At 38.9% G+C, this 144,179-nt stretch overlaps 2 pseudogenes; both read right to left on the bottom strand.

The window, feature by feature from the left end:
- Positions 1-64,616: 64,616 nt before the first annotated feature.
- LOC139002477 (pyruvate kinase PKM pseudogene) lies at positions 64,617-93,941 on the bottom strand (annotated as a pseudogene).
- A 1,154-nt stretch (positions 93,942-95,095) lies between these two features.
- Positions 95,096-97,252, bottom strand: LOC139002476 (Y-box-binding protein 3 pseudogene; annotated as a pseudogene).
- Between the last annotated feature and the right edge of the window lie 46,927 nt (positions 97,253-144,179).

Here is a 144,179-nt window from a genome sequence, read left to right as displayed (position 1 = left end):
TGATCACAGGCAAGGCCTAGGGACTGTACCCGCTCACAAATTTCGTGCTTTGGGCCTCTAATATATATATAACATACTATAAAGTACATGCTTATGTACAGTACATGCCATTTAGGAAGATATTATATCTCTGTGTCTATACATGTGTACTCTACATATATCTGTAAGGTGTATACATATGAAGAGACAGGTAACTGTTTCTGTAGTTTCTGTGGGATTCCTCTGTTCTTTGTATGTGTGCACATACACATTTATGCCTATATGAAAAGGTGGTCAATTTAGCCACTCATAAAGGAATTATGAATGAAAAGAATAAACCTTCTATTTTTTATCCAAGTCATAGAAATCACGTGGTTAAAAAGAGAATGCCAAAAGTGTTCTTTTAAAAGGTAGGAGTCATGCAATACAAGTGGAAGAATTAATGGGTACATCTACACTGGGGAGCAGTTCATAATGCATGTGCAGAAGGAGGCAACTCATTATTGAGAACAGAATAGCCCAGACATTGTGAAATGAGTGGAATACTCTCTTCAAAAACGAAATGCTGACTATGTGGGTTGACTCTCTGGAGCAAGTTTTGGATGCTGGATTATTTCTGCATCCTTCTATGGCAGCCAGTGGGGATGGTATAGATACTTTGAACTTCTGGTTGAGTCACTGAATCTATACATCAGGTAGATCTGCATCAGATAGCCAGATGCAAGCCAGGTACTCAGCAAGCCACATGGTTGTTTCCAAATAGACTTTTGTTTGCTGGGGTGAAGTTGCACACCAGGCTATTTCAACACATGTGGTAGCAGAATATCAAAACCAGTCTTGCCTTGACATTTGGCCAGTGATGAGAGGTGGGATTTAAATGTGGAAACTTGATTGAAATAAGTTTCATCATTGCTATTTTGTTTTGATATTTTAAGTACAAGTGGAAAACAGCAGAGGGTATTGTTTCCTTGGAAGTAGCACTCATGATTCAATATTTTACATGCTCTCTGACACCGTGAAGTTTTCCCTTTGTGACAATTTCTCACTCTGTAACAGGCAAGGTATTTACTGAGCTCTTGTTGCAACAGCCCACTGACAGAAACTTCCTTCCCATTAAAAACATTTGCTGTTGAGTATTGTAATTCTCATGTGTATCCATTTAGTTCACACTAATTTCTGAGTTTGCTTTCAGGTATGCCTTTTGTGGGGTGATTTTACTATTATGAACGCATATGAAGTGTGATATCATTATTTGAGTCAAACATTCATGTTTCAATCACAAATTTTATTGAGTGCCAACAGGTAACCTGTATTGACCCTCATGCTGGATATAATCATAGCCAGCAGTTATTGAACATTTACTATGTGCCAGGCATTGTTTTGACAGCTTTATGTGAATTACTTCATTTATTCGTCCCTAAAAACTCTATGAGATAGATATTGTTATTCTCCCATTTTACAGGTGAAGCAACAGTTGCAAAGGGAACTTTAATGGTTCATTCTAGAGCCTTAGCTGGCAAGTGAGAAAACCAAGATTAAACCTAGATCGTCTAGCTTTAGAGAATATACTTCTAGAATATATGTGATTCCACCTCTTATAAAAAAACAATCATATTTCATACTATCAATGTATAAAAACAAAATAAGGCCTGGTAGATTTTTAACTTAACAACTTAAAAAAATACATCATTTTCATAGTAGGGTTTAGCAAAATTATTGAAATTTTTGCTTCTGTTTAACCTCTTTTGAGTTCAGTCTAAAATAAAATGGTTCTAGAGATTAACTCAAAAATGCCAGGCATATGGGTCTTGACAATGTCAGACTTATGGGTCTTGGCAATACGTTGTGGAGGTTTCAGAAAGTGGGGACACTGAGTTGGATGCTTCCCAACAGGGAATTGGTTGAGGCTCAGATGGGTGCACATTTGCATCATGGAAGCGGGTAGCCTGGAATACGGATGGCGTGGATGGTGGGATTCTGTCAGGTAGTAAAATATTGAGTTTCAGTGACTATGTCCCCTTTCTCAGTCCTGCTTGCTACACCAATTCCTTTAGGACTGGGATTTGTTTTCTGCTCCAGTTCTTGCAGGGACCAGCATAAGATTGCTCAAGGATCTTTTGCTTCATTTGTGTTACCTCATTTTATCCTTATTGTTTTGAATGGTAAGAAGCAGAGATGGTTTTCATTTTTTTTGAGGAGCACTCTGTGCTTCAGAGGTGTTATCCAACTTGTTAATAAAGTCAAGCGCAGAGAAGAAGCATGGAAGCTAGGTCTGTGAACTATGTGACTCTGGATCATCCCATCTTTAAAGGGAGAGGACAATACAGAACCTACATTGGAACTGCTCCCACTCTCACTTTTGGACCTTTGTCTGTCTTCACCCCTTATCTTTCACTCATTATTTTTAAGATTGAGCTTTAATCACCATACCCAATAATATGACTCCAGAGTGTCTCTAACAGTCTGTTATAGCCTCTCCTACATTCACAGCCCCAAATAATCTTAGGCTTACTGCCATCATAGCAATTATCACACATTTTATTTCGGGTTTTTTTCTTAATATATATTTTATTGATTTCAGAGAGGAAGGGAGAGGGAGAGAGAGATAGAAACATTGATGATGAGAGAGAATCATTGATCAACTGCCTCCTGCATGCTCCACACTGGGGATTGAGCCCACAAGCCGGGCACGTGCCCTGATCGAGAATCAAACTGTGACCTCCTGGTTTATAGGTTGATGCTCATCCACTGAGCCAGGGTGGCCAGGCACACAGCATTTTATTTTTTATTATTTTTAATCATCCTGAACCAAAGTTCTTGCAGGGCACAGATGATGATGACAATGATTACTTTTTTAATTATTACTTTTATCCCCAGGGTATAGTAGAGTTCCTGTCATACAGAAATTGCTCACTAACAATTTGTTGAAAAAAATTCATAAGTTTCAGTTTGAAAATGAATTAAAATATTGTATTGACCTTCATTGTGTTGTGATGAAGAGCTACATCCCCTCCTGAGCCCTGGTTCTTTCAGTGGCATACAAGGGGGGCTGTTTACATAAAAACATATGAGTATCTTTGGCAAAGTTGGTCCTGGTGTCTGAGTAACAGCTGCATTACTGAGAGACGGGAGAACTGAAACTGATTATTTCAATACAAGTAGATTGAAACAACCCTCTGCAAATAGTGTATAAAGTGCAATGCTGTGTGATGCATCGCTGATGATTTTCAATATTTTTAAGGATGCAGAAAAAAGTATTTCATTAGAGAAGAGTTTAAATTATTAATATGACGTTACTCTGCTTTTTCACAAAACGTTGACAGTTTTAACATTTAAATAAAGTAATTGAAATACCTAATAAATAAAAGGAAATGTAGAGAAAGCATATTACTCTTGCCTAATAACACATATTTTGAACAAAGAGCAATGAACATTATTTTTTAAAAAGGAAGAAATAATGTAGACCAAGAACATAACACAATAGTACAAACATGCAAATAATAGTTATTCTCTGATTTATTGGAAAGTTAACATATACTTTTAAATTGAAAATTAATTTTAATGTTTATTTGGTGGTTAGTTATCTAAATAAAGTTGCCTAAAATAACAAATAAATGACGATTATTTAAAATATATGACAATTATTAAAATAAACATTTATAGAAAACATTGTGTTATACCTTCTGACTCTAATTGTAGAAAAAATAAAACCTACCCTACCCCCAAAAAAGATTTGCTATTAAAGTGTCTTCAAGGAAATCCAAATTTTAAAGTTTGGTTTTGGACAGAGAATCATATGTACAGTGTGTGTATATACACCCTTTGTTGTTCTGTCTAGCTACTTGGTGTGTGTGGGTGAATGTGTCTGTGAGTGTGTGCTTGTGTGGAAGCATGCGTTTATAATATTAGTAGAGGTCTGGTGCATGGGTTCATGCACAAGGTCCCTCAGCCTGGCCTGCAGGGATCAGTGGACCTCCCACTGCCGCATTACCCGCCAGCTCCTTGGGCTTCAGCCCACTGTCTGCATTGATCCCACATAGCACGAAGTAGTGTATGAAGCAGCAGGCGGCGGCCAGGGAGGAGCCCAAGCCCAGGCTGGGCATTGCACTGCTCCTGCTCATCCTGCCCCACTGTGGCTGCTGCCGCCACTTGGGCATATAGGGGGAGTGTCCACAAGAGAGGCTCATGCTGCTGCAGCTGCGCTCGCCAGCCATGAGCCTGGCATCTGGTGCCCATCGGTCAGCTGAGCGGTGCTCCCACTGTGGGAGCGCACTGACCACCAGGGGCAGCTTCTGTGTGAGCATCTGCCCCCTAGTGGTCAGTGTGCATCATAGCGACTGTCCAGTCATCCTGTCGTCTGGTCACTTAGGCTTTTATATGCATAGATATCTGTGTTGGGAATTTCCTACTGTTGGCAATGGAAGTGGGGTTCTTGCAGTGTCGTGAGTAAAAGCATTTTCTGGGACCCACACAAGGATGAGGTCTGCCCTAACCAGTTTGGCTCAGTGGATAGAAAGTTGGCCTGTGGATTGAAGGGTCCCAGGTTTGATTCTGGTCAAGGTCATGTACCTTGGTTGTGGGCACATCCCCAGTAGGGAGTGTGCAGGAAGCAGCTGATCAATGTTTCTCTCTCATCGAGGTTTCTAACTCTCTCTGTAAAAAATCAATAAAATATATTTTAAAAAAAGAAAGGATGAGGTCTGGTGGCAAATTTTATTTGGGAAACAGATTAAAGAAGTTCCCCAATGTCCCATCTCTGTCCCTCTCACCATGGAAAATCAGGGCCAGAAATACTGTCAATGCCCAGAGATCCTGCACCATATTAAAGCTTAGTCCCGATCCAGCACCAGCTAGCTTAGGTTGTGTTCCCGGCTGCAATCTGATGCTTTGCTGCTCTACCCAGGCTCCAATCTGGAACCTGTGTTTTCAGTCCATGTAGCCAGTGACCACATGGCTGCTAAGGCCACATGGCTATGAAGAGAGAATAGGTGCTGGCACTGGGCAAGCTTGGGTCACAAGCAAGGGAAGGAGAGCTTCTTTGTTTATCTGGAATTATGCATTCTCTGGCTTGAGAGGAACCAGAAGCTTTTTCAAAATAGCCAATCATCTCCCCAAACTTTTGCAATCTTTCATGGGCTCCATCCCTCTAGCCAATGTCATATTGCCAGGTTAGACTGACCAGCCTCTATAGTCAAGCACATCCCTCTGCACCGTTGTGACTTACTGCACTTGTCCTTACCCCCCTCTGCGTCCCCTGCACACACACACAATCAGGTGTGTGAGGGTGCTATCCCATAGGAGGGACAATGCTGTGATTTCCTGGGGTGTGAAGCTGTAGCTTCCTGGTGAAGCAAACATGCTCAGTGCCCCCAGCTGACCATGCTTAACAATGGCTGATTCTCCTTTTGCTTCCTTTCCTTTCAATAACTAGTAACAACAGTAACACAACCGGGGGAGATACAAGGCAAAAGACAGATGGGAAGTGTTTATTTGAAATCTAACTCAGCCGTTCATTGCTTAACATGTGCTCATTATAAATTTTCAACCTCTCTGAACCTCAGCTTCTCCATATGTAAAAACACCAGAGGCCTGATGCATAAAATCTGTGCACGGGGCAAGGGGGTCCCCTCAGCCCAGCCTGCCCTCTTGCCATCTGGGACCCCTTGCTCCTAACCACCCACCTGCTTGCTCCTTACTGCCTGCCTGTTCGCTCCTTACCACTCACCTGTTTACTCCTAACCGCCCATCTGCTCACTCCTTACAGCTTGGCTCACGGCTCCTTAGCGCTGCCACAGAGGCAGGAGAGGCTCCCACCACTGGTGCTGCACTTGCCAGCTGTAAGCCTGGCTTCTGGTTGGGCGGCGCTCCTGTTGTGGGAGCACACTGACCACTAGGGGGCAGCTCCTGCGTTGAGCATCTGTCCCCTGGTGGTCAGTGTGCATCATAGCGACTGGTTGTTCTGGTCGTTCCGCCATAAGGATCACTGGGCTTTTAAATAAATAGATAATAGCACATATATCACATATATTACACACACACACAATAAATGATAGCTTTAATTATCACCATTATGCTTATTATTACTCAATTATATTTCATTAACTGCTTGGTAAAACTTTGGGAGAGAAAACCTAAATATTAGGGTTAGAATGGATACACTTTGGTGTACTTTCATTCCTGCGATCTATGAATCTTCACACTGCCTGTATTATCATCATCGACAACAATTATTTATTGGAATAGTCAGGTGGTACTTTATCTGTACAAGTTTCTTTACAGCATTTGAAACCCTTTGGTCTCAGAACAACTCTGTGGAGTTGGTGTCACCCTTTCTATTTTGCAGGTTAGGAGATAGAAGCCTAGGATGCTCAAGTGATTAGCCTGTAATAAGTTTGTAGGTGCTGGAGCAGAGGTCAAACACAGCTTTCAGATTTTTAACCTCTACTCTTCCTGCCTTTCTCTATTTGGTCTCTAAGCCGGTAACAGGCCAAGGACTATGTTGTGCAGGCAGAATTTATTATCCAAAGCAAAACATATTGGTGGATGAAAAGGGATGCTATTACTGATTATACTGTAACAAAAAGAGTAAATAAGGCCAAGCATAATATTGGTTCATTCTGGTCAGAAAATAAAGACCAAGGCACGCTTCAAACTCCAGCTTCCTTAGGATATGGCTTTGGAGTAGAAATATAATTAAAACAAGCATACAAAACCCTTCAAAGTAGCACAGAAGGGACAGGTAAGTGGTAATAGCTATAGCCATTCAGATGAGGAGAATACATTCCTTAACTAGAGGTAGATACTTTACTCACTTCTAAGATTCCATACTAAATAGAGTGTCTAGAATATAGGAGAAGCTCAATAAATGTTTGTTAACTTGACTTGGATTTCTTTGAGCTGAAGTGCTCGGTGCAAATGAGGGAGAGGGAGACATGGCCAAAAAGTTCACAAACATTATTTTCACTTGGTCCATGGTGTTAATAAATTTGTGATTATTGTATCCCCTTCTCTATATGGCAAACTCGAAATATCATCATGCACTCAGGATATAAAGCACAGTGTACTAAACTATGACTAATTGCATTGTGGGGAGGATTTGGGGCACAAAGACAGAGATAAGGAAATTCATTGCCTGTTTGAGCAAGAAATATCTGTTGTAAACATTAATCCAAAAATAATCAGCTCATTTCATTAAAATGGGTTACATAATTAAAATGATGGGTTCAATTCAATCAAAAGGGCCCATACTGTATCCTTGGATAGGCACAGCTCTGAGTTTTGTATATGCTAATTAATGTAATGTTTTTCTTTTCATGCATTACTCACACCTGATACCCTACTAAGTAGATACATTACAGCTGCTCAACAATACAATAGAGCCCTGTATTTCTGGTGACAGCACCTTGAATTTATGTTGAGGTGGGAGTTGCTGCATTTTGTGAAATACCTCTGAATGAGTTGCAAGTGGTATCAGCTGTAGCATCTGTGGGTGTGCCAGTTTGGTGGGTAAGGAAACTGGTGTGACGCACAATAGATTTGTGGTTGGCTAGACACACACCTTCAGTTTACTGGGCTTCAGGAGTTGGGTCTGGGAATATTTGGATGAAGACCCATGAGGTAGAAAGATCGGTTGGTGAGGAACTAGTCATGGCATCCAGAGTATCAACCACTTCTCACTAAACCTTCCCAGGCCCCACTGCTTTGTGTGTAGTCTGCAATGCTTCTCCTCAGGAAGAGAGTTTTTATTATCAGAGGGAAAGTATGGTGCAGTGACAAAAAGTACATACTGGAATCAAAAACTCTGCCTCCTAGATCTTCCCGTGCCACTGATGAAATGAAGGTCCTTGATCAAGTCATGGAACTTTTCTGGGCTTCAGTTCCCCATCTTCAAAGTCAGTGCTGGGCATAAAGCATGCCTAAGGATTTTCGTGTTCTTGATGACACTCCCTGATCCACTGTCTGCAAATATGTGTCATCTTTCTGTGGTGTAAGTGTAGGTGTGTGGAAACTTCCTCCGGACTGCTAGCAGAAGGAGGAGAATCAACCACTACCCCCAAATCTTTTAAATCAAAGGCTGCTTCTGAATTTTCCCTCTTCCACCCAAACTTTATTGTGCAATTTTGCTCTGATCCTCTTCTGATTTTAACCAACCTCAGCTGTCCTGAAAATCAAGAAGCTGGCAGTTTTCAGAGGTCTAAGGGGTTGGAGAATTATTAAGTAAAAAGTCAGTTTTACTAACTGCAATTATATGTATCTTTACTTAAGAAAGTGCTTTACTTAATCTGCTAGAAAGGTTCCACATTCACATTAGAATTCATTAAGAAATTATTGCATAGTTGGAAATTTACCAAAAAAGATTTTAAAGGTAAAGGTGGAAACTTTTCTCCATTGCACTCTCCAGTAGGAGTGAGAATTATAACGTTTTCTTAACTAGTCTGTGCAACGAACCGTGGCTGGAAGATCAGACATGTAAATGTAAATACCGCACTCAGGAGGGGAGAGGGCAGTCAGAACAGGATGTTCTAACAGAACCCAAACACAGGCAGACAAAGAGGGACCTATTCACCAAGGATAGGAAAGAAGTGCTTTAAACACCAAGGAAATCATAGGGAAGGGCACCCATCCATGCCCTGGCTAGGCCCCATAGATTTCCTGTTAATGATTAAGTAGGAGGAATCTATGGAACACAGGGCCTCAGTGATTTCTCAAATCCCAGAATGAAGCCTTTGCCAGGTGACTTGAAGGTCTGTTAATGATCACTTGAAGGTAAAACCTACTTGTTGACAGGTTCCTACTTTTACTTGAGAAATTATTTAGCTCCTCTGGGATGACTGTACAGAGCTTTTGATAAAAATATTAAAATTCTATTTAGATGTACAATGGTTTAATGCAAATTTTTAACCATAAAAACCAAACGCTCCATTCACTTAAATTAATAGAATTACAAAAAGATGTAATGATAGCAATTAAGTCTTGAAAATGCAAATTTTATAGTCAAGGACAATTACCTCATTTATAGTATATTGGAATGGTGCCAGATGAAGGTAATTTAGATCCCCCCAGCTCACAGTTACATCATGATGGATATCTTCATTTCATTAGTACAACAAAGATGGGTGAGGAGTTAGACAATACATTAAAAAAAGAACTAAAGAGTATTTGACCTTTATAGTATAACTAGAACCAGAATTCAGTCACTAATTTATCAAGTATTTAATTAGGACCAATTATTTAAAATATTAGTGATAGAATTTTCTCTGCCTTAGAGGAAAAAAAAATATCTTTATTTTCAGCATCCACAAAACACTGGTTTCTAGAGAGGTCAGATTTCCTCAGAAAAAGGCCAGGTTTTTGGAGCTTGGTGTGCATCTCTATGCACTGTGCAGATGACCTGGTTTCATGTTGATTGGCGCGATACCAAGGCTCCCTGCAAAATAACAATGGATTTTTCACTAATTATCTCCTCTTTTATTTGAGCATGCTTAACCTAAGTTTTGGTGTCTTCAAATCATACAGCTGTGAAATTGCACTACCTAAATGATTATTTTTGACATTTTGAGATTTTACTGTGTATTTTCTAATGCTCTTTATTTTAATATTATCATCTTGGCTGCAGTTCATTTGCCCAGGGAGAGAGATAAAGGGATAGAGGAGAGAGAGAGAGAGAGAGAGAGAGAGAGAGAGAGAGAGAGAGAGAATAGGAGTGCAATTTTTCTAATTAAGGAGTGTAATTTTTTTCAAAGTATGTCCATATTTTCTTAATGCAGTTTTTCTGCTTATATTCATAAAACAAACCTACATGACCCATAATCTCCTCTTTTGCCCCCTAGAGGGCACTAGTACACACTCCTACTGATTAGGAATCAAATCTAAGCCCTACTTGCTGCTGTTAAAATTTTCCCCTTGACTCATTACCTCTGGAGAGAAAATTTCTTCTGTAAAAAGGAGCCAATGACTATGAGGAGTGGGAGGTTTACCCCTTGCTGCTTAGCTCCTGGACAGAGGGAAACCAGTGTGCTCAGGATGACAGAGTGATGGAGGTGGTTAATAGGTACACTTGGAAGACAGACTGCCCAAGTTCAAATATGGCTCAGGCACTTCCTGGAAATGTAATGTTGGGCAAATAATTTAATCATTCTGTGCCCCAGTTTCCTCATCTCTAACATGAGGATAATATCACCCTCTCTATAGTGTGGTTATGAGAATTGAAAATAATAGTACATGTAAAATAGAACAGGGACTACCTACAGCAAGCACTCAATAAATTTTAGTTATTACTATTTTTTTTCTTGTTGGGGACCTAATCCCTAATAAATATTATGTACTCCTGCCTCTAGGATTTATTATTTAATCCTGATGACTCAAATGGGCATACATTATTCTGATTCTCTGAGATAAACACACAACTCACTTATACAGAATAGATATTTGCTCAAAGTACTTTTAAAGAAACTTATGCTACTGAAGGTATCATAACAGAAGATAAATCTCTTTAAATTCAGAGTGACACAATAACTTTATAGTTTTACTTTCTTTATCACTTTTCGGGCATAAACTGCAAACAACTAGAGTTTATTGCAATGAAAGATTTTTTTTGTATATATATGTTATTGATTTTTTACAGAGAAGAAGGGAGAGAGATAGAGAGTTAGAAACATCGATGAGAGAGAAACATCAATCAGCTGCCTCCTTCACATCTTCTACTGGGGATGTGCCCGCAACCCAGGCACATGCCCTTAACCGGAATCGAACCCGGGACCTTTCAGTCCGCAGGCCGACGCTCTATCCACTGAGCCAAACCGGTTTCGGCTGCAATGAAAGATTACCTGAACACACACACGCAAATGAATATAGATGATAGAAATACAGCCTTTCCTCAGTACATAGTTTTCTGTTTGTTTTTCTAAGTTTTTTAAATGCCATATAGTGTAGGACTCATTAAGGATTTCTCCCCCTAAAACTTATTAGCTAGAAAAGCCAATATGCTTTTGTAAATATAAATCTTTTTCCTAGTGATGATGCCCAAGATTTTGTAGGTTCACTTTCTTAGTTATTTTAGCAAGTAGCCTTTTTTTGTAATTATATGAGATGATGGATATTGACTAAACTTAAAGTGGCGATTGTTTTGCAATATATGTATGTCAAGTCATTATGCTGTACACCTTAAACTTATACAATTACATCTCAATGAAACTGGAAGAAAAAATAGCTAGTAGCATGAAAGTTTTCCCCAAATATTAATCTTGGTAATGGTGGTGGTGATAATATTCTATCTTCTTTCTCCTCCTGATATATATTTTAGGTAATGTATCAATTTGCTTTCCTAATTTTCAAAAAAGTGCTGCTTAAGTAATTTTCCAAAAGACATAATAAATCCCCATAGCATGACTTACCCAGAAACAATGTAGGAGGCCTTATATATTTTTGGTTATATAAGTGTTCAAATGAATATTTAAAAGAACCTTTTCCTGGTGCTCTTAGCAGTGGTAGGAATTCATGAATGAACCAACTGATAATCTGTGCCATAACCTTTAATAAACCTGATTTTGCCTGGAAGCACATTTAGGCTAAAGTCAACAAACAACCCTTCACCTAGATTGCATTTCTAAAACTGTTAGTTTTTCAAGTGTCTTATAAACATTTCAAAAATATGTATTGATTTACAGAACTGGTTTGGTCAGTACTAATGAACTAATCAATTATTTTAATAACTGTTAGATATCTAGTTAGTGCAGCCTAATAATAAAATCAGCTCTACATGTGAATATCTCTTAGCATTCTTGTGGTCTGATCCATGGGCAGGATGGCACCAATTTTTACAGATCCATTCAGAATGTATAGACTAGATGAAAGGTGATTTATGTATGTATTTTTATTCTTTATAATGAATGTCTGTATGAGGTAATGATGCCCAATACACCCTTATTCTCTTGACATCTCTTGATATAATTAAAAGCTAAAATTCCATTATCCTGTTCAAAAAGATACATGAACCAATGTCCTTAGTTAAAATCATTTCCTAGGCAAAATTTCTGGCATTAGAGAAAACTAAGATATGCCTGATACCCTAGCATCTGTGTCTCAGTTGTAAAATTCCCATCTGTGATCATAATAGGATATTGATTAGTTTGGATGCCATACAAAGCTGAATTGCATTTCTTGGTGGAGCACTAAAGGTCACTGTTTGATTACTCAATAACTTTTCAAATACAAGAAATGCTATTTAAAAGTATGCTTGAATGACTGAGCTGTGTTATAAGAGAGAGATAGGGAAGGGAATGGTACTTCTTTCATAAAGATAGGTGGTGGTTCCTTCATAAGGATCAATATTAAATTTGCATATCATCTTTTATTTACTTCTGTTTGATAGTCTAATAATTTATATGCTAGGAACATAAAACATTAAATTAAATTATGAATGCAATTGTACATTATGTGATCTATGATATATCTAACTTATGAAGCATGTAATTCAGTTGATTTTTCAGGTATTAATTGAGTTTGTCACTGGGGCCATTTTATATTTAATAACATTTATTTTTTTGTATTCAGAAATTGAAGTCATTTTGTATTACATTATAGAAAATATTGAATATGTAGAAAAATATAAAGAGGATAATATAGCCCATAATTCTAATATTCTGGTCAATTATTGTTTTTTAAATAATTATTTTAAAAAATAATTATTTTGATGTGCCATCTATATATATAAAAGGCTAAGTGACTGATCATCCATCCATTCGACTTTCCGGCTGACTAACTGGCCGGTACATATGATGTGCACTGGCAATTTAAACATAAACGTTTATTTATCAGTCATTGTTTTTATCAATGTTGTTTTTATATCATGTTTTTATTTTTATATCATTTTTGTTGTTGTTATGTAATGTCTTTGTTGTTGTTATATCATGTTGTTGTTTATTTATTAATCAATTTATCAATCATTGTTTTTTATCAATGTTGTTTTTATATTCTGGTTTTGTTATTTTATAACATGTCTTTGTTTTTTATATCATATTGTTATTGCTTATTTATTAATCAATTTATATATTATTTTCATATACATTTTACTAATTTTCTTTAATCTCTGACACTTCTATTATATAGGGCAAATAGCAATATTAAAATATTTTATATTTTAATTTTATAATACTATATTATATATACTATTTTGACATGTAATTGTTTGCAGTAATGTAATTACTGCATGAATCTTTCTTCTAATTAATTTCCTTTCAATGTGCACGAATCTGTGCACCAGGCCACTGGGTTAATAAAATTATATAGGTTTCAAGTGATATATGATATATATCATATGATATGATATATATGATATATCATCTGTATATTGCATATGTCCCAAAGTCAAATCTTTTTTCATATATCTGACTTCCTTGACCCTTTATTACCCTTCTCTCTGGTAACCACCGTACTGTTATCTGTGTCTGTGAGTTTTCATTGTCTTGTTTGTTCATTTGTTGCTTTCAGTTTTGTATTCTACATATGAGTGAAATCATATGGTTCTTGGCTTTTTCTGTCTGACTTATTTTACTTAGCATGATATTCTCAAGATCCATCTATGCTGTTAAAACTGGCAGTATTTTATATTTTCTTATGACTGAGTAGTATCCCATTGTATATAGGTACCACATCTTCTTTATCTGGTCACCTATTAAAGGACACTGGTTGTTTCCATGTCTTAGCCACCAAGAATAATACTGCAACAAACATAGGGTACATATATTTTGTTAATAAATGTTTTTGAATCTTTTGGGTAGATACCCAGATGAGTGGTTGCTGGGTCATATCGTAGCTATATTCTTAATTTTTTAGGAATCTTCATACTGTTTTCCATAGTGGCTATACCACTTTACATTTCCAACAGTGGTCTTCAACAGTTGTTATTACTTGTCTTGTTGATAATAGTCATTCTAACAAGTGTGAGGTTATATCTTATTGTAGTTTTGATTTGCATTTCCCTAATAGCTAATGAAGTTGAACATCTTTTCATATGTTTTTCTTGGACATTTTTATTTCTATTTGGGAGAAGAGTCTGTTCAGGTCCTCTGTTCGTTCTTTCTTTCTTTCTTTCTTTCTTTCTTTCTTTCTTTCTTTCTTTCTTTCTTTCTGATGCTGAGTTGCATGACTTCTTTATATATTTTGGATATTAACCCCTTGTTGGAATTGTTGTTTGCAAATATTTTCTCCTATTCAGTTGGTTGCCTTTTTGTTTTGTTGGCAGTTGCTTTTGCTCTGCAGAAGCTTTTTAGTTTGATCTAATACCATTCATTTATTTTTGCTTTTCCTTTTCTTGCTTTTGTTGTCAAATTTATAAAATCCTCTCTAAGACGATGGTCCATAAATTTAGTATCAATGTTTTCTTCTATGTAATTTATTGTTTCAGATTTTCTATTTAGGTCTTTGATTCATTTTGACTTAATTTTTGTATATGGGGTTTAACAGTAGTCTAGTTTCATTATTTTGCATGTGGTTTTGCTTCAGATCACTTAAATCTTTCACCTTTTCTTTTTCTTTTTAATTTGCAGAGATGTGTAGAGTTTATTTACATGGCAAAAGAATATCCTCATTTGGTAAGAGAGTTGCAAAGAGTTAATGTTCTTATACATTTTTATACTAAATATTGATGCTGGACTGGTTAATTTTTATTGTTTTCTATTTATACAAACAATATAAAATATTATATATTTATTATATTTACTGCAAATTATAAAATTAGGATCATCTTATGCTAATACTTAATGATTTTCCCTTTATATTACATTGGAAATTTATTCATATGGATATAAAATATTATTAGAAAATTGGTTTTACTGCCTGGCTGCATAATATACTAAACTATGGATACACCATATTATATTTAACTTGTTAGTGTATGCACATAACCCCTCTCCAATTGTCCTATTCATATGACCTATTGTTTGGTAAAAATATTGTATGATGGAGAGTGATATTAACTTTGGTGATCCCATTACTCTTTTTCACATATTCATTCACATCATATTATTTCACTCAATTTCTTGGCATTCCTGGTTTCTTTCTAATAATTGGCATTTTTGCCTCAGCCTTACTCTCACTATTTGCCCAGATAACTATCCATCTTTGATGGGTTGAATTACTTTGATCTGATTTGGCAACATAAATAGGATGAAACACATGAGAATGGGGTGGAAGAATTGGATGTTGGGAAAAAAAAGCAGTGTGAGGATTAATTGACACACTCTGTAGCACAAACCTGTTTCAATGATGGCCGACACAGCAAAAGCATCATGAATGATTGTCACTGGCCTTTATGACCACCCATTGAGATAAAAAGAAACTGTTTTCACATTCAGTGTTTTAGTTAGGACACCAATAGTATTATATACCTACTAATATAGACCATATGCACCTTTGAGACATTGATAGAATTGTAGCATCTAGAGTGGGGGAACTGATGGATCTGTTTTTTATGTGCAATCAGAATCTCCTTAAGCATTTTACTCAGGTCTAAAGGTAAATTTTTTAGAAGGGAAACAGACACTGGTGGAAACATACCCTATAGGATGATTAGCTCAGTGAAGGGAACCTAAAATAGAATCACCCAAAAAGAGGTTAAAAGAAATTTTGGAGAAGACATGATCTTAAAGCACCTAACAGATGACTCCTTTTGGAGAATGTCAGATAGAAGAGATTCAAAGTGGCTCTGTTTGGATGCAAGTAGAAGATGCACAGGGACAATGTACAGGCTCTTCAAGAAGACAGATGGTTGATTTGTTCAAGGAAAACCCACTAAGTAGTGGCAGTGCTTGAAGTTGTGATTTGTTTACCTTTGGAGAAGTGGGTCCTTCAGTATTGGAAGTGTTGAGGTACATATTGGTGAGCAGTGGTTGGGGATTTTGTTGTAAAGAGTCAATTTTATGTAGCTCTCTATGTAGACAGAATTTTTTAAAAATGCAAATTTCTATTTATATGGCCTAAAATGCTTTATCAAAAGTTTTTATTTTTGAACCACTTTAGCTTTTTTTCTTTAATTTTATTATTTAAAAAATGTTAAAGTATAATTAGCATATAATAGTATATTAGATTCAGGTATATAATATTGTGGAGTGCCAACAGCCTGTAGAACAACATGCCAAAGCTTTATTGTGACTACTGCGATACATACCTCACCCATGACTCTCCATCTGTGAGAAAGACACACTGCAGTGGTAGGAAACACAATGAGAATGTGGAAGACACTATCAGAAATGGATGGAAGAGCAGGCTCAGAGCCTGATTGACAAACCAACTGCAGCATTTCAGCAAGGAAAGATACCTCCTACTCCATTCTCAGCTCCCCCTCCTGCAGGGGTGATGATCCCACCTCCACCCCGTCTTCCGGGTCCACCTCGCCCCCGTATGATGCCAGCACCGTATATGGGGGCTCATGATGCCAATGATGGGTCCTCCTCCTCCTGGGATGATGCCAGTGGGACCTGTTCCTGGAATGAGGCTGCCTATGGGAGGGCACATGCCAATGATGCCTGGGCCCCAAATGATGAGACCTCCTGCCCACTCAGCCCGGAATGACTTGCCTAGACAGATAAGGAGAAAGGGGAGCCTCTTTCTATCAGGTTTCTTTACTTGTTCTACTTCACAGGAGATCGAGGTGCTGTGACTCTGGGTGTTTTCTAACAACAGACAAGGAAGACTCACTCGCTCTTCCTAAGAGAGAATATTTTTTGAGAGAGTAGTGGGACAAAAAAAAGAAATTTTCATTTGTATTGTGAAATGTGAAAATAAAATTGTCAACTCTTTTCATTAAAAAAAAAACACAAAAACAAAACAAAAAACATTTATATACCTTACTATGTGATCACCACACTAAATCTACTAACCATCTGTCACCATGCAAAGTAATTAAAATATTATTGACTATATATTTACTGTGCTGTACACTACATCTCTATGGCTTATTTTGTAACTTAAAGTTTTAGTTTTAATACCATCAAAATTTTACTTTGATCTTTCATAAGAAAACACCTGTAACAATCGACACATCATTTAAAAAATGTCACCTATAATTTTGGTCTGAGTATATTTCATAAGTTTTCTGGAAAAAAAATCTTGCTTCCTAAGTTCCCAGATATATCATTGAAAATGGCCCTACTCTTCAGTTGCTCATGCATATAATGCATTTAGAATGTAGAAAGGACCTGCAAGGGCTGCTTTGAAAGCACATGAAGGGAGGCCTACTGGAGCCCAGAGAAGGAAGGGAGAGTTTATGGTGGGATTGTCCCCAGAGTTGCATCTTAAAAGCATGAATAAGAATTAGCTGAATGAAAAGAGTGAAGGAATAGAATACTTTCAAGGTAGAAATAAGAAGCTGTAGAAAGTTTTCACATATCTATAAATAGGTTAGTGAAGCTATGACATATTTAAAGTAGGTATAAAAGTTGTTGAGGACAATGGTAGATACAGTCAGACAGAAGAGGGCTTTCAATGCTAGTCTCAGAAACTTGAATTGTATGCTATTGGTACTGGGAAGGTAATGACATGAGTCAGACAGATTTGACTTTAGCTCAGGCATTGGTATTGTGTAAGGCTCATGGTATATAGATTAACATGGACTAAGAATAAAGACAAAGAAATAATAAAAGACTACTATAATAACCTAAGAAAGGTCTTAAAAGTCTAAGTTGGACAGTGGTAATAGGTATAGAGAGAAAGTGAGAGAATTACAAATTATTTTTAAAGTAATAATTGATTACTAATAATGAATACTAAGCATTAAAATATGTAGGTGTCAATAATGACTCCAAACTTCTTACTTGGGTGACCCTGTTAGAACCACCAAGATAGAGATCACAAGTCTAAGAACATGTTTTGAGGGAGGAAGTTGAGGTATTTCGTTTTAAACTTATTAGTTTTAAAATGCTTTGGAGTTCTTTGAGTAGTTATGTCAGGCAGGCACATGGATATAAAGGTTCTCATCTCATGAGATTTTTTTTTTGTCAAGGGTATAAATCAAGTTTTGTCTACCTATAAATAATAGCTAAAGTCACGAATTTGTCCAGGAAAAAAAAGGGAAAAGAAATAGGTTTAGGGAAAAAAGGAATATCATATTTAAAATGGTGAGCAAAAAGGAGACTCACAAAGGAATAAGGGAAGAAGTTGTGGGAGAAGTGAGAGAATAAAAATATAAAATCAAGAGAACAGTTCCAAAGAGGACTAATCAGTAGCAGTAGATGAAATCACCGAACTAACAAGGTAAGAGCTAAAAGTGCCTGCTTCATTTGAGAATATAAGGAGATCAATTTACATGGAGTAGAGAGCAGAAGAAACTTTGCTGTGCTGACATCATATGGGGAGCAAAAAATTAAGGACCTTAAGTGTAGACTATTCTTTTCATAGAAAGAGATCCTCCTCCTCTGTCCATATTTGAGAAGTTTAGATCAGATAAAGAACAGGGAAATGGCATAGGTTGAAATAAATACAGGCCAAAGGAATAGCAGTATTTTGTATTGCTTTGGTTTGTTTCCGGATGGGAAGTATTTCAGCCTGGTTGTCTATCCTAAAGAGTAAGATCTAATGTGCTCGTCCATAAACGTGTTACCAAATCTCTTCCTTTAGACCATCTGTTATATTTTTTAAATTGTTTTCTTGCTTAAAGTATTACAAAGAGTATTACATCTGTTATAATGTTGATTTGTTTTCTCAAAAACAAAACACTCTTCTAGTTGCATCAAAATAAATACATTTTTGTAAGAAAATTTATGAAAAAAGATGCTGAACAACATATGATAAATATACTATAATAGAAATTTTTAGTTTTAGTTCAAATATTTATGTAATTGAGATAACTCTTCAATTTGGACAACCTTTCCCCTTTTGTTTAATTAAATGTTTTCTAAATATCCTTTACTGAGACACTACTATTTTTTTCCTGAGCAGCCCAAAGCAATGTGTACATCCTTTGGTGGTAACATTACCACATTACTTACTAAATAATGCTTGTAAATGTATCTTTTCAACTTGGCAGTGAACTCCACAGGAACAGGATTGTGTTTTATTCGTATTTGTCTACCCGTCATCTAGCTAATTGATAATGTTTAATCACTACCTCTCTACCTCCTTAGGATTCCAATTCAGGACTAGTTCCAATGTGGGACTCATAGCTGAGAACAAATGAGGCCATGGAACAACCAACCACAGCCAGAGTGAAATTGAACCAGAACACAAGGGTCATCTATGTTCAGGAACAAATAGGAATTAAATCCAGAGAGAACGCATATCTGTTTGTCAATTGCAAAGGAAAAGTGTGGAAACAATAACAGGAGCCAGCGTATGAGGCCAAAAACCCGGTAAATGCACAAGACTAGGATGAAATGCAGAGGACAGATAAAGGGAGAGAGTCAGGAAATGTGAATGTCTATAACGTTGGGGTTGATTTTTGGGGACACTACTTCCACATGTTACTATTTTAGGTGGAAACAAGAATAATCACATATGCAGGCACGCGTACACACATACAAAGGAAGTGTAAGCATGGAGGAAGCTCTGATGTCTTACTTATGTTAAGATATATAAGACCAATTGGCAGAATTTACAGGGTCTTTCATTGCTATTCTCTGTCTGATCCAAGTCCAGGACACCAGGACTTGATGATGTTGGGAACAATAGCAATACCTATGATATAAGCCTATTTGCTCCAGATGCTATAAAAATTATGTATAAACCTAGTAATATTTAACATTAATTTTGATAGAAGTGCCTTGCAGATAAGAGCATTGATTTGATTTGAAAAAATAAGAAAGTGTTAACAAACATATAAATTAAAGAACATCAACAAATACATAAAATATATGAGTAAGCAGAATATTTGCAAAGGCGCCTGTAGAGGTAATGCATTTAATAATCTGAGGCCTGAAGAGGCAGCCATGTGAGTGGCATGTCTGTCACCAGTCAGAGAACTGCCATCACTCTCCCTGTCACTTCATCAGGAAGGCTACAGAGCATTTGTGAACTCTTCTGGACTGATTTATTTAAGATTTTATGGAGAAAGTGGGTCGAATTCAGGAATGGTTTGAAGGATGGGTGGGAGAGTTTGCATAACAAGGGTGTGTTTCACAATAGAAACACAGATAGCAGAGGTGGGAGTGGGAAGGACAGACAGAAGACCTCACCTAAAAGGAATGGAGACGATGGATAGGGGAGTAGGCGATTCCATATATGGTTTAAATATATAAGATGGTTTTATTATACCAAGACAATGAAGAATGACAGCCGGCTGCCTGCAGATGTTTATGATTAGCTCAGTACTCTGTTCTCATTGTCCTGAAGCATGCGCTATTCCAAGTAAACCTGGATTGTTTTCATTCTAATTAGCATTCTTATTATGTAACTTATTCACATTGAGGAGCTTACTAAGCAATTTAGATAGATGTTACTTCTAGATGTAATATGGTCTGAGTCATTTGCATATTGTAAGGATTTGATGTTACCTAACTAGGTAATGGTATTACCATATTCTGAAATGGTCCCATTGGGACCATCCTTATGTTGTTTCCTGTTTCCTGTCAGTATGGTTTAACCTATACATTGAAGAGAAGAGTTGCAGCAGGTTTAAATGTTTCAAAGTAAAGCTTGTTTGAATTGCATAAAGTAATTGCTACCTGAAGCCCAGAAAGCACCAGGCATACTTTTTTGTTTTGTTTTGTTTGAAAAGCTGGGTTTTGTCACTTGTTTCTCTCATTTTTTAATGTGTTTCAAATGGATGTAGTTTATAAAGTCCTGAGAAACTTAATTCACATTTGTGGAGAGGACACAAACTAGGCTTCCTGTCCTATTTCTGTTTGCTGGGCCTTGTTTTTTCATCTTTTTGTAGTACTTTAATGAGCAGGGAATTATTCACAATTAATGATAGCCAATTACTACAGTGGGGAATATACACTTATAAAATTATGACAAATAGTCACACACCCTGTGATCAGAGTATACAAATTATACCATAAGCAGAAAGTAGTTATGCTTGATTGAAGCAATTAAATGTTTTCTTTAAAAAAACTAAAAAAAACCTCCAGTGAGAATATTTTAGAAAATGGCTTTTTAATCATCTGTAGAACTGCTAAAATTACTGTCTCATAATAGTTTTAAAGTCCGTCATGTTTAGAATTAACTGTAATTCCTTTGCATAGCCTTGGGAGTCTTCCCCCAGAAACCTGTTTACATGAAACTTATTTTTAATCACAGACTCAGCATCAACTCATTCTACTCCTAAATGATATCACAATACTTTCTCGGACTAGAAAATGAGACATTTGGGTTCCATGAACAAACAAGTACTTCCCACTCTGTACAGCCAGATTAAGGAGAAGAAAATCCTAAACAAATATGCTTTGTCACCTTGCAGCTGGACTGTCCCCGCAGATTGGCCCTTGACTGAGGGTGGAAGAAAGTTCTGCAGAGCTTGGACAGAGAAGCTGGTATTCTACAGTCACTCTAGAAAGGAAGCCAAGAAGCCAGGTGGTCACATCTGAGAATGTGTCCTGGAACCTGAAAAGCCTGTGAGGAAAGGGGGCCTGGGGAAGATAAAATGTCCCAGTTTGCTTTTATTGTTTGCTTTTTCGTTTGGCATGGAGTAGAGAGAAGAAAGGAAAGGGAGAGCTAAGGTCCTAAACGGGTGAGAGCATGGGATGGACACCTGTTTCACACATACCAGGATCCAGAGACAAGGTGGGAGCTCTGTTGAGATTGGGTCAATCTCCTTTTATCTGCCCAGCTTTGCACCCTGGGGAAGCCTAGAGAATCTGCCTGAGTAGATTCCATGTTCCTGGTGAACTGTGGAAGCACATTGAGAAGAAAAGCGATTTAGGCAGTAGAGACCCAGTCCCATAGGCATCTAGTAAGAGAGAGAGGAAAGTACCCACAAGGTGCATACTTGCTTCTAACCATAAATGAGGTCATCGCAAGGACTTCCAGACATAATCACTGAAACTTTGCAAGGGTTCTGGATGTCTTTTTTTTTTTTTTTTTTAAATCTTTATTGTTCAGATTATTACATTTGTTCCTCTTTTTTCCCCCCATAACTCCCCTCCTTCCAGCTCCCACCCCACCCTCCACCCTCACTCCCCACCCACTGTGTTCATCCATAGGTGCATGATTTTTGTCCAGTCACTTCCCGCATCTCCCACACCCCTTTTCCCCCCAAGAATAGTTAGTCCATTCCCTTTCTATGTCCCTGATTCTATTATAATCACCAGTTCATTCTGTACATCAGGTTATTTATTCACTTGATTCTTAGATTCATTTGTTGATAGATGCATATTTGTTGTTCATAATTTGTATCTTTACCTTTTTCTTCTTCTTCCTCTTCTTAAAGAATACCTTTCAGCATTTCATATAATACTGGTTTGGCGGTGGTGAACTCCTTTAGCTTTTCCTTATCTGTGAAGCTCTTTATCTGACCTTCAATTCTGAATGATAGCTTTGCTGGATAAAGTAATCTTGGTTGTAGGTTCTTGGTATTCAGCACTTTGAATATTTCTTGCCATTCCCTTCTGGCCTGCAAAGTTTCTGTTGAGAAATCAGCTGACAGTCGTATGGGTATTCCCTTGTAGGTAATTGAGCCTCTTTCTCTTGCTGCTTTTAAGATTTTCTCTTTGTCTTTTGCTCTTGGCATTTTAATGATGATGTGTCTTGGTGTGGTCCTCTTTGGATTCCTTTTGTTTGGGGTTCTCTGCACTTCTTGAACCTGTAAGTCCATTTCTTTCTCCAGGTGGGGGAAGTTTTCTGCCATTATTTCTTGAAATAGGTTTTCAATATCTTGCTGTCTCTCATCTTCTGGCACTCCAATAATTCTGATATTAGACCGCTTAAAGCTGTCCCAGAGGCTCCTTACACTATCTTCACACTTTCGGATTCTTTTTTCATTTTGCTTTTCCAATTGGGTGTTTTTTGTCGAATCTTTGGTTTGATTCTTGAGCTCCTCTGGTCTGCTATTGGGTATAATATTCTTTATTTCAGTCCGTGTATGCTTACTTTCTAATTTCTTTATCGTAGCATCGAGGGTCTCATTAGTTTTCGTGAGGCTCTGCACAAATTTATGGCAAGCCCTCAAAATTGCGATTCTTAGCTCCATATCCTCCATTTCTGTCATGTTTTTTTGTCTCCGCATCTTTTATGCTTTCTTGGTGCACCCCCTTGTGGTCTCTGTGCGCAGTCTTGTTCTAGCCAAGGCTTAATTGTTGTAGTTAACACTAGAGGGATTTGACCACCAGGCCGACTGGCTGTAGGAATCAGCTGTGCGGAAAACGTCTGTCTTCTGGGGAGGCGCTAATCCAGCCTTTGCCTGAGGCGATCGGCAGATGGCTGTGCGCAGGGCTTGGGCAGGCGGGATCAACAGGGCGGGGGGAGGGAGCCGCTATGGCCGCTCTCAGTCCGTCCCCAGGGGTTCTGCCTCTCTGTCCCAGCAACCGCTGCAAACCTCGGAGGGGCCGTAGCCAGACAGTCCCGCTTCTCCCGTTTGAGTTGGGTCCCTAGAGACTCGCCCGGATCTGTAGCCCAGAGTCTGAGACTCACTCCTGATTGAAAAGGACAACCGCGCCCTCAGCCGCCAGCCCGCTTTGCATGCGCACCACCTCACCACCGCACCACCGTACCTTTAAATTTTCCACACTACGCCTCCTCTGAGCATCGGAATGCTGTTGTTTTTGCTTCCAGTTGAAGAGTCTCGCCTCAGCCAGCCTTCCTGTGGTTCTGGTTGATGTCCGTTCCGACTTTTAGTTGTATTTTTGAAGTGGTTGTTTACGGCGGCAATCTCTGGTGTTTACCTATGCCGCCATCTTCGATCTCCTCTCTTTAGTCTCTTGATCAGAACTGTGAGTCACAGAGTCCATGCCTCCAGATTGTGGCTCTGAATTGGCTGTTGGAGAAGACAGTGGGTCCTGCTTGTGTGGTCAGGTCCTCACACCCAGCCTACCTGACCTAAAGGCCACATTCTCCAAGGACCCTTGTGTAGCTACAGTATTTCACTTAGGGCCTGTGTGCCTGCATGCTCCAGGACACATGGCTGGTTCAGCTATTATATCGGGTTCTGGATGTCTTTATCAAATGGATGCATAATACCAGCAATATTTAGCTAACAGTGTTAGGGATATCTTATTCATAACCACTGGCTGATAAAGTCTGAAAATATTTGTTTGTTTTTTTTGTCTGTTTTTTTAAATTTAAAATGTGTTACAAAATGTGTACTTGTTGTAACAATACATTTTTTCCTAGTACGGCCCAGAGGTCTACCTAAATAAACTGAATATAGAAAGAACTTTTGGCTTTGGCTGGTTTGGCTCAGTGGATAGAGCGTCAGCCTGCGGACTCAAGGGTCACAGGTTTGATTCTGGGCAAGGGCATGTGCCTTGGTTGCGGGCACATTCCCAGTAGGGGGCGTGCAGGAGGCAACTGATCGATGTTTCTCTCTCATCGATGTTTCTAACTCTCTATCCCTCTCCCTTTCTCTCTGTGAAAAATCAATAAAATATATTTTTTAAAAAAAAGAACTTTTGGAATACATGTGCCCGAGGCTTTTATATTAGAATGCTGGCCACCAACACCATATGCCTCCTGAAGTATCCAGTAGACAATCATGTAATAAGAACTACATATTTGTTGAGGATCTACTAACTTATAGGCACTGTGTTTACTATGTCCTAACACATTTAATCTTTATAACAACTATGTTTACAGGAGCTTTCAAAGTAAGGAAACTAAGGCTTAGAGAGATAAAATGACTTGGCCATGATAACAAATCTAATAATGTTAGATAGCATCTAGACAGAAATAAGCTGTATCTGATTTCAGATGCCAAATTTGTAATAAGAAAACACTGGTTTCATATAATAGTATAACATTTTTTTGTAAGTTATGGGAAAATGTTAGCACAGATGTAAAATTTAAGTGAAAAAAAAAGACATTTAACTCACTCAACAAAACTTAAACTTTTTCTCATTGTCTTACCATCACTATAGTTTAAACCCTTAATTTGGCTTGTATACTTTTTTAGATCTTTTATATTTACTTACACCACACTGATTCAATTTTATAGCCTCATTTTTCATGTGATATTAAATTACAAGAATTTTCATAATTTGACTTACTTTTTATGGTAGCATTTAAGTGTTTGCATAATCATTTAATTAAACAACTACCAAGAGAGAAATGTATCTTACCTCTGCCTAAAAACATACCTTCCCTTGGTTATTTTGGAAATGTTCACACTTTTTCCTGATTTTTTATTTCTTGACTCTTGTCTAGATGTCCACATGAAGATTCATTTTCTCAAATGCCCCATGAGGCACAGCCACCTGCCACCGCCCACAGCCCACTCAGGGTCACACAGCTTCTGGGGAAAATCTACAGTGGACTTATCAGACCAATGCTTTCCCCTGACTTTTCATATGGTCCTTACCTTTCACAGGCAAATGGCTTAAAGAGATGTGTTTTGTAGAGTTACCAACCTTATTCAAGATGCAGGAAGGGAAGGTTTTTCCCTCACCAAAAATGTACCTAAACATAATCATCTTAGGAGGGAAAGAAAATTGCAAGGCTTAACCTTTACACAGGGCTGTCCCTAACGCTATGAGCAAGGAATCAGGCCAACACTCTGGATTATAAAAATGTGTAGCCCCTTGATGATTCCTTCACTTTCACCATCCTTACAGCTTTTAGGTTGCCAAATTAAGTGCTGCTTCTCATATTATGTATAATCAGTAAGCTATCCATTTAGCCAAACTAAATTGGGTCTGTGACTTGAAGGAAAACTAGAAAAATCTCCCAAATTAGATAACATCTACCATGCTGAATAAAAATACTTGATCATATCAAGTAAATGTAATCCCCTTATCCACTGAAAACCCTGGGATTTAAACCCCTGGTAGATTCTGCTGCTCAGAAGCCAAAACTTAGAAGACAGATTTTATAAGATAACAAAAGGCCAAATATTCTATAAATTCTCAACTCTCTTTCTCAGTTCTAATTAGCATATTTAATTGTTTCCAATAAGATCTCTTTTCAGCAGAAATAGAAAGACATGTGTCAGTGCACTGATGTGTGGTATCATTTGAAATCCACACAGAATCCTTATCTACCTGCTGTGCTTAATTTCAGTATACATTTCTATGACTGATTTTGTTTTCCTTCAGTATATCTAAATGTTGTAAGTCATTCATGTTTATGCATCTTGTGCTGTAGATTAAAGTGGACTTATGATTTCTAAGAACTTAACTGTTTTAAAATTGGAATTTTAAATATTCTCTGTTACAAAAACTATAGAGTCTGATTCTCCCTCCCCCAGCCCGCCAGAGATTTAAAGTCACACACATGCACAACCCCAGAATCCCTCAAGAGAATTCCTTGAGTCTGTGAACCTGGATGGGAAAAAGTACTCCTTTATTTTTATCAGTATGTGACAAAAACTTTTTGCATTTCCTTTTATTTTTAATATAGTTAACAAACAATGGTAGTATTAGCAGTACTTGTGATATTGTCTCCAGCAGCAATCACAGATGTATTCACATTGTTACAGATGTCATGGGATATAGTTGATGTTCACCACTCCTTGGACATTGTGGTCGTTATACACCCACCACTTGACCTCGTTATTTAGTAAAGGATGAAGAAGTATGTGAATTACTATATCAAAATCCTTTGAATTTTGTTAACATTATTTTAGTATAATCTGTTTCCTTTGTAATCTTGAGTATTTTCTTTTGTACATTTAAAAATGTTATTCTAAGAATGGATTCACAGGCTTCATTACTTTGCCCCAAAAAACATGACTCAAGAAGGGTTAAAAAAATCTGCTTCAGGTTTGTAAATATCACTGAAACATTTTAGTTTCAATGTGGAAAAAAAATGTTCACTCTCTATTCTGTGCAATCTAGCACATCAGGACTTAATTAAAGCTTATTATTTTATATGTCTATTTTCCATAAGATCTATCTTCATGTTTCCATAAAATGCATTAATGCATCATTAGTTGAGTACTCAATAGGTGTTTACTCCAAGGCAAAGTGCTTAGAAATACAAAGGTAATGGTTCCTGCCTTCCAAGACTGTGCAATCAAGCTGGTTTGACCAAGCTATGACTTACAAAACAACTGGAGCATAATCATGATCTAAATGCTGAATAAGTGCTAACAATAAGTACAAAAGCAGAGTTTGGAAAAATAAAAAGATATGTATATGAATCCAATTGCTGGGAAAGGTTGTATGAGGGGGGAAGGCTTAGATTGGACACTGAGGCATGGTTAGAATTCCTGGAGACAAAGAGTCAACACTCATAGGGAGACAGAGAATGGTGGAGGCTGAACAGTAATGGCCACCCTCTGCGCCCTCACCGTTTTGTTTTTCATTGTAGTACTTACAAAAGCCGGCATATTTGTAAATACCTCATTGTCAATGGTCTCCAATTAAAATATATAATCAGATATTTTGTTTTGTTTACTTATGTATCCACAGCACAAGTGAATACATTCTTCATAAATATGTATTGAAGGAAGAAAGAGCAGAAAGAAATGTGGGGAGAGAGATAGGAAGAGAGGTAGGGAATGTGTGGGCTGGGAAAATGAAGAGAACAGTATGATTAGAGCAAGGCAAGTGTGATGGGAGAAAGGTGAACATACATATGGAGTAATTAGTACTAACTACTCATGAAAGAATTCATCTACACAACCAGTAATAGGAACCAATCTGAGTAGGCAAGCTATAATGCATCTATATAATGAGCTAAATTGATCACTACCTAGTTTTAAGCCTAACAATATGGCAGGGGCTCAAGAAATGTTAGCTCTTCTTCCCTGATATTTATTTATTTATTAATTTTTCAGAATATTTTGTATTCTTATTCTGCTTTGGGAACTATCAGCTTGTTTTCTGTATCTATGGATCTATTTCTCATTTGTTTTGTTCTTTTTTTATATATTCCACATATAAGTAAAATCATTTATCTTTCTCTGGCTGTTATTTCACTTGGATAATACCTTCTAGGTCCATATCTATCTCTATCCCTATCTCTATCTCTATCTCTATCTCTATCTCTATCTCTATCTCTATCTCTATCTATCTACCTATCTATATCTATCTATATCATCTATATCTAATTTCTATTTCTATATCTATCTATACTGATATATCTATCTCTCACATATTCTTTACTCACATCAATTGTTTGACAGCCAGGATTCTTCCATATCTTAGCTATTGCTAGTAATGCTGCAATGAGCATAGGGGTGCACATGTCTTTTCAAATAAATATTTTTTGTGGTTTTTTTTTCAAATAAATACCCAGAAATGAAATTGCTGGGTCATGTGGTAGCTCTAATTTTTTAAAATTTAATTGATTTTTAGAAAGAGAGGATGAGAGAGGGAGAGAGAAAAACATAGATGTGAGAGTACAACATTGATTGACTGCCTCCTGCACGTCCCCTACCAGGGATCAAGACCACAACCCAGGCATGTGACCTGACTGGGAATCAAACCAGCAACCTTTTGGTATATAGGATGATCCCCAAGCAACTGAGCCACACTAGACAGGCCTTGCAGCTCTATGTTTAATTTGTTGAGGAATTGCCATTCTGTATTCCATAGTGGCTGTACCAGTTGGCAATCACACCAATAATGTTTTATGGTTCCTTTTCTCCATGTACACTCCAGCACTTGTGATATGTGGATTATTTGATGAAAGGTGTGAAGTGACATCTCTTCATGGTTTTAAGTTGCATTTCCCTGAAGACTAGTGATGTTGATCATATTTTCATATGTCTGTTGGCCATTTATGAAGAAATGTCTATTTAGGTCCTCTGCCCTTTTTAAATTAGATTGTTTTTTATGTTAAATTGAATGAGTTCCTCTTGCAGGGATGGGCAAAAGTGGGTTTAGAGTTGTGAGTACATGAAGAACAGAGTTTATTCTTGTATTATTATTTATTAATTATTGTATTACTAGAGGCCCAGTGCACAAAATTTGTGCACTCAGGGGGTGTCCCTCAGCCCAGCCTGCACTCTCTCCAATCTGGGACACCTTGGAGGATGTCCAACTGCTGGTTTAGGCCTGATTGCTGGGATCATCCCTCTCACAATCCTGGACTGCTGGCTCCCAAATGCTCTCCTACCTACCTGCCTGCCTGATTGCCCCAAATTGATTCTGCCTGCCAGCCTGATCACCCCCTAAGCCCTCCCCTGCCAGCCTGATCTACACCTAACTGCTCCCCTGCCGACCTGATTGCCCCCAACTGACCTACCCTGCTGGCCAGATCACCCCCCAACTGCCCTCCCCTGCTGCCCAGTTGCCCCCAACTGCCTTACCCTGCTGGCCTGATAGCCCAAAACTGCCCTCCCCTGCCAGCTATCTTGTGGTGGCCAATTTGTTACCACATGGGGGCGGCCATCTTTGACCACATGGGGGCGGCCATCTTGTGTGAGGGTGTGATGGTCAATTTGCATATTACCTCTTTATTATATAGGCTTTTCTTTGTGAACAACCATAAACATATTTTTGTCCCACCCTATCTGACATAAATCGTTTGCAAATATCTTTTCAAATTCTGTAGGTTGTCTTTTCAATTTCTTGATGGTTTCCTTCACTGTGCAAAAATCTTTAAGTTTGATGTAGTCCAATTTAATCTTTTTTCCCTTTTGTCTTTCTTGTCCAAGGTGACACATTGAAAAAGATATTGCTAAGAATGATGTTAATGAATTTACTGCCTATGTTTTGTTCTAGGAGGTTTATGATTTCAGGTCTTACATTTAAATCTTTAATCAATTTTGATTTTATTATTTTATTTTTAATTCTCACCTGAGGATATGCTTTAATGATGAGAGAGAGAGAGAGAGAGAGAGAGAGAGAGAGAGAGAGGTGTATCAATCAGCCACTTTCAGCATGAGCCCCGACCAGGGATAAAACCTGCAACCCAGGGATGTGCCCTTACTAGGAATTGAGCCCTCAACTCCTTGGTACATGGGATGACACTCCAACTAATAGAGTCACATTGGCTGAGACTTGAGTCTATTTTTGTATGTGGTATAAGAAAGTTGTCCAGTTTCTTTCTTTCTTGTTCTTTTTCGCTCTTCTTTTCTTTTTCTTTCTTCCTTTCTTTCTTTCTTTCTTTCTTTCTTTCTTTCTTTCTTTCTTTCTTCCTTTCTTTCTTTTTTTCTTCCTTCCTTCCTTCCTTCCTTCCTTCCTTCCTTCCTTCCTTCCTTCCTTCCTTTCTTTCTTTCTTTCTTTCTTTCTTTCCTTTCTTTCTTTCTTTCTTTTCTTTTTCTTTCATTTTGCATGTATCTGTCCAGTCTTCCACTTATTGAAGAGACTGTCTTTATTCTATTGCATATCTTTGTTTCTTTTTGTCATAAATTAACTGACCTGTATATATAAGGATTTATTTCAGGGATCTTTATTACATTTCATTGCTTTGTATATATCTATATTTATGCCAGTACCATACTGTTTAGATTATTGTAGCTTTATAGTACGTTTTATATCAGGGAACATGATGCCTTCCATTTTGTTTTATCTCAAAATTTATTTTACTATTTTGGATCTCATATCAGTCCATAAAAATTTTAGGATTAGTTGTTCTAATTCTGAGAAGAATGAAATTGGTGTTTTAGTAAAGATTGTACTAAATCTGTATATTGCTATAGGTAGTAAGAGCATTTTAACAACATTAATTCTTCTAACCCATGAACAAGGTATATCCTTCCATTTATTTGTATCTTATTTAAATATTTTTCTTCAGTGTTCTATAGTTTTAAAGTTACAAGTCTATCATGTTTTATTAAATCTATTTCTAGATCTTTTACACTTTGTGATATAATTGTAAATAGGATTGTTCTCTTAATTTTACCTTTTGATTATTCACGATTGTTGTATTGAAAGGCAACATATTTCTGTATAATAATTCTGTAGCCTGCATTTTTACTGAATTCATTTGTTAGTTTTAATAGTTTTTTGGTGGAATCTTTAGGGTTTTCTATATTTATATTATGACATTATCTGTAAATGAGAATTTCACTTCTTTTCTAAATACTTGCTATTTATATGTCTTGTTCTATTGCTATAGCTAAGATTTCTAAAACTATGTTAAATAAAGGTGATGATAGTGAGCATCTTTTTCTTGTTCCCGATATTAGAAGAAAAGTTTTCAGCTTTTCAATATTGAGTATAATATTTGCTATGGTGTTTTCATGAATAGACTTTACTATACTGAGATATGTTTCTTTTGTACTCACTTTGTTGAATGTCTTTATCATAAAAGAATGCTGAATTTTGTCAAATGCTTCTTCTACATGTTTTGAGATGGTAATATGGTTTTTATCCTTTATTTTGTTAATGTGATGTATCACATTAATTGATTGTAGGTATTGAACCATCCTTGCATTCCTGGGATGAAGCTTACTTGTTCATGGTGTATAGTCTTGCTAATGCATTTTTAAATTCAGTTGATAATATTTTGTTGAAAAATTTTGCACCGGGCCTCTAGTGTTCTATAAATTCCTATTATGTCTATCCATTCTAATATGACACTTAAGGCCATTATTTCCTTATTAATTTCTTTCTGGAAGATATGTCTATTGATGTGAGTATGGTATTAAAATCTTCTTCTATTATTGTATTACCTGGATATCTCCCTTTATGTCTATTAATAATTGTTTTATATATTTATGTGCTTTTATGTTGAGTGCATAGATATTCAGATTGTTGTGTTCTCTTCTTGATTGACCCCTTAATCATTATGTAATGTCCTTTCTTTTCTTTTAATATGTTTTGTTTTAAAGTCAAAGTTGTCTGATATGAATATTGCTATCCCAGCTTTCTTTTCATCTGCTTGCATGGAATATCTTTTTTCAATCTTTTACTTTCAGTGTATGTCTTTTCATTTGAAGTAAATCTTTGTATGCAGCATATACTTGGGTCACATTATGATTTCAATCAATTCAGTAACCCAATGTCTTATTATTGGAGCATTTAATCCATTTACATTTTAAGTAATTAATGATAACTAGTACCCATTGCCATTTTGTTAATTGAGTTTTGTTGTTGTTTTTATAGTCCCCTCTTTCTTTTTTTTCTTAATCTTCTCTCTTGCCTTATGGTTTGTAGTTTCCTTTAGTGTTTTGTTTAGGTTCCTTTCTGTTTATTCTTTGTATATCTTTTGTAGGCTTTTGGTTTTTGATTACTGTTAGAATTATTGATTTATTTATTTATTTATTTATTTTAATTAAATATATTGGGGTAACATTCGTTTATATAGTATACCACTCTAAATGGCGCCAGCAGTAATTTTTAAGTTGATAGGTGTTTAAGTTCAGATATATTCTATAAGTACTACATTTTTACTTCTTGCTCTATGACATCATTATTTAGATATTTTTGTGTTGTGTATCTCCTATTTAATGTAATTTTAGTTCAGTTTGTTGCTTTTCCTTTTGACTTTGTAGTACATTATTTTATATTTACTTTATTAAATATTTGGCTTTACTTGTGATATTTTTTTCCTTTTTGATATTTTCTTATTCTTGATTTTGGCCTTTTTCTATTCTGCTTAAATAAAACTTTTTAACATTTATGATTTAATGGTGGTGAAATCTTTTAGTTTTTGCTTGTTCAAGAAAGTTTTCCTTCTTCAATTCTGAATTATAACCTTGCAGGGTAAACTATTTTAGGTTGTAGATTTCTTTTTTCCAGCACTTTAATGATGTCTCCTTTCTAGCCTATAAAGTTGCTGCTGAAAAATAATTTCCATGATATTTTGATGTTTAAATGTTAAAGCTAGATAAGTCAAGCCTCACTTTAATTGCAAAGGGTGTTTCATTACAGATATTTATACATTTTAGAAAAAATAAAATAAAAATATTTTTGCTAGAAAATATTTACCATGTAGAGTCCTTTAAACTGGTTTATGCTTCTATTTGCATATGGGTTTTTAAAATATATTCTTATTGATTTCAGGGAGGAAGGAAGAGGTAGAGATAGAGACATCAATGATGAGAGTCATTGATTGGGTGCCTTCTGCATGCACCACACTGAGAATCCAGCCAGCAACCTGGGCATGTGCCCTGACCAGGAATCAAATTATGTACCCCTGGTTCATAGGTCGATGTCAACCACTGTGCCAGACCAGCTGGGCTTTTGTATATACTTCATAGAGTTTCTTGGGTTCCTATCAGTGGCTCATTCAATACTTTATAGAACATATTTCATTTTTTATTGAACACTTATTAAGACATTAAGACCCAGGCACAATAGTTAGCTTTTCTTAAGGCTCAACTTGGTCAGAGAAAATTTATTAAAATATTGGAATTGCAGATTCTTGGATATTATCTAATCTGTTCTTTAATTTCTCAGTTTAAAAGTAAATAAATAGATATATCCAGAGACATATAACATTTGTCTAACTATAACATAACTTTTTTGATTCACAGAACTTCTTTTTCTGCCATGTTCTCTGATGGAATTTTGAGTAATCTTTCATCAGTGTTATCTCATAGTGTTACCATTTTAGCTGCCCCTTTAAGTGCAGAAGGAAGGAAGGGAGGGGGAGAAGGAGGGAGGGGGAAAGAGAGGGAGGAAGGAAGGGAGGGAGGAAGGAAGGAAGGAAGGAAGGAAGGAAGGAAGGAAGGAAGGAAGGGGAAATAAAGGGAGCATAACTGAATAGATTATCTTTTACAATTTTCTTTTTTTGTTTGTGAAGGATCAGTAGTCCACTCTACTGTAGAGTTTATCATCTCTCATGTAAATCTTTGTAATCATGGGAGCTGGCAAAAATCTCCAAAGTTTTATTCTCATATTACTTTATAATAAAAGAAATTTGTATTTTATTTTTGAGATTTAAGTAATTAAAGGTTAAAATTTATAAATATAATAAAATCTTTTTTTTTTTTTAAGTTAAGATTTAAGACCTAGGATGATAATGGATAGAAGTTGGGTGTAAGAGAAAGGTTATATAATGTGTGACTTAAAGAATTTAAATGAATGTAGTAGCTCTATCTATTTTACCCCTTTTACCTCTTTCAACCCCAATTCCATCAGTATCAAAAAAGATAATGCTAATATTTTACTAGATGTGCCATAGAATTATTTTGAGGCTCAAATGAATTAATGCTTAGGGAAGTAGTTCTGAAAGGGGGGCATGATATACATATGAAAAGTAGCTGTTATTGTTATTCATAATTTCCCAGGGTACCAAATAATGACCTAAGTTATGTATAAGGATTTTCAAAATTACATAAATTATTGTCATTCTCTAGAACCTGGGACATTGACCTAATATTAATTATTTGTATTGTTCTATAACAGGGTCTTAACATCTCACCCAGGTTACCTTTCTGGTCTCTTGATTAGCTGCATAATATAAATTATTAATGATAGTAAGAGAAAAGAGTTTGGAATTAATTCTAAAACCAAAAATCTTGAACCAAAGGCAAAATTCCAGTATGTAAAAGTAATGAGTTGCAAACCTAGGGTTTCCTTCAAACAAAGCATGAATGTGTTTTATTTCTTACTAGAGTCCCGGTGTATGAAATTTGTGCATGAGTAGGGTCCCTAGGCCTGGCCAGCAATCAGGGCCGATCAGGGCCTTCTGGCTGCCTGCCGGGGCCTCCATTCCCTGGCTGCCAGCTGCTGGTTGGGGCCTTCCTTCATTCCGTGCCACCCTCTGGTGGTCAGCACATGTCATAGTGAGCAATTGATCTCTGGTTGAACACCCATGGGGACAATTTGGATATTGGGCTTTTATATATATAGACTAGTGGCCCAGTGCATGAAATTCATGCATGGGGGGAGGGTCCCTCAGCCTGGCCTGCACCCTCTCCAATCTGGGACCCCACAGGGATCAGGCCAAAACCGGCAGTCAGACATCCCTCTTGGAATCCAGGACTGCTGGCTCCTAACCGCTCACCTGCCTGCCTGATCACCCCTAACCACTCTGCCTCAGCCCCACCACCATGGCTTTGTCTGGAAGGACGTCTAGAAGGTCTCCCGGTCTAATTAGCATATTACCTTTTTATTAGTATAGATTGTTTTTATCATCTTCAGCCCTAATAATGTAGGAGTTTGTACATGAAAAAAATTAGAGGATAGAGTGTGTGGGTAGGGATTATCCAACATCTTGAAGACTGCCTTATCTTAAGTAACCACAGTAACTCAGTCTAGCTTCTACCTTTCATCATGTCAACTTGCTGGTGAAAGTTAATTCTTACATTGGCTATAAATTGTTACAACCCTCAGACTAGAATACCTTCCCTCAAATGGAGAGCCTTGCTAGAGTAAACCAACTAATTTTCCACCAAGGAAATGGTACACTTATTATACTTTTCAAATCTTCAAAGAGTAACCACTGAAAGATTTAAAAGAGCATCAACAAATGGGAAAATCAAATCCATTTACTGTCCACAGCCTTTCTTCTTCATCCAGGACAGATGGGTGCTAGAGAAACTATAATACTTTACTTACATGTACATCAATGTGTGTGTGTGTGTGTGTGTGCGCGCGTGCGCGCGCGCGCGCGCGCTCTCGCACGTGCATGCGCACATGTGTGGGAAGGGTTTTGGAACAATTTACAACTGCCGGTTTTCTGATGAATGAAGGCATTAGAATAGCAGATGTAGAGTATGGGGCTAAAAAGTAAAAAGCTAAGCACTGCCTTGGAGCACTAGGAAATGGGGCCAGCATGGTGAAAACCATCACGTTGCCTGGGCTGTGAAGGTTGTAATGTACAATAAAGCACTTTGATAGCTGCCTTTAAAAAAAAAGAACTGGTAATGTTTGCAAGTGTTTCCTGAAAGCCTCACTGAAATATGTCCAGCAGCTAACAAAGGGGGAAGGGTTAGTCGTCACCAATGATATGGGGAAAGGTGCTAAATGACTCTGGCAAATGGCACAGTAAGTGGAAGGTGTGGGGCAATAACACAGAACATGACTGAATCCACAGGATGCTGCTCCTCCCTTGGAGTAATAGGGAATCCGGAAATAATTGTTTCTCTGCCCCAACCTTATTAACTGCTGCAGGAGACCTCTGCCCTTAGAGCTCAGTTATTCTTCAGTTCCGACCCCTCAATTTATAACTTGAGTTTTCAGGAGTAATCTGATGGATAATGTAGAAGAATGGAATTCCCATGTAGTAAATGGAATTCCCATGCCTACCCATAAAATGTTTGTCTTACAGTTAGAGAAGACTTACCCCAAGACCCTGGATAGAGAGAAATCATAGTTTCTTCTTGATAGTATAGGCCCCTGGGTGCCATGGAGGAAATATAGATACAGCACTCACAATATCTCACACATCATTCCTTTTATAAGGAAGCAGCCACTTCAGCTTAATAGATCTATTAGTTTCTCCAAATTCAATATCTGAAACTATGCCTTCACTTAAGGCCAGCTTGCTTATAAATTAGTAGTGTTGTTAATTTAGAGAACTAGCTAAGAGAATGTAAATGACAATCTATCATTACTTTTAGAAGAAATGTTACTCAATCTCCAAATGTTATGGTTAATGTTGGCATTTCATATCTAGAGAATAAATAACACATTAAGTGCTTATAGTGTAGTCATTTGATCTACTTACCAGTAATAGGGCCAGCTATTACATAGGTGAATGTCTCAAGTTTTTTTGATGCATTTTAATGAAGTTCACTTAGTCAATAACCTAACCACATTTTCCTTCTAACATGTAGAATTTGAATAGAATGGTATGCAAACTAATTCCTATTTCTTGTGAGTTAAATATTTTAAAAGAAACAAAAGCATTTTCTCAATATTTTTTGAAATGTGCATGCTGTTTAAATTCAAGACTATAACTTTAATGCTTCATCCTGTAGGTTTGTTTCTGAGCTATTAATTTGCTATCATGTTCTGGGGGAACTTGTCAAGTTCAAATTTTTTTCTTTTTCCCATATCTGCAAAATGTGCACACATTTGAATTATGACTTTCCTACAGGAACTAACAGCTGTATGTGCAAATCATGCATATAAATCAATTACCAAGGCCTATGTACTATAAATGCACCCATTAATTAAGCAATGTCAGATGCTATGAACCATGAAGTTCATTACATCTTTAGCATTCAAAACCAAGGTTTATTTGAAGAAGAAATACTAAGTTTACCTAATAGTTAATGAAATTAAGCCGGGTTGTTGCCAACATTCTTATTTTATGCCTAATTCAGTGTTTAAATGTTTATGAATAAAACACTAACTGCTGAAAGCAGATATGTTGAAATGTAATTACTGGTAAGTTATAACGCACTTGAGGACTCATTATACCAGACTTGGGATTTTTAAGATCACCAGAGTAACACACTCTCCAAAAACACAGTTTTTATGGGCTAAAATCTGGAAAGACATAAATGCTGTTGAATTTGTCCTGGCTGAGTGGAAATTTTGATGATCTTGGTGGTATGATTTATGAGTATAACATTTTCCAGTCATTACGTGGTTGCATTTTAGCATTGTGACGTGATTTGCATATATGAATATCCTTGCAAATTAGCTTCTGATGACTGCTGCATCTGCCTGGATAAAGAAGCTCTTATCTTAAAATCAATGCAGCTGCTAACGACAAAAAAAAAAAAAAAGGAAACCTGCTTGGAACAGAAATGTTCAGTCCTGTTTCCCTTTGAAATCTATAGTCAGTGATTTGACACACATGGGTTCAATTTCAGGGATAAATACATGCTTGCAATGACTAGGTTTACACATCTGTAGACATTTTAACATCCCTTAAGTTGTCTGCCTCACAAAGACTTCCTGGATGGTTCAGAGAAGCCTGACACCTTTTCCCACACCCCTTCGTCTGGACTTGGAAATCCCATGGCTCTTTTTCTGTCTGCCCCCAATATATTTCCTCTTCTGGGTCTCTGACATATAAACTACACTTACTTATGACCTAAAGTATACTAACTTGTATTAACATATACATGTGTGTGTGTTTTCTATATGCCTACACATATAATACATACATTTCTATGCTCGCTAACTCCAACTCTACGAACTCTGTTTACTTCTATGAGTTAAATCTATGTCATTAAATGTACTTCAAATTGTAGAAATAAATGTGTTAAAGATTTCATCACTTTTTAACTTCATCCTTTCCAGGGTTTCTGTAAATGGGATTACACTTATTTTTTTAGGAGTACCTGTCTTATTTTATTAATTTTTAATTGAATTTATTGGTATGACATTGGTTAATAAAATTATATAGGTTTTAGGTATACAGTCTGTTCTCTGTATCCATGAGTCTGTCTCCATTTTGCTCATTACTTCATTTTGTTTATTAGATTCAATATATAAAGTGAAATCATATGGTACTTGTCTTTTTTTCTGACTGGCTTTTTTCACTTAACATAATACTCTCCGTGTTCATCCATGCTGTCACAAAAGGTAAGATTTCTTTCCTTTTTACAGCTGAGTAGTATTTTATTGTGTAAGAATCACACTTATTTTTAATATGAGAACTATTTTAAAAAAATTTGGAGGATGTTTGATTCAACCCACCATCAAATCCCTTAATTATTTTTCACTCCAGAGAGAAATAATCACTTCCATTGCAATTCCCATTTCCTCTGTTACCAGGTCTTCCCCTTAAGAAGAATTAAAATAAGTCACAGTTTCTGTATTTTTTGAATTATTAAAGAAATCAGTTTATAATAACGGTAATAAAATGCATTCTATCCTAACAGACTTAGAATTCTTAATGTAGAGTTGAATTGTATCAGTCCACCTTTAGACAAGTTATCTAATTAGAAAGCAGGTCTCAGGTCCTCCTGCTTATATGATTAAACCTGTTCCAACAGTATCATCAGTTCTATTATTTTCTCCCAGTTAGTGTCAGCCCAGTCATCATAGGCTCCCTACACCGAGATGTTGAACCTCTGACAAGTCTGGAATGTAATCCAAGTGAGCAAATAGGCAAAACAGGGGAATGAAACCAGGAAAGTAGAAAAAAACAAAAAAACTACTACAGCAATACATCGAAGGTTGACCACTAAGGATTGGTGATTTATACTCTAGTACCTAGTAAAGGGACTTTAAATGTGTCTCACAACTGCCTGCATGGGAAATAAAAAAGGAAGCATTTATCTCTTATGTCCCATCTGCTGTTGTTCAAGGGTGTCACTTAGATATTAACTCTCTACATCTCTAGGTTTCACTTGCATGCATACCTAGCTAGTTCCTCTGGAGATCCTTCACCATGGCACAAAAAAGACCTGCGGGAGGGTGTGAGAGATATGTGGCAATGGTTGACAACGAGGCCCTCTTCCATTGCCCCTGCACAAAGTTGGTTGAAGCCTGTATGGAACTGGTCAGCTCCCCAGTGGTTGCAGTAAGAGCTAAGGTTGAGGGGCTATTGAAATGGTACCTGAAAGCTATCAGATATAATGCATCTTTTGCTCACTGAGATCAACTCATAACCTTCATAAAGCTTAATCAATCATAGACTCCTTATTAAAGGGAGGCCTACTATAATCTTTTCAGTTTCGATACAGACAGAGTTGGTGGAAATAACTATAGTTCCTGCTGCTGTAGCTGGTACTGACACTGTAATATTCACCATCTCCCCCCACCACTGTTCCTGCTAATTTTCTCTCACCATTGGTCAGCATTCAATTGGCCTAGGTTTCTTCTTAGTGGGATGACCCAGATATTAAATCATTAGGATCTATATGCTAATAATTTCATCCCATCTCTAAAATTCATATCCTCTTACTTAGTAAATGCTAAGATTGTAGAAATGGAAAACACACATTTCATAAGAAAGTCACTGGAAGTGATGTATGAGAGGGCCTTTCATCTTGGTTCCCATTGGCTTATTTAAAAAAAAAAAAGATTCCAAAATTATTCAGAAAAACTTGTTAATTCTACAATCTGAAATTATAGTTGCCCTAATATGTTTCAAATGATACAGCTACTTCATAACCCTGTTTCATTTTCTACCTGTACCTCATCCCAATGCATATATATATGAAAATATTAATATCAGATTGACTGATATTCCAGGAGTTACCAGCACGCATTTGCCATTAGCAAAGGGACTGATATTCACATCTGACTAGTGAATCACTCAACTCCAAAATCACACTCAAAGTTTTGTTTTCTAGACCAATTCAGATACCCATTCTTCTACCCTGAGTTTCTCCAAAAGATGAGTCTGAAAATGATGGAGCAGGTAGTTTGGAGGACAGTGCGATTCCAGGAATCAGGAATTTAGGGCATGAAGAATAAAATGGGAAATTAATAAAAAACAACACAAGAATGCATGATCAAGTTGGCCATCATTAATGGCAATTATACTTCATCCACTAGTATCTTCTAAAGGGGCTTCTTCCAAAGTGTGTCACAAAACAGTCTACCAGGAGTTAGATTCAAACACACATAGGAAGCATTTAACCACAGGAGCCTATCCCCCTCTTAGTCAAGGGTGGCTTAAAGGATGTTAACTTCCCCATACTGCTGGGTTAATCATTGATTACTATATGGAGTTTCCTGTGGGCATCCTCAGCAATGACATTTAAGAAATCTCAAGGCAGGAAACCAAATTTTTTATCATGGCCCTGAGGCAAAGCTAGAATTGCATGAAGCTTCACAACTATTGCACAAAACTGGTTGTCATAGCAGTGGCTAGAGTAAGAGGTGGTATCAAGAGGATTCTTAATTCATGCACAAAAGATGTCTAAATCATTGCTACTCTCCATCACACTTCCACCTTTAGGTACACAGATGTTCATGGCCATGCCTATCTTCTTAAAATATGTTGTTACTAATGTCTCCCTCTCGGCAAATCTGTTTATTTTTTAATAGATATATTCTTCCATTAAATAAGTTATATTTATTGGTCCAGGCTCTTCAAGATTTGTTAATATCTTTGGAATAGTACTTAAGATTGAAATGTTCCTTTAAAAGTGATATTATTGAAATGTTATAATCTTTACATGAATTAACTCAGACTGGTATTATTATTGTTGGTGTTGTGTTTCTTTTATAGAAGAACTAGAGGCCTGGTACACAAATTCATGCACGGATGGGGTCCACTGCCCCAATCAGGGCCGATTGTGGGAGAGTGGCCTGGGGGGAGGGGCTGTGGGCAGTTGGCTTGCCTGCTTTCAATCGGGGTGATGAACTCTTTTAGCTTTTTCTTGTCTGTGAAGCTCTTTATCTGGCCTTCAGTTCTAAATGAGCTTTGCTGGGTAGAGAAAAGCATGACAAGAAATATTCAAAATGATGAAGAGCAAGGACCTGCAGTCAGGATGACCTTCCTTTTGAAAGGACACTTCAGGGACCAAGAGTTCAGTCTCCTTTAAACCCAGGTCAGTCTTTGCATTGGCAAGTGGAATCGCTGAGGCCTATTTGAGAGTCACCAAGGCTTGGAGAGTTATCTCAGAAAAGTTGAAAACACATTCTTGAAGGGATGTCATGGGTTCTCTCTCATCAAAAAGCCCACGTGTCTGTGCTACACCAACAGGGTTGCTTTAACACTGAAGCCCACAAGCCCACCCACCCACCTCCAGGAGCTGGCAGGAGGTTGAAAGTGGCTGTATAGATGAGGCCGGTGCCAGGCAACCTGGCAGGTGTCAGTGGCTTGGCCGTCTGAGCCCTGGGAATGGGGAGACAGGCTCTGACATCATCACTGCACGGAGGATTTACGGCATCGGCAGTGGCTTCAGAGTCTGTTGCTATTTTGTTTTATTTTTATCTCCTTTTCCCTTTAAACCTCTCCAGGTTGCCTACGTTTGAGAGAGGAGCAGCCTTTGCAGCCTCCTCAGCGGAGCGCACACCTGTGTTCTGGGTTCATACACAGCCTGACAGAGTCCTGTTTAGAAACACATGTGGGTCTTGCATTATTTGCTTTATTACTGATAAAGAGGGTTTTAGATTCTGGCAATTAAATATGTTTCCTGCTTATCCACGAGGGGAGGAGGCCGAGCTCAGCCACAGGCACAGCCACAGTTCTTCACTCACTCTCAGGCCTCCATCCAAGGGCGGAGTTGCAGGCGCTTCACACAGGGAGGGTGCTGGGAAGCAGGGTCGGGCAGCAAACGCAGAACACGGCCATCATGGCCCTGCTTTTCCCAGAGCATCTGTCTCAGTCCCTATCTTCCCGCTCTGGGTCTGTAGCATCTTCCTCTTGAGGCGGATTCAAGCGTCTGAGGGACATGATGTTTATCACACGCTGTTTCTCCATGTGGGTGGTTAGCACAGGTTCCTGAATCAGGATTCCTTTGGCATTGTGGTGTGTGTGTGGTGTGTGTGTGTGTGGTGTGTGTGTGGGGGGGGGGGGGCAGCATGAAGATGTAAACACAACCTGTGTGGACTCCTTGCTGAGTGCCTTCTGTATATCTTCTGTATACCTGGTAGGCATCTCCTCTCAGAAGGGGTGCAGACAGCTCAGTCACATGCTCCCTGTGTCCGTGACCAGCAGGTGTGTGTGGGGGGGGGGGGCGGGCGATCAGGGGTCAGGAGGCCAGGAGGAGGGGCTGCAGGAGGTTGGGGGTGGCCATGGGACAGGGATCAGGCTGGTTGGCTGTCACAGTGCAAGTCATAGCCACCAGTCATTCTGGTCATTCTGGTTATTCTGGTTGTTCTGCCATAACAATCGCTGGGCTTTTATAGAGATAATCTCAAATTTAGAAAAGTAACATATTAAATAAGTAGGTCCTGAATTCCAAATTCAAGTGTTTTTAGTCCAGTTTGTTATGTGAGAAAGTGTGCAATTTGATCATAATTCTAATCCAGTCTATTAGTGAGAGAGCATTGATTATAGAGTTTGAATAAAAGCCAACTTTTCCAATTATTTTATTTCCTGTAAGCAAAAATATTCAGGAAATATAAGACTGTTACTATTTCAGGAACATAACCTTTTATATGAAGACTAGAGGCCTGGCGCACAAAATTTGTGCACTCGGAGGGGGTCCCTCAGCCCAGCCTGCATCCTCTTGCAGTTCGGGAGCCTTCAGGGGATGTCCAACTGACAGCTTAGGCCCACTCCCCCACAGGGAGAGGGCATAAGCCAGCAGTCAGACATCCTTAGCATTGCCACGGAGGCGGGAGAGGCTCCCACCACCACTGCTGTGCTCGCCAGCTGTGATCCCGGTTTCTGACTGAGCGGTGCTCCCCCTGTGGGAGCACACTGACCTCCAGGGAGCATTCCTGAATTGAATGTCTGCACCCTGGTGGTCAGTGTGTGTCATAGCGACTGGTCATTCTGCCGTTCAATCAATTTGCATATTAGCCTTTTATGCCTGCCAGATCAGGCCAAAAATGGCTCTCCAACAGGCCCCAAGGGGTCCCAGATTGTGAGAGGGTGCAGGCCAGGCTGAGGGACCCGACCTGTGCATGATTGGGGCTGGGAAGGGATGCAGAAGGTTGGCCAGCCAGGGAGGGGCTGTCAGAGGGCTCCAGGGCATGTCTGGCCCATCTTGCTCAGTCCCGATTGGCCAGACCCCAGCAGCAAGCCTACCAGTTGGAGCATCTACTCCCTGATGGTCAGTGCATATCATAGCAACTGGTCAACTGGTCGACTGTCTGCCTCCTGGTGGTCAGTGCACGTCATAGCGAGCGGTTGAGCAGCCTTAGCACATCACTAGCATATTACACTTTGATTGGTTGAATGGATGACTGGACACTTAGCATATTAGGCTTTTATTATATAGGATACTCAAACACATGTAAATCTTCCACTCATAATGGCAATTGAATAGTGTCCATTATGATATACAAGGAATAACTTACTATGAATTCTCCCATACTGAAGATACACGTCAGAGATGAAAATAAAAACTGTATGAAATCAGCTACATTACATACAAAACATTATTAAATCTGCAACTAAAACTTAGAGGATTCAGAAATTTAAAATTATTTAAAATATTCACATCAATCATCCTCTCTTCAACTATTTGCATGTATTGAAGTTTAAAATAATTTCATTTTCTTATCTAGAAAAAATTTCTAAAATCTTTAAACTAAACTGCTTTAATAATATTAACAAATACAGAGCCTTTTAACAATCAAATTTTAGATTTATATCACCAACTATTTGTGGTTATAGAATTAATATTTCCAGGTATTTACTAAATATTGGTGAAAGTGTCACTGAATACCTGCAGTTTTATATTATAATAATTAGAATTATTTCCTGTTCATTTTAAAAGAATAGTTGAAAATAAATTTAGAAGCAATGGTCAATATTTCTCACTATCCTAAATGTTATTTTAGAAGCTGAGCTTAATGATTCCTTGGTAAATATGATTCTTGGTCTTATGTCAACCAGTCTGCCATATTGTTTTGTTTGAACTACTATCATACTGTCCCTCTTATTTCTCTTTTTTTCTATAAGAACTATAGTTTTAGAGATTGTATCTTTTATAATAACTTAAAATGTTTATACACATTTTATTTTTTTACTAGAATAATATCCAGAATTCTTTTACTGCTCTTCTTCTATAATACATGCAACTATTTTTCTTTTTAAAATGATGAAGAAATATATTTTTTGTCTGGAAATTTATTATCTTATAATACCAACATGTACTCATAATTTGGTCATCTTCTAAAAGCTTAACATTATCTAATTTCAAAATGTCTTACCTGCAAAAGACATATATGCAATTGAAGAAGTTCATTGCATCATTACATACGTACAATAGCCAAGATCTGGAAACAGCCCAAGTAGATGAGTGCATAACAAAGCTGTGGTACATATACACAATGGAATGCTACTCAGAGGTAAAAAATAAAAGTGAATCTTACAATTTGCAACATCATGGATGGACCTGGAGATTATTATGCTAAGTGAAATAAGATCTCATGTATATGTGGAATCTAAAGATTGAAATAAACTGGCAAACAAAATAGAAACAGAGACATGGACACATGGAACAGAATGACAGCTGTCAAGAGGGGAGGGTTTTTTGGGGGCTGAGTGAAAGAAGGTGAAGGGATTAAGCAAAAATTATATATATGTATATCTCCTATCTAATAAAGAGGTAATATGCAAATTGACCATAACCCCGACACACAAGATGGGCGCCCCCATGTGGTCAAAGATGGCTGCCCCCATGTGGACACAAGATGGTCGCCACAAGATGGTTGGCAGGGAAGGGCAGTTGGAAGGGACCAGGCCTAAAAGGGAGGGGAGTTGGGGGCAACCAGGCCTGCAGGGGAGGGCAGTTGGGGGTGAACAGGCCAGCAGGGGAGTGCAGTTGGAGGTGACTAGGCCTGCAGGGGAAGGCAGTTACAGGTGACCAGGCCAGCAGGGTAGGGCAGTTAGGGGCACTTGGCTGGCAGGGGAGCAGTTAGGCAGCAAACAGGTTTCCAGGGGAGTGGTTATGGGGTGATCAGGCTGGCAGGCAGAAGCGGTTAGGGGCAATCAGGCAGGCAGGCATTCAGGCAAGCGGTTGGGAGGCAGCAGTACTGGATTGTGAGAGGAGTCCCAGATTGGAGAGGGTGCAGGCTGGGCTGAGGGACACACACACCCCATGCACAAATTTCATGCACCAGGCCTCTACTATGTATATGTATGTATGTATATATATATATATATATATATATATATATATATATATATCACAACAGTATGGTGATAGCCAGAGGGAAAGGGGGTTGGGGATAGTGGAAGTGGGCAAAGGGGGCGGGGGATAATGGAGATGAAGAGACTTTGCTTGGGGCTATGGGTACACGATGCAGTGTGCAGATGATGTTTTGTTGAGTTGTACACTTGAAACCTGTATAGTCTTATGAACCAATTACACCCCCTAAAATTTAATAATAAAGTATATATTTTTTACCTGTAGTGCACATCACTGTGCAGGTAAATGTCTGGCTCCTATCAGATAACACTGTGAAAATTGCAACATGGGGAACCAACACAAGATATTTAAAGATAAGTCCATAGAAAGTACCATGTTAAAACACAATAATAAAAGAGTTAAATAATTTAAAATAAAGACTGAAACATCCAAGATCTATGAGAAGATATTGCAAGCTTTAACATCTCTATAATTAGAATCCTAAAAGAAGAAGGGAGAGAGAACAGAGCAGAATAAATATTTGAAGAAATAATGCTAAAGAATTTCTAAAAATAATGAAAGAAATAAAACTATGGAAACCAAGAAGCTCAGAGAACTCCAAGCAGGCTTAGTACCAAAGACTGACATACTAGAAAGTATTGTATATATTGACAGAGCTTTCAAATGGTAGGCTACTCTACAAAATTATCGGCTTGAGCCATTTATCAAGGGAAATTCCAATGCTTATTATTATTTTTTTTTTGTCTTTCTCTTTTTTTACAGATTTTATATTTAGAGTAAGCCCAGCTGGTAGTGTTCTCAGAGCCAGCCACATATTAGAAGCAGTCCCAAAGATTTCAGCTTTCAATATTAAGTCTCTTTTATTTACCTGTCTGATAAATGATACTGCCCACACTTGTTTATCTGGTGTTCTCAAATTCAGTCTCTGCTTCAGGTTCATCCATCTCAGAGTACAAACTCTTGTTATCATTTTGTTAATTACATAGAGTGAGGTTAGACATTTGGAATTCTAACTTTCAGCCTTCACTTTCAAAGGTATATTCATTTTCTAATAATTCCAGGATAGGCAACATGATTCAGTCCGATTCTGGGCTTCTCTTTCTGGTGGATGAAATCTCATCTTTCTATTGATTGCTCAGTAAGTTGCCATTCAACCATTTCATCTATATTTTACCAAATTTGGTTTTTAATATTTACTCTATTATTTATTTTTTATTAGACCTTTAAATAAATATTTACTTTTACTTTGTGAAATTTTTATAGATAGCTGTGGTAAATACTTAGGTTTAACTCCTCCATATTTATGCAGAGCCTTCCGTCACTACCCACTCTTCATTACGTTGCTATATGTGTTCTCACATTTGGCTGCAATTATTATTATTATTGTTTATATCACACACTTTCAAAGCCAGCAATTATTCTGACAGGTGCATTGTTTATTTTGATTGTATATATTTTACAATGTCCACTAGTTATCATAATTATTTTTATAAATAGTAATTTTCTCATTTAGTGTTCTATATTTTGTTCAATTTTCACTTTGTAAGCAATTATTTTGTGACAGGATGTACCCTTGCATGTAAAAGATTGCATTTCTGTCACATTTACATATTTATGACATTTATTTAAGTATAAAAAATCTCTATGCGTAATGCTTTTTCACAGAATAATAAAGACAGATTTCAATATCACTTAATGTTAAAGAGGATAAGCCCTAGGCCAACTTAAATTTCTTCTATTTTTTGCATCCTGATTTTTCTTCTTAATCACATATAAAAGTTTTGTCCCTTTAAATTTAAGACTTTTTCCAGGATATGGCTAGGTCTTCATCTCTATTATGTTGAATATTGTACAAGCCCCGAAAATATGGAAATGTGAGATGTGGTCAGCCCAGAAGATTTTTTTCCTGAATTATTGTTACTAGCGTTATTTATTCTCCCTCTTAGCTGTTTCTGAGATTTGTAGAATTCTTATAATGATCTTCCTAGGTTGTACTTCATATTTCTTAACTTTTCTCTAATAAATTAAAATGTTTATTCTTTTTCTTATAATTTCTGAGAGAATTACTTCACTTTGGCTGTTACTTTACCACTTCAAATTTTGACAGTTGTCAAAAATCTAGTTCATTGTCTCCATTACAATTACTTAGGTTGAAAATGATACTTGCCTCTCAAAATTGTCTTTTCTGTTGCCTGTTTTGTTTCAAACAATGTAATTATTATATTGATTTCCTTGTGTTTTTTGCTTATTTCTGGTAGTGTCATTATTTATTTGAAATACTTTCTCTTATTTATTATATAAACCCTGTTCCTTGGGACTGTAGTGTGTTTCCAAATGTTTGGTCTATTTTTCAAATTGCTACTCATGTGTAGGAAGATCTGTGTTACATACTTCATGGGAAATGAAATTATCTCAAAGAGTAAGTGGCTCTCTACTCGAACTTTCCAGGGATGCTGTAATTATAAAAGAAGATTATTTGTCACATATGATATGGCAATCAGATGTAACCCAAAGCCACATCCTTTGCCAGATTTAATTGCCCCCTTTATGAGACAGGCACAGCCACAACTCTACTTCTTGTTGACATGATGTTCCTTCCAAAGTGTTACAGTGAGATCCCTGTGTTGGAATAGCAATTATTGGCTTGAACTCTTCTCTGAGGTGGACATGAAACTCAAAGATGACCAACCCTGGACCCAATTTTACCCTCAACACTTGAGGCATTTTTTTTGTAGAAAGTTCTTTCCTTCCTGCCTCACCCTCATTACATTTTTACAGAAATTCCTGAAAGTTGTCAGCATGTGTTACTACTTGATCAAGTGTCAATGTTGATACAGAACTTTTCCCCTGTGAGTTTAAGTTCATCTTGATGGCCATTTCTAAAGAAAACCTAAAACAAATTATTTACCTGACAAATATTTAGTGAGTCTCAAGTGGGTTCAAGTAGTTAGCACATAAAGGAAAGGATATGTGTATCACAATTTTAAACCATTTGAGATAATTATATTATACTAGAGGCCAGGTGCACGAAATTCGTGCACTGGGGGGGAATCCCTCAGCCTGGCCTGCACCCCCTCTCGCAGCCCGGGAGTCCTGGGGGGATGTCCGACTGACAGCTTAGTGGGCCTAAGCCAACAGGTGGACATCCTTAGCATTGCCATGGAGGTGAGAGAAGCTCCCACCACTGCCTCTGTGCTCGCCAGCCGTGAGCCCGGCTTTTGGCTGAGCAGCAGTCCCACTGTGGGAGCACACTGACCACCAGGGGGCAGCTCCTGCGTTGAGTGTCTGCCCCCTAGTGGTCAGCAGGCATCATAGTGACCAGTCATTCCACCATTCGGTCATTTGCATATGAGCCCTGTATTATGTAGGATACGCTGTAGATGAAGCCCCCTAGAAGCATAAGAAATGCTAAAAATTCACTGTTAACTCATTCTGGAATTGCCCCCACTTAACATCAAATTGCCCCCCTGTGGAGCATGTGCTGCACCTTGGGAACCACTGGGCTTGACACTTTTCCTCTCTGAGCTTCATTTCTGAATACATACTCATATACCATGAGAATTGTAATCTCTTCTCCGCCTACCTCACTGGGTTGTCATGAGGAGGTTCTGAGCTAATAAACCTAGAAATGTTTCATCAAGTAAGTGATGTCTAAATGGGAAGGGATTGTTATTTTTAAGCTCACAGGTACCCTTACAGGTAGCAGGTGCTGATTAGGGGAGGAGGGCATGATTGTTTCCTGGGACTGTAGCTATGAAAGCTTTGCAGAGGGTTCTGCAGGCCTCGGAGGGGTGGGCTCTGGCCAGCAACCCTGTAGTGGTGGTTGTCCTTGGAGGCACTGGTGGGGGGCGGGGCGTTAGGAGGGTGCTAGGAGGGGGTGGCGAGGCAGAATGGGGAGTAACTGTCAAACCTTCCCACTTGGCACCATTCTTTAAATTGTATGTGACTGTTTTGCAGCTGTACCTACTCAGGGCGAGGCTCCAATCTCCTTGAGTGGGGTGGGGGCCAGGCCAGGGCGGAGCCAGGCAAGCTAAGAGGGTGGGTTTAGCCGTGTCCCCAGCGAGGTTCAGCATGCTTCCACTGGAGGGCAAGAGATAGGGAGTCGGAGGTGTGGGCTGCAGCTACCCCTGAGTCTGGGTCTTCTCCCCATCTGGTCAGCCTCCCCATCCCCCCGGGGGTGCAGGGGCTGGGGTAGGGTTTCCATGCAGGGGGATTGGAAGAGCTCCCCGTGGCCACTTCCTCTTCCTTCTTTGCAGTCCAGGCTAGTGTCAGGCACTCTCCTCAAAACCCTGGGAACTTGGCTCTGGCCACCTGCCCCCTGCTGCGTGCGCAGCCTCCTGCTGGTCTGTCAATATGCAAATTTGTCGTTACTGGGTCACCGTAATGGACAATTATCATATTACCTCTTTATATGTATAGATTTCAGGAAGCAATTCTGTTCATCCTGATAAATACAGAAAACTAAAAAATTAAAATTTGTAAGATTCTCAATTCAGGGATGCATTTCAGTTGAGCCCAAATAGTTTGATCCATTGCAGGTTTCTATCCACAGTGCCAAAATTCTGTGAAAAGGCAATGAAAATCTCAGAGCGGCTTAACTAGCTTTCAAAAGAGTTACCTATAAGGAGATAGAGAGACTTTTAGTGATTAGTAATCAAATTATTAAAATGACCCAGAACATGTAAACAATTTAAGCCATTAGCAGACATAAACTTCTAATAGTTATCCTAGAAACTTTTTTCTAAATAGTGTATAAATGATTGCATTATTGCAATTGGTAGATTATGTTTTCAGTTCAGAAACAATTACATTGAAAAGTTTCTTAAAATCAACATTTTGCAAAAAATGTAATCCATTAGTCTTAACAGGCTCCAAATCATATTAATGGCAAAACATTGAGATGTTTAACCAGGTGACTTACATGAGGAGGAATTAAGTTTCTGACTGCTCATAGAGTGCCATGATCTGTCACTGTTGACTTAGTGCTTGTGATGCTATAAATCGGAAAGAAACAGACTTAACATTACCTGGAACCTGCTTCTGAAATCTTCCTCACCCAAGCCATACTATAGAACATAATGATGTAAATCCTCCACAATTAACACCATTAACATTGTTTTTTGTTAATCCTCAACAGAGGATATGTGTTTATTTATTTAAGAGATAGGGAAGCCCAGCTGGCATGGCTCAGTGGTTGAATGTCAACCTATGAACCCAGGAGGTCAGGGTTCCATTCCAGTCAGGGCATATGCCTGGGTTGTGGGCTCAATCCCCAGTGTGAGGTGTTCAGGAGGCAGCCTATCAATGATTCTCTCTCATCATTGATGTTTCTATCTCTCTCTTCCTCTCCTTTCTTCTCTGAAATCAATTTAAATATATATCTCATATAATAAAAGGGTAATATGTAAATTGACTGAATGGTGGAACGACCAGTTGGCAGAGGTGGGGCCGGTGAGCAGGCTGTGCCAGGTCAGCCAAGGGACGTGCCAGCGGGCAGAGGGAGGGAATGGCGATGGAGGGGGGGGGTGACCAGAGGTGACAGAGGGGGGTGCCAGCACTGTCCCCTGATCGTCCCATCCTGTCACCTTCCACAGAGGGGTGATGGGAGAGGTGCCATCCCCTGATTCCCTGTCCGGTTGCCTCCTGCAGAGGGAGGTCAGGCAGCAGCGGCGGGGTGATGGGGTCAGTGCTGTCCCCTGATTGACTGGCCCGGTTGCCTCCCTCTGTGGGAGGCCATCAGTAGGACATCCCCTGAGGACTCCTGGACTGTGAGAGGGCGCAGACCGAGCTGAGGGACCCTCTGCCCCCCACATTGCACAAATTTACCAATTTTCATGCACCAGGCCTCTAATATATATCCTATCTAATAATAGACAAAGATTGAAATTAACCGTACCTCTGCTACGCCTCCCATTGGCTAATCAGCGAGATATTCAAATTAACCACCAACAAAGATGGCGGCGAATTTGCATACTGCAGGCAGATCCCACTGCGCCGCCCAAGGCGAGATCCTGGCCTGCCGTGTCTTGGACGGGGTGGGAGGGGTGGGCAGCAGCAGGATCTGAGAAGCTGCTCACCCCAGCACGGGATCAGGGCCTGCTGTGTCTTGGGAGGGGTGGGCGGGGTGGCCGGGGCGAGCGGCAGCATGATCCGAACTGCTGTCCGCCCCAGCGCAAGATCCGGGCCTGTGGTGTCTTGGGCGGGGTGGGTGGGGCGGGCAGGGCGGGCAGGGCGAGTGGCAGTGTGATCCATGAGAGGGCACAGGTTGGGCTGAGGGAACCCCCTTCCCTTCCAGTGCACAAATTTTGGTGCACGGGCCTTCTAGTATATATATTATACAAAGTGTCCTCTCAGGAGTTCGACTGGGAAATCGGGAGACTGGGATACCGGGAGCTCAATCGCTCACTATGACACGTGCTGACCACAAGGGGGCAGCATGGAATGAAGGAAGGCCCTGGCCGGCCAGCAGCTGGAAGGCCCCGATTGGTCCTGATCACCAGCTAGGCCTAGGGACCCTACCTGTGCAAGAAATTCATACACTGGACCTCTAGTATATATATTATACTAGTAAAGAGAGATAGGGGAAGGAAAAGGGAGAGATCAAGAGAGAGAAACATCAATGTGAAAGAGGAACATTAATTGGGTGCTTCCTATATGTGCCCCAACTGGAGATGGAACCCTCAAACTGGGTATGTGCCCTGTTTTGGATTTCAACTTGCCACCATTCAGTGCACAGGATGATGCTCCAACCAACTGAGCCACACCAGTTAGGGTGATTATTAACATTTTTAGTAACCAATCTCAGGAGCTCTTTATAAATTTGTAATACATTTTAAACTTCAATGTGATAAGATGATTGGCTCTTTTTTTTTTTTTTTTGCTTAATAAGGGGTGTTTTGTTTTGTTTTGTTGCATTTTAGCAGTAGTTAACCATTCATGTAACACTTCCCATATTTACCCTAAATGACTAATATCTGCTTTAGATATGAGTTCTATTTTCTAGTCAATTGATTCTGTCAGTGTTTCAAAGAAGATTTCAGAGGTTTAGTGTATCAAGGGAAAATACTTCAAGTGTTAAAGTAAAACATGAAAACATATATTATAAATAATAACTTAAATTCAAAATTAAGTTTGTTTCTCATTTACATAAAATTTATATATTTCCTCTGGATGAATGCCATTTTCAGTCCAACCAGGGGCCTTTTAACCAATGATTAGACTCTCATATTTACTGAACTGAACTTCCTCTTTTAGAATAGGGGTTGAATTGGGAAGGGGAGGGGCTTAGCTATCAGAAGTTGGCATAATCTGTGAAAGAAGCAGTAAATGTCCTAATTTCCTAGCATCAATACATCTTGTGTCATATTAATGCCAGTTTTCTTGGTCTGCCATAATGAAGTATCACAGACTGGGTGGTTTAAACAGTAGAAATATATTTTCCCACCATTCAGGAGGCCAAAATCAAGGACATAATTGGCTTCTTCTGAAGGCTATGATAGAGAATCTGCTCCATCCCTCTCTCCTAACTCTGGTGGTTGCTGACAATACTGGGCACTCCTCATCTTGTGGAAGCATCTTCACATACTATTCTCCTTGTTTATGTGTCTCCAAATGTCTCCTTTTTCTACAGGCATCAGTCCTATTGGAGTAGGGATTCATCCTACTACAGTACAAATCCATCGTAACTACACCTTCAGTGACCCTATTTGAAACAAGGTCACATTGTAAGGCACTAGAGGTTAGCACTTTAACATATGAATTTAGGGGACACAGTTCAACATAGAACACTGCCAAACTCTCAATCCCTGTGAACTTAGGCAGATTACTTCATTCTAAGTCTAAGTTTTTTTATTGAAAAATATAGTAAAAGCAATACTACCCACGTCATTAGATTTAACTATGCCATACACACATAAGACATCTAAATACATTTCTGTTATTATTAATAGTAGTTGTCTAGTATGTCTTCTCTATAATTTGATTTCCATGTAGTCACATGTTTCATTCAACCTTAACTTTTTATCTATGCAAGAAAATCTATGAGAACTTTTTATAAAAAAGGAAATACTACTATCCAAGTACATTTTTTAAAAAGCATATGTTAATGTGCAGTTGCAAAAGCATTCTAGATATCCTGATACATCTTTATATAGTACCTTGGTTATTTAGTAGTATTCTACAAAAACATTCTAGATATCCTGATACATCCTATATAATAAAAGGCTAATATGCAAATTGACCAAACGGCAGAATGACCGGTTGCTATGACACATACTGACCACCACGGGCAGATGTTCAATGCAAGAGCTGCCCCCTGGTGGTCAGTGTGCTCCCACTGACGGAGTGCCACTCAGTCAGAAACCCTGTGCCGGGCTCACAGCTGGTGAGCGCAGCGGCAGTGGCGGGAGCCTCTCCTGCCTCTGCAGCAGTTCTAAGGATGTCTGACTGCCAGCTTATGCCCACTCTCCAAGGGGAGTGGGCTTACGCCATCAGTCAGACATCCTCTGAGGGCTCCCGTACTGCGAGAGGGCGCAAGCTGGGCTGAGGGCCTCCTTCACCAACTGCACAAATTCCATGTACTGGGCCTCTAGTTTTTATATAGTTATCTTCATTATTTAGCAGTAAAATTTCATGTATGATATACATTCAGAATGCACAATTGCTTAAAAGTAACAGAGTAACAAGACTGATCTTATAATTTTCCCATTACATACTTAACATGAGGAAATGTACATAGTGAATATTAAAGTTCAAAAAAGGAGGTCAAATACAATTTTGGGTTTACCCTGTCAAACAGATATATACTTTTTATATTTTAAAACATGTTACATATTTTGCAACATTTCCTGAAAATTCCATACCAATAAGAATTAAGTTACTTAACAGAAGTAGTTATACTACTATATTATGAGAAGCCTCATTAGTTTTTCTTTGATAATTAGCTATAACTGCACCAAAAATTATTTAGCTATAATGACACAAAGGGTCTCAGGAAAGTTAGCACTCATGAATACGTATTGTGAGTAAATTGAATTGAAAAAGCCTTGATTAAGCAATACATACCCAATTTCACATAAAAATGCTGATTTCTCCCTGAAGAACAATACAGTCTCCATTAAAATGGGAACATTTCATATGAATATAAAATTAATTTTAAAAATGTATTTCTATTATGCCCCTGACTAGAATAAAAAGCATATACTATCTCACACATATTCAAATTCGGGTGAATTAATATTGCTGTCATACATCAATAATCCAATTACCAAATCTTAGTTAAACAGGTTCATTAAATACAATAGGATCAATTGAAAGACTTCTCTTCCCTTAGCATAGTCTTAGACTTTTTTTCATATTATAATTGGATATATACAGGGGTGGGCAAAAGTAGGTTTATAACACTGGCCAGTGTTGCTCAGTGGTAGGAGCATCTTCCCATACACCAAAAGGTTTCAGTTTTGATTCTTTTTTTTTTTTAATTAAATCTTTATTGTTCAGATTATTACATTGGTTCCTCTTTTTTCCCACCATAACTCCCCTCCACCCAGTTCCCACCCCACCTTCCGCCCTCACTTCCCACCCACTGTCCTAATCCATAGGTGCACGATTATTGTCCAATCTCTTCCCGCTCCCCCCACACCCCTTTCCCCCCCAAGAATAGTCAGTCCATTCCCTTTCTATGTCCCTGATTCTATTACAATCACCAGTTCATACTGTTCATCAGATTATTTATTCACTTGATTTTTAGATTCACTTGTTGATAGATATGTATTTGTTGTTCATAATTTGTATCTTTACCTTTTTCTTCTTCTTCCTCTTCTTAAAGGATACCTTTCAGCATTTCGTATAATACTGGTTTGGTGGTGATGAACTCCTTTAGCTTTGCCTTATCTGTGAAGCTCTTTATCTGGCCTTCACTTCTGAATGATAGCTTTGCTGGATAAAGTAGTCTTGGTTGTAGGTTCTTGGTATTCATCACTTTGAATATTTCTTGCCACTCCCTTCTGGCCTGCAAAGTTTCTGTTGAGAAATCAGCTGACATTCATATGGGTACTCCCTTGTAGGTAACTGATTTTCTTTCTCTTGCTGCTTTTAGGATTCTCTTTGTCTTTTGCTCTTGGCATTTTAATTATGATGTGTCTTGGTGTGGTGATCTTTGGATTCCTTTTGTTTGGGGTTCTCTGTGCTTCCTGGACTTGGAAGTCTATTTCTTTCACCAGGTAGGGGAAGTTTTCTGTCATTATTTCTTCAAATAGGTTTTCAATATCTTGCTCTTCTCTTCTTCTGGCACCCCTATAATTCAGATGTTGGTATGCTTGAAGCTGTCCCAGAGGCTCCTTACACTATCTTCGTATTTTTGGATTCTTTTTTCATTTTGCTTTTCCGGTTGGGTGTTTTTTGCTTCTTCGTATTTCAAATCTTTGACTTGGTTCTTGCTATCCTCTGGTCTGCTGTTGGGAGTCTGTATAATATCCTTTATTTCAGTCAGTATATGCTTAATTTCTAGTTGGTTCTTTATCACAACATCAAGGGTTTCACTAGATTTCTTGAAGATCTCACTACATTTATCGGCGGTCTCACCAGTCTACTTGAAGATCTCACTACATTTATCAGCAGTCTCACCAGTGTTTTCGAGGGCCTTATTAAATTTATCGGCGGCTTCTAGACAGTTTTTTAAAGACCTTAAAAGTGTGGTTTTGAACTCTATATCCAGCAGTTTGCTTTCCTCCATTTCTGTCGTTTGTGTCCTGTTTCTTTGTCTCGGCATTTTTTATGCTTCACTGTGTCGATAGAGTGCCTTTCTGTGCCAAGTGTCCCAATTACCTGAGGTAGACACTCAGGTGCACCCCCTTGTGGGCTTTGTGCACAGTCTTGTTGTAATTAAGCCTTGATTGTTGTAGTTATCACTGGGAGGAATTGACCTCCAGGCCAATTGGCTGTGAGAATCAGCTGTGTCTGCAGTGGGAGAACTTCTGTGCTGGAGACACCCCTCTGGGGCTAGACTTGCTTTGATGGGGCTTTGGTGCTCACTGAGTCTGCCCCCTGAGTGTGTCTTTTATGGTTCCACAGAACTGCAAACTGGATGGTCCCACTCTGACCTCTGGGCTTCCTGGCTTCTGGGTCTCTAGGGAGGTGCTAATCTAGCCTTTGCCTGTGGCTATCCAGCAAAAGTCTCCCTGCAGGGCTTGGGCGGAGTGGGTCCCAAGGGATCAACAGGGCGGGGCTAGCAGTTATGGCTGCTCTCAGTCTTGCCCTCAGAGGCTCTGCTTCTCAGTGTCCCAGTAATCGCTGCAAGCCCCTTGGAGAGAAAGCTGCCCTAGGGTTCTGAGCGATGCCAGACAGTTCTTCTTCTCCCGTATGAGTCTGGGTCCCTAGAGACTCGCCTGGAACTGGAGTTCAGAGCCTGAGACTTCCTCCTGATTGAAAACGACAACCGCCCCCTCAGCCGCCAGCCCACTCCACATGCACTCCGCACCTTAGTATTTTACTTCCGCACTGCGCCTCCTCTGGGTCTCGGTATGCTTTTCTCTTTCCTTCTAGTTGTAGAATTTCCACTCAGCCAGCATTCCTATGGTTCTGGATGATGTCCGTTCCGTCTTTTAGTTGTATTTTTGAAGTGGTTGTGCGAGGCAGCAATCTCCGGTGTTTACCTATGCCGCCATCTTGGTTACTCCAGTTTCGATTCTTGATCAGTCCACATACCTAGGTTGTGGATTCGATCCGCTCGCTGGTCAGGGCACTTACAGGAGGCAACTTATCACATCAATGTGTTTTTTTCTCTCTCTCTCTCCTCCATGCTCTATCTAAAAATCAATAAAAGCATGTCCTCAGGTGAGGATTTCTTTTAAAAGTAGGTTTATAGTTGTGAGTACACAAAGCACAGAGTTAATAAAGCTATTGTAATAATCATAACCTGCACATTTGATATGAACCTCTTTTTCCATATGAATAATAGTAAGCCTACTTTTGCCCAGCCCTGAATTGTTAAGACTCATAATATTTTTAAAGGAAACTTGGCTAAAAAGAATGAAATGGAAAGCAAAGAGGGAAAAAGAAATGTGAAATAACTGGAGCACATGCTTCCCAGTATTCATACCGATAGGCTGAATAACTGGAGCACATGCTTCCCAGTATTCATACCGATAGGCTGGAGAAATTTTCCACACACAATTCTTGTGTATGGAAAATTGTGACTTTAAGTGGCCTTCTTAATGTGCATTCTAAGCACACTTTGGCATATGTATTTCAACACGAGCATCCTTTTTAGTATGAGCCTTGAGGGAAGTTTGCAGATAAATTTCAGACCTAATTTTTATTACACTTTCATAGGATATACTGCATGGTGATGAGACACATGTAAGCAAATAGTGAAAAGGATTTGTGTGATATAAGTATTTGGTGCATCATCCTTCCCTAAATCCCTAATCCAAGTACTCCATCCAGTAATAGTGGTTATGGATATGGAGTGGTCCTTTGCCCCACCCTTAATAATACTCTAGCTTCTCTGCTATCTATAGGTAATGAATTCCTCTCTATGCACAAGGTAATCTGAAGATCAAGCTTAACTCTCCAAGATCAAGTCATATTCATTTGAAAGTCAGCCTACTTAAACCTGTGATTAACCAGTTATACTGTAAATTTGAACCTAATAAAAACCAATCTAATCTTGGTCCTGCTATGAGTTCAGGAAAAACAGCAAAAAGATAAAGGAAAGACATGCAATATTATTTGATTGATCTTGATATCTTCTTGTCCAATGTCAAATTTACCAGACAATTATATTAGGTTATTTTCTGTTTTGTTATATTCATGGGATCAGCCTCCAAGAAAACATTTCCATCTATGCTTCACATGTCAGTTAACAACCAATATAATTTAGCTGCTATAATTTACAAATGCTATTCAACAGATATATATTCTATTTTTCATATATCATTACTCCTCAAATAGATTATGACTATTTAGAAGTATACATCTTGTCATAGATAGATTTTTAGATTTTCAGTTCCACACCACAATTCTTGTGTATGGAAAATTGTGACTTTAAGTGGCTCACTAAAAAATGGTCACACTTATAAATATTAGTTATTGACTCTCTATTAAGTATTGCAGGGGAGTCCAACCAGTTTTAGGCTAGGATTATTAAATGGAGTTGAACTTGTTCGATATTTCTAGTTATTCTAAACTAGGAGTAGATTTGAAGTAATTCTTCTATTTTAAAATTATTTTTCTTCAAAAGAGCCAAGATTAACATAATTGGAAACTGTGACATGCTAACTTCCTAAGATGGGCAGCAAAGTGACTGGTTGTCATTTTGCCCAGCCTTTGTTCCTAAAATAGATGTGTGTGTTTTTTTCCATCATGAAAATTATAGCTTTCTTGTTAAAGCTTTATGCATACAACCGGAATTAAAGAAATCTGGCCTGAGATGTTGGAATAAAATAATTTCTGTTTATTTGCCATAAACCAGCATTCCTTGGTTCACTTAAAGGGGATCTGTTGAAAAAGAAAATAGACTCAAATGATTTTCAGATGTGAATGGATTTCTATGTAGTCACCTGGTCTAGGAAACAATCATACTTTCTTTACAATCTATTTACTGTTACGAAGTCCCCATGCTCACCATGCTTCAATGGTCATAGCCTTCCAGACCATTCTTCAGGTTTCCTTGCTCAGGTCAATGGAATCAATACTATTAACTTCTTGCAATGTTGTAGGTGCTAAATGAATCCCTTCTTGGAGGAGAAATGTTATCAATGTGCTATGGAAGGAAATGTGAGCTTAAGGAATCCCAGGGTGGGAAAGGAACTCAAGGATCATTTACTTTAGTCCACTGAAATGTGTTGTGGAATCCCCACTCCATAATATTTGACAAGTCCTCATGAGGTTTGGACAAGAAAACTTTTAATGATGTCATTTATGTTCATGTGTAAGGAATAGAAGTATTGTTTCGTTCTCATGGTCTATGGCATTTTCCTTGTCTTAGTCAGTGGAATCCACCATAGTCAGTGTAACTCAGCCCTGACAGCTTGGAAGAAGGCCTAGTAGAGCTAAAAAATTGGGCAACTTTCCTCTCTACAAGACTCTAAGCACACCCAGTTTCCTAAAAATGTAGAATTTCTTAATTAAGAAATACAAATTTATATAGATTCTGTCTTATCTACCTGGTATAATTTGAGCAGGACAGAGAAGGTTATCCAAATTGCAAAGCTCATAATTCCACCATAAAGAACCTTTCATTTTGTTAAACAGTAGCCTTTAATTTTTTTGTAAAAAAAATAATTATGGAAAGGTTTAGGTTATAAAGTTGATAATATATATATAATATTATATATGAACGTCTTTCTTACAGAAATGACTGACCAATATATAAACAATTAGAACAACAACAATAACAACAAACTAAAGAAAGGGGAGAAGATGAACCTGGAGAGAGAAGGTACCTATCTAAAACATAGTGAATAGTAAATGGCAACTTCAGAACTTCAGGGCAAGCCTGGTCTACATCCACTCTGAGCTACCAGATAGCCTTTTACAAGTCCTTCCATTATACTCTGGTTATTATAAACCAATAGGCCCAATCATATTGTCAGTAGCTGTTGCTTAATTTTTCTTACCACTCTATGGAACCATATGACATAATCCATAATAACTTTAGACAGTGGCAGGTGGGATGTGTAATTCCTACTGATCACAGAGTCTCAGACATTGCTATGACCTGGACCCAGTCTCTACAGTCTGTCAGATAGCAAGCTTTTATTATGTACCTGCCATGTGCCAGGCACCAGGTAGAGTTCAGGTCAGGTTCCTGAAAGACAGCGAAGGACCCTGCCCTCATAAGGCTTAAACCCTGGAGATAAAGAAGGACATTCGGTAAAGCACAGAAAGCCTACCCCAAGGACCGCCTTATGTCTCTCCCCCAGTAAGAATGCGGAGGAGTGTTACCTGGAAGAGGTACTGGAGAGCCACAAGTGTACTCCAGGTACAGGGAACACCATGCCATGGCCTGAGGCAGGAAAGGCAAAGATGCTTACAGGGAAGAAACCAGGAGGACTAGAACAGAGTGAGTGGGTGTTCCAAGGGCTGAAGCTGGACACGCATATCACGCAGGGTTTTGTATAGCAGGGGTTTGAGATGTGTGCTTCAGTGTGATATATAGCTATTAAATGACTGTAAACTATCTGGTGACTGTGTTAGAATTATTGTCTTTTACTTTAAGTGTACCTGTGGAGACAATTTTCAAATTGAATTGAATAATGTAAGATAGGAGGTGGAGGCAGGTACAAAAGTTTGGATATTAGTGACCTAAGTAGGATATTGCCAAAGAAAATATTAGTGACCTAAACAAAGAGTGATATTAGGAATAAAATGAACCCATTTGTACATTATGATACAAAGAAGGATAAATAATATAAGGATGAAGCCAAGGATTATGAATATTGGGTGTAAGGTGAAGCCATATAATTAATAGGGAAGAGAAGGAGCTGCTTTGACTAGGAGGTGGGGAGATCTATGAATAATAATATGGACACTGATTCAAGAGGAATTGTGTGGATGTTTGAATCTGAGAGGTCTTTGGTGCAGAAGTGAGATCTGAGCTCTAAATTAACATTTGGGCAAAGGTACACTTGAAGCCTCCAGAAAGCCACCAGAAAGCTCCCTCAGGGAGTAAATACAAGACAGTAAAAGAGGAGTCCATTGAAACTAGCCTTGTGAATGTCAACATTTAATGACTGAGTTGATCTGAGAGGAAAACAGCAGAGATGTATGGAGGAAAAAGTCAAAAACAGAAAAAAGAATCACAAATACCTGACATTAAGGTCATTTAGAACCTAATTCATCCATATGTGGTAAGTGGTTATCTTTTAGAATATTATGGAGAGATTAAATTGAAGACTAAAAAAATTTCTATTGATTTAGTGACATGAAGGTCATTGGTGAACTTGGCAAGCTATGTGCAATTAATTAGCAGATATATAAAAACTTCAAATCCCAAAGGAATGATCATTTTGTCCTCAAACTCTTTTGACAGATAGAAACAGGTTTAGAGCATTTAAGTAAGTCTCCCAAAGTCACACAGCCATTTCATAGCAGAACGTGAGCTGGGTCCTCTCCCACCATTCTTCCCAGTACATTTTGGTCACTGATATTTTTTAATCCTGCAGCATCAAGTGAAAGTTTTAATTAAAATGGACCTATGATTACTCAAAATGGTAATAATGGAGTTCAATTATTTAGAACAATATAACTTTTTTCCTAAATATTAATAGGATTTAGTAAATGAAGATATTTCTGTGCAAGAACTCAAGAAGTGCTCTACATCAAAGGGTCCACCAAAGATGATCAGAAGTGTCCAGTCTGGATAGAGTATGAGGCATGTGAAAGACATCTTTTATTTTGACATTTAAGAAAAGCTACCAATGGCTCAGTTAAAAATTACAAGCAAACATCCTGTAAAACGTCATGTCAAAACAAAAAGCTCCACACACCATCTCACAGTGGTTTATCAGAAAGTATTTGAAAATGGTTACATGCCATTACTTTTTTCATTTTGGTAAGATGAAAACAACACAATTTTTTTGTGTGTGTTAACAATGTACTCTCTCAGACTAAGACCTTGTATTCCAACTTGAAGCCTAGGGCAACATTTTTATAGCTGAATTATAAATCTCTGAAAATAGAGATTTATAATGGAAATTCTACAAACCCATACCTAATAGATCTCTACTACCTGGAGACTCTCTAATGAAAGGCAAGCTCTAAGACTTTCTCCCAGAAAACTTTGCTAATAAGATTAAATGATGAAAGGGTGTCCAGACAAAATATTTAAGATATAACCTTTTTTTTAAAAAAATCAGCCCATTACAGTGGGTCCTACACACTGAAAAACATAAACAAAAGAATCTGTTACAGCTGGATAGAAGAATTTAAGATATGAAAAATTCTTTGAGGAAATGATGGGTTATTAAGGTATGGACTATAATATCATCGTCAATCTATAAAACTTTTACAACCTAGTCTTATTTGCACAGAGATTACATCCCCAAAGCTCAGTGCCAAAGACACATGTTAATAAGCTCACAACTTTTAATTAAGCAATATGTAATAGTAGATTCCCATTAAGCTGTGATTTGTGGGCTAGTTCATTACAGTGGGCCCCAACCGCCAGACACATATTCAATACGAATCAAGCAGTCTGCATATTATTCAGCTTAATGTGAGCTTACCAGTAATGTTTTATTGCCAGTTCAGGAGAGTGGTTCATAGAAAGTATTTTTCCCCAAAAGACTAGGACAGAGATCAAAGCCTAATGACCCCATGGTGCTTGTTTAATGAAACGACTCATCTGCATTGTTTATTTGCATAACACAATAATTACTCATAGAGTTAATTATCATACATATGATTATCTGACCTGAGGGGTTAGAGTTTTTATTGTCATAAACCCATAGAGGGCAGCCCTGGTAGTTGGTTTGGGTAGTTGGGAGCAAGATTAAATTCCCTTTCATTTCAGTTCGGTTGGGAAAGAAAGTGTTATGCAATTAATGGTCTAAGGAGAATTGGTTAAGTGCAAAGAAAATGAGGCTAAATCTTCCCTCCATAAGGTAAATTCTCCAGGAAGTAAAGTGTTAATTCTAAAAAATAAAGCCATGGAAAAATAATGGGAGAGTATGATCCATAATTGAGAACATTTTTGGTGTAGAGAGGGGGACCAGATAGAGGAAAAACCTATATTTGACTGCATACACAATAAAAACTCTTTACATAAAATATAATCACCAATACCTTTAAAAAATGAATAAGGTATAAAATCTAGAGTAGAAATATTTGAATTAATCATTTAATCAATAACCCAATTACTCATTGCATAAATATTTATTCAACACTAGTGTGCCATTTTATCTGCTACATTTATAAATTAATGTACATACAATTATTATTTATTTGATACACACATAGATATATATATTTGATATATATATACATATATATCTTAATACAGACAAAAAATGCTTTACCAAATATATCAAATACTTTTTAAAATACTTTTATTAATTTTTTTAGAGAGAGAGTAAGGGAGAAGGAAAGGGAGAGAGAGAGAAACATCAATCCATTGCCACCTGCATGTCCCCCACTGGGGATGGAGCCCGCAACCCAGGCATGTGCCCTGACCAGGAATCAAACTGTGACCTCCTGTTGCATGGGTCTACACTCAACCACTGAGCCACACCAGCCAGGCTCATTTTTTTCTATTGATTATGAAGTCCTAATCTTAGAAATTCTCTCTACGTACCTCTGGGTGTATGGAATGATGCCCAACCAACTGAACCACACCAATCAGGGCCCAGACATCAAATTCTTATACTTGTTTTGTGCTTATTTTAAGTTTTTTATTCAATTAAATTTATTTGTCTACTTATATCTATTTCAGTAAAGTATTTTGAAATTAATGCTGTTGTGTGCTTATTTTGCTTCAGCTGCTGTTTATTGAGATACAGGTAGGCTCTGTAGCAACAGGTCCAGAGGCAGCTGCAGTAGTGGGGAAACTGAAAGCGAGGGTGTTTGTCTGCACCAGCTGCTTGGAGCAGGAACAGAAGTGCACTGTGCAGACAGGTGGGAGTGTGGGAAGCTGAGGGGGTTGGAGAAACAAGTGGAGGGCAGGGCCAGAGTCTCAGGAAACTGGAACCACTGGCCTCTCCAGCTGGCTCTCTCCTGACCCCAGGCCAGGCTTGAGGGTTCTCTGAGTGTCCATTTCTACAGGAACTGAAGGGAGTGCACAAAGGAGAAGCAGGAGCTTTGCCCTCTATGCTAAGCTCTGGAGCCTCCAGTCCTACCCCCTGCCCCTGTTGCTTGGGTGGGACCATAAGTTGGGCATCCTGGCTCTGGGCTACCTCACCTGAGCAGGATTTTAAAATGGCCATGTTTTACAGAGATATTCATCTTCTTCCTTGGTGTCCCAGCCCACCAGTGCCACACTGCAGCCCCAGGTGCTCTCTACCCTCATTGCTGGCCTAAGGGATGGGTTGTGGGGAGGAGATGAGAGGGGGCTGAATGAGGGGCTCTGAGGCCCCTCACTGCACAGGCACTACAGCATGGTGTTGGTGAAGCCTGAGCCGGATACCACCCAGTCAGCACGATGACCCCATCTCCCTTCTTGAAGAAGCCTCGGTCCTTGCCAGCATTCATGGCCTAGTTCTCAGCCCAGGCCTCGTGCACTGGGTCCTTATACACCACAGGGAAGATGCCACGGTACAGGTGAGCCTGGAGGGCTGTCTGATGATTACGGGTCACAGCAATGAGGGGGGCACCGGTGAGTACCTGGTCACCCTGTGAGCAGACCTGCCAGGCTTGGTGAGGACAATTATGGCCCCATTGGGGTACTTGAAGAAGGGCCCCACGGCGCCCTAAGCAGCGGCTTCTGTGGGGAGTGGGCGCCAGACGGCGGAGTTCCTCAAATAATTGCAGGTGGTAGATGCTGCCTCTGCCTCACCCGCCGTCAGGCACTGCATGCGCACAGCCTCCAGGGTTGGTCCCCCATGTCCTGCTCTCCAGACAGCATGATGCAGTTGGCTCCATCCAGGACCACATGGGCCACATCACTGCCCTCAGCCCCGGTGGGACCCGCTCCTCTCCAGCACCTGCGCGCCACAGATGACAGCCTCCCCGGCTTGGATCCACCGCCCGATCATCATCTTTTGAGCAAGGAAGACCTTCTCTGCAGGAATCTCAATGCCTAGACCCCCACTGAGCTACCATGAGCCCATCACTGACTTCCAGAATCTCATCAAACCTCCGAACCCTCTCGTGGTTCTCGGTTTTGAGGATTACCTTGATGTTCTTTCCTTTTCTTCCAGAACCTTTCTGACTCCGTGGACATCGGATGCCTTGTGGATGAAACAACGACACCATATCTGCACACTGCTCTACCCCCAAATTCAGATCCTGGATGTTCTTTTCTGACCGGCAGGCATGTCCACAGCAGCGCCAGGGAGGTTCACACCCTTCTTGCTGCCCCAAGAGCCACCATTCTTCACCCCCTTCACCAAGAAGTCAGCACCTTTCTCCTTCACCTGCAGACATAAGTCCACCATCCCCGTAGATCTTGCTGCCCACTTCCACCACCTCATAAATGTTCTTGGAGTCCATCCACACGGTGTTTTCCTCACACTCTCATGTATGTCTTATCCAGCGTGATCTTGAGAGTGGCCCCTTTTTTCAGCTTCTCCTTTGGGGTCCTGCATGTTCAGATCTCAGGTCCTTTAGGGTCCAGGGTCACAGCAACAGGCCGGTAGAGAACGGGATCAAGAGTAAAGCTTTCTGAGGCCCAGCATGTTCTTGATGGTCTCTGCATGGTACTCGTGAGTTACAGGAAAGTTCAGAGGAGCCACATTCATTGCAGACTTAATAATCTCCTTCAACATCTCCACTGATCGGGAAGCCAGGCCAGAAGATGCCAGTGTTCCGAGCTGTGATGGATGGTGAGTCAATGTCAGGGCCACACCTGTGCTCCAGGAACGTGTCAGCCCTGGCCACATGCAGCTGCTGGGTCTAAATGAAGGCAATCAGCACATCACTGTGGGGCTTCCAAGTGGCTCCTCCCTGGTGGTCCAGCTCAGGCTGCTACAGAGAGAGAGGTTTGGAGGCTCCCAGGGCAGCGGTGTTGCTCCTATGCTGAAATAAATGCTGTTTTAAAATCCATTTTAAATTATGTTTGCCTAGGTCTCTTTCACTATTTTTTTCTCCTTTGTGTATTAATGATATACTGGAATACGTTGGAGATATTTGTTGGGTGGAAAAAAATATATTCAGGTTTTTTTTGCCCATTTTCAAATGAATTATTTGCGTTTTTGCTATTAAATTGTATGAGTTTTTAATACATATTTGGGATATTAATCCCTTATCAGATATAAGGCTTGCAAATATTTTCTCCCATTTTATAGGTTGTCTTTTATTTTGTTGATGCCTTTCTTTGCTGTGTGGATGGTTTTAGGTTTGATGTTGATTATTGATTGTTTTGTTTGTGCTTCTGGTGTCATTTCTAAAATATGCCAAGATCAATGTGGAGGAGCTTCTTCCCTGTGTTTTCTTCTGGTACTTTTATGGGATTTGGTCTTGTGTTTAAGGCTTTGGTCTATTTCAAGTTAATTGGTATAAATAATGTAAAATAGGGATCCGATTTCATTTTTTGCTCTTGTTTTTCTGACACCATTTGTTGAAGACTCTCCTTCCCAGTTGGGTGCTCTTGGCTCTTTTATCAAATACTAGAGGCCCAGTGTATGAATTTGTGCACGGGTTGGGTCTGGCAGGCCTGTCCTGCTGGGGGCCGATCAGGCCTGGCCGGCCAGGGGAGGGCCCAGCCATCCCCGCCCCTGATCAGGGTGGGGGGGCTGATCCGGGATGGGGCTGGTCAGGGGAAGGGGCAGCAGATGGTTGGTGGGCTGATCAGGGCCCCGATCTGGCCAGTTGGCTGCCGCAGCGTGTGTTATAGTGACCGGTTGCTCTGGTTGTTCCAATCATTCTGGTCATTCCCGTGTTTTGTTCGCTTGGCTTTATATATAGAGATTATCTAACTGTGTATGTAGGAATTTAATTCTGGACTCTCTAATCTTTCCCATTGGTCTGGTCTATATGTTTATTTTTATGCCAGTAATATATAGAGTATATACCTATTTTTACCAGCATATTTTATATTTTCAGGTTTATTGTTATTAATTAGTATTTTTTTTATTTCAGTTTGAAGACCACTGTTGAGTATTTCTTGTAAGGCAGGTCTAGTGGTGATGAACTCCCTTGGCTTTTATTTGGGAAAGTCCTTATCTCCTCTAAATTTCTGAAGAACAACTTTTCCATGTAAAATATTCTTGACTGGTATTTTTTGTTCTTCATTCAGCACTTTGAATATACCTTTCCACTCTCTTCTAGTCTGCAAGGTTTCTGCTGAGAAATCTGCTAGTTACCTCATGGTAGTTCCCTTATATGTGTGGAATTTTCTTGTCTTGATGCTTTTAAAATTCTCTTTGATTTTAGACATGTTTTATATAAGGCATTTTGAGAAGATGTCTTTGGGTTGAATCTTTTGGGAGACTTATGAGCTTTATGAACTTAGATATTCAAATTTTTTTCCAGATTTGGAAATTCCTCAACCATTACTTCTTTAAATAAGCTTTCTGTCCCTTTCTCTTTCTCTTCTTCTTTCTTGGACTACAAAATACATAGATATCTTTACTTGATGGTAAATAAAAATTCACATGAGCTTTCTTCATTCTTTTTCATTATTTTTTTCTTTGTTCTCTTCTGACTGCATAGTTTCAAATGACCTGTCTTCCACATCTCAAATTTTTTTTTCTGCTTGATAAAGTCTGTTGTTGGCACTCTCTGTTTTTCTTTTTCTTTTATTTTAGCCATTGTATTCTTCAACATAAAGATTTTCTATTTAATTCCCTTAATGATTTCTATCTCTCTGTCAGTCTTCCTATTTTTTCATATATCATTTTTCTGATTCTATTAAATTGTTTTTCTGTTTTCTAAGAGGTCAATGAGCTTCCCCAAAACAACTATTTTGATGTTTTATCAGAGAAATTATAGATCTCTATTTCTTTGGGGTCCATTGTTGAAATATTATTGGGTTTTTGGTGATACTATGATTCCTTAATTTTTTATATTCCTTAGTCTTGAGTTGCTATCTTTGCATTTGAAGAAGCAGTCATCTATTGCATTCAATGTTTAAGCATTAACTTCAAGGATAAAAACACCTTCTATCAATCCTGCCAAGAATTCCCAGGCTTTCTAAACTTCCTATAAATATACCTGCTCCACATTTCTTCTTCCTCTTGCTGGTGGAAATTCTTAAGAATGTATGATTTTACTTGATCCTGCAAAGCCAGGTCAGGTTCTGACAGCCTGCTGTTTGCTTTCCCTGGGATGCAGTTAAATGCTCAAGTGTGTGTGCTTCCTCCCAGTCCTACAGTCAGGCTGGCTTTTTGCATATGCTCACTACCTGTCTGCACATATTTGCTCTGTCTACTCTTTGGAGAACAAATGGGGTTCTAACCATGAGGTGGCGGTGGTGTGGGGGTGGGGGGTGTTTGTGGGTGAGACAAGTGGAGCACTGGGATGTGCCCATGGGCCAGTTGGAGAGATACACAGGTGAGGTGTCCCCAGTGGTTCATAGGCAGAATTCTTAACAGAGACTCAAAGCAATTAGGATCTGCATGTTTTTAGTTATCTTTAAGCCCTGGCTGCTATTCTCCACACCCTTCTTTGCCTTTTAGTTGTGCAGCACACCTCAGTATTTTGGCTGGGGCAAGAAGGAGGTAAGGCTCATTGGCACAGTTGTGCACAGCTAGAGAAGCTGGGCACTCACTTGCAAACTCATTTTCCTGTGGACAAAATCACCGGCCAAGAGAGTTTCTCCTGGCACTTAGCTGTGCTTCAGGTAAAGTGAAATTGTTCCTCTTACCCTCCTAAATGTGTCTAATCTTGGATTTTATTTTTAATCCAACAGTGTGCTGGACTTCAGGACTTTCACAAGGTATTCTTCCCTGTTTGATTATAAAATGTTGTGTGATTTGGGGTAAATATGGTAGAAAAGTCCTGCCCATGTTTTTGTTGATGTTACTTTTCTAGATCCTCCCAACACAACTTATTGAATCAGCCTTCCCTTACTAAAATATTTGAATGGATAATAAATTCTATCAATAATATATTTTTTAAATTTTTGCTTACTAATATTATGCACTGTATTAATATATTTTAATATGGGGGGGGGGGTCATTGCTCAATGATTTAGCAAACCCTATTTAGGAACAGGATATTTTTCTTAATTTAGTTCTATGCAAAACTTGCTAATATTTTCTTCAGGTGTGTCATTATTGTGTATGTGTTTGTGTGTGTGTGTGTATGGACATGTGTACACATTATAGTTATTGGTTATCCATCAGTCTTAAATATACATATACTAGAGGCCCGGTGCACAAAAATTTGTGCACTCGGTGGGGTCCCTCAGCCCGGCCTGTGCCCTCTCGCATTCTGGGACCTCTTGGGGGATGTCCACCTGCTGGCTTAGGCCCGCTCCCCCAGGGTATCGGGCCTAAACTGGCAGTCAGAAATCCCTCTGGAAGCCCAGGAGCCCTTGGGGATGTCCATTTGCCAGCGGGGAGCAGGCCTAAGCTGCAGTTGGACATCCTTAGCACTGCTGAGGAGGTGGGAGAGGCTCCCGCCATCACTGCTGTGCTGGCAGCCGTCAGCCTGGCTTGTGGCTGAGCAGAGTTCCCCCTGTGGGATCACACTGACCACCAAGGGACATCTCCTGCATTGAGCGTCTGCATCCTGGTGGTTAGTGTGTGTAATAGTGACCAGTCATTCCCAGCAGTTCTGCTGTTAGGGTCAATTTGCATATTACCCTTTTATTATATGCCTGGTGCATGGGTGGGGGCTGGCTGGTTTGCCCTGAAGGGTGTCCCGGATCAGGGTGGGAGTCCCACTGGGGTGTCTGGCCAGCCTGAGTGAGGGGCTGAGGGCTGTTTTCAGGCTTGCCACACCCCCTTCAGGGTAGGGGGTCCTGCTGGGATGCCTGGCCAGTCTGGGTGAGTGGCTGATGTCTATTTACAGGCTGGCCAAGCCCCCCAGCGGGGACCCTCACCCCATGAGGGTGTGGCCATCCTGGGTGAGGGGCTAATGGCTATTTGCAGGCTGGCCACAGCCCCCAGCCACCAAAGCTCTCAGTGGAGGCTGGCTGGAAGCAGGTATCTGGGAATTATTTATCTTCTATAATTGAAACTTTGTTGCCTTTAGCGGAGGCCACAGCTGGTCAGGGCAGGCGGGAAGCTTGGCTTCCTCCATCACCGGGGCAACGAAGCCTCCTGCTTGCTCCAGCTCCCTGGCTGCCGGCCGCCATCTTGGTTGGGTTAATTTGCATATAGTCTCTCTGATTGGGTGGTGGGTGTGGCTTGGGGCATAGCAAAGGTATGGTCAATTTGCATGTTTCTCTTTTATTATATTAGATAGCTTCAGAGACTTAAAATCATTAGCAACTCAATTCTTCAGTTATCTAGAATCCTATATAATAAAAGGCTAATATGCAAATAGACAGAACGGCCGAACAACCAAACAACTGAACAACCAGTCGCTATGATGCGCACTGACCACTGGGGGTGCACGTGGAACATGGTGGGCATCAGCAGCAGGAGGCAGAGTGTGGAACATGGCAGGTGTTGGCTGTGGTGGGATGGTGGAGCAGGTGAACGGGGTCACCAGACTAAGGCGGGGTGCCAGTGGCTGTCATTGAGGTGAGCCTTTGGTGGTTACTGAACATTCTTTGCTCCTGTGTGCCGCAGTCCCGCCCAGTGCTTGCACCTGCTGCCAGCGCCCAGTGCTGAACCCAATCGCCCCTCAGGGCTTCTTCACCTCCCCCCTGCTCCTGAGGGGCGATCGGGGCTGGCAGCAGCCTCTCACACCTGCTGTTAGTAATGATCCTACTTTCACCTGCTGCTGGCACCAGAGCCCGTCACTCATACCTGCTGCTGGCGTCTGGTGCCCAGTGCCAGTCCTAATCACTTGGCACCATTAGTGTGTGCAAGTGGCGGCTGCCAGCCCTGATTGCCCCTGAGGGCTTCTCTACCTCTCCCTGCTCCTGAGGGGTGATCGGGGCAGCATCCTCCGCTCGCACCCCCTCCTGGCGCTGGCTCCAACTGCTCCACGCCATCAGCATGTGGGAGCGGCGGCAGCAGGAGCAGGGCTGCTGGCAGACAGGAGATCCAGGCCACATCAGGAGGGGCTGGACAGGGGCAAGAAAGATGGGCTGAGACCCAACCCTGTGCCCACTGTAGCCTCGTGACCCATCGTTCCTTTCAAGGTGCATGAATTCGTGCACTGGACCCCTAATAATTTAATAACATAGGATTCATCAGTTCCTTAATGAGTTTACTTAAATCAACCACAAATCCATCTCCTCTAAATGATTTTCTGAAAGATATTTTGCAAAGTACTTTAAAAATGTTTTTCAAGTTTATTAATTTAGGAACTCAATCTCTCTAAAATAAATTTGATACTTTAAATAATTATTTATCTCATTAAAGTATTTTTATTATCACTACAGAACTATGTATATTAAACTCTTAAATTTTAACTTCTTTTTCATTCCTGCAGTTATGTTACACTTCTCTGATTCCTAATGTTGTGTGTCTGAAACTTTTACTTTTCCTTTTCAATCGCACCAGAAGAAAAACCTAATATTGAATTTATCATTTTTTAAAAGTATTAAGATTAACTTCTGTTTCTATTTTCTGAATGACTTTCCATTTTGGCAGGTTTATATTTTCTGTCATATTTTTTCTAGCTTCTAGATTTTTTTTTTTAAATAAAAGTATTTTTATCTGAAATAACTTTGGCCATATCTCATAAGTTCTAATATATAGTATTCTAATTGACTCATTACCATTAATTACTTAATAACTTGTGATTGTGCTGTTTACTTCCACTTAGATGCAGAAGTAATTTTAAAATTTCCTCAATATGTATCCTTTTGCTATAAACTTTCATAAGTTTTATTATTCTCATGCATTATTATATAACTTCTGTTGTATATGATTTAGTGATTTTTGGGGGGTTTAGAATTCTAATATATATATTTTTTTTCACTTTGCTTTTTACATTTTTATTTTTTAACTTTTTATTTTATTGTTTATGCTATTACAGGTCTCCCATTTCCCTACCTTTGCCCACCTCCACCCAGCACCCATCCCCCCCTTCTCTCTGGCCATCACCACACTGTTGTCTGTGTCTATAGGTTATACATATACTTTAATGAATCCCTTCACCTTTTATCCAGCCCCTTCCTTCCCCTCCCCTCTGACAGCTGTCATTCTGTTCCGCGTATCATGACTCTGTTTCTATTTTGTTCGACACTTTAGTTTCTTCATTTGATTCCTCATGTAAGTGAGATCATATGGTATTTGCCTTTCTCTGACTAGCTTATTTCACTTAGCATAATAATCTCCAGGTCCAAAAGGTAAGATTTCCTTCTTTGCTATGGCTGCATATCATTTAATTGTATAAATGTATCATATCTTTTTTATATACTCATTGACTGATGGGCACTTGGACTGTTTCCAGATCTTAGCTAGTAAATAACACTGCTATGAGCATAAGGGTTCATATATTCTTTATGATTGGCTTTTTTTTTTTTTAAGAAATATTCCCAGAAGTTGGATCACTGGGTCAAATTGCAGTTTCATTTTGAATTTTTTGAGGAAACTCCATACTGTTTTACATAGTGGTTCCCTTTTCTCTACATCCTCACCAACACATGTTATTTGTTGCTTTGTAGCCATTCTGGCAGGTGTGCAGTGATATCTCATTGTGGTTTTAATTTGTATCTCTCTGCTAATTTGTGATGTTGAGCTTTCTTTCATATGTCTATTGGCCATATGTATATCCTCTTTGGAGAACTGTCTATTCAGGTATTTTACCCATTTTTTCATTAGATTATTTGTCTTACTGGTTTGTGAGTTATATAAGTTCTTTATATATTTTGGAAATTAACCCCTAATCAGATGTATTATTGGTGAATATGTTCTGAAACCTTCAAGTCAGTGGCGTACAGGCAGGCTATAAGGCCATCTCAGATAGCGACTTAAAATTTTGAATTTATTTAAAGAAAAGGGGTTGGGAGTTGGGGATATTCAAAGGGAAGGGCTACATAGCACTGAGATAAAGGGTATTGGGTCTGGGCTGCTTTAGCTCACTGAGAAGTCAGAGAAAAAGGGGCATTGGAGACAGGTTCAGGAGGGTAACCCAGGATGAGCTACTGCTGCCCATTGCTCCCCTGGTTGCAAGTCTCAAGGGGTCCCTTAGAGGTTGGGAGATACATGCCTGTGTGGGATGGCACGGGTGTGCTCCACGGAGAGAGAGCACATGCTGGGTCCTTTGTCCTGAGCATATTTATATCTTTCTTGCAAGTGGAAATCTTAGGGGCAGTCTCAGGGGAGGTTCTTAATAGAATATTAATTAGCTTTCCAGATTTGCTCTTGCAGGGTTTGGTTCTCCACTGATTGGTCAGTGCCAGGGTAGGGGGTCATTAGTCAATGTAGCTGGTCCTGAGGCAGCCAAGGGGCCACTTGTCTGCTTTTGCTGCTTTTCTAGGCCAGGAGCTAAAATACAACTAAGGCCTAGATATCTTTATGGAGGAAAAGGTCAGGGTGTGTAAACTGTCTGATCAGTATATGCTAGAGGAGTATAGGTTACCCTGGGGGCGGGGTTCTTGTTTTGCCCCTTTCTGGGTACACAGGACTTTCTGTCCTGGTGAGTTTGTGTACCTGGCCCATCATCCTTGCTCTGGGCAGAGGGGTGGGAGGGGATCCAATATGTTCTCACATACAGTGGGTTCCCTTTTCATTTTGTTGATGGTTTCCTTTGCTGTACAGAAGCTTTTTTAGTTTGATATAGTCCCTTTTGTTTATTTTTCCTTTGTTTCTCTTGTCCTAGGAGATATATTTACAAAAATATTGCCTTCAGATATGTCTGAGATTATACTGCCTATGTCTTTATCTAGGATGTTTATGATTTTGCAGCTTACATTTAAGTCTGTTATCCATTTTTAATTTATTCTTGTGTATGGTATATGGTAGCAGTCTAGATTATTTTTTTTTCATGTGCAGTCTTTACACCATTGTCTGCTTTTGCCTTCTTTGTCAAATAGTAATTTACAGTAAAGGCATGGGTTGATTTCTGGACTTTCTGTTCTGTTCCATTGATCTACATGCCTGTTCTTGTGCCAGTACCAGGCTGTTTTGATTACAATGGCTTTGTAATATAGTTTAATGTCAGGTATTGTGATATAATATCCACACTAATAAAAGAGAAACATGGTAATTAGTGTACAACCGCTACCCTTTTCATTGGCTAATCAGTGAATGTATGCAAATTAACTGTCAGCCAAGATGGCAGCCAGCAGCCAGGCACTGAAGCGAGCATGAGGCTTGCTTGCTGCGGATTCCAACATTTCCTGCCTCACTTGCCGGCCTCTCAGCTGCAAGTCTAAGCAACTATGTACTATGTTGCAAATAAGAAGCTAAACAAAACCCCAGAAATCAGCCGGACTGAAAGCCAGGCAGACTGAAACATTGTATCCATGTTTTCAGCAGCGAGGCCTCAGAGCTAAAGCTGGCCCAGAATAAAAAAAAAAAAAAGAAAGAAAACAAGGAGCGGTTGGAAGCTTTAGTCACTCGCCAGCAGGAAAACAGCCCTCAGCCCCTCACCCAGACTGGCCAGACACCCCAGTGGGGACCCCCACCCTGATCCAGGACACCCTTCAGGGCAAACCAGCCAGCCCCTACCCATGCACCAGGCCTCTCTTCTATATAGTAAAAGGGTAATATGCCTCCCAGCACCGGGATCAGCGGAGCAGCGAGGCCTCCCGGCACCGGGATCAGCATGACAGGGGGCAGCACCCAAACCCCCTGATTACCCTGTGGCTCTGTGTGTGACAGGGGGCGGGGCCACAACCTCCCTATCCGCCCTGCTCTGTTCGTGACAGGGTAAGGCACTCCAACCCCCTGATCAGCCCTGCTCTGTGCCTGATAGGGGGAGCTCCCCAATCCCCTGATTGCCCTGCGGCTCTGTGTTTGACAGGGTGCAGTGCACCAACCCCCTGATCGGCCCTGCTCTGTGTGTGACAGGGTGCGGCGCCCCAACACCCCCTCCCCCTCCCACGGGCCCTGCTCTGTGTGTGACAGGGTAGAGCCATAACCTCTTCATCGTCCCTGCCCCGAGTGTGACAGTGGTGGCGCCCCAACCCCCTGATTGACCCTGCTCTTTGTGTGACAGGGTATGGAGCCCCAACCCCCCTGATGGGCCCTGCTCTGTGAGTGACAGGGGGCAGCGCCCCAATCCCCTGATTGGCCCTGCTCTGTGAGTGACAGGGGGCAGCACCCCAAACCCCCTGGTGGGCCCTGCTCTGTGAGTGACAGGGGGCAGCACCCCAACCCCCTGATCGGCCTTACTCTGTGTGTGACAGGGGGCGGTGCCCCAACTCCCTGATTGGCCCTGCTCTGTGCATGACAGGGGGGAGCTCCCCAACCCCCTGATTGACCCTGCTCTGTGTGTGACAGGGTACGGAGCCCCAACCCCCCTAATGGGCCCTGCTTTGTGAGTGACAGGGCGCAGCGCCCCAATCCCCTGATTGGCCCTGCTCTGTGAGTGACAGGGGGCAGCACCCCAAACCCGCTGATGGGCCCTGCTCTGTGAGTGACAGGGGGCAGCACCCCAACCCCCTGATTGGCCCTGCTCTGTGCATGACAGGGGGTGGCGCTGCAACCTCCCCATCTACCCTGCCTTGAGTGTGACGGGGGCGGTGCCCAACCCCCCAATCCGCCCTACCCTGAGCGTGACTGAGGGTGGCAACGCAACCTCCCAATCCGCCCTGCTCTGTGCATGATGGGGCAGCACCCCAACTCCCCAATCGGCCCTGCTCTGAGCCTGACCAGGGGCTGCACTTAGGGATTGGGCATGCCCTCTGCCACCCGGGAGCAGGCCTAAGCCAGCAGGTCGTTATCTCCTGAGGGGTCCCAGACTGCGAGAGGGCACAGGCCGGGCTGGGGGACCCTCCTTCCCCCTCCCCTTGAGTGCACAAATTTTTGTGCACCGGGCCTCTAGTATTCTTATAAGTATATCATGAGCAAAGAAAAATGTATTATGTTGACATTGACAAAATTATCCTGTTTTATTGTAATATATATATACTAGAGGCCCGGTGCACAAAAATTTGTGCACTCGGGGGGGGGGGGGGCTAGGGGGGTCCCCCAGCCCGGCCTGTGCCCTCTCTCAGTCTTGGACCCCTCAGGAGATAACGACCTGCTGGCTTAGGCCTGCTCCCGGGTGGCAGAGGGCACGCCCAATCCCTAGGTGCAGCCCCTGGTCAGGCTCAGAGCAGGGCCGATTGGGGAGTTGGGGCGCTGCCCCCTGTCATGCACAGAGCAGGGCGGATTGGGAGCTTGCGATGCCACCCTCAGTCATGCTCAGGGTAGGGCTGATTGGGGGGTTGGGGCACTGCCCCCTGTCACACTCAAGGCAGAGTCGATGGGAAGGTTGCAGCGCCACCCCCTGTCACTCACAGAGCAGGGCCCATCAGGGGGTTGGGGTGCTGCCCCCTGTCACTCACAGAGCAGGGCCCATCAGGGGGGTTGGGGCTCTGTATCCTGTCACACACAGAGCAGGGTCAATCAGGGGGCTGGGGAGCTCCCCCCTGTCACGCACAGAGCAGGGCCCATCAGAGGGTTGAGGAGTTCCCCCCTGTCATGCACAGAGGGCCGATAGGGGAGTTGGGGCACCGCCCCCTGTCACATACAGAGCAGGGCGGATCAGGGTGTTGGGGCGCTGCACCCTGTCACACTCAGGGCAGGGACAATGGGGAGGTTATGGCTCTACCCCGTTACACACAGAGCAAGGCCCATGGAGGGGGGTTGGGGCACCACCCTCTATCACCCACAGAGCAGGGCCGATCTGGGGGTTGGGCGCCGCCACTGTCACACTCAGGGCAGGACCGATGGAGAGGTTATGGCTCTACCCTGTCACACACAGAGCAGGGCCAATCAGGGGGTTGGGGTGCCGCACCCTGTCACACACAGAGCTGCAGGGTGATCAGGGGGTTGGGGAGCTCCCCACTATCAGGCACAGAGCAGGGCTGCTCAGGGGGTTGGGGTGCCTTCCCCTGTCAGGAACAGAGCAGGGTGGATAGGGAGGTTGTGGCCCCGCTCCCTGTCACACACAGAGCCACAGGCTGATCATGGGGTTTGGGTGCTGCCCCCTGTCATGCTGATCCCGGTGCCGGGAGGCCTCGCTGCTCTGCTGATCCCGGTGCCAGGAGGCATATTACCCTTTTACTATATAGGATAGAGGCCTGGTGCATGGGTGGGGGCCGGCTGGTTTGCCCTGAAGGGTGTCCTGGATCAGGGTGGGGGTCCCCACTGGGGTGTCTGGCCAGTCTGGGTGAGGGGCTCAGGGCTGTTTTCAGGCTGGTGGGTTGACTGAAGCTCCCAACCATTCCTTTTTTTCTTTTTTTTTTTATTCTGGGCCAGCTTTAGCTCTGAGGCCTCGGCTGCTGAAAGCAGGTTTCTGGCCTTTACCTTCTGTATTTGATACAATGTTGTGGTCCGGCTGGCTGAAGCCCGGCTGACTAACGCAGGTTTCTGGGGTTTTGTTTAGCTTCTATATTTGCAACAAAGTTCCTTAGAGTTGCAGCTGAGAGGCCGGCAGCGGCAGGCAGGGAACATTGGAGTCCACAGTCACTGGAGCAAGCAAGCCTCCCTGTTTGCTTCAGTGCATGGCTGCCGGCCGCCATCTTGGCTGACAGTTAATTTGCATAAGGATATGCTGATTAGCCAATAGGAAGGGTAGCGGTCGTACACTCATTACCATGTTTCTCTTTTATTAATATATATATATATTGAGTGGCCAGATTATTATGACCAACTGACGTTTGTAGCCAAATTAGCTATAATTTCGCGCTGAAGTTGCTAGAGGGCCAGACCATTATAAATAGGGAAGCAGGTTGTTTACCATGACAGAAGTGATTTTTTTCTGAAGATATAGGTAAATAACGTGATTTAACAGCCTTTGAACGTGGGATATACTGAGTGGCCAGATTATTATGACCACCCCGTCAGTACTTCAGTACTTCGTTGGGCCACCTTTTGCCTTCAATACTGCAGCAATTCTTCCTGGCATTGACTCCACGAGATGTTGAAAGGTGATGCGAGGAATCTGACACCATGCCTGATGAATAGCACTGTCCAGTTCTGTGAGATTGATGGTTGTGGAACCAGCTGCCTAATGGCTCTTTTAACTTCGTCCCACAAATGCTCAATTGGATTGAGATCTGGTGATTGTGGGGGTCACCTAAGCAAGGTAAAGTCTCCCTCATGTTCTTGAAACCACTCCTGCACAATACGAGCACCGTGGCATGGTACATTGTCTTTTTGGAAGAAGCCATCTCCATTGATATGCCATCAACATGATAGGATGAACCTGATCAGCAAGGATACTTAGGTATGTTGCGCTATTCAGACTTTATTCCACATGAATTAAAGGGCCCAAATCATGCCAAGAAAACATGCCCCAAACCATAACACTGTCCCCACCAGCTTGAAGGGTTGTACACATGCATGTGGAGTGCATGCTTTCATGCTGTTTCCGTCAAATTCTCACTCTGCCATCTGCATGATGCAACTGGAAACATGATTTATCGGACCACATGACTTTTTTCCAATGCTTGACTGTCCAATCCTTGTGTTCCTGTGTGAATTGGAGACGTTTTATCTTGGTAACTGCAGACAGCAAAGGTGTTCGAACAGGCCTTCATTTTCCATATCCCATACAATGCAGTGTATGGCTAATTTGCCTACAAATGTCAGGTGGTCATAATAATCTGGCCACTCAGTGTATATTAGTCAATATCTGCAAGTTTTTCATAATTACATTCAATGCATTTTTAAAATACAGATTTCCAGGAAATACCCATGTCCTCCTAATTCACGGTATCTAGGAATTTGTTTCAGAATTATGTATTAAAATCTTGCTTCTTGATTCAGTTAATTTGGGGTTTTATGATTTGTTTGTTTTTATTTTTGTTTGTTTCTTCCTTCTACTTCACCTGTACAGATATTTTTCTAGGGAGAATATTTGGTGAGCAAATGCTTTCAAAAGTCTCTTCATGGGCTGCTGCCTCAGCTGCTGTGCCTAATGCTGGGATAAATAAAAAGGGTTAAATTTACCTTCATAAGAAATAACATAAGACTTAGGGGCTGTGAGACTACAAAAAAAGTTCATCAGATTTAGAGAAGTCTCTAATGTGTGGTTGTGAGATTCAGTTTTCAACTAGAGGAATCAGTGTTAGTTTCAGTGAGAAGGTGCCATTTGAGCAAAGACAAGAGGCAAAAGAGTTAACCACGTGGACCACTGAGGAAATTTAACAGTGTGGATACCAGATTGAACAGAAAGTGTGGAATGATCATTTAGGCTGAAAGAACAGCTATGTTTGGGAAATAGGAAAAATTCAGGATGATAGGGCATAGTAAATAAAGGCAAGAGCATGTGTAAATGAGATCAGAAGAGGTAATGACTGGGGGATTAAGTGTGACTTGAGGTCACCTTTATGCTGAACTAATGGAGAGTTATGCACTCCCACCTGTGACCATATAACTTACTTTGACCATAAAAATGGAAGAGACACGTTTAATGTCCTTCTGGAAGCTTTAAAAGCCCATCATTCTGCCTTCTATTCCTTTTCTCCTCATTGCTATGAACTTGATCAATCTGGACACAGAGTGAGAATGATGACAATGCTATGCAGTCCCCCAAGGACCTATGATCTATACTAATAAAAGGGTAATATGCTAATTACACCAGATAGATCAGATGTCTTCCAGACGACCTTCTGACATCCTTCCTGACAAAGCTGGGGCCCAGGCGGCACCGCTCGGGGTCCTGGGTGCCTGCGGCCAGCCCAGGTGGTGCCACTTGAGATCCTGGGTGCCTGCGGTTGGCCAGAGGGAGGAAAGCCTGGGTTTTGGATGCCTGCAGCTGGCCATAAGGAGGGAAGCCTGGATCCTAGTTGCCTGCGGCTGGCTGGAGGAGGGAAGCCTGGGTCCTGGATGCAAGGGCTGAGGCAGAGGCAGTTAGGGGCGATCAGGCAGGTAGGCAAGTGGTTAGGGGCAATCAGGCAGGTAGGTGAGCAGTTAGGAGCCAGCGGGCCCGAATTTCGAGAGGGTGCAGGCTGAGTTGAGGGACCCCTCCCCCGATGTATGAATTTTGTGCACCGGCCCTCTAGTGTATATATAATAGCAAGTGCATGAAATAACCTTTTCTTTTTAAACTAGTAATTGTTGCCAGCAATCACTTGAAAAATACCTAATGAGCTTATATATCCTAGGATCTTAAAATATGGGGAAAACAGAATATTGGTAGCATGTGTTAGATACTACTGGCTGCATTTGTAGTACTTACTACAAAGAGATGAGCTTAAAAAGAATTTGCTGGTTAGAAAACAGAAATGAAAAGGGAGTGAAAAAATGTGGATATTTGTAAGACTGGAATAGGCAACTGCTTTTCCCCACCCACCAGTATAAAATAAACTTGAGAGGGTCTTAAAGCAAAGAAAGCCCTATGGCAAGGATCAAATCAATGGTAAGCCCTTCACTCCCATCGTTACTACCTCTGTGTGGATTATGATAGTACTCAGTTAATTTAGCAGAAAATGATTCAGGAAAACCATGTAGCTTTCCCACAGTGCTTAATAAGCTCAGGGCACCTGCAATTAGTCATGTCTCAAAAAGAACTTTAGTTCCATTGGAACATGGAACTGACTGGAATTAAATAAACTAAAGACTCAAAAAGTTTTTGAGACAGTTGTGCTGTCAAAAAGAGCCACTAACCTAAAATAAAAGACACCGTGATTGTTTGAGACTTAAAATAACCTGAGGCCCCAAGGATCAGGAAGCAGTTTGACAAAGCTGCTCAGACTCCAGAGGACGTACCCTCTGAAGCTCACTTCAGATGTGGCTACAGAGGATAATCTCAGAGGAAGGAGCTCCCAGAAGGTGGAGCCAAGAGTCATAGAGAAGAGTAAACTGGGGGAGCTTATACCATGAAGCAGAATTGAAGACTAATCAAAAATTATTCCTTAAAAACAAAGAAAAAAGACCTTTCTAACTGTCTCTGGGGTTTCAGTATGGCTCAGGGATTGCCATGTCTCTTTTTGAACAGGAGTATCTACTGTGGCCTCATCTCTGTACAACCATCGTATACCTGGTGCAGAACTCAATACCTTTACTTTTGTGGTTCTATATTTCTCAACTGAGTAGAGCTATATTCACACCTGATATAGAGACTACCTGGTATCACCTCTTCCTATTGTGCATCATCAGTCATCTTAATGTATTATTATGAACATTTTTATATATACTCAAAATTAGAAAAAGGAGTACAAATGAACTCTCATATATCTATTATCTAGGTCCAATATTTTTCTTAATGTTGTGTTTTATTCACATTCTCCCCTTTGGACAGCAAATCTTTCTTAGTAGTATGCAATTTAATCATAGATTGTCTTTGATTCATTTATGAGCTACATTAATTAATGGAGCCTGGTGTTGGCATGAGAATAAAAAATAAATCACATTATAGGAAAAATACATAACCTATAAGTGCTTATCCTATCTAATAAAAGAGAAACATGCAAATTGACCATACCCCCAAATGCTTCTCATTGGCTAATCAGCAGAATATGCAAATTAACTGCCAACCAAGATGGCGGCCAGCAGCCAGGCAGCTGAAGCGAACAGGAGGCTTGCTTGCTCCAGTGATGGAGGAAACCAAGGTTCCCCGCCTGCCGCTGCCGGCCTCTGAGCTTGCACTCTAAGCAACTATGTTGCAATTATAGAATCTAAACAATCCCCAGAAACCTGCTTTCAGCCGGCAGAGCTGGAGCGAGCAGGACCGAAACAATGTTGCAATTATAGAACCCAAAAAAACCCTAGATTCCTGCTTTCTGCAGCCGAGGCCTCAAGCTGGAGCCGAGCCTCAGAGCTAAAGCTGGCTCTCAGCTTCAGTGACAGCCGTAGAAGGTAAATAAAACCCAGAATAAAAAAAAAGAAAAAAAGGAGAGGTTGGGAGCTTCAGTCTCCCGCCAGCCTGAAAACGGCCCTTAGCACCTCACCCAGATTGGCCAGGCACCCCAGTGGGGACCTCCACCCTGAAGGAGGTGTGACCAGCTGCAAACAGCCATCATCCCCTCATCCAAGCTGGCCAGGCACCCCAGTGGGGACCCTCACCCTGAAGCAACAAGATGGCAGCTAATTTGCACACTGAAGGCGGGCGGCAGTGGGCAAGGCTGTCCGCAGTCCAGGACCCGGATCTGTGACCCTGCTGGGCAGGGCAGCAGCGCTTGAGGCTGTTAGTGGTCTGGGATCCGGATCTGTGACCTGGCGGGCGGGGGCACCGCGGGAGGTTGTCCACGGTCCTGGGACCCAGATCCATGACACTGCCAGGCGGGGGGCAGTGCTTGAGGCTGTCCGCTGTCCCAGGACTCGGATCTGTGACCCTGCCTGGTGGGGGGCAGTGCTTGAGTCTGTCCACGGTCCTGGGACCCAGATCTGTGACCCTTCCCGGCGGGGAGGCAGCTTGCACAGGGGCTGATCAGCCGGGGTTGGGCAGGGCAGGACGCCTGGCTTCTACCCTTCCCCAGTCACTCTGTGCAGGTGAGCAGCGCAGAGAGCCTCTGGACAGGGGAGGCAGGCTGGTGGAGGGAGGCCTGTACTCCCACATGGCGGTGGTGACAGCTATGAGCGCACCAAGTGGAGCCTGCAGGCTGAGCTGAAGTAGAGCCTGCAGGCTATCAGCGCCCAGGTGTGGCTGCGCGAGATCTGCCTCCTGGCCCAGAAGGTGCAGGATCACAGGGACAGCCACCGTGGCGGGCCAGACTGACCTCCTCCTGGCTGCACCACGGGGGTTTTCGGATCTGCAAAGCCAGAGGCCTCCAGTGTGCACATCCCCCCCCCTGGTGTGCGAACATCCCCCAGCACACTGTCACCCTCCCATGCCTGCAACAGTTGCAAACCAAGGCGTGCACAAGTTCCCCCCGCCTCTCCACCACACTTCCATCAACCCGGCATGCCTAACACCCCCACAGGATGTGCACACATCCCCTTTGATGCGCTCACGTCCTTTGGAGAGTGTCTGGGTGTTCTGGGTGCTGAGGGTGGGCGTCTGTGAGAAGACAGTGAGAGGGCGGAGTGGTGATGCCCTGTTCCCATGGAGGCCAGTGCAGCTACGAGATCACCTCTGGGGAGTTAATGCAGGTGCTGAGGCAGGAGCAGGTGCAGGTAGATACACCTGGTGGGCGCGGGCGGCCCTTGCTGAGGTGCCTTCAGTCAGCGTTCAAGATCAAGAGCCCAGAGGCAGAGAGGAATTCCGTCCTCTCAGTGAAACAGTGGGATAGTCGAGGCGACTGTAGAGGAGGAATGTGCACTTTGGGTGCCAGCACCCATGAGTGAAGGCTGCCCTGACTGAGCCTGGCTTGCTTGGGGCCTAGCGCACTCCTGCCGGGCAACGGGTGACAGGATATGCTTTTCCTAATTAATGAGAGAAAACATTGATTCTCCTGCTGCCCATGAAGGTGGAAAGTGAAGTGGGGAGACATGTGGGGAGTGAGCAAGGTTCCCTGTCTGGGGGTTCCAAATCTGCTGTTGGTTTCTTTCACCACTGACTAGAGATATACAGGGTGTCTCCCCAAAATGTATACACACTTTGAATACCTACTAATTCCAATGGTTTTAAGCATAAGAAAGAAACAACAAGGGAGCTGTTATCTGCTAAAATTGTGGGCACAAACAGATAGTTGGACATTCCCTGAGGTGTCTCAGATTGGAGAGGGTGAAGGCCAGACTGAGGAGCCCCTTCCCCCCCTACCCCAGTGCACGAATTTCAAGCACCGGGCTACTAGTTTTACAATAAAAGTGGCATTTAAAAATATAAGAGAAATTCTATAATATTAAATATAAATTTTAAGAAAACAAAGAAATAACATTACAGATTAAATCACATAAAAATGTAAAGTTCTTTTGCAAAATATATATTAAAGCAAACTGAACAACTTGCAACCTTGGTATTTTTAGTGACAAGAAATATATACATACTAGAGGCCCAGTGCATGAAATTTGAGGATGGAGAAGGGCGTTTCCTCAGCCCAGCCTGCTCCCATTCCAATTGGGGACCCCTCTCACAATCTGGGACCGTTGGCTCCTAACCACTCGCCTGCCTGATTGCCCCTAGCCCCTCTGCCTGCCTGCCTGATCGCCCCTAACTGCCTCTGCCTGCCTGACTGATCGCCCCTCACCTCTCTGCCTGCCTGCCTGACCGCCTTTAACTGCCCTTCCCTGCCAGCCTGATCGAGCTCCCAACTGCTCTCCCCTGCTGGCCTGATCTCACTCCCAACTGCCTCTGCCTGCCTGGTCACCTCTAACTTCCCTCCCCTGCCCATCTGTTCTTGCTCCCAACTGCCCTCCTCTGCCAGCCAATTTAGTTCTGATTGGTCAGTTTCTATTCCAGTCAGCGTCAAAAGCTCTGCCTCCTAGGCAGCCATTGGCTCCTTACATTCACCCAGATTTGGTTATGATTGGTCAGTTTCTATGCTAGTCAGAGTCTCTGGGCCTATCAACGGGGCCTGGTCAGAAAGGCGGGGCTTATCAGCAGCCCCAGTGGAGGCCTGCAGAGAAATGGAGGCGTGGCTGTTGGCCAGGCAGGGAGAGAAAGAGAGGCAAGCTCTGATTAACCGCTGCCACAGAGGCTACAGATCAGACCCTGCCTCTCTCTCTGCAGGCCTCTCTCTGGGCCTGATCTGCAGCCCCCTAGGCAGTCAGTGCTGGGTCATGGCACTCCACAGGGGCACCAGTCAGTGCTGGGTAGCCACGGCAACTCAGCACTGACTTCCGGTCTGGTCGCGCCTTCGGTAGTAATGACCCTGGCTCTTTATTATATAGATTTTCACTGCACTTAATATATAAAGAGCTATTAAAGATAAATAAGAAGTTGTGAGTTTCAATAGTAAAACCATTCATTTTCATTAATCATACAAACAAATAATACTTATAATAACATGATTTTACATTTTTAGTAAGAAGTTATTTTTACTATTAATACTTATTATTAACAGTAGTCTGTAGAAAGAGGTTATTTCAATTACCATATGTGGATGGCATGGAAATTTGTACAATATTACTGAAATAAAATTAGCATATATAATAAAAGCCCAGTGACCAAAACAGCAGAAAGACCAGAACGACCAGAGACCAGAACTACCACGACCCCTCACCCCAGCTGGCCACTCCCAGAAAGTGGTTAGGGGCAATCAGGCAGGCAGGCAGAGTGGTTAGGAGTGATTTGGCAGGCAGAGGCAGTTAGGGGCAATCAGGCAGGCAGGTGTTTGGAACCAAAAAATGATGGCCAAAACAAAAACAATATAGCTGTAATCTATAATGATCTCTGATGACCTAAAAACAAACAAACAAAAAATCACCCCAATAGAGAAATAGCAAATGTCATAAGCAAAAAATTCATAGAAAAATGAAAATAAGCATTAAACATGTGAAATACTTTTGAGTCATTAGCAATCGAAGAAATACAAATTAATTTTGAAATTTTATTTCAGACTAGAGGCCCGATGCACAAAATTTGTACAAGAGTAGGCCTTCCTTCCCTCAGCTGCTGGCACTGGCTTCCCCCTAGCACCCAGGACCCAGGCTTCCCTCTGGCTGCCAGCAGGCACCCAGGACTCAGGCTTCCCTCACAGCCCCAGCTTTGTCTGGAAGGTCGTCCAGAAGAACGTCCAGTATTATTAGCATATTATGCTTTTATTATTATACTAGAGGTCCGGTGCATGAAATTGGTGCATGTGGTGGTGTCCCTCAGCCCGTCCTGCAACCTCTTCAATCCGGGACCCCTCAGGGATGTCTGACTGCCGGTTTAGGCTCAATCCCTGTGAGAATATATATATTCTCAAGTAATAATTGTGATGAGTTTTTCCAGCTAACAGTTCATGAACAACTTGGGAAATGCCTGCTATACATTGCTTTGGCTTGTACATTAATTGAAGACTTTCTCTTTTTACTTTTTTTATTTGTTAAATATGTGTGTGTGTGTGTGTGTGTGTGTGTGCATGTGCACATGTGTGAACACTTAGTGATTAGAATAAACCAATTTGGAGACATCTTGAATAAGCACTTTTAAAATGGAAATGCCATAATGCCATCAAGAATTTTTCCTCTGCTTATCCAACCATTATCAGTTGATTTATTTAATAAAACTGAGGACCAAGAAAGACTGAACATACAGCTTTCAATAGAGTGCTCTCATGCTGTGGTTGTTGAAGTGATAAGTAATTTGCTTTTAATGCTAGTGCATACTACTTAGCATCATACTTAACTAAAGGATGAAAATCACTCATTTTTCATCCACTTGCTCAACTGACACTGAGTATGATCTATGTATTGTCACCAAATTTAATACAAAGAACATTAACAGATCTCACTTTTAAATTTATGGCAAACATTTAAAATTTTAATTCCTTTACAAAATTTAATTTTAAATGGATAATATATTTAGGCAATAAGAACACAGTACATACTAATAAGAATGATCTACTAAAAAGGTTCTTTTAGGATATAGTTTTCAATTATAATCATTTTGAATTGTGTATTATTTCTGTATGATAAAATATAAATATAAATGGCAGAAGTAAATTGCTAGCTGTTATATAAAGCAAAGCTTGTTTTACTAGTTACATTCTTAAAAAACAATTAGTAGCACTATAAATTACACTCAGCCCTAACCGGTTTGGCTCAGTGGATAGGGCATTGGCCTGCAGACTCAAGGGTCCCAGGTTCAATTCCAGTCAAGGGCATGTACCTTGGTTGCGGGCACATCCCCAGTGGGGAGTGTGCAGGAGGCAGCTAATCGATGTTTCTCTCTCATCGATGTTTCTAACTCTCTATCCCTCTTCCTTCCTCTCTGTAAAAAATCAATAGAAAAAATAAAAATAAAATAAATTACACTCAATATATGGAGGAAAAACTAATGACTGAATTCAAAGATATATATATATTCAAAGATATATATATATGTATATATATATATATATATATATATATATATATTCTATAGACTTGCATACACACACACACACACACACACACACACACACACTAGAGGCCCAATGCATGAAATTCATGCACAGGGTGTGTGTGTCCCTCAGCCCAGCCTGCACACTCTCCAATCTGGGACCCCCCGTGGGATCAGGCCTAAACTGACAGTTGGACATCCCTCTCACAATCCAGACTGCTGGCTCCCAACCGCTCTCCTGCCTGCCTGTCTGATTGCCCCTAACTGCTTCTACCTGCCAGCCTAATCACCCCCTAACCACTCCCCTGCCAGCCTGATCAATGTCTAACTGCTCTCCTGCCTTCCCGATTGCCCCTAACTGCCCTCCCATGCCAGCCTGGTCACCCCTAACTGCCCTTCCCTGCCAGCCTGGTCCCTCCCAACTGTTCTCCTTTTCAGGCCTGGTCCCTCCCAAATGCTCTACCCTGCAGGCCCAGTCACCCCTAACTGCCTTTCCCTGCTGGCCTGATCACCCACAACTGCCCTTACCCACCAGCCATCTTATGGCAGCCATCTTGTGTCCACATGGGGGTGGCCATCCTGTGTGTTGGAGTGATGGTCAATTTGCATATTACTCTTTTATTAGATAGGATATACTCCAAGAAACCTGTCTTGAATTTTGAAATAACACTTTATATAAATATGTGTATACTGCAAAGGGGATATACTGTTAACTCTTATGTTAGAGCTCTGTTTTGTAGGTCATCTATTTATAATAGCTTCCCAATCTCTCCTTACCTATGGAATTAATTTTCCAGTTCATGAAGGGCCACAGAAAATGAGAGGAATTGATCATAATAAAAGTCCCTTTTTTTTTCTTTGCTTAATCACTTTACCTTTTGCACCCAGCCCCCCAACCCCACTTCCCTTTGACAGCTGTCAGTCTGTTCGCTGTATCTGTGAGTATGTTTCTATTTTGTTTATCAGTTTATTTTGTTCATGAGATTCCACAGGTAAGTGGGATCATAAAGTATTTTTCTTTGTCTGACTGGTTTATTTCACTTAGCATAATACTCTCCAGGTCCATCCATGCCACTGCAAAAGATAAGATTTCCTTTCTTTGGATGAGTAGTATTTCATTGTGTAAATGTACTACAACTTTTTTATCCACTCATCTACTGATGGGCACTTGGGCTGCTTCCAAATCTCAGGCAACAGTATGGCGATTAGCAGAGGGAAAGAGGGTTGGGGGAGGTAGAAGAAAGTAAATGGGGGATAAATGGTGAAGGAAGGTGACTTGGGCTGGTGAACACACAATACAATATGCAGATGATATATTATAGAATTATATACCTGGAACCTACATACAGGTAATTTTATTAACCAATGTCACCCAATAATAAGCAATATAAAAATATAGATGCAAAACCAATTATCTGCAAATGTAATCAAATTTTTAAATAATGGGTTATTAAAAAAAAGAATACAAAGTTCATTTTTTTCTTTATTTTTCTATTAAGAAACTAAACGTACATGTACATCTAAAAATCTAAATTAAATAAGTTATTTCAATACCAATGCAAATGGGGTGTTTACTTCAAAGGTAAGACAATGCCAAGATCTTATTTCAACATTGGTGTGAATTACAGCACTGAGCCCACGGACATTTGAGTATTCCTTTTCAATAAGAAAAGTTAGTTCTTGTAAAAGCGTGTTAGGAAATCTCTACGCACCACACACACACACACACACACACACACACACACACACACAATATATATATGTTTTGAAAGTGTGGGTCTAACTCATATGTTGAATCTATTATTTGATACTTAATGCTCAGTAAGGTTGGTTCAATAGCAAGGAAAATAAATATAAAACAACAAGAGCAAAAAAAATTCTATAGACTTGCATTTTAAAATTCTGAACAACTCATGCTGTGCAACAATGTAGTGGGAGATTCCTTGAATTAGGAAATATATTGTAGTCATGGGCATCTTTCAGGGGCCAGAAATATTGCTTTTCTTAATTACACCCATCCTTCAACTGGAGCCACTAATTCCTAAAGGAAAAACACACAAAAAAGAAAAGTATCAATTGATTGCTGATCTCTATATTGTTCATTCAATTCATTGTCTTATAGCACAGTAAATATAAAGTTAAATAAATGTGGCCTATAAGTTTATTGTTTAATTCAACAAAAATTTATTGAGCATTTACTAGTTCAAAGTATAGTGTTAAAGGATGAGGGAGGGGAGCAGTAAAGAATATAGACAAAAATTCCTGCCATCAGAGATCTTAAATTTCAGTGAGGTAAGTACAAAAAAAAAAAAAATCCCTGCACAGGTAACTCATGGTCTAATGGGGAAGGTAAAACCATGGACTAAAATACACATCTATTAAGTGAAAGTGGAGGTAAGTACCTAAGGATCAGAGTTATGAGTAATAATATTTGCAAAACTGGAGGTGTGAACGGAAAGAAGTCAGTGACAGTGACACTCAAGTGTAGTCTTGAAGGAAGAGTCTGGTTGAATGAGGTGGTGTAGGCACAATAATTAACACTCCTAAAACATGTCCAGAATATTTATGAGTTTCTGTAAAGTTGAGATTTGTTGACAGGGATATTAATGTATGTTGATCTGCCTTCAGTAATAGCCACAGAGGATGAAAAATATAGACAGGTATACATATACTAAATTATGCCAATAGAGGGAACACCTAGTGAAATACTTAATGTGTCTTATGTTATCCTGAAGATATCATAATACTTAGACAATGATTAAATCTGGGGATTGAAAAACCACCAGGATCAAATGTATCCCCTTGTTTCCTAATTATAGGTATAAATATGACCCCTCCAATAAGCATTGCTTTCTGTTTGAGAGAAGTGGCTGCACAGAAGAAGATCAGGGCCCTAGATATCCACTGTTCGTTTTGCTCTGTAATGAGGACAAAGGATTCATAATGATTAAGGATTTATTATGACCCATCAACCCTCTGAGGTCCATTGTCCATTTGTGGTCATAAATCCCACTCTAAACATTCAGCTGGAAGAGGGGAAAGCAAGGGAATAAATAGAAAAATGGATAATATAAGAACTGTAAAGGCAGGTGAGCTACTTTGATCCCGTTAGAAAAAGTTGAGGTGTATGCAAGGAGTCCAAGTCTGAGCCAGTCAATTTGGGGTTAGGTGTTGTTTTCTTAGAATGTAAAATATCTGCTTTGCTTAACAACTCATTTAAGTAACTTCATGTCATTGTTATATAACTTTTTCATATTCTTTTTCTTGAAGTTTTTTCTAAGAAAAAAAAGTGAAAATTTTCCAGGTAAATGGAGAAGGGATTTATTTAGATTTGCTTATATGATCTTCTGACCAGTCTCCTTATTCCTCCTGAATAAAAGAGTACTACTATAAAAATAATGTGAAAAATGGCATCCTATTCCTCTTCAAATTCCACAGTAGCCAAGCAACTCTTTCTAAGTTAACAAAAATTAGAAGGATTTTATGCTGTCTGAAAACATATTTAGGATAATAATGATTTCTAGCTATTGTTTCTAATACATACAGAAAGTAGTGAGGGGAAAACACCTTTTAATTTTAATAGATTCTTTTCATGTCTTTTGTTTAAACATCAAAGGAGTCTTCCAGTGTACTGTTCATTTCCTGTATATGCTCCTGAATAGCTAGGATCACTTCATTAGGGATAAACTTTAATACACTGATAACACCAAACATTTGAAAAAATAGCATATTATCTTACCATGCTTCAGAGAAATATTTAAGTAGACTGAATAAAAGCTGTATTTTTTTTGCCTATTTTTTCATTGAAAAAAATTACATATTGAAAACCCCCTGAAATGCCATATTGTTAAGCCAATTCTATAGTTTAACAGAAGCTTACGATTTGGGTTTTGTGGTTTGGCTTCTCTTCTCTTCTCTTCTCTTCTCTTCTCTTCTCTTCTCTTCTCTTCTCTTCTCTTCTCTTCTCTTCTTTTTCTCTTCTTTTCTTTCGTTCTTTTTTTTTTGAGTTTAAGGCTTCCTATTTTATTTTTATATATTTTTCTTTTTTTCTTTATTAAGGTATTACATATGTGTCTTTATCATCCCATTGGCCCTCTGCCCCTGCTCGTGCCCTCACCACCCTAGTGTCTGTGTCCACTGGTTATGCTTATATGCATGCATACAAGTCCTTTGGTTGCTCTCTCCCCTTACCCCCACCCTCCCCTACCTTCCCTCTGAGGTTTGATGGTCTGATCGATGCTTCTCTGTCTCTGGATCTGTTTTTGTTCATCAGTTTATGTTGTTCATTATATTCCATAAATGAGTGAGATTATGTGATATTTATCTTTCTCTGATTGACTTATTTCACTTAGCATAATGCTCTTCAGGTCCATCTATGCTGTTGCAAATGATAGGAGTTCCTTTTTACAGCAGCATAGTATTCCATTGTGTCAATGTATATACCACAGTTTTTTAATCCACTCTGGATTAAAAGTGCTGATGGGCACTTAGGCTGTTTCCAAATCTTAGCTATTGCAAATTGTGCTGCTATGAACATAGGGGTGCATGTATCCTTTCTGATTGGTGTTTCTAGTTTCTTCGGATATATTCCTAGAAGTGGGATCACTGGGTCAAATGGGAGTTCCATTTTTAGTTTTTTGAGGAAACTCCATACTGTTCTCCATAGTGGCTACACCAGTCTGTATTCCCACCAGCAGTGCAAGAGGTTTCTTTTTTCTCCGAATACTTGCCAGAACTTGTCATTTGTTGATTTGTTGATGATAGCCATTCTGACAGGTGTGAAATGGTACCTCATTGCCATTTTGATTTGCATCTCTTGGATGATTAGTGACTTTCAGCATGTTTTTTTATGTCTCTTGGCCTTATGTATGCCCTCTTTTGAAAAGTATATATTTAGGTCTGTTGCCCATTTATTGATTGGATTGTTTATCTTCCTTTTGTTAAGTTGTATGAGTTTCCTGTAAATTTGGAGATTAAACCCTTATTGGAGATAACATTGGCAAATATGTTCTCCCACGCAGTGGGCTTTCTTATTGTTTTGTTGATGGTTTCCTTTGCTGTGCAGAAGCTTTTTATTTTGATGTAGTCCCATTTGTTTATTTTCTCTTTAGTTTCCATGGAGGGGGGGGACACTAGGAGCTGTGTCGGTGAAGATATTGCTTCGGCATATGTCTGAGATTTTGCTGCCTGTAGATTCCTCTAATATTTTTGTGGTTTACCATCTTACATTTAAGTCCTTTATCCATTTTGAGATTATTTTTGAGTATGATGTAAGTTGGTGGTCTAGTTTCATTTTTTTGACTTAAAAAATATTTAAATCATTTTTTACTTTTCAAGTCCAGTTGACATACAATGTTATATTGGTTTCAGGTGTATAACCTAGTGATCAGACATTATATAGCTTACTAAGTAATCATCCCAATAAATCTCATACCCATCTGAAACCAAACATAGCTATTAGAATATTATTGACTATATTCTGTATGCTATACTTTACCTCCCCGTGACTGTTCTATAACAACCAATTTGTACTTCTTAATCCCTTCACCTTTTTTACCCATCCCCAAATCCTCTCCCATCTGGCAACTGTTGAAATGTCCTCTGTATCTATGAGTCTGTTTCTGTTCTGCTTATTTATTTTGTTTTTTTATTGAAATGTTTATAAATATATATTTATCAGCATTTTATTGTTCATATTTTTTATCTTCTTTTTTTCTTCTTAAAGAAGACCCTTCAACATTTCATGTAATCCTGGTTTGGTGCTGATGAACTCATTTAGCTTTTTTTTTTTTTGTCTGAGAAGCTCTTTATATATCATTTGATTCTAAATAATAGTTTTTCCTGGTAGAGTAATCTTGATTGTAGGTCCTTGATTTTAATTACTTTGAATATTTCTTGCTAATCCCTTCTGACCTGCAAAGTTTATGTTGAGAAATCAGGTAATGCTCTTATGGGAGCTCCTTTGTAGGTAACTGCTTTTCTCTTGCTGCTTTTAAGATCCCCTCTTTGTCTTTAACGTTCTCATTTTAACTATGATGTGTCAAAGTGTGGTCCTCTTTGAGTTCATCTTGTTTGGGATTCTCTACAGTTCCTGGACTTGTGTGTTCATTGCCTTTACCAAGTTAGGAAAGTTTTCTGTTATTATTTTTTTTCAAATAAGTTTTTAATTTCCTGCTCTTTTTCTTCTCCTTCTGGCACCCCATGATGCAAATATTGATACACTGGAAGTTGTTCCAAAAGCTCTTTACACCATCCTCATCTTTTGGGATTCTTTTTTTCTTTTTGTTATACTGATTGGGTGTTTTTTGATACTTTATATACCAAATCACTGTTTTGATTCTCAGCTTTATCTACTCTATTGTTGAGTCCTTGTAAACTATTTTTTCATTTTAGTTACCATAGTCTTCATTTCTGATTCTTTTTTATAGTTTCCATGTCCTTTTTAATGCTGTTGAGGTTCTCACTAAGTTCACTGAGCATCCTTACAGCCAGTGTTTTGAAGTCTGCATCTAGTAGATTGCTGTCTCCATTTTGTTTATGTTTCTTTTCTGGAGTTTTGTCCTATTCTTTCATTTGGAACATATTTCTTTGTCTCATAATTTTGGCTGCCTTTCTGTGTTTGTTTCTATTTATTATCTAGAGTTGCTATATCTCCCAGGCTTTGTAGAGTGGCTTTATGTAGTAGGTGTTCTCTAGGGCTCAGTGGCACAGCCTCCTTACTCACCCAAACTGGGTACTCCATGTCGGCACCCCCATGTAGGTTACATACACTCTCCTGATCAGTAGTTAAACCTTAATTGACATTGACACATCAATGAGAGGGATTTATTACCAGGCCAAACAGCTGCAAGGACTGGCTGTGACCACCATGTCTGCCTCTGGTGCCTTTCAAACTGCTGCCCCAGCACTGGAACTCAGAGGCGGTGAGTTTGAGTTAGTCTGTGCATGGGCCCTTTAAAAGGAACTACCTGTGACTCCAGCAGTCTCTGTCTCTCTCAGACACAATCCCTGCTTGTTTGTATAGCCAGAAGTTATGAGGACTTCTCTTCCTGGCCCTGGAACCCTGGGCTGGGTCCATGATGTGGGGCTTGGACCCCTCATTCCTCAGGGGGGGACCTCTGCAGCTGAGAAATGTCTCCCAATGTTTATCTGCCACTCAATGGCATTGGGCCAGTTCGTTTCACATCTCCTCCCCTCCTACTAATCTCAATGTAGCTCCTTCTTTAAACCCTTAGTTGTAGGACTTCCATTCACTAGGTTTCGGGTGGTTTAGAATGATGGTTGTTCTGTAGTTTAGTGTATTTTTTTCCTTTCAAGGGTAAAAATTTTATTTTTGAGGAACTTCATGCTGCACGTTTTTAGAGTTGCATAAGAGAGCAAAAATATTATCCTCCCCTCATCTATAAATAAAAAAAAGAGCATAAAATTACTTTTTAAATCATGAGACTTGGAAGTTTAGCACCAACATCCAAAATGAACTAGAAAAGGGAACAAAAAAGCATTTACTATATATTTCAGATTTCTTTGGTTGAGGTTCTCCCCATGTGGAATTAATATTTCTTCTTTCAATTCATATGACCAAAACAGTAAAAAACAAGAAAAAAAATATAAACCTAGTGGTTGCCGAAACTGGGGAGGTTGCTCTCTTGTCTTCTGTGCAGTCATTCCAGAAAAATTGCTGGAAACATCGGCTGACATTCTCATTTTTGTACTTGTTTTGTAAAGAATAATCCTAAACACTCCAATGTACATGTCTTGGTTATTAGTCTTCCACTTTATTCTTGGATGTTTCTTTAGTATTGGTAAGGTCGTGTCTGCTCTTTGTTTCATTTTTTTGAATGGTCATTCATTCTTTAGGTCACCCAGTGATGGTGAAGGTGCCTGGGGAGCCTGGTGCTACTCAGCACTGCTCTGCTCGGTGGCCAGAGCAGGGTTCTCAGATGGCACGTCTCTTGGTCTCTTTGCCATCTTGTGAAGGAGCATTAGGAGGACGGGGATGATGCTGATAGTTGTACGGGCGCTGGTATCCGCGGCGAACAGATGGCTGGTTTGGACCATTGGCCTCTTGTTGATTCTCTTTATCTTCAGCCTCTCCCACAGCTGGGACAGTCGTGGGACAGAAGGTCCCCTACAGTACCTTGGATGGTAAGTTAGATTTCGATGAACCGGTCCCTAAAGTTGAGCTCCCTCTGGGACTCCATCCTGGATCTCTCCAATCTCACCAGCATTATGGGGAGGTCCATGGAGTCTGCCATAGTGACCGCGTCTGTGACGGGAACTCCATCTGGGCCAGTCACATTGGCTGCTTCGGCACCCTTCTCTCCTTCCACCACATCAAACTCTACAGTTTCTCCATCTCCCGCATTGCACAGGTATTTTCGTGGGCTATTCTTCTTGATTGTGTATAAATTTTTTTTAATTTTGTAAAGTTAATTTTAGAGAGAAGCCAAGAGAGAGAGAGAAAACATCAATGTGAGAAACATCTATCGGCTGCCTCCCAAACACACCCTGATGGTATCAAATCCGCAACCTGCATATGTGCCCTGACAGGGAATCAAACCCTCCAACCTTTGGTGTACTGGTCGACGTTCCAACTAACTGAGACTCACCAGCCAGGATTACTTATAATTTTGATGTGGTTGTGGAGGAGGTGAGTACCGCATTTACCTATGCTGCCATCTTGCTCAGAAGCCTGGTTTCATTTCTATTTTCACAATAATTTTAACACACACCAAAATATAAGTAAAAATGTGTATAATATTTACTAGTATATAGAACACAGGAAGTAAAAATTTGTATAATATTTACTAATATATAGAACACAGGGTTATTAGCACTTAAGACACATTTGAAAATGAATTACCCTAATCTATATATCAAAAAAATTCCAAACTCAAATACAACACTGGGATTTTCTTTTTTGCCTTTAATAACTTTTGTGTGATGAAATGGATAGGAGGAAAAAAAAACAGTTGAGGGAAAACACAGGACAACATTCCTTTTAGTAGGAACTCATTGTCCCTAGAGAAGCTCTCTGTATATACAAGACTAATTATCTTTGAGCACCACTAGCAATCATGCCAACATCCTGTTTCCCTTGTCACACACAGTTTGGGTTTATTTCTGGGATGTTTATAATAATCATCAATTTCACTGACTTCATATGTCTCTTCTACATCTTGAAGGTATCTAACATTCCCAAGCAGGCTGCTGAAGAATTGTTTTCCGCAGAACTCTTGGCCTCTTGAACAGGAGGCTCTTCTGATGAGAAAGGCAGGGAGGCATGTCTACATCTACATTGGCAAACTGAATGCATTTCTCTGGATAGCAAAGAGGCTATCTGCTTATCAGACAAGCTCTTCTTTTGGTTACAGAAGCCATTTTATCTTTCTAGAGCTACTTTTCCAACTCCCATTGGAGCTACAAATCATATATCCAGCCAATCAGAAAGCCTCTCTCTAGGGGTGGGCAAATGGGCAAAAAGTACAGCTTGGGATACTAGGGAAAGAAAATGCTCTTCTAAATGCTAGGAATAATAAAAGCCTGGATCTATGCTACCTTATGAAAAAACATACACAAGAAGCCAACATAAATGAAAACAGAAGAGGGAGGGAAGGGGGGAATGGGAAGGAGGGAGGGAGGGGAAAAGGGAGGGAGGGGGGAAGGGAGGGAGGGAGAGAGACAGATATTTGAATCAATTTCTTTTAACTGAATTCAGCCATTTCATCGAAATATCTATTATAATGTGAATTAATAGATACATTTTGTGATTACATAGAAAAGATGATATGTCTGACACATACAACTAAATAGCACAGAGAAAAATAGGTATCTTTGGACACCTTAATTTTTCCTGTCTTGTTGAATCTCTCTTGCCTGGCCTTCTTAGAGTCCTCTTCCCCCACTGGAACCTAAAATGTTGTGGTCTTTTTCTATCATTTGCTTCCCTGTCATTTTTCTTAACCACCTCTTATATTTATTCTTTATTATATATATTTTTGGACTTACTTGTATATGATCTCTTACATTTTGTTGGGAAATATTCTGTGCCATAATAGCATTTATTTAATTGCCTTCTTTTCTTTCATATCAAGACTATCTAAAATGTAAGTCAGAATCGCAATTCTCAAGCTTTGTCCATGCCTCTTGAGATACCTTCCCTATAGATCCTCATGTCATGAACTATGCCAATTGTTCTCAGAACTGAAATACACATTCTTAATATCAAATTGGGTAGCACTCAGCCTTTGACAGAATTAGTAATTTCAAAAAACAAGGTCACTATCTCCTAAGTGTCCTGTCATTTAGTCTTCCTTTGTTGTTGAGAATTAGATTCAGAGTAACAACTTCAATCATCACTTTATCTTCTAGGAAATGAATTACTGAGGTATCTCTATACACCGTAGTATGTCTTCATTAATGAGTTCCTCAAAGAGTCCACAGTGTGTGGGTAGATAAGGGATGTGGGAGCAGAACTGGTAATATTCGCTGGACTTGTTGCCTGGAAGCATTTCTCTATCTTGCTGAACAACAGCAGGGCCACACACCAATAGTGTGTAGCTTCTGAGTCACATTGAATCTTCTAATTCGCTCATACAATTTTAACTATGTCCCTTGTCTTCATCACAGCTGCCACTGTAAAGTATCAAAAATGTACTCCTATGAAATGACTTGGATGCATGTATGAATATACATCAAATTAACAAAAATAATTTGCTCTGATAAGTTTGGGGAGGAGGAAATACACTATCACTATCCTTAATTACAGTTGCTAAAGAAACTTATTTGTTGTCACTTCTGAGTTAATTGTTGTACAAGACAGTTCACTTTTAATTACTGTAATGTTATGAGAAAGTGATCTTAGAATACTTTTGTTATCAATCTATGTAGAGTCATTCATTTCAAATCATTTCTGCTAGAAAATAAGCAAATAATATTATAATTATAATTTTATTTTATGGGTTGCTTTGATTATTGGGAAGAATATTGCTAAAAATAAATGTTAAAAAAACTAAAATCCCTTGACATACTTGTATATAAAAATGTGTCACATTAATGAACACCAAAAAAAAAAAAAAAAAAAAAAACCTAATCATGTAGCACAGTGGTTCTCAACCTTCCTAATGCCGCAACCCTTTGATACAGTTCCTCATGTTGTGATGACCCCCAGCCATAAAATTATTTTCGTTGCTACTTCATAACTGTAATTTTGCTACTGTTATGAATCATAATGTAAATATCTGATATGCAGGATGTATTTTCATTGTTACAAATTGAACATAATTAAAGCATAATGATTAATCACAAAAACAATATGTAGTTATATATGTGTTTTCCGATGGTATTAGGCTACCCCTGTGAAAGGGTCGTTCGACCCCCAAAGGGGTCGCGACCCACAGGTTGAGAACCACTGATGTAGCATTTTTCAAGAACAGAAAATGACAATGAACTATGACATTCAGGTGGTCTCATATTTCAAACATAGCACTATCCTACTAAGTTAAAGTGAGGCCAATCTGTGTGGCTGTAGGCAAAGAGATTATCAAATGTTGGGTAATCTTTCCATTCACTGCAACTGTGGCTATATATTTGTTCATATTTTTGGAGGGCAATTTGGAGATTATCCTCCTTACCATATTTATAATATATATTTATATATACCTATATCATGTAAGTATATAGCAAATATACACATACATATCTATCCTTTTTTAATTTTCACATCCTTTGACCTAGTAATTTTACTGTCAGAATCTAGCTTTTAGAAATAAAATGGAACATCAATGAAAATGGCAGAGTAAGAAACTCTAAATTCTACCCTTTCATAAAATCAACACAAAAATTGGCAAAAGCTCTCACAACCTTTCTGGAGGAAAACTAATTCTGGCAAACTATGTGGCTGAGGCTGAAGCCACTGAGGACTTGACTAGCCCTCAGGCCTCTGTCCCTGGGAGTTAGATATTATGATTGTGAAGGAATGGAGTGCAAGTCTGGATACATCTCTGTGCCTTTTATAGGCAGTGAGAAGGCACAAGACTGAAGAGGCAGACAAGGCTCCTTCAGACCATGTGGAGTTGGTATTCAACAGTGAGGCCCACTGCCATGGCCGCAGCAGCAGGCTGAGTTCCTTCTGTCTTATGCTTGAAGCAGGCCTGTCTCTCTTTGGAGTCAAGAAGTCTCTGGATTTCTTATAAATTGTGTGGCTAAAACAAGCCTTAGGTAAGAGATAGTGAATTCTCTGCTAATAAAGGCAGATATCTATCTCCACAAGTATCTAACTGGAAAAATGAAGCTGACTTTATTTACAATCTAGCTGGTAAAATAGGTCATACCCAGCTGCCAGAAATACAGATCTATAAAACTCCAGTGAGAGGACATTATAAACATGGTGAGAAGGACTAAGATGAGGAATAATAAAATAGATACAACATTTTGGATAAATTTTGTTTTACTTTGCCAAATGTTAAGGACGCGTGTATGCATAACACTAATTCACTGTGGCAGCACGGCAATATTTGGAGGCCTAGTTAAACCCATCATGGCTCTGGAATGAAATGTACTTTTCTCCCCATGAAAATCAGATTCTTGTGCCCAAAGTACAGCAATCTGAACTAGCGGTAAAGAGTATGTTAGAATTAGATCATAACTATAAATTTCAAAAATAGAACTAGAAAGAAATGACACTCTGTGTAAGTAATAGTTGAATCAACATTATTTTAGAGAAAGAATGTTTTGCATTTTGAAAAAGTATAGAACAAATGTTAATTTCCTCAATCAGTTGAGTAATGGCCAACATTAGTGATTTAGTGATGATGGCTGCTGGTAGTGGTGGCTGTGCTGGTCATCACAGCTGCAAAGATTACAAGTCACAGAATACAATCCTGTCATTTCTTACAAAAGTATACTTATTTGGTTGTAAAATATTCATAGTTCTTAAGATTAAATATCTGAATATTGTTTCTGAAGGAGCAGCTGTCACCTTGAATCTAAAGTCTAGTTTGTTTACTGACTGTATTTTATATCTTTTAGAAAATGACACAAATGGCAATAAAATCATAGTAAGTATTCTGCAGGGGAATATAAATGCCCTTTGGTTACAGTATACATATCTTTATACATAATTCCAGTTTATTTTCCTTGGAATTATGTTAAATATGTAAAAAGCCTTTTCTCATAAAGGTAAAATGCTAGATGTTTCCTTGTTGCAATTTAGCATTAGTGTCAAGATTGCTTCAGAAAATAAGCTCCTGTTACTGTTTCAGTCTTTTAAGTGTCATTCAGCATTCTATATGTGATTTTGCATAAAATAAACTTACATGATTTTATGTCAGTGTTTTAGAAAATGTGATATTAAAAATAATTTATTGAGTACAAGTATGTAAAAATGACTGACATTAAGCAACTGGGTTTTATACTGTTTTATCATATAATCATTAAATAATTTTGGGAGGTAATTATGGAAGAATTTGTTCCATAAGCTAAAAAAGAGAAGCTAATATTCATATCTATGGATTCTTACAGAGAAGAAATCAATGCATTGGTAGGTAGTTTTTAGATTAATATTGAAATAATTATGAAAAGGATCCAAATATTTTCATAATATTTCTGTATGTAATTATAAGAAAAATTATATTAAGGATTTTGTCTCTTGCTTTTTGCTTTTTGTTTTTTCACAAGTGAATTTTCTGACTTTTTAAGAAATCAGTTTTAGGCAGCCTTGTCAAATGGAGTCCAGATAAAAATCACTGATCAGCAGTATCTCGGCACATTTTGAAAGTGCTCAGCTCAAGCACGGACTTTTGGATGCATGGATTTAAATTATATTTATAAGGCAAAACCTCAAAAACTTTCCAACTTTGTGGTAACAAAATTCATAAATAAAGAGAACCACAAAGATATTTTTCCACATTTAGAAGGTCACTCTTCAAGACATAGTTTCCAAATTCCAATCCTATAAAAGGTAAAAATATACAGAATCAAAAGTAGACATATTTTTATTCAAGGTAAAACATTTAATCTTTATTAACTGTGCAAAAGAGATTGAATTTTTTACCTTTATAATGTTCTACCTCTAAAAATCTTAGACATTTATCTCTAAGTTTTAGTTAATATTTTAGTTAGTAAATAGGGTTTTTTTTTAAACTGTCTTTTTTATACTTAATATACCTTCTAAAACATTTCCTATGGTTTGGATTCTTAATAATTTTTTTCTCCAGTATAGCATATGTATATGTGTTATTTCTGGTAGATATATGAATACAATACTAGAACAAATATTTTCTGTGATTTTCATAAGTTACAATTATTTGAAGTGTAAAAAGAAATCTAAGATGCTGAGGATTATTAGGTATTTTCAAAAATATGTATTTAATCATCCTTTTGCTTATACACACAAATTAAAAAGTCTGAAATCTGTGAAAAAGGAGGATTACTAATAAATGATTGTCTCAAATTATGAGTAAAAATGCATTTTAGAGACATTTAATATTTTAAAAGATTGGATAAGAGCAGTTATTTTAGAAAAGATCTGTAGAATTTCAAACATGTTTCTAAAAATCACACCTCAAAATATAATAAATAGACTCAAAACAGTTCTTCATGATTTTCTAAGGAAATCAGACATAGTTATACTAAAATTAATTATTTACCAACAGTTCATATTTGACCTTATGACTGAAATTGTTTTAAAAAATAAATAACTACATTTCTTGAAAACCTATGGAATCTTTTGTATTTATTTTAAAATTATAATGTACTAATAATAACAAAAATGTGATATTTTCCCTTTATAAGTTAACAGTAATATATATATATATATATATATATATATATATATATATATAAATGATGAGTCAAGCCTGAGCAGAAAATTACATGACTTACTCCTTTTGAAAGACAAAACATTTCATGGCAAGTTACACTGACCATTTATTATGAACAAATAAAATAACTTATTTTAAAACATACATGTGGGAATAATTTTTCAAGCAGTTTTTAAAAGGAGATAAATTCATATATATATTTAAATTATTAGCAAGTGCATCTATTTAAATCTTTTCATGATATGAGAATGTCTTGTAAGTGACATTATATTCTTATGCTATTCTGATAATTAAATTCATCTTCGCTTTGCATTCTGTTTTTTTTAAGATATTGCTTGTAACAGGATGTACATTTCAGATATAACAAAATGATGACCCTCTATAGTTCACTAAAACGGCCCATCAGTCTTAGTGAGAGGAAAATTGGATAGGACCTTATATTTAAAAATCAATAAAAGTGTCAACTGTTAAGTTTGAATTTGAAAACCAGAAATAAAGACATTATTGTACTTGATATTTTAGCAATATTTTATGCAGAGCTGTAACTATTGCTATTACTACCTCATTTTAATATGTATTTTCAATATTGTCATGTAAACAAAGTGCCAGAAGACTTACTGCACCTTTTCTGCAGGTGCAGGAGATGTAAAGTGTTCTACATTTGGGGAATGAAAACATGACTTTCTTTCATTTGCATAAATGAATTAAGCTTACTATTTTCTTTGGGTCAGCCTAAATCTACGTGCAATGAGAAACACAGGATGGCTTTTCCCCTTCCCATATGCAATGACTTTCATTCAAAAAATTGAATGAATAAATTTCCCTCCTGGAAATGTAAGCTATCATGAACAATTTATACGTATTTAATAAATATTTTCTATAGATTCCAATTTTTCTGCATTTACTTATTAATTTCTCTTTCATGTTATTCTCTCTCTCTCTCTCTCTCTCTCTCTCTCTCTCACACACACACACACACACACACACACCTCAAACTGGTCATTGTAGCAGATGAATATAAGAATTTCCAAATACACTAGAATATCTTTTCTGAAAGATTTTTAAATAGAAGAGTTAACAATGAAAACCGGCAGTTATTTGTATGAAGTGTTTCCCTGCAAACTATGACTCCCCTGTCCCCACTTATTCAAAGCTTCGTTCAGATTTGCAATATACAGTCAGGGTCATCTGCTGTGTTCTCATTGAGGGTAATGAGGCGAGGTCCAGTCTCTCCACACCTGCTCTGTGCACTGTGTGGTCACTCAAGTCCACGAGCAGAAGAGAAATCCAGAGCTGAGTAAAACCCAGCTATGATAACATTGCGTTTCCATTTTTCAGTTTTGCCTTTCTTCTCCTGCTGCTTTCTATCAGCAGAGCACTTAACAACCTCTAATTGGTTAAGCTGTTATTTAGGCAAATTTTCATATTCTCATTTTGCAGACAAGGAATCAGGCTTCCTGCTGTGTATCTCCTGGCCCTGGGTAAGGAGCTCTTCAGATGGGAGATTCAAAGTAGGTGAGCCCGTCCTCCTGAGGCTGAGAGCTGCCTGGAGCCGCGCAGCAGGGCCTCGCAAGCCTCCGAGATCGCTGAGTTCCTGACTCCCACTTCTCCGCTCAGACCACCAGGCGACACTGCCTCTAATGACAAAAACCCTTTTCCCATTCCACCCAACTAATGCTCCAAGGACTTTCTTAATTGCGACGGATACCCTGGGATTGAGAAGCTTATTTGTGACTTGATGAATCTGCACTAGTCTTGCCTAGGTTTCTAGGTTTTGTGGCACTAAAAACTTTAGAGTAACTTTGTACTTCCAAAAAAAAAAAAAAAAAAAAGAAGCGGCAAAAAGGAAACCCTCAAAGCATCCTACCTACTGAACAGAAACAAAGCATTGTTCTGCGGAGAAACGATGTAATGGCTGATCTCAGAGACGCTGATGAAAATAGAATTAGGAACATATGCTCAGGCCTGACCGACCCATGACCGTTTCTGACAAACGTGGAGATTTTATTTTTTACTGTAAGGGCCTTGCCATCTTGGGTCACAAACCTGGATGGAAAAAAATGGCGAACAGAAAGCCATAGGAAAGATTATTTGTAATACAACTTCTATTTCAGACTCACGAAATGTGACCTCTTTAGTGCAGAAATCATTCTATTCCAGAAGCATGGCTTTCCACAAAAATCAAAACTTGAAGATAATTTGTTGAAACTCAAATTGCTAGAGTTTTATTGAGCAAAAAAGAAAAGGTTAATATATGACCTATATTTCATATTAAAGTAAGGACAGGTTTAGAAATCAGTCTTGTCACAAGTTAAGTGTAAAAAGAACTCAATAACCCGATACCCTATGTAATGAAAACCGACCATAAAACCTTGGAGACTAGAGTTCAATTTATAAAAGTGAAGCAAAATTGTATTCATTTATTTTAGTCGTTTTTTGCCATGTGTATTTTGTAAATAAATTAGGCCCAGACACAGCTGCCTGTTTCTTTCCATATCAGCATATGTAATCACAATGTGGCATGGCCCTTACAGGTGAGTGTAAGTGTGCCTCAGTCACTTCCTAGGTGTGGGTTCCCTCGATTCACACAGCGTGGGCATTCATGGTGCCTGATTACCAATCACCTAATAATATACTTTGTCATCCAGAATTCCAATGCAGTTAATAGGTTTCTTTAAGCATCATCAATGTGCCCAGTACAGAAATAGGCAATTCAAGAATAGAAGTTAACTTTAATCCAAGTAGTTGACTAGTTATAAACCATCTTTAACAGTCTAATAGATGATTGTTTGTTTTTAATACAGAAACTAGAATCTACCTAGGTGTTGATATTTGAAAGTTCTTTACGATGCATACATCTTTGAGAAAGATAATACATGAATTTCATTTCTCACTGAGTTTGCAAAAGACCAGTCTCAAATCACTTCCAATTTCAGGGTTTATAGTTTAAAAACCATTAATGGGCCTGGCAGTACCAGTTAGGGGTCAGAAGAGATATAAAGCAGTGGTGCTCAACTTTCTGGCCCTTTAAATACAGTTCCTCATGTTGTGACCCAACCATAAAATTACTTTCGTTGCTACTTCATAACTGTAATGTTGCTACTGTTATGAATCGTAATGTAAATATCTGATATGCAGGATGGTCTTAGGCGACCCCTGTGAAAGGGTCATTCGACCGCCAAAGAGGTTGCGACCCACAGGTTGAGAACTGCTGAATAAAGGAAAGTAGGAAGATCATTGACTAGCCAGACAGGTGGCTGAGAGAAAACCTGCCTAATCCTCAATATGCTCTGGTATTATTTCATGGTTCCCTCCCACTAGGAGACACAATTCAATACCGGGAACAGGCTAAGAAAGGATAGTAAACTCTAGCACACGCGATAAGTGTGAGAGAAGGTGCAATGGCAATAGTTTGGTTCAAAAATGAATTTCATAAAGCAGAAAGCAGGCCACATAAACATGAGAAAAGACTTGGGTAGTGTAGATGGCAGATGCAGGGGTGAGCAGGACCCAGTGCATTAGCTGGGACCAGAAAGAGGGGAGGCGACTAAATATTTGCTAGAATATCAGTTAGGCAGAGGCTCAGAAGTGCCCACGTGCACTTCCACCATCACTGAAAACAGGCGATGGAAATCAGATGGGCCAATAATACTGACTGCCCCACCACGCAACCCTTGCAGAAGTGAGTTTACTTTATTTTTAGCATAATGTTACTATTTGTATTAGAAAAAAATGTTTACAATTAAATGAATTTTACATGATCCATATTACTTTATAATCTTTACTGTACTGTTTTTAGGAAAGCTAAAATAACGTTGCAGATATCATCTCATTAATTTGCCCCAAATCCCTACAAGGCAGGTAATATAAATATTCATAACCCAGTTTTCCAGATAAGGATGTAGGCAGAGTAGTGGGAAATGACTAAGCCAAGGTTCTGAAGCAAATGCAGGAGTGAGTGATTCAAAAAGCCCTGTTGATTGTTCTGCTCATGAGAGCAGGCCGCCCTCCACCTGGGCCTCCAGTCAGGCCCCACTGCAGAAGGGCTGACACCCCTGGCATCCTGGCTTCCTGACTTATTTCAGCTCATAGGGGTACACATATTTAAGCACATGCCTGTGTGAATTAAAAAAAAAAGTGATGGCAGTTTTGCTACACAAGGAAGTTTCTAAAGCAAATGCTGCTGAAGTCTGAAAAGGATTATATACAAAAGTACCAACAGCAGCCGTGACCCACGCCCCCAAGAAATGACATCAGATGCAGTCACAACCTGCCTGCCTGCGGCTTCACTGCGGTATATGCAATTCCCTCTGATATCCAGCCTCAGCATGGGAGAGAGGAGTTGAACTGAAGGGAAGATTGATTGTAAGCACATCTGTGCTTTACTGAATAGAGCAGCGGTTCTCAACCTGTGGGTTGCGACCCCTTTGGGGGTCAAACGACCCTTTCACAGGGGTCGCCTAAGACCATCGGAAAACACATATATAATTACATGTTGTTTTTGTGATTAATCACTATGCTTTAAGTATGTTCAATTTGTAACAATGAAAATACTTCCTGCATATCAGATATTTACATTATGATTCATAACAGTAGCAAATTTACAGTTATGAAGTAGCAACGAAAATTAATTTTATGGTTGGGGGTCACCACAACATGAGGAACTGTATCAAAGGGTCGCAGCATTAGGAAGGTTGAGAACCACTGGAATAGAGTGTCTGTGAATTACTCCAGCACCCAAACACTGTTGCAGACTGGCACAGTAGAAAGAAGCACCCTATTTGCAAGACCGAGTAGGAAACCATTCGAAATTTCTTTCAAGGTTATATTCAAAAGGGATTTTTATGAAGACCAACTTTATCAATTTTATAACAAAAACAACAATGACAAAAGTCCATAGGGAAAATGTGGTAGGAGCAGAAATATTTTTATGCTGCAAGTTCTTACCAACTAATATTGTGCCACTTTGCATGTCAGCAAGACCAGGGAACCCAAACTCAATATGTATTTGAATTTTCCTTCTCCTCTAGCCTTAATTTCCGCCAAATACGGGGAATAACAATCTTTCAGCCTTCATGACTCAACAACACTGATACTAATGGGACCATGTCTATGATTTTGATGTGCCTAGCAATTTGGATTCTGAGAATATGGTGTCATGTGAGAGATTTTTTCCCCTAGTCAGTAAATTTACCTAAAAACTCTAACTTTTTAAGAAGAAACGTGACTTCAAGATCTTTGCCAAGTGCTAATTTAAAAAGCTTTTAAATATTTAGAGATGGGGCTTTTTATTTTTTTTAAGATTTTCATTATAGAAAGAAAGAAAAAGAAATGCCACTCTCTCATTTATTTTGTGTGAGATCACTTAAGCAAAGGGCAGTGCACTTGGCCGAGGCATTGAAGTGTCCATGACCTCAGAGAACCCTTTTTATAAACCTGCTGATGTTTGCAAATGTTACCCGAGTCAAAGTTTTCACAGGCAGAATTCTGAATTATTTCCCTTGTTTCCTGCCTCTCTCTCATATAACTATGCACACAGTCATTGTTTTACCTTATGCCGCACCTTTGTTTCTTTAGGGAACACAGAAATACATCTTCAAGGCCACTATGGTATTAGCAACATTCATTGCAATATGTTCTCCAAGTAATCTGAAGCCTTGAAATAAAGTATAAACACACACAAACACAAACGTACATTTGTGCACTAGAACATACTCAGCATTTACATTAAATATTTTCATATATACATACCTCAATAATAGCACCACCAGGGAGTCTTAGAAGATAGAGTTCTTGGAACCCACTGGGGTAAACGGTGTATACAGACACACGAGAAATAATGTCTCCTGGACCAAGCGCAGATGCAGAAATTGTACTTCGGTGTTGGAGGTCACAGCTGGAGATGCCGGACTGGACACCAGGCTTTTCCAGATATAATCATACACTGCCACCTAGTGAGACACCCCCCGGCCCCCCAGACCCAGAAAAGATGAGAAAAAAATTAATTAACTTCTGGCAAGAGCATAAGCAATTTTAAATGGTTTTACAATAAATCTGAAACTCTGCCTTCTGCAGTGCCTGCACTCCATTCCATGCATATCTTTATGACATATATCTAAATAGTGAAGATAGAGAAATCCCCGGTGTGTGCTCCATAAAGTTAATTCTACACAGATGAATCTGTAATTGGTTCCCATATTAACCCAAAGTAGGAAGATCAAGCAGGCTGTGACAATGACAGTGTTGATTAAAAAAAATGTTTCTGAATGATTTTATGAATGGATGCTTGTGCTTTCCTACCCAAGATAAATTTTTTTATTTTTTCCCCCCTTTATTGACATTGTGCTAAGTGCTAAGTCTCTGGCATCCTCAAAAGAGTGTACAAGGTAAAATAATGATACATTACACTGAAGTGCACAGGGAAGGAATTGTGCATATGTTATGTATATATCTACTATTTTTCCTTCGTAGCAACCTGGCAACCACAACTTTTATTATACTTTACTGGACTTCATTTTCTAGTAGGGTTTCTCAAGTAACAATTCCATTATCTAATACAATGTACTCTGTGGGGCCTTCATCAATGTAAGCTGAATTATGAATGAATTGAAAAGACACTGTCCTATTGATGGTTTAAAATATTGGTGATGAAAATTAGGCTAGTCTGCTCTAAAATTTGTTTGAGACTGATAAACATTCTGGTTTCTAAATATCTTCATTATCTCTTTCTATAACTGCTGAGCGATATAGGTTCTTTCTATTTCCAATGTCTGTAGTTAAAGATACCGGTAGGTTCAGAAATAGAAAGAGGAAAGTATTCAGTGGAATTTTTTCCTCACGAGCTCTTTCTGAGGCAGAAAGAGCTTGTCTGTTGTTGCACAAAGTCTGTATCAAACATGATCTCCAAAGTTAACTCCTCCTAAAATGATTTACAAATAGTTTTAAACCTCAGAAATGTGGAAAGATTTAATAATATGAAAGAAAGTTCTGGCCAATTACTGTTTAATTCAAGTCTATAATTGACAAATTCCCAAGACATTAGCTAGCAATTTTTTTCTTTGAAAATAAAAAGGCAAGATTAAAATTTGGATGAACAGGTAAAGAAGTAGTAAATATCCTGAAATGGCTTGAATGAGAGAAAAGATCAAAGTTTGATACAATAAAAAATTAAATTACCTGAGGACCATTCTATGTTAGGGTTTTGAGAAAATATAAACATGCTTCGGGAACTATCTAGCGGAATTCACAGTCTCTACCAGCGTACAATCAACTTAAAACAGTGTGAGAGTGGTGAGTGCACAGAGGAAACTTACTGAGGACGTAAGGTTTGATCTGGGTCTCAAAACCTTACTGAGGTTTCTTTCTTTCTATTTCTAAATGACTTTTTTGCTATTTTATTTATTTATTTATTTTCAGTCAATTTTATTTTGTATGGATTTCAGATGTACAACTTAATGGCTAGAAAGTCATATACTTTACACAGTATTCTTCTCTGTATTTCCAGTATCCCAACTGGCACCTTAAGTAGTTATATCAATATTATTGACTATATTTCCTTTCCTTTAGTTACATCCCCTGACTATTTTGTAGCTACCAATTTGTGCTTCTTAATTCCTTCACCTCTTTCACCCAGTCCCCAAATACTTTCTCATCTGGCAACCACTAGTTCGTTCTCTGTGTCTATAAGTCTGTTTCAATTTTGTTTGTTCATTTATTTTGCTCTTTAGATTCCATGTATAAGTGAAATCATATGACACTTGTCTTTCTCTGACTGACTTATTTCACTGAGCATAATACCCTCTAGGTCTATCCACGCTGTCACATACGGTAAGATGTCATTCTTTTTAATGGCCTAGTGATATTTCATTGTATATGTGTACCACTGCTTAGCAGGATTTGAATAGGTAAGAAGAGTGTCAAGTGCTTCTGGCAAAGGAGCAGGGCTCATTCAGCACTGAGATGGGAAAGTGCCCAGCAGCTCCAGGGCCACTGAAATATCAGTGGGCGGGATTAGAGGAAAGATGTGAGGACCAGCATGTGAGGCTGGAAACACTGTCTGGCACTGGGAAGATGCTGCATGCTGTGCTGAGGTATTCTAAATGTAATTCATGAGGGGGAGAAGCTGCTGGAAGATTTTGAGCAGAGAGAGGCTTGGTTTGATTTCTTTCCAGAGTAATGCAGAGAAGACTGTGTGAAGAGTAGACCAGACGTTTGAGAGATTAGAGATCATCTCACCAAAGGTAGATGGAGAAATCCTGCATTTGGGCAGTGGGGGTTGAATTGCAGACAGAATCAATACTTTTTTCCCTGAGGTAGAATCATTAGAGTTTGGTTGCTAGCTAGGTATGAGCTGTGAGTGAAAGAGACACCTGAATGGTGACAATGGCATGAGATACCTCTGGCTAGTGAGGCCACTAAAGTAGGACCATTGCAAGCAGGCAGGGCAGGTGTGAGGAGGGACAGTAATCAATTCAGCATTGAATAAATCTGAAGGAGAAACTCATTGAACTATGTCAAAACTGTGGTAGCAACTTTGGAGACATTAATCAATTTATATCATAAATTCTCAATCTGCATGATAGTCTAGTGAGGATGTTAAATGACACCACACATCCCCAGGTACAATGAGGAGGTAGATGATGACAAGATGCTTTTCAGGCCCTCAAGCAGTCTGTGCACTGAGGCAGGATCTGAACCGAGGCCTGCGAGCTCCCCAGCCTGCATACACAGCTCCAGGCCAGGTATTACGTTTGTCTCATCTCTCCTTTGCAGTCAGCTCATTCACTGATGCCTCCCAGCCTCTGGGTGTAAAAGGACAAACTTCAGGCGAAATGGAGAAAAAGGGATGAGGAGAGAACAAGCATGCTGTGTCCTGGAGAACCACAGGGTCTCTGCTCATTACACCAAGTACTGGGAGGCACGAGTTAGGCGGGAGCCTCGACAGACAGGGGCCTCTCAGCCTTGGAAATGCAATATACTATACAACAAACCCAGTCGCACCCTTGGACACCACTCACATGTTGAAAGGACTATGAAGATGTATTTATTTGTCTGAAAAGCTGCAACTCTTGTTTTGGAAGCTGATTTCTTTTAAAAGGTAAGTGTTCTTGAAATTTTGGCAGTAAACTGTGCAAAGTAGATTTTAAAAAATAATTATTATTCACTTTGATATGTACTTCCTGCTTCCTCTCCTTTTTAACCATCTCTAATCCTGGGAAAGAGAGAAGTGAATTGCCTCCAGCCCAGAGACATCTTTGAATGATTTCAGAGAAGAAGGGGTGGCTGGTCCAGAAATGATATTCGCACTACTTAGGGCAGTGTACACACACACACACACACACACACACACGTTAATATTCAATGTTACAATTCTGTCAGATTGGTTTTATTATTCCCATTTTATAGATAAGGAAACTAAGGTTCATAGATGCTAAGTAACTTGCCCAAAGACACAGTCATATGATGATATTTACTAACTGATAATCCTTACTCCTCCAGCTTAGATTGCCCTACTCTAGGCTATCTCTCCCCACTTCACTTAACCTCCCCACTCGGGATTTTGAAATAAAAAATCAGAGTAGTCCTCCTTACCCCATCCTGCTGTTTTGTCTAATGTGTGTGTGTGTGTGTGTGTGTGTGTGTGTGTGTGTTTTGTATCCAGGCTGCACCCCGGAAGTGCCCACATTCTCTGCATGTTCATAGTCTAGTTTTGACAACAGTAGGCCTCTTCTGAGATAACTTTGCAGCTCAGCTCTGTCTGTGGGAAGGGTCCTTCATTATGGGGTGATGAATTAGAAAGCACCCTTGGCTGCTCATCTAGAGTCACATCTTCCAAACAGCTTGTTCAGGAATGAGTCTGACACTTCTCTTTCTTTTAGTCAGGTTACTTACTGTGTTTCCATAATTTTCTCAAATAGTTCAGTTAGGGAAAAGAGGTATATGACATAGTGGTCCCCTGAGGTCCCGACAGGAGCCAGGCAGCTCTGATATTTGAACCCAGGTTGATCTAACTGTAACGCCTATGGGGTTTCAATTACATCACATTGTAAAATGTTTGATCATACAGTACACTGTTATCACTGTGCAATAGCATGGATGCAGGATGGGAATGTGTCTGAACATGATTCTGAATGCTGAACTTGCCCATGAGGAAAGTGGTCATGTGGAAGAATCAGAGGGAAGATTCTTTTATCCTGGGTCTGAGCAGGAACTTTGCAAACATTCTTATTAACTCAAAAGGGGTGCAGTGTAGCTTGTCACAGCATACAGAAATTCAGCAGCATCAAAATCACCACCGGTTTCACTAATATCCCATGGAAGGTTCTCAAGGTTCTTTGAATTAAAGATTAATTAGAAAAATACAGGAATATGTTTTTTCCCCCTTTGGGGGATCATAAAGTTCTAATACTAAAGCAATTGTGGTGATTTCCAGCATTTCTAGCTAGCAGCTCTTGAGAAAGTTGTGATAATCAAACACCTGTCAACAATGAGGCTTGTGGATCAAGTTAAATCCTATTATTTTGCTGTATGAACATACACCTCCTTTTGGAAAAGAAGGTAGAACCCAACAGAAGTGAGGGAGAATGACCCATAAAACCTCACAGAAATGGTTAAGAATATGAACCAGATGCTCACACAGAAAATAATATTTTCAGTTACCTCCTAATATATTGAACATTCTCCCATTGGCAATGAACACACTCTACCCTACGGGTAATTGCTTTATATTCTGACTTACAACCAAAGACAGCCTGAAGCAATTGGGGATGCTTAGCATTGAAACCTTCTTAAAATCCTCCCTAGAGTTAAGAAAGTAGGACAAGGTAAAAAAAGAAAAAAAAAAAAAGAAGAAGAACATGGATATTTTATAACAGGAACTAAACGGGAAGAGAGGCAGATCAGAGGATGATGGACGTGGACGAAAGGAATGGTGAAAAAATTATCATTAGATTTTTCTTAGGTCCTTAGGTTTATTTCTGAATAATCTGTGTTCTTTTGGCTTTTAACTCTATTTCTTTAAAACCAGCTGTTGAGTAACCAGGTGCTCAGCAAACTGACCTGTGATATTTGATCACCAATGTAAATGTCCACATGTAATATTTTCCATTTAATTTTACTTCAGGTCATGAAGATAATTGAAATAGAGGAAGGGGAAGATATGTTAAGGCATATACCAGACAACCAGACAGTCTCAACTAGAGTAAGTGAAGGATGAAAAGAAGGAAGCAGGCTGTGATTTGTATATAAACTGCATTTTCTATTGATGCTTTTGTTTCTAGAGAGTAATGGTTAAACTATTTGGCAGCCTAAATAATATCCATGGAAAGTTTTAGTTCACTAGTATTTCTGCAGTGATGGGCCAGAAGACAGCTTACTGTGTCCTACAATATCTGAAGTTAGCCCCACAAGTTAACTCTCCTGTCATCTGAAATCTCTCTCATTAGACCAATCAAATATGTCCCTTCATTTCCAGGAGAGCCCAGAGTGAGTTAATATATCTATGGAGACAAGGGAGTCGAGAAACTGCACATATAGGACACATCTGAGGAGCTAACACTGGCCTTTATCTGGAGGCACAAAAGCTTAGAAGAACCCACAGAATGCCAGACCACTTATAGTAATTCTTAAATGAAATTCATCGTTCAACAGGAAAACAAGTTAAGGGCAGTAATTCAATGGTAGATGAAACAGGCCAGAACAGGTTCAAATGCTGCATATTTCACAACAGAGCTTAATTAAAACAGGACTATGAGGCTGTTAATTGCATTATAATAGTTCAGCATGAAATTAGGTCTGATGTGAATGTCCTTTCAGTGGATTTGTTTATGTTATTATAATTACACAGTGGTACATAGATTTACTGCATAGATACAATTATAACAGCTCTTGGATGTATTTCTTTTCTTTTCTCTCTTGAATTTGCACTGTATTTACGAGTGTGGAAAGTTGGCGAGAGGGAACCAGGGTCAGGAAATTAGGTCATACTGGATGATCCAGTTGTTCTCCTGTGTATTTGAAGCTTAAAACTCCAAATAAGTTGTGCCTTGATGATTGTGATTTTATTCCCCATTTTTTAGGAGAGAACATGTCATTAAAAAACTGGGTCTCAGTTAAATGGGCATCTTACCCATAAATGCTGTATTTTGTTTGAGAAAGCATTATGTACCTTCAGAATTAATGAGTGCAAATGTGTGACTAAGATTGTGTTTGTAGTTCCACAATATCCTACACTCAGTGTACATAAAATGTCAAAATTTCAGAGATTGTGTCCATAAAAATACCATGGTAGTTTCTGTTCACAGGATGGAAGGACATAGCAAGTGTTAGTATTTCAAATGGTAAAAATGAATGCTCTTCCTTGATCCACTTTGCAGACAAAGACATAACTGGTTCACATAAGAGTCTAACCTATGACCTTGACTTCAACACTGAAACCTGGGATAACATCAGAAGTTTGGGAAGCATATACATGTTTGGTGATGTTTTTAATTTTCATGCAGCCGATCTACTAGTATATCAGCAAATTTACATATTCTTTATTTTTTGTGTTGCTTTGAAATTAAAGGGCAAAAAATTAATGGAAGATTACTTACAAATAAATTAGGTCAGCAAAAACGATTATGCCTTGATGGTCTTTTTTGTTAACATAACCATTGGAGTATAGAACAAGCACTTAAATATGAACCAATCTAGAGAAAGGTAATAAACTATGTTACATTTTCAGAAAGCCTTACTTCTAAACAAAATTATATGTGCTTAATTTAGATAGAAATTATGCAATTGGGAAAAGCTAATGTCTACTCATATATGTTTATATACACATTGTATAGTAAGTTTTGATACTGTGAACATCTCTAATTTTGGTAATCTCAACATTCTACATCTTGCATTTATTAGCAGAAAGATTTGCTTTTTATACACTACTGCAAAATTCTTAAGAAACACACTAGGAGACCACAAAGAACTTCAACTTTTGGTTATGAAAATTTTCAATGTTTCTGGAGATAGAAATAAATACAGGTTATTTCATGCGAGTAGAAAGTCATAGAGCTTAGCAGTATACCCACAATTTTGTGTATATATGTATGCAAATATTAATAATAGTATTAATGCAACTATATGTGAACAAGCTATAGATTTGTTTCAGAATGAGTGTGAGCACAGAGCAAAATCCCTCTGCTACTCATGCCCTCTCACTGTGCATATGAAGCATAAGTTACCAGGTGAAGAGTGGATAACCAGAGTGAACACACCCCACCACAGACCTGAAATTAGGAACTGAGAGGAGAATCAAAGGATGAGAGAAAGGAGAAAGATAAGGAAAAGGGCAAGACTTGTTGGCACTGGCCATCCACTTCTCTTTGAGATAATCCTACACGTTCTAAATATGTTGTTTAAATGTTAAATAGTCATGATGTCATAGCCAGCGGTACTTTCCACTCCCATACTTCACTCTATCAATACAGGATGAACACTTTTAAATTTTAAAGTCTGGTTGTATAAAATAAAATGTATACAACATGTCCAGAGAATTGCACAATATACCCAGATCTTTAAATTTAAAAAAGAGACTCTTTTGCAAAGCAGGTGTGGCTCAGTGGTTGAGCTGTCACCAATGAACCAGGAGGTCATGGTTCGATTCCCCTTTAGGGCACATGCCTGGGTTGTGGGCTCCAACCCCAGTAGGGGGCATGCAGGAGGCAGCCGATCAATGATTCTCCTTCATCATTGATGTTTCTCTCTCTCTCTCTCTCTCCCTCTCCCTTTCTCTCTGAAATCAATAAAATACATATATTTTAAAAAATAAAAAATAAATAAAATATATTAAAAGAGACTCTTTTCCTTCTTCTGAATTTCAGAAAGAAGAAAACCATAAAGTTTGGAGGTTATTTATCTGTTTGCTCTAATATTTTAGTTCCTGGTTTTACAGAACGAAAGAAAAATAATCCAGTTGACTTAGTTAAGACAACCAGTTTTAGTCCAATTGCCAGCAATGTGGTACACAGACCTGGCTAAAGTTTTCTCAAATCCATTAAAGCCACTAAGCCACTAAATATTGGTTATGTGGACTTCAGATGTCTACGAATATGAAGATTACTTGCCTTTTCTTTTTACAATCATTATTCAGCCAGCACCTCTATATCTGCTTAGATGTGACAAACAGAAAATGGAGATAAGGGTTGTCTTCATGTGTATGTAAGTGTTTGTGTTTTACCTTATTTTCAGGATAAAAAACAACAACAATATTTAGTTGTCCAAATATTTTTGTATAACTAACATGGACAAAACTATATAAATTATAATTTCTTTAAACATTCAAAACTAAGTAATTTAAATCGGTCGAAAGTCAAGGAGGGAGAATTGGAGGCAGCAAGTGTGAACTTACCAAAGACCAAGCTTCTACAGGAGGTTTTGTAATGGCTATTGCATGAATCCTCCTCAGCCATCCACTGGCTCACTCCCTTCCTTCAAGGTGCTACTCAAATGTCACTTTATCAATGGGGTCTTTACTGAACCCCAACATGAAATACCACCTCCAGCCTCAACCATCCTCTCTGCCTTATTTTCATCATACTGTAAGTGTTACTACCAAGCACACTCTGTAATTTCTTGTTGATGTCTGTCTTTAAGCTTCATGAGGAGAGGGAATAGAGAGACTGGTTCATTAGAGGCACTGAATATACTTTGTTAAAAAAAAAGTAATAAATGAAGTATGTGATTTAAATGAATTGAGTATTTAAGGCAATCTTTTGTTGTTGTTGTTTTGTTTCTTTTGTCATGCCTGTCCTTGAAGCTGCTGAAATTGGTTCATTTATGCCAACTGCAAAATTGATATGCAGGACAATTGCTCTTTTATGTCAGTTTTCTAATAGTACTAAGGTCATTCCTTCAGAAGTATCAGTGAGGTGAATTCTCTACCAACTTTCCATAATGCAAGTTTTAACCCCCTATTTCTTAATTTAGTGAGTTTGTTCAGCTGTTGTCTTACAACATCACCCGCCTACTCCACCCACAAACCAAAGATGGCCCATGTCATAACTCTCCTAAAATAATACCCCTTTGCACGCATATCAAACTTTTACTCCAGAGCTACCATGCATTATGTGATGATTAATTGCCTCATTAAATAGTCCTACAAGTAAGAAAGTATTATTTTGATTTTATGGATAGTAACTCTGAAACAAAGGGAATAAAAACCACATTCCTATCTTTATAAGAATACTGAAGAGACAGAAAAGATGAACTAAGTCTATCTTCATGCAAAACAGATTGTATTTAATTTATATGTTCCCCTTACAGGAAAGTGTTTTCTCATGATTTTTCACAACTATAAAAGAAATCAATATGTGTAATTTGTGCTTTAAGAATAAATATGTTTTTATTATTCAAAACCATTTTTTAATCACTCATTCAAGCTAGATGTCTTGATATATATAGGAAAAATATATATGTTATTTGCTTCCATGAAACTTACACAAATGCAAATAACTATAATTTAAAATAGTAAGTTTTAAATGCCCTATGAGAGTTTTAAAAATTTTAAGGCTTTTGAGGAGGGGTAAATTATATTTGTAAATAATGAAAATACATGGCTCATGTTGGAAATCTGTTCTGGGCTGGGACTTAGAAGAAGGGGGAGAAAAAATACCACATATGTGAAGATACATAATTTCTAATTAAAAATAATAAGAATGGGGCAATTTGGTATTCACTTTACTTTAGTGACTTTCAGTGAGTCCAAGTTTCCAAAATGTTAATACTTTTTGAGATTCAAAAGATATTGTCGGTTTCCCATTTCATTGTCATACTTGAACAGTAGATCTCATGCTTTATTTGAATGTAGTTCTCTCTTTCAGCATGAAATTTCCAGAGAAGAATATAAAGGGAGTAAATTAATATACAGAAAATTGATCACATCATTAACTATTTTGGGAAGTATTTATTATGAATAGAATTACAAATAAACATATTTGGGATTTTTTATGTAAAAACCTTTGTTCAAAGCACAATTCATTCATTAGTTCATTCATTCAACCATCTACTCAAACCTATTTACTGAAATCCTTCTTTGTACCAAAAGAATATGGAGACACAGAATTGAACCACAGAAACAAAGTCCTTGCTCTACTTAAGCTAACATTAACGTCTGAATAAAGTGAGGGTATGAGTCATGTATCTAACAGGAAGAATAGCATAAGAAGAGGAAACAGCAAGAATGATTTTGAGGGAGTACATTTGCCTCATGTTTAAAAAAAATCAAAGAGGCCAAAAAACTGAAGCTAAATGAACAAGGCTGAAGCTAAATAGGAGGTAAGACAAGAGCAAAGAGACTGGGGTTGGGGGGAAGGGGAGGAGAAAGAGAGGAACCTGAGCATTTAGGTAGGTGTAGATCATTGAGGAGTATAGCTTCTGTTATGAATGAACTAGGAAATCATTGCACATTGTTGAACAAAGTAACATATATGACATTATTAAAAGAATATCTCTGGCTGATATTGAGTGGTAAACTGGGGATGAAGACAGTGTTATGGATTCAATCATGTCTCCCTAAAAGGTATACAGTCTAAATTTTCAGTACCTATGAATATGACCTTATTTGGGAATACAGTTTGTGAGTTAATCAGTTAAGATGAGGTCAATAGGGTGTACCGTGATCCAGTATTTCTGTGTCTGTAAAAGAAGGGAAAATTTGCCACTGAGACAGAGATATACACACAAGGAAATTCCCTGTGAACATAAAGGCAGAAATTGGGGTGATGCATCTATAAGCCAAGGAATACCAATGATTGTCAATAAACCACCAGAAGTATGAGCATATTCTCCCTCATTACCATCAATAGGAATCAACCTTGTCAACATCTTTACCTTGGCCTTTGAGGTGCCAGGATTATGAGACAGTCAGTTTCTGCTGTGTAAGCCACACCGTTTGAGGCACTTTGTAATGGTGATCCCAGAAAACTAACACAGTCAATGACCCATTTTATAATAATGACTAGAGGCTCAGTGCACGAACTCTTGCATGGGTGTGGTCCCTCAGCCTGGCCGGCGATCAGGCCAATTGGGGCTGATCAGGGCCGGCTGGCTAGCGGGGAGGGGCACCGCAAGAGGTTGGTCAGCCGGGGGGGAGGGACTGCAGGAGGTTGGCCAGCCATGAGAGGTTGACTGTGGGAGCGCACTGACCACCAGGGGGCAGCTCCTGCATTGAGCATCTGCTCCTTGGTGGTCAGTGCATCATCATAGCGACTGGTCAACCAGTTAACCGGTCATTTGTTGGACGGGTCATAATGGTCACTTAGGCTTATATATATATATAGATTGCATTCACTCCTCATTATAAACTTGAGTGGTTATCATTATCACAAGTAAGAAGGGTCAAGTAGATTATCTAAGATGACAGTTACTTACTAAACTATAGAGCCAAGATATGGCCATAGGCCATTGACCCCTGAATCCAGGCTACTAAACTCTGTTGCCACTGCCTTTCTAAAAGGCACAGTTTAAAATTGTAAAGTAAGCAGAAAATATTGCCAAAGTACCCATTTCAATAGAACTAGGAAATTATATTCATTTTAAAACATAAATACCTATTACCCAGCTTTATCTGTGCTTTTTATTATTAAGGCTGTGCTGTGGAGAACAAGTGTTTGGAGAGGATTTGGTTGTAAAGAAATATCTCATATATTTGTTTTTCCCTTAGGAAGAATACTGCCCTGGGGGAAAAAAAGGAACAATTATACCTGCCTCAGTCACTAGTAAACTCTGGGTCTCAGTTTCTTCATCCATAAAATGAGGAACTTGGATTAAAAGAATTTCCAAGATATCTTCTAGGTCATGTATTTTGTCCTCTATTTTGTTTGAATTATGTTTTTAAACGTTTTTAAAGGTAAATAATATATTCACCAATAATATCATACTAATTAAGATATAGAGCCTTTCAAACTACCCAAAAGTTTTCTTGTGCCTCATTTCCATTCATTACCTACCACCAATTCCTGCCACTTCTGCAGCTTCTTGCCTGAGTAAACAATGATTTAGAACTTCTATCAAAACAGTGTTTTCTCTATCATTAAACTTCAGATAAATTAAACCATATAGTACATACACTGTGTATCTGATTTTTCACTCAACATAATGCCTTAAAGATTAATTCATGTTTGATAAATATCTTTTAATATGTGTGGGTTTTTGAATTATAATAAAATAGGTCAGATTTATCTGTTATAACTGTTTCTACATTTGCAAATTAATGAGTGTAAAAAATTGTCACCAGCAGACCTGTACTACAAAACGAAATGTAGGTAAATGATAAAATATGAATATTTGTACCTATAGGAAGAATAAATCATGCTAGTAGTGGTAAGTAAATGGAAAAATATAAAATAAATGTTTGTTTATTTTCACAAATTTACTTGAAAAACAACTACCCATTTAAATAAAAAGGGGATTATAACACATAGAAATAAAAGTTATCACAATAATTTTACAAAGAATAAGGGGAAAATAAACAAAATTATAATTTTGCAAGTTTACTGCATTTATGAAGTAGAATGTGGGAAGTGAGAAGTGCCAGATATGAAGTTAGACTGGGAAAAAGGGAAATAGGAGTATGAAGTGTCAGATGTGAGATGTGGAGTATAAAATAGTAAACTATTGACACCTTGACTTTAAATAGAGTCTGATAATTTAAGGATGCATACTTTTGTGCTTTAAAAAAAATCCTAAAATCTAATAAAGTAATGTAAAGGAACATAATATTAACCAAACTAGAGGCCCAGTGCACAAATTCGTGCACAGGTGGGGTCTGGCCCGCCTGCCCCAATGGGGACCCATCAGGCCTGGCTGATGAGTGGGAGGGGCCTCAGGCAGTTGGCCGGCCAGTTGGGGGTAGGGATGATTGGGGCTGGGCTGGCTGGGTGGGGGCGCCAATCAGGCTCCAGATCAGGCTGGTTGGCTGCCACAGTGCATATCATAGCCACCGGTCGTTCCAGTTGTTCCGGTCGCTGGGATTTTATATATATAGATATTTTGTATTAACCCAAAAGAAGACAATAAAGGAGCAACAGAAGAATAGAAAATTGAAGGGACAAATAGAAGACAATGAGATAGTCAGTAGACTTAACCATAAACTTACCAATAGTTACTAGTATATCCTATGTAAATAGACTAAAAACTTGAATTAACCATATTTTTCCATGGATAAGACACCCCCATGTGTAAGATGCCCCCCCTTTTTCCAACCCAAAATTAAGAAATAAATATTTTAAATATTTTCCTGGTTTTCCTCTTAAGGCCTTCTTCTTTTTTTGGCATCTTAAGGAGTTGTTCTTCCTGTTTTCTCCACTGTGTGATCATACACTCAGTGGGAGGAGGTTCAAATTATCTCTCCCTAGATCTATTTCCATGTTCTTTTGCATTGCTGATTACATTCCATTTGAATGTAAGACAATCACTTATCAGCATTTATCTGTTCATTTTTTGACATCTTTATGGGCTCAGAATGTTCCGGTCCCTGTTGTATCTGTGTACTCTCCACCTCCACCTCAAGTTTATGGCATCAGCTGAGTTAGTAACAATAAGGCTCATGACTGGAGGAAGCCTGTTTGACAAGGTATGGGCAGCTATGCATCCCCTGAGGTTCTGTCCTTGGCTGACTTCCATGTATAAGATGCCCCTCGAGGCGCGATTGTCGTTTTCAATCAGGAGCGAGTCTCAGACTCTGGGCTACAGATCCGGGCGAGTCTCTAGGGACCCAGACTCAAACGGGAGAAGCGGGACTGTCTGGCTACGGCCCCTCCGAGGTTTGCAGCGGTTGCTGGGACAGAGAGGCAGAGCCCCTGGGGACGGACTGAGAGCGGCCATAGCTGCTCCCTCCCCCCCGCCCTGTTGAGCCCGCCCCGCCCAAACCCTGCGCACAGCCATTTGCCGATCGCCTCAGGCAAGGGCTGGACTAGCGCCTCCCCTGAGGACTGAAGTTTTCCCACAGCTGATTTCCACCGCCAGTCGGCCTGGTGGTCAAATCCCTCTAGTGTTAACTACAACAATTAAGGCTTGGCTAGAACAAGACTGCGCACAGAGACCACAAGGGGGTGCACCAAGAAAGCATAAAAGATGCGGAGACAAAAAAACATGACAGAAATGGAGGATATGGAGCTAAGAATCACAATTTTGAGGGCTTGCCATAAATTTGTGCAGAGCCTCACGAAAACTAATGAGACTCTCGATGCTACGATAAAGAAATTAGAAAGTAAGCATACACGGACTGAAATAAAGAATATTATACCCAATAGCAGACCAGAGGAGCACAAGAATCAAACCAAAGATTCGACAAAAAACACCCAATTGGAAAAGCAAAATGAAAAAAGAATCCGAAAGTGTGAAGATAGTGTAAGGAGCCTCTGGGACAGCTTTAAGCGGACTAATATCAGAGTCATTGGAGTGCCAGAAGATGAGAGACAGCAAGATATTGAAAACCTATTTCAAGAAATAATGGCAGAAAACTTCCCTCACCTGGAGAAAGAAATGGACTTACAGGTCCAAGAAGTGCAGAGAACCCCAAACAAAAGGAATCCAAAGAGGACCACACCAAGACACATCATCATTAAAATGCCAAGAGCAAAAGACAAAGAGAAAATCTTAAAAGCAGCAAGAGAAAGAGGCTCAATTACCTACAAGGGAATACCCATACGACTGTCAGCTGATTTCTCAACAGAAACTTTGCAGGCCAGAAGGGAATGGCAAGAAATATTCAAAGTGCTGAATACCAAGAACCTACAACCAAGATTACTTTATCCAGCAAAGCTATCATTCAGAATTGAAGGTCAGATAAAGAGCTTCACAGATAAGGAAAAACTAAAGGAGTTCATCACCGCCAAACCAGTATTATATGAAATGCTGAAAGGTATCCTTTAAGAAGAGGAAGAAGAAGAAAAAGGTAAAGATACAAATTATGAACAACAAATATGCATCTATCAACAAATGAATCTAAGAATCAAGTGAATAAATAACCTGATGTACAGAATGAACTGGTGACTATAATGAATCAGGGACATAGAAAGGGAATGGACTGACTATTCTTGGGGGAAAAGGGGTGTGGGAGATGCAGGAAGTGACTGGACAAAAATCATGCACCTATGGATGAACTCAGTGGGTGGGGAGTGAGGGTGGAGGGTGGGGTGGGAGCTGGAAGGAGGGGAGTTATGGGGGGAAAAAAGAGGAACAAATGTAATAATCTGAACAATAAAGATTTAAAAAAAAAAAGAAAAGAAAAAAAAAAAAAAGATGCCCCTCGATTTGAAATTGAATTTTTTTTAAAAAAGACCCAATTATATGCTTTCATCAAAAGATGTATTTTAAATATAAAGACACTGACAAAATGAATGTAAAAGAGATAGTGGGAAAAATATACCATTTAAACAATAAGCATAAAAAAGATGATGAGCTTGTACAGGCAAAATAAATGTCAAGACAAAAATATTACTAGAGATAAAGAGGAATATTGCCTGATGAGAATGAAGAAATTCACTTGAAAGGCATAGCTATCCTAATGTGACAGAGCAATGTGAATGTAGATGTACGCTATTTGCAGAAAAGTCCCATTTGGAAATCAAGTATGCTATTAGCAGAAAATCCCTTTGGAACCCCACCCAGGACTCCATGTTCTCTTCCACCCTTAGTAATGCAAATGATAGAACAATCCTGAAAGCCACTGGTTAGGCAACATTGGGTCCTTCCTGCTTGTCCTCATGGAGCTGAGTAGCCCTCTAGCCAAGAACATCCAGCTCATACTGATACATGAGAGACAATGAAGCTGTTATTTCTTAAGCTACTGATTTTCAGAGGGTGGGTATTTGTGTAGCAAGCAGAGCAGAGTCATTCTGTTATAACACTTAGCTTACAGGCAAACCCAGTTTGCAATGGTTTATACTATGCCACAGAATGGTTAGAATTATTAATCTGGTTAAGAGAAATTTGAAATGTGGTATTTTTTGACTTCTAAAAGATTGGCTTTAGCCCTAACCAGTTTGGCTCAGTGGATAGAGTGTCGGCCTGTGGACTGAAAGGTCCCAGGTTTGATTCCGGTCAAGAGCATGTACCTTGGCTGCGGGCACATCCCCAGTAAGAGGTGTGTAGGAGGCAGCTGATTGATGTTTCTCTCTCATCAATGATTCTAGCTCTCTATCCCTCTCCCTTCCTCTCTGTAAAAAATCAATAAAATATATTTTAAAAAAAGATTGGCTCTAATTTAATGAAAAATGTTATATATGTTCATTTATCAATTACTCTTATTGGTGTTCCCTAAGGCGAGTCATCTAATACCTATTACTTATATTAAAAAACTTTAAAGGCAAATAAGAAAATATTGAAAAAATGCATCCCCCAGTTCCTCTCTTAGACTAAGATAAAACCCAACACACTTTAAATATGTTAACCTTGGATTGTTTAGTTAAACCCAGTGTAATCATAAAGCATGTAAACATATATAATATTTTAACATTTATTGTAATATTAATATCAAGAAACCATTGATTTTGCTGATGCTTCTGGCTTATCATCCTCCCTTATCTCTGGAAAATAGTCTTCTGAAATAGTCATGAGAAAAAAATTCTAGATTTGAATTCTCTTCATTTGGGCAAAATTCTTCATTTCTCTTTTCTCAATAGTAAAATGAAGTTATTATTCTTAGTGGTTTTTAAGATAATTTCAATCTCTGAAATATAGTAAAATATATTAAAGTAATGAGCATGAACTAGAATGAAAATACATATGAAATCTAAATCTGAAGGATATAGTATTATATAAAGTAATATTTCTAGTCTTGTTCCTAGAGATCAGCAAATCATGACAAACTTACTTTTTAACAAAACTTTTTTTCTTCTACTTTGCTCATACCTGAAAGAGTACAATGCCAAAATACTAAACATGACCCATAAATATGTCCGTCTTAGGAATCAGAAAATCAAGACTTAAGTGACAGGATCATGATTACCAAGCATTTCTCAATTAAAGTCTACAGGAAATAAAATAATTCCAAAATTTTAGTTAAAAGATTAATTATTATCATGAGTTAATTATAATTATAATAAATTAGAGTTTTTAAAGACATATAAGTTGATTATTAAAAATTGATTTCAAGGGGGATCCAAGATGGCAGCAGAGTAGGTAGAAATTACATTCACTCCTGCAAGGACCAAAGTGGACTTACAACTAAAATATAGAACAATCAACCTGAATAACCAACTGAAGACTAGCTGTACAGAAGTCTTATACCGGAGGATTAACAGATGAGGCTACTTTGAGACTTGTAAGAATGGTGGAACAAATAATTCAAAAAATTTTATGGAACCACAAAAGATCCAAAACAACCACAGCAATCCTGAGAAAGAGGAACAAAGTTGGAGGAATCACTCTATCTGATATCAAACTAATACTCAAAACAGCATAGTATTGGCTTGGAAACAGACATATAGATCAACAAAAAAGAATTAAGAGCCCAGAAATAAACTCATGTCTTTATGGTTAATTAATATATTACCATGGAGGCAAGAACATACAAAAGGTAAAGATAGTCTATTCAATACATGGTGTTGGGAAAACTGGACTGATTCATGCAAAAAAAAGAAAAAAAGAAAAAAAAAAAAGAAACCAGACCACCTTCTTACACCACATACAAAAATAAATTTAAAATGGAAAAAAAGACTTAAATGTAAGAGTCCAAACCATCAAACTCCAAGCAGAAAATATAGACAGTAAAATATTACTAATATGACTTAGTAATATATTTTTTCTCTTATATCTCCTGACCAAGGGAAACAAAAGAAAAAATAAACAAATGAGATTACATCAAGCTGAAAATATTTTTCATAGCAAAAGGAAACCATCAACAATATTAAAAGATAACCAATTAAATGGCAGAACACATCCTTCAATGATACATCTGATAATGGATTAATATCCAAAATTTATAAAGGACTCATACAACTCAACACCAAAAAGGAAACAATCCAATTAAAAAATGGGCAAAGAATCTTAATAGACACTTTTCCAAAGAGGACATACAGAGAGACATGTGAAAAGATGCCCAATTTCACTAATCATTAGGGAAATGAAAATTAAAACCACAATGAAATATCACCTCACACCTGTCAGAATGGCTATCGTCAATAAAACAGCAAATAAAAAATGTTGCTGAGGATATGGAGAAAAGAGAACCCTTGTGCACTGTTGGCGGGAATGCAGATTAGTGCAGCCACTATAGAAAACAGTATTGGAGGTTTCTCAAAAAATTAAAATTGACTTCAAAACTCATGAATTAACTAATTAAGTTATTAAATTGCTTTACTATTTTAACTAAAAGTTGTCATTTAACTTTTATTAAATTGGCTCAATGAAGGATATTTACAGACTTTTTAATCAGTTTTGTTGAAAATGCCCAATTTAAGTTTGCCAGTGATTTTGTGGTAAATATCTTGAACTAAGGCAGGAATTTACTTGTGGAAAAAACAGGCGTTATAGAAGAGTAAGCTAAAACCTGGTTTAATGTTTGAGTAATTGGGGAATCAACTGATCCACTGGAAATACTTTAAGAATAAGCTATTTTTTGGGTGGTAAAGATTAGAGTGTGTAGATGAGGATGATAAAGAGGAATAGTTGAAGGAGAAATATATGAAAAAAATTGGTAATAATTTACTATTAGGGGCATTATTTAAAGTAATTATCATTACAATTATTAACCAAGGGATAACAATAAGAAGAAAAAGGAAAAGGTAAAGTTATTCTGAAGAAAATCAAGCCAATTACTTATAAGGTGAGAATTCTGAATATAATCATATGATATGTCTTCAGACATGACATATATAATGGAAAAATATCCCAAGAGGAAAATAAAAATGGTATTAGAATATGATCATTGAAGTACCTGTGGGTTGAAAATCATAAATGTGTTTTTCAACAAGAAAAAAATACAAGGCAGGCTAAAAAGGGCAGAAGTTCAAAATTTTGGAACTAATAGTTATCAAAAAAGATTTCTCAAGGGCTAAAAAAGAGAAAGACAGATGCAGAGAGCACAAAAGTTAAAGAAGAAATGAGCATTTAGAGAGAGATGAGGTGGAAGAGCTCAGGAAAGGCTGTCAAAAAACACATATTGTGAAACACATGATGGATCAGTTCTATTATTTAACTTTCCCAAAGATGTAACAATGCAGAGATATGCTAACCTTCGTAGTCAGCATTAATTTACAGTGGGAGAAATAATTAGAATCTCACTTTTTCTGAAGAATAGAGTGAAAATGTAAACAATGCTTCCCTCCAGGCAAGTGCTTTATCAAGTTGACAGGTGCATTTGAATTTCCATGGGTGGGGGATATAATAGGTTATTTATGTGTCATTTTAATAGAAAGACCCAACCATCAAGATGGACAGCAGACTTTATCAGTACTGCTGTTTGCAACTAATCCACCAATTTAGTACCCCATGAAAATACCTGCAACAAAACCTGTCCATTTTTCTTTTACACTCCATTATGGAAAAATCAATATAGGCGCTATTCATCGCAAATCTACTTGGCGGGTGCCTGAGCCACAGAATCGGAAAAAATCTGACAGTTCAGCACTGTGTGTGGCAGAGCCTATTGCTTATAGTTTTATTCCACCACTTCCTGCCATCCACAATGATCCAATCGGCCTGAATGTTCTAGGATCTAATATATGTTGGACACAAACCCTGAATCTGATTACTTTAAGGTGAACTTCATCTGGAGTTAGTTTTAGAGCAAACATAGGAACTAGTTGACTTTCAAACCTGACAGATTTAGTTCCTCTGTTTTTAATATTCAAGCAGTGAATGATAATTGTTAAATTTAAAATAATAATTCAGTCAAGCAACCCATAATACAATAACAATATTTCACTATTCAACCAGTGTTATCAAAGACAATGGTCTATCTATTTTTCAGGAAAATTGTTTTTGTGTGTCCTTCAAAAGAGTTCCATCAGGTTTATATTCAAAATCATATGTTCAATGGGAAGAATTCCACTACATCCCACAGTTTATTACTGTCAGCTACACATATCCAGGATACTAATTACCAAAGTGTTTAAGCTTCAACACATCCTCCATGGAAGCATCTTAAAGGCAGAATGTTTATTTGGTTCCTCTTTGTTTCCCTCCATACCACCAACATTACATATTTGCCCAATAATTTATAGATCAATGAATGTTTAATGAGGCAAGGATTTATACATTTATTTTTGCTATTGGATATGTTAGCAAAAGCTGAACATTATAGAAAAATGCTAAAAAATACATACATGTTTCTTATGCAGCAATATTTTAATTTACCTAAATTCAGGGCAATTGAGTATATTTCATGGAGTTCTGTACCACATCCTTCAGACTGGCTCACTCAACATACACTCCAGATTTGGGACTACATTTACAAGACTCCCTTTCAACCACAAGTACCCTTTATACATTATTTTCCTCTCCAACTAGCCATAGGAATTCTGTTCTCAGCAACTCATAACCCTTACCAATAAGAGGTTCAAGAACTGCCCGTGATGCTTGCTAATTAAGTAATAATTATTAATTCCTTTTTAAAATCATAGTTTTGTGTCCTTTTGACTTAAAAGTTGGAATTCCACAAATTCTCAACTCATAATATTTCTATATTAGCAACTTCCCTTGCTTTAATGACTTTCTAAAAACCAAGTTACTATATTTTATCAGTGCCTTTCTTTTAATCATAAAATAACTATGTATCTGAAGACATTATCATAAATAATCTGATGCTATTTCCTAGTATTTGTTGTCTCAATGAAATGATATTTATTGAACATTCTATTATATTCCATACACATTTTCAAAGCATATTGTGTGAATAAGGACAGAGTCCACAAAGGAAAATAATTTCAAAATGTGTGTTTTATTTTCATGATGTTTGATTTGGAGGCAAAATAAGCAACCTCACATTTTTCAAAGAAAAGACCTGTCCCATAGACTGGGTTCCCTGTGTGGTGTGGAAGAGAGTGATGTGGAGTATGATACTGAGTCTCCTTGGTCACATTTCATACAGGCAGAGCAGCGGTGCCAACAGGCCAGAAAAATTTATCAGTGCACTCGTTTTATTGGCCTCAATTCTAGGGACTATTTGCTTCCAACAGTTCCTCGGGTGATAATAAAACTGATTCATTTGGAGACAAATAAATTCTCTGATATAAACAAATTCTGTAAGAAGTGACATTACCTCTGAAACTTTTTGATATGTAGATATGCCTCATATCATATGGGCACACATATCTCCTCAGGGTTATATATACACTGCAAAACCATACCAAACAATTGAGCAATTAATTGTAACTGCTACTCTATGATTGTTTTATGTGTTTAATTTTTGTCTTACACTACTGGCTAGTAAGCACATTTAGTACATACCTTATATGTCTTTACATTCTCCAAGGTATTTATTGTAGTGTTGGATAGAACAATGGCCCACTGAATGCAAGACTCACTGTCAAGGATATTTGACCCTTCAATAATTTTTAAAGATTCAAGCAGGTATATAGTCCTGCGATGTCTTATTAGTAGTATTTTAGTTTCATTGTCCTCTTGTAATGACCTGCAGAATTCCTTCATTAATGAGCCAAAATTGCACATTCAAAACACAGCTTCCAGTCTTTTCAATTAGGTGATCAATGTAACCCTGAAGAATTCATGGTAACTGAAAATACATCAGGAAAGAGTAAGTGAGGACATATGGGAGCAAGTAGGAGCTTTATTAACCCTCAACAAATCATATCTGATTAGCATTCATTTTGTAGTCATGACTATTAATAGCACTGTTCAAACATTGCTGTGTTATGACATATCTCACTCTGGATTTTCTAAATAATTTCAATCCCTGCCTTTTCTGTCATGTGACTGATCAACATTGTCTGGGCACAGGTGATATGATAATTTGTTGTAGCTACTGTGTTTTATTATGATGACTATTGGAAAGGATGTTTTCCTAAAACAAAATGAATCATTTTCATTGAACCATTTTGACACAATATAGAGAAAAGAACATTAATTGCACCTGGGTCAGAATGATCAAAGTTTGAATGCCATCTCAGTGCTTTACATTAAGTTGCCTGGGCTTCAATTCCTCCATTAGGAAGGTAAGAATTATACTCTACTTTTCATGGTATTACAAAGATGAGATATGGTAAAGCAAGTAAAACTATGTTGATGTTTTTTAATTATCTTTATAATTATTTAAAAACAATCATTATTTTGTTAGCAAATAGATAATTATACTTAAGTAATTTATCAAGTTAACATGTTATTAATAATCCATAGGCTTTTGAAAATATAAACATTTAATGAATGACACTTTAGTTGGAATCTTTTTGCAGAGTAATTTGGAATAAGTTTAAAAAAGTGATATTTATAATCTAATTTTTTCTCAATAGACTCCACCAAAACAGTGTACAGGTATTGACATTGATGTGCAATCTCTTTATAGTGGATTTTGGGCCTCATTCCCTCAAAGCAGGAAAAATCAAACATGGAAATAAAATACACATTTATGCATATTTCTCCTAAATATATATCTCAAGACTGAATGTTTCTTATGAGTTAAGTTTTATATATTTAGTTGCATGTTGAACTCCGGTTTCCCTTTGTTGGAGGCTGTGTTTTGGGGCTTAGATTTGTACACCAAGGGTCACAATGCACTTCTACAATGCAAAGGCCCATCTAGTCTCATAAGGCTCCTCCTTTAGTGGCATAAGGCTCCTCCTTTAGTGGCATGGAAGAGTGGTAGAAAGTTTTCAGTAGAGTTATTTGTTTTATGCTACTGTATATATTTTTAAAATCTGCTTAACATTGGTTCTCAACCTTCCTAATGCCGTGACCCTTTAATACAGTTCCTCATGTTGTGGTGACCCCCAATTTCATTGTTACAAATTGAACATAATTAAAGCATAGTGATTAATCACAAAATCAATATGTAATCATATATGTGTTTTCCGATGGTCTTAGGTGACTCCTGTGAATGGGTGGTTCAACCCCCAAAGGGGTCGAGACCCACAGGTTGAGAACCGCTGGCTTAATGGCTTAATTGGTCACTTTTAAAATATCCCTGATTTCTTACCTCATTTATGCCATTCTAAAAGAATTTAGAAATAGAGGTCATTGTATTAATATCTTATCTCACCTATTGTGTGGTAGGTCCCCAAAGGAGGTAAAAACTTCATAACTTCTAGGTTTCAGGACTTTGACAAATAGGTGAAATGATAAACGATGAGGCCATCTTTGATAATTTCTTTAAACTTAACCCTTTTCCCTTTTATTATTTTTTAAATATATTTTTATTGATTTCAGAGAGGAAGGGAGAGAGAGAAAGAGAGAGATAGAAACTGCCTCTTGCATACCCCACACTGGGGATGGAGCCCATAGCATGTACCCTGACTGGGAATTGAACCATGACCTCCTGGTTCATAGGTCAATATTCAACTATTGGGCCATTCCAGCTGGGCTGCCCTTTGTTCCTTTAAAAGTTACTTGATTTGTGACTGCACGCCCACACTTTTAAGTGGAAACAATGAGAAGAAATGCTGCATTTAAGGACTACATATTATTATTGTGTTTATCTTAATGCACATACTTAAATTCATATTAAAAATAAGATAACACTTTTGTCTTGGAGAAATCATTTAATTAAACCATCCTATATATTAAAAGGGTAATATGCAAATCATATTGATCACTTTTAAAATATCCCTGATTTCTTACCTCATTTATGCCATTCTAAAAGAATTTAGAAATAGAGGTCATTGTATTAATATCTTATCTCACCAAATGGTGAAATAACCGGTCACTATAACGTGCACTGACCACCCGGGGGACAGACACTCAACGCAGGCACTGCTCAGCCACAAGCCAGGCTGATGGCTAGCAAGTGCAGCGGCGGTGGTGGGATGTCCGACTGTGGCTTAGGAATGTCATGCACTGGGCTTCTAGTTACTTAATGAAAGAGAAAAGTATGATTCCACTTGGAATATAGGTCTCTGAATACATGTGGGACAACTGCTGAGCCTAACAATATAAACTATTGTCTTCATTGTATAGAGTTGCATTTCCTTTTGGAAACAATCATATTTTCTTTTTGTGAGTTTCATGGCAGTGAGATACTACACTGTATGTAGAGTAGAGGAGATATGCACAAAAAGCTAAAACAGATTAAAAATAAAACTAATAATTTATTTCTATTACCCAGGGTCATAAGGTGATTAAGGGTGGGGAAACAGAGTGTAATTTGTTTTCATGTTATGTAGGGATAGATAAAAGTCTCTGTATTACCTTACACTGATCTTTAAAACTATTAGAAAAAAACACATAGGCTCAAGAAATTGAGTGGAATAGTCTTGGTAGTAGTTCCTTGCTTTTCATCACTTTAAATATTTCATGCCAGTCCTTTATGGCCTACAAAGTTTCTGTTGAGAAACCAGCTGACAGTCTTATGGGAGCTTCCTTTTAGGTAACTGTCATTCTCTTGCTGCTTTTAAAATTCTCTATTTGCCTTTAATCTTTCACAATTTAATTTGTATGTGTTTTGGTGTGGTTCATCTTGTCTGGAACTCTCTGTACTTCCTGGACTTGTGTGTCTATTTCCTTCATCAGGTTAGGGAAGTTTTCTGTCATTATTTCTTCAAATAGGTTTTCAATTCCTTGGTCTCTTTCATCTCCTTCTGGCACTTCTATGATGTGAATATTGGTATGTTTTAAGTTGAACCAGGGACACCTTAATCTATCCTCACTTTTTAAATTCTTTTTTCTTTTTTGCCATTCTGATTGGGAATTTACTGCTATTTTACTTCCACATCACTGATTTTATACTCTGCTTTATCTAATCTACTGCTGATTCTTTCTAATGTATTCCTCATTTCAGTTATTGTATTCTTTATTTCTCACTGGTTCTTTTTATGTTTTTATTTATCTCCTTTTATATGTTTCCTGTCTCTTTGTTTAAGTTTTCACTGAGTTGACCTATTCTTCCCTTAAGTTAACTGAGCATCCTCATAATCAATGTTTTGAACTCTGCATTTGATAGATTGCTTGTCTCCATTTCACTTAGTTCTTTTTCTGGAGTTTAGTTCTGTTCTTTCATTTGGGTCATATTTCTTTGTCTCCTCATTTTGACTGCCTCCCTATGTTTGTTTCTATGTAGTAGGTAGACTGCTAGGTATCCTGGTCTCAGTAGAGTGGCCTCACATAGTAGGTGTCCTGTTGGGCCCAGTAGCACAGCCTTCCTGATCAATTGAGCCATGTGCTCCAGTTGTTTCCCTTTTGTCAGTTGTGTGTGCCCTCCTATTATAATTGAGCTTTGATTGCTGTTGGCACATCAATAGCAGGGATTGACCTTCAGGCTAATTGGCTCTGAGAACTGGCTGTGACTATAATGGAGGAGCTATTGTGCAGAGGCTGACCCTACAGAGTCAGATTCATTTTAGCAGAGCTCTTGTGCTTAGGGAGTTTGCCCTGGATGTGTCATTTGTGGAGGTAGTAGGATGGTGCTCTGGTGTGGTCTGATGCTAGCCACCAGGTGTGTTGGTTCAGGGGCCTCTTTGGAGGGACTCTGGTGCAGGCTAAGGTCAGCTGCTGCCTTTGCTCTGCCTGGAGTCACCAAGTATCAGCTACAAAGTGATCTGCAGATGGTTGTTGCTTGCAGGTGCCTGGGAGAGGCTAAGCTTCAAACCAAGGCTGGATGCCACTGGGGGCACTTAGCCAGAAGTACTGAGCTGCTAAGGCCAAATGTTGCTTATTTAGAGTTTGTGAACCTTTGAGAGATTTTAGGAATGTCTGCAGCATAAGCCAAGGCAGATCATTTATATGGAAAAGCCACTGGAAATGGTTTGCATGGGCCAGCAAGTTGGGTGGGGCAGGGTCTCAGGGAAGTACCATCGTGGACTAAACAGTGTCATTCAAGCTGATTGAGACTCAGATATGATGCTGTCCTGTGCTTGCAGTGGGAGGGCCCAGCAAAGTAACAAAGGTTTCTGCCAGCACTTCTGTCTATGGGAAGGCTGCCATTCTAGCTCTCACCCTGAAGACAGATAATAGTTCTTCCTCATGTTTCCTTCATGCTCTATGAGTTGTTGCTCCTGAACCAGAATTCAGAGCAAGTGAGTCCATCAACAAGTAAGTCTATGTGCAGGCCCTTTAAGAGAAACACCTGGACTCCAGCAGTTCTCTGTCTCACTTAGCAGTAATATGCTGGTTTTCAAGGCCAGAAGTTTTGGAGGTTTTGGTTCTGGCCCTGGAATACTGGGCTTGGTAGTCTAGTGTGGGGCTGGAACCCCTCGCTTCTCAGGGATGACCTTCACAGCCTGAATTACCCCTCTTGATTTTTATATATCACACATGAGTGTGGAACCAAACCTTTTGAATCTCCTCCTACCAGTCTCAGGTGGCTTCTGTATATTCTCAGTTACAGAATTTCTGTTCAGCTAGACTTCATTTGGTTCTGAAAGATGGTTGTTTTGTAGCTTAGTTATAATTTTGTTGTGGTCCTGAAAGAAGGTGAGCACATCATTTACCTACTCTGCCATCTTGACTGAAAGTCCCAGGCACTCAATTCAAATGAAAAACAAGTAAGTGATACTCGTTAGTGCTATAGAAATTATCCTGAAATTATATACAATTTTAATTCTATAAAAGATTAATTGAAAATAAAGAATATAATCATTGGAGCATAAGAGTGGGCAAGAGTTGCCTTACTATTCCAGAAAACTAAAGAGAATAAATAGAAAAAAAAAGTCTCTTTTAAATTAATCAGAGAATTCAGAAAAGAAATAAAACACAAGATAAATATCCTACTAAAGTAGTAATTTTCCTATCAAATATTTAATGTAATAATGTTTATTTGAAGTATATTGAAAACAATTAGGAAATATCTTAAAATGTATCCAACCTATGTAAAAAACACTGTAATATTTCCTTCATAGATATAAAAATGAAAATATTTAATTAATGTATATGCTTGGAATATAAATTGCAAGTTATAAATATTTTAGATGAATAATATTCCTGGATAAGGTTATTGATAAAATATATTCACAAACTAATTTATATATGTAGTCCTCACTTTGCACAGTACTGTTAATTGTATATTGAACAGAATCCTTACTTTGCACAGTATTGTGGTATGACTTTCAGTTAACTATGCAGTGAGAACTCTCTGTAAATTTAAAGCAATTTCAGTTACAATCCTGATAACATTCTTCCTAACCTTGATAATGACTTTAAATTTCATCTAAAAGAATGTGAAATTGTATGTGACATATTTGAAATGGCAGAACAATGAGAATAAGAGTATATGATTCAATATGAGAATTAATGAGAAACAATGAAAATCCTATGGTCTACAACAAGTGATAATGAAGGTAGTAGAATGTTAGCCCCCAAATAGGGCCTAGTATATACAAGTCTACTTAAGAGGAACTTGACTGATAAAGAAGTAATGGATTCTTAACTGGATTCTCATGATGCTACCCACACACCAAAATAAATTCTCACATACATCAAAGGTTTAAATGTTTAAATAAAAAATGTTTAAAACTAGGAATGATCTTAGCCAATTTAACTAATTTTGGAAGTGGGAAAGACTTAGAAGCCATTAAAGCAATGAAAAACTCAGAAAGAAAAACTCAAGTCACTAAGAATAGAAGCTCATTTAAAAATAATCATAGTCATTAGTAAAAGGTTAGTGACAAACTGGAAAGGTGTTTGGAACCAAAAAATGTTGGCCAAAACAAAAACAACATAGCTGTAAGCTATAACGATATCTGACGAACTAAACAAACAAACAAACAAACCAAAAACTCCAATAGAGAAATAGCAAATGTCATAAGCAAATATTCACAGAAAAATGAGAATAAGCATTCAATATGTGAAATACTTCTGAGTCATTAGCAATCAGAGAAATACAAATTAATTTTGAAATTTTATTTCAGGTAGGCAAAGGCGTTTTTATTTTTTTTTAATGGGTGACAAATATCACCTTTATTAGTGGTAGAGTCCAGGTTGAAGATGTGGTTTTAGATAAGTAACTCAACAGATTTTATAACATTGCACCTGAGAAAGGTTTTTTATCTTTTTTTTTTTTTTTTTTTTTTTTTTTTTTTTTTTTTAAATATATTTTATTGATTTTTTACAGAGAGGAAGGGAGAGAGATAGATAGTTAGAAACATCGATGGGAGAGAAACATCGACCAGCTGCCTCCTGCACATCTCCCACGGGGGGATGTGCCCGCAACCCAGGTACATGCCCTTGACCGGAATCGAACCCGGGACCTTTCAGTCCGCAGGCCAACGCTCTATCCACTGAGCCAAACCGGTCCTGGCGGTTTTTTATCTTTAAAAAGGATAACACTCAGTGCTGGTGATGAAGGGTGAGAATGTACACTGCTCTACACTGTACACTGGTGATTTCTGGACAGTATTTTTATAACAGGCCTTTTAAAATTTTATACTTTTAACTTGCTAATTTGACCACTAGAAAATGAACATAAGAAAATCACTCATAAGTCGAATAAGATTTATGTACCAAGATATTAATTATTATTCATAATAGTGTACAATTAGAGAGAAAAGTACTTAAATGCTAAATAAAAAGAAATAAATGATATCATTGTTGATACTTCCATGCAATGTAATATTCTATATAAGTATTAACATTATGTTTTTACAGAACTTTTAAGAACACTGAAAAATACTATTAGTATATTGAAACACACACACATACATAGTATGACTTAAATTTTGGTGAGATTTGGATCATCTTTATTTTCTCCTTTATACCTTTTGTTCGCTCTCCAAATTTTTTCTAGATCGAGCACGTATTGCACTGACCAGCAGAAATTTAATAAGCATATTCAAAAATAAATATCTCTCAAGAAACAAAGGTGTTCACTTTGAGGCCCTTGAGATTATTTGTGTAATTTAAGAAAGAAATCACGTAAAGATGTTAACCATTTATCATGCATTGCAAATGAAATACCAGGGTTTTTTTGTTTTGTTATTATTTTACTGTGGTGTTTTACTTTTTGGTTGTACTGAAGTTTTGTGTTTATCATAATCATGTTCTGTTTTAAAAAAAGAAAGAAATCCTGTTTCTTTAAATTCCAGTTCTGCATTGGGCCGCCACTGGGAGGTAGTGCTGAATTTCCTCCATTAAGCAGCTTCCTAAGGAGAAACCACCTGATCAAGCACTCATTGCACCATTTCTTCAGATTTTTAATTTCAAAACATTTCACTTGGCAGAGGCAGACCAGGGAGCCCTGTCAGTGACTGCTGGTATTTGGCAATGACAGTGGAAGCACAGGAAGGAACCAAGCTCCAGAGCAAGCCAGCACACTTTATTCAGCTTCTAGTCATGGAAGAGCCAAGATTTACAAGGGCCCCACACCCTTATGTATAAGCAAAGTGACACACTCCAGTGTAGCTGCGAGCTTTCAGAATGATGTTATCACTCAGAGAACAGAGACATAAATGCAGAAGGGTTGGAAGAAAAGTACATAATGTTTTCACACACTAAGCTTAATTTCAATATTGTTTCATGCTCCTGGGGCTGCCTTATGAATGACTATAAAACTCCATCGTTTTGAAAATTAGTGGATCGCGAAGAAAATTGCACCTTTGATGACTCTGGTGTAATGGGTTGGCGTGCTGGGGGCCTCGCCTCACACCAGGGCATGCTGAATTGGTCCTAGCTTCAGGAGAAAGATGTGCAGAGAATGATAAAAGATGAAAACTTTGTGCATTTAACACAAAATAAATTAAAAAAAGAAAGAAAAGCACAATGCCAAGAATATTCTAAGGAGTCATGGCCATCATTTAAAAATAGCTCTAGGGTATTTCTAACTTATATGACCAGTATGTGCTATATGGGGTTTGGTGACACATGCAGCTTTTGAACTTGACAGCATTACACAGATAATGTTTCCATAATCTCCCCCATTTCTGAACAATTTCTTGTTGTATTATATATTGTATCTACAGCTGTGCTATGTTCAGTGGCCATAAAACCATCCATTTGTGTAATCTCGGGGCAAAAGGCACCACAAAGAGAAGCAATGGGACTGGGAAAATGATCCATCTTCATTTATGCATTTAAAATTTTCCTCACTGTGATAGCCTGGTGAGGTGGATATCTTCTTGTGAAAACCACAGAGAGCCAGCTGCCTCTTCCTAGTCCAACAAACATCAGTAGAGACAATAACATTAAGGATTCATAATCCCACATAGAAGTACAAAACATTACCCTAACTAAATTTTCTCCTTTTGCATGCTCAAGACTTATTAATACACAGGATAAAAAGCTATGGGAGCCCGAGCTTGCACAGTGTGTGTGATGGATCTCATACTCCAGCTGTTCAGTTGGAAGCTTTTGTCCCAGATTCATCAAATTCTAGTGGAAATAAACAGAATGTGGATATCTGACTCTCACAGTTTGCCTGAGCATGCTTTCTTCATTTCTCCTCTTTTCTGTGCCAAAATATTACCTAAATCACAAATGCTCTCAATGTCCTCAATTCTACAGAATTTTAGCGCCATTGAGTCTGTGTTTTCCCACCAGACTGATAAATGCCTCAACTATTTTCAGTCCTTTCCTGGGGAAGATACACTGATTGTAGATACACAGTGATGCAGTCTCCTTCACAAGACCTCTACACGGTGCCTTTAGGTCTGTGGTCTTCTCCCTGTGGGTTCTCAACCCTCTCTTGACATACTCTTCCTAGACTTCACCCTGTACATGCTGATGACTCAGATTTATGTTGCTTTTCCAGACTTCTTCCCCGAGCAACCACAGACTTTATACTCAACAATTGGACATCTGCACATGTAGATCTATTAGGCATCTGAAATTTCACCTGGCTGGAATAGAACTATTGATTTCCACCCACCCACCCCCTTTGAAAAGGAAGTTCCTCAGGTCTTCGACATCCCCTAACACCTGGGTGTCACCTTCCATTTCTTGTTCTTCACATTCTAAATCCAGCCACTCCATCAAAGCTATTTCACAGAGACCTTTCTGAATGACTCATTCATTTATTATTTTTAAAAATGTCCCTCCTTTGAATTTGCTTCTCTCCAAAGAGTCAGAAGAGGTACTTCAGAGAATTGTGGGAATAAAATATGCTTCAGGTAATGCGATGGTGCGAGGACAAAGGGCAATTGGTTCTCCTCAGTATCCTTTCATGCCCTCTGGCTATAGAGGCAACCTTCCATACTGCCTGGTCACTGCCTGTCCTGTCGAAGTCAGCAGCTGAAGTAACTCAAGATAAGGCTCTCTGGTTGGTGGTGGAGGCCCAGTGGTGGTTCCTGGATGATTCAGCCAACCCTCAGCTCTTACTGATGCTGCTGTGACCCCGCCAAGTTTCTGTCATTACCTCTATCCAACCGCTGGTCTTGCTGTTTTACCCTGCAGCTGATGGTATGGAATGGCCACAGTGGACCTCCATGGAGGCCCAGTGGCACAATTATTGTCTCTCAACGTGGCTGCTCTTCCAGCTTCTCCCATCAGCACCAGGCTCCCAGGAATAGGCAATCTCCCTTCTACCATGGTTTGTATCCTATATTCTTAGTGCATGGTATATAGGAGGGAGGGAGGCTTCCCTCTGAGTTTCCATCAGCTACTTTAACCCACTTCCTCTCTGGACCAAAGATGAGATGAACACAAGATAGAGAACTACAACATCAGAGAATCTGCCTCTGTTGGTTCTAGTGCTATACCTCTTACTCCTATCTACCAGTTCCTAAGGAACAGAAGGAACAAGCTTCAGGCTTTTATCCTCTTTAAATAATATACTCATGAACCCCGATTCTGATTTCAAAACTGAGCTTTATATGAATTGGGTTAAGGAGAGAGAAACCAGCTCATTTATTGGGGAGACTAAATTAGGAAACATTTCAGAAATCTTGCACTTTTGCAATTGCATGGCAATAAATAATTACAGGTATTTATGCATATTATTTACAATGTGAATTTTAATCTTATCAACTAAATTAAAACATTGCATTTAAAATTTTAGACTCCTGGGAATATGAGCTGTTACAGTATTACATGTACACTTGAGAAGAATTTTGCTGGGTGATGTGGCAAATAAACATCAACAGTATATGATTTATGAATATGACATCATAATACTAATATAATCACTTGAGGTTTTTTGTTAGTGTGGGTATACTTGAAGTGAGACTGACCTTGAACAAATAAAACAGATATTCAGTCAGATGTATCAGAAACCCCTGGGCACAATGTTTTAAAGGGACACAAGTGGAGAATTCAGAAGGCTTCTTCCAGTCATTGTGGGCCAATAGGATGGATTTTTTAAAAAATAAATGAAGCTATTCAAAGCTTATCCTTCAAAGCAATGACTGACCTGCATGCACCAATATCAATTATCTCCTAACTGAAGGAACTATTTGCTAAGGGCTGTGCCAGGGAATTGTGCTTGGTTTGAACATGTGGTTATTACCTTAATTCCAATGTTACTTTTTCTCTGTATACAATCAATATACAGCCATATCACAGCAATGTAGCAATAATGCAATGTTTGTAAAGCATAATTCTCACTGCTTGTTTTCTCATCAGTATAACAAATCAAATAAAAATCACAATCTCTAAAATGTTTTTCTTCATCATTTTACTTTTTTTTTTAAAATTTATCCATGTTATTACATTTAAAGTAGGTTCCTTGTAGACATAGTTGGATATGTTGTGGGATCTTTTTCCAATTTGATAATTACTGGATTTTAGTTGTTATGTTTAGACCATTTGAATTTAGTTTCGTTATTGATTTGTTTGGGTCCAGGTACACCATTTTATTATTTTTTCTTGATGTCATCTCTTTTTATCATCTCTTCTTTTCTGACTTCTTTTGGATTATTTAAATATTTCCTGTATTTCATTTTAATCTACATTTTGGATTTTTTACTAATATTTCAGCATTTACTCTAAGGATTATAAATGTACTTTCCTAACTTTTCATAGTCTGATACAGTTAATATTTCACCATTTGAAGTGAAACATCGAAGCCTTATACACATATAGATTCCTTTATTCTTCATCTTTTATATTATTGTTACTGTACTTATTACATCTGCATACATTGAAGACAATCTCATGCTTTAAAAAAATTAAAGTCATGCATACTTTATGAAATTTTAAAGCAGAACAAATAGTCTATTAAATTTGTCAAGCTATATTGCATTGTGTTGTTCTACACCATTATTACTGAATTTTCTAATTTTCTTCTGATATCCTTTCACTTCAGTCTGAACAAATTCCTTTAGCATTTCTTCTATATATGTTCTGCTGGAGGAACTCTTAGTTTTTTCCACACAACAGGATGCTTTATTTAACCCTCATTCCTGAAAGATATTTTAATTAGATATCAAATTCGGGCTTGGGTGTTATTTTCGTTCAATACTTTAAAGGTGTTCTTTGACTGTATTCTTGCCTACATTGTTTCTGATAAGTAATTCCTTATATGTAATGTTATTTTTTTCTGTCTGCTTTAATGATTTGTTTCTCTATCTTTGATTTTTAGCAATTTAATTATGTTTCATGAAAGCTTTTTCTACCTTTTTCATGAAACCTTCAATCTTTCCATTTATTACGAAGAGTACATGAAGGATGATCAAAATAGCTGATTCAAAGTCTAACATCTGGGTCATCACAGGGTAAGAATCTGCTAATCATATTTTCCCTTGAGAACTGGTCATATTTTTCTGGTTCTTTGTAGATTGTGTAATTTTGCATTATATCCTGGACTTTTAGAAATATCTCTGGAGAATATCATTTTTTTTTTTTTTGCTTTTATTTTGTTTTATCAAGCAATCAACCCAGTCAGGGTCAGAAAGCAAGTTCTGTCTCACCTTTGGGTGATGATCCTGATGGCAATTAACACTTGGAGTGCGGGAAACGAGTTAAGTCGGCTCGCGTGAATTGCGCGTACTCCGCGGGAGCCGTCTTAACTCCGTTCATATAGATTTGCGGTGGAGTGCGGGAAACGTGTAAACTCGGGCCGATTGTAACTGCGTATTACCAAATATTTGTTTGTTTGCCGTTCACAAAGATACCTACCTGCGTATGCGAACCGCCATCTTATATTTTGGCGGGAAATTCACCCGACACCGTAGTGTTTAAATTTCCAAAACCTTGTGAATACTGTTTTGATATGCTGCCTGCATGTGACATTCAGTTTGGTCTAAGATTTGGACTTACTAGCATATTGTAGTTAATTTCTAAAAGCCGTTGCTATAGTTCTTTAAATCTGTTCAACACACATACATCTTGGTGCTGGACTCAGCATTATGTCAGTTCATACACAAGATCCCATACACATCACACACTCTTCACACACCAAGGATCCCTTTGTTCTTGTTTCTCTATCCAGAGCCACAGGTGTGTTTTTCCCCCCTCAGGGTTTTGAGGCTCCCCTCTGGATGTTTCACATAAATATAATGATATAATACATAGAATATTAGATTTTTATTGCTGTGTAACAAATTCTACACACTTAGTAGCTTAAAACAATACCCATTTTGATCATACAGTTTCTGTAGGTCAGCAGTCCAGGCTAATTGGGCCCTCTTGGTCAGTGTAATACCAGCCACAAACAAGATATTGCCACAGCCTTTTGCAGCAAGTGTTCAGGAATCTGGAGAAGGGGCCATGCATAAACGGATACTAGACAAGAAATTTAGAAGGCATGGGGGAAAGCCAGGCGGAGATCTCACCCTCTAGTGGAGACTTTTCTGTCCCCTTTGCGTTTATTTACTAGAATATACATTTGCCCTTTAGCAAAGCAAACACACATATCAAAGGTAAGGTTTGGTAAACAGTAATGGGATTCAGGTTAGGGGATTGCCTAGAGCCATTCATTGTCTTGACAGAACAATCGGTGCATAGCTTTTGCTAAAAGTCCAAGGTCCATCAGCCTTCTGAAGGACTTCTTGCATAATTATGACTTGCTGGTCTTGGCCTCCAGTAAGATATTATCCAGGCTGTGCTCTTATGAGGGGCCTGACCAAAGAATAAGCCATTTCCATGCCCATTTGGGTTTTTGGCTGATTTAGTTGCGTGTGGTTGTAAGACTGAAGTCTGTTTTCTAGCTAGCTGTCAGTGGGGGACTGTTTTCAGTTCCTTAGGTTCTTGACACATGGCCTCCTCCATAGGTAGTTTACAACAAGTTTCTTCAAGGCCAATAAAAGGATCTCTGTTACATCAAATCTCTCCTTCATGAAAGGCCTGGACTCACATGAAAAAGCTCACCCATATGGCCCCAGCCAGATAACTCAGTTGGTTGAGCATTGTCTCATATACCAAAAAGGTTGCAGTTTCAATTCAGTCAGGGCACATACCTAGGTTGAGGTTTGATCCCTGGTCAAGGTTTGTATAGGAGGCAACCAATGGATGTATCTCTCTCACACTGATGTTTCTCTCTCTCTCTTTCTCTCTTTCACTTTCTCTAAAAAATCAATAAACTACCCTTGGGTGAGGATTTAAAAAAATAATAAAATAAAATAAAGCTCACCCATATGGTGACAGGATACTTGACTTTGCAATATATAGATGATACATTATAGATTTGTATACTTTACATCTTCATAATCTTATTAACCAATATCACCTTAATAAATGTAATAAAACAAAAATTATCATCTGAGAATAAATAGATTTTAAAAAGCAGCATTTGAACTGGTAATGACTAGACGTGGGCTCTATCCATGGCACCTGTACAAAGATGTCAAAAAGACACAGGATGCAAATAAAACATTTAAAACTACTAAGATAAATATGGTTTCATGGAACTAACAGCAAGTACAATAAAAATTTAAAAATTGAGAAACCCCATAAAGTAAATTTAAAAATAAATACAAAAATAAAAAATTTAAATGGTCACCCAATTAGGTCAGGCCCACCCAGAAGATTCTCCCTTTAGATTAATTCAGAACCACATGATTTGGAACCTAGTTATATCTGCATAATCCCTTTTCCTTTACCATTACCAGCTGATGGAAATTTTAATGATCTGTAATTTTTGGCTTTTGTGAATAGCAGAGCTATAAGGATTAATGTGCAAGCATGTTATTTTTTTAGATAGACACCTA

Source organism: Myotis yumanensis, unplaced genomic scaffold, assembly GCF_028538775.1.
Source record: "Myotis yumanensis isolate MYYU_CA2020_CCGP unplaced genomic scaffold, mMyoYum1.0.hap1 SCAF_2, whole genome shotgun sequence".
Classification (NCBI taxonomy): Eukaryota; Metazoa; Chordata; class Mammalia; order Chiroptera; family Vespertilionidae; genus Myotis; species Myotis yumanensis.
Note: the sequence above shows the minus strand (reverse complement) of the source record. Positions and strands in the feature narration are given on the sequence as shown.